The sequence below is a fragment of the Silene latifolia genome, chromosome 2 (assembly GCF_048544455.1).
Source record: "Silene latifolia isolate original U9 population chromosome 2, ASM4854445v1, whole genome shotgun sequence".
NCBI lineage: Eukaryota > Viridiplantae > Streptophyta > Magnoliopsida > Caryophyllales > Caryophyllaceae > Silene > Silene latifolia.
In genome coordinates, this window is record NC_133527.1 from 87,783,847 (window position 1) to 87,928,025 (window position 144,179).

The 144,179-nt window shown below is 38.1% G+C and overlaps 1 protein-coding gene across 1 annotated transcript; it reads right to left on the bottom strand.

The window, feature by feature from the left end:
- Positions 1–134,869: 134,869 nt before the first annotated feature.
- On the bottom strand, positions 134,870–136,351 carry LOC141641055 (uncharacterized). Its single transcript, XM_074449732.1, has one exon. The coding sequence runs from the start codon at positions 136,349–136,351 to the stop codon at positions 134,870–134,872; it is 1,482 nt and encodes a 493-aa protein (XP_074305833.1).
- Between the last annotated feature and the right edge of the window lie 7,828 nt (positions 136,352–144,179).

The following is a 144,179-nucleotide window of genomic DNA, read 5'->3' on the forward strand; positions in this document are numbered from 1 at the left end:
AAGTTAATTGGGCCATATGAGATCTTGGATAGAGTTGGAGAGGTGGCATATCGGCTAGCCCTACCACCAGCTTTAGCCAGGGTGCATAATGTCTTCCATGTTTCTCAGTTGCGGAGGTATTTGAGTGACCCTTCGCATATTTTGAGCCACGATGTGGTCGAGGTGGACGAGCAGTTGACCTACAACGAGACACCTAAGGAGATTTTGGACAGGAAAGTTAGAAAGACCAGGCACGGAGAGACTGCATTAGTGAAGGTGTTGTGGAGTAATCATAAGGCAGAGGAGGCTACCTGGGAAACTGAGGCCGTAATGAGAGAGAGTTATCCATATTTGTTCACTTGAGGTAAGTTACGGGACGTAACTTTCTTTTTAGGAGGGTAGAATGTAACATTTCGTGTTTATTTAGTCTAGTTGTGTGTTTGACTGTGTTAGTTATACAGGATGACTTTTATATTTGGATGACATGTTTGGTATGGGAGCGAACTTCGGGACGAAGTTCATTTTAAGGGGGGAAGACTGTAATACCCCCTTATTTTATTATCGATTGAGCGAGATATTATTATTTAGTAGTATCGTAAAAGTAATTAAATCATGTTATTATAGTAATGGTAAAAGCGTAAAGGTAATTAATTGATTCATATTGTAAGATGAGTCGGGTTTATAGTTTTAGGTGGCATGTTGGGTCAAGATGTTATAACCCATTTACCCACTTACCCATTTACCATTTTACCACTCACCAAAACCCTAAAACCAAACCCTAAATCAACCTTAAAACCTAATCCCCTCCCTACCGTCATTTTTACACATCATCATCATCAAACCTCTTTTCCTCCACGCCGCAAGCCTCAATTACAGTCAACGAGCGCACGCTGGTGAGTGTGGAGGGAGTAGGGTCTGCCGTGAGTCTAGGGAAGCTGTTGCTGGTGGACGAGGGTGGTCGTACTTGCCGGAATAGCGCAGATCGACGGCCGTCGTAGGTGGCGAGTTTCGGGTGGAGTACTTCTGATCTGCAGTTAGCTTATTACCGCTATTTGAGGTAGGGGAATACACTGGACTTGATATAGCACTATGTGACTGGATTGACTGAATCGGTGATTTACATGTTATAATATGATTGTCTGATTTAATTCCGTTAAGTATTATCGTTGAACTGTTTTAATATATTATTGCATCGGAGTTGGTGGAGGTGGAGGTGAGTATGGTGTGGTGATAAGGCCCAGGCGGGTTCTGCAGGACTTGCCCTGGTGTCCTCAGCTGCGTGCTGGCAGATCGGCTACGGTCGATGTATAGTCTACCGGAGATCGGTATGGCTGGGTTGTCCGGGTTATGAGTTGTGATGGCGGTGGTGGTGATGGAGGAGCATGTGTATTATGTTGCTGTTTTATTGTATTACCTACTCAGCTTCGCGGCTGACCCTGTGTATTCGTGTACGCCTGTGATGATCCAATTATTGGTGAGCAGATGGACAGGTATTTCAGAGACTGATGGCAGCTGGCCGGGAAGAGAGCTTGGATGACTGACTTAGTGCCTAGCCCACCTTAGTCTTATTAGTAGTTTTATCAGACTTTATCTTTTGGTCGTATTTTGAGACTTTGTTTTATTTCCAGTTGTAATCTCACTATAAACATTTTAATAAAGTACTGTGTTTTCTTCCCTTTGTTATCTACTGCCTCGGGTTTCCGAGATGGTAACACTGTCATTTATCTGAGGAGTCCTTGTTCAGGCCCTTAAATAAATGGGGGTGTTACAAAAACTCTTAAGGCAAATAAACGGTTTTTCATTTTAAATTACCCCACACTCACAAGTATTCTCTCAGGGTTCCCGGTTCAAAACTGAAAGGGCCACGGTACAAATTAAGGGCGCCTACTTAACCGCACTAAGAGGGGCTCCTAACAGTTTCTACCCGGGGTTCATTTTATTTAGACACCTCCTAAGTTCATTATTATTCATTAGTTAGGCCTGAGGATCGTTTTGCTCTGATACCACTTTGCAACACCCCCTTTTATTCAGGAGCCTTTAGCTAGACATTCCCAAATAAATAGGACTATTACCATCTCGGTTTCCCGAGGTAGTGAATAACAAAGTCCAACTCATCAAAGTACTTTACATTAAAACTTAGCGATTACATGTTCATTACAACTTAACCAACTAAAACATAATATAAAATAATTACAACTCGCAGCGGAAATAAATATAGTGATTAAATATTCTATGTGGTCTAGACTTCTAGGTAGATTGGTCAAGTCCTCACGCATTCCCATAAGCTCCCAAGTCAGCTAATCTTTAGTACCTGTCAAATCTGCTCCCCATTAAGGTTCACCACAGGTGTTCACGAATACACTGTCAACCACGAGGTTGAGTAGGAATAGCCTAACAACCACAATAAATGGATATAAGAACAATATTAAATGCAAATGCAATGCTTGCTCATGATCAATCCTCCGACGCACCCGTTCATCCCGCCAATCCCTGGCCGGGGTAGTCTCATCATCCCAACCGAAGTTGAGGTAGTCTCATCATCCCAGAAACAAGTCCTGCAGAACCTGTTCTGAGGTATCCAATGCAAGTGCTCATGATATGAATATGCAAACAATTGAGCAACACAATTTCATACCATCTCAGACACGAAGCTGAGGAATCCAATAATCAATATAATTATCTCAGTCACGAGTTGAGGTAGTCAATAATCAAATCATCTTAGTCACGAGCTGAGGTAGTCAATAATCAAATCATCTCAATCCAACAATTCAACAATCATAATTCATCCAACACAACACAACTCAATCAAACAATCATATAACATTATCCACGTAATCATTAAAGTAATTGAGTAGCTATCGTACCTCAATAGCAAATTCGAGTCAAGCAAGCGATATAATAATCCAAAACCTTTCTTCAACAAATCCGAATACCAGCACGGAAACCAAGTAATAATAGTTCCTTCAGCAATCGTCACGTAACAAGATATTATAATATAATTACTTATTCCTTATTCAATTCATTATATTAATTTACTTAATTATAATTTCATTATATTAATTATTTCCCGGTTAAATTTTTATTACGTGAAAACCCGTCTTAAAAATGAATAAATAAATAACCCAACCCATAAACAAAACCCAAACCCGTGATAAACTCGTGAACATCCCAACCCATACACACCCATGTAACACACGCATAGCACCCCTCCTTTCAACCGTGTACACCCATCAAAAACACCCTCACATACACCCAACAACCCACGGCAACAACACCACCTCAACCTCACTGAGACCACCAACCCCACCACGACTGACCAACCCCCACAAAACCACCACACTTGGCCAAAAATACGAGCCCTAGCAACGATCACCACAACCTTTACAATTTACCGAAAACCCGACATCAACACACACCGCATACAAAGCACCTCGCCAACACCACCACAGCTACCTTTACCACCTCTGGCCACCACCGTTGACACCATTATCCCACGGTGACCCCAGGGGTGGTCCCCTTTCCCCGGTACAGTCGCAAACATGGCCACGAAAATTCTTCTTAAGGCGGACCTGTGAACTCCTCTGTTTTCCCCGTTCTGCTGCCACCACCTTAACCAACCACCCTCTGCCACCACCACAACACCTCCCTCCTGGTCGACTCGCCAACCCCAACAAATCCCCACCAATCCCAGGTCACGTCGTGCCCAATTAGTGGGTCAATTACCCACCTCAACCCCACGACTACAAACCCGTAATCCCCCCTGACCAACCACTTTCAGCCGCCTCAAAACCACCCTAACCCTAGTCAACGACGGTCAAAGATCGTCAGGTTATAATCATGGCTGTCCAGGCTAACTATGGTCTAAAGCTCGAGTCACATGGCGGTCCATACGATGCTATACGGTGGTCACAAAAATCACGGTCATAAGCTTTATAAAAATTAAATTGAGTTTAAGACGGTTTTACCTTTTAATCGATTAATTGCTCTTCCGTCTCCAAAGCTCCTTCTTTCAATTTGTGATTAATTTCTCAGATTAAATAGGGTATTTATAGTGTAGGATTATAGAGAATACGAGGTCAATTAGGAAACTATTATAACTTACCTTATTCTAATTAGTATATGAATTACAATTATTATAATTACCATTATATTATTATTATGATTACATATGTTAATCTTACCATAGGATTTCTTCATACTATCTTTACTAATTTATTATTATTGCCATAACTTATTATTATTATTAATATAATTATTATTACTTTTATATAATATTATTTCCGTATTATATTATTATTAATTCCCGATATAAATCCCGATTACACTCATTCCAACTTAATAAGTTTCTGTCCAATTAACAATGGCACACGGCCCAGCACTCAGTTATTAGCTAAGCCCAATTCCCGACTTGCTTTATTAATTTATTATTTACTTAACCTCTTACTTGTATTTATTATTATAAATGTTATTTAATCAATTATTAAATTACATAAATTACTTTCATAAATTATTATCAAAATACGGAGTATTACAGATTAAATAAGATTAATTTTAGTAATAAAAATTCTTTATTACTAAAATTGTTTATTGTTTGAGAAACAATAGAGATAAGAATGAATGGTTGATTATAATTACAAGATGTTGTGAATTATAATTATAAGACCCATTTTATTCATGTGATCAAGTATCACTAGTCAATTTGTTGTATATAATTTAATTAATTTATAAAATGATATTTATGTGATAAATATGCATTACATTAATTAATAACATGTAAAATACTATAAGTGACATATTGTGTGACAAATGACAAATTGACAAAATAAAATGTTAGTCCATTTTATGGAGGTTGGACCGAAATGGAGGGAGTTTTAGTGGGTTTTGGATGTTTTATTTTATTTGATAATATGGCATGATGATGCCACCTACAGCTAGTCTTACACCTACTCTTACACATCTTACACATCCAATTCTTGTGAAGCCAAAAAGAGGAAAGTAAGATGCCCTCTTTGGACACACCCTACCCGGCCTCACCTCCTCTTTATGAGAACTTTTGTTCTCATTTTTCTACTTACTCATTCATTTTACATCTCTACAAGCAAAGCAAGCTCTATTCTGTCAAATCTCTCTAAATAAAGCTTTTATAAACCTTATAAATTGTTCATAAATTCTAATAGCAACAAGGTTACTAGTGTAGTAATAATAACAATATTAGAATACATTTAAGGGTACTAGTGTATTAATCTAGTTAATTAGTATACTAGTTTAAGGGATTAGTTTTGGCTGCAATCTAAGGAGTATCTCTACTTTGGGATTTTTGGAGGATCATCCAACATATTAAGCTCAAGAACAAGTGAAGGAAGGTGACCTTACTTGTGCCCATATTTTCGAAACAACCAACAATGTAAGGGACATTGTTTTTCTTATAACTCTCTTATTTTGTTATGCACGCACTAGATCTAACAAACAAATAATTAAGAAGTTAATTAGTTCACTATTACAGGAGTCTAATAATAGGTAAATAAACCTAACACTATCAACAAGGAAGAGATTGCTGAATTGATGTCTTTAGTGAAGATGCTTGTACTTCAAGTGCAAAAATATGATAAATCTAGAGAAGCTTATTTCAAGGAATTTGAGTCTCAAATAGCTCAATTAGCTGTCGAGTTGGATTTTACGCACTCAGAGATGCTATATGCCATCTGTACCGAAAGCGGTCTTCCTATGAAGGGCCTGAGTTGCCTATTGACGATGATGATATGTATGACTCGGAATTCGAAGATTTAGTTGAAAATGAAGCATCCTACGAAGACTTCTGCACTGTACAGCAACAAAATTTCGATCGAACTAGCTACAGTGTTCGATCGAATGAATTATATGAGGGAGAGCTCGATCGAACAGAATTCAACATTCGATCTAACAGTTTGTACGAGGAAGACCTCGATTGAACTAATACAAGTGTTCGATCGAGCAGTTTTGGCGAGGAAACTTCTCGATCGTGTACTGTTCTCTCTCGATCGAAGCTATGGACAACGTTGATTTGTCACTTACGCCTATCCCGGATGACGATAAGAAGGTAATTGAAGACCAATCCTATCCAATTTAAGGTAATGCTATTCCTTTTATTGATCCCGATGGGGTTCCTTCTAAACCTTCCGTTAAATCGTATATTGTTGTTGATTTGACGCCTCCCCCCAGTCTGGAAGCAAGTTGGAGGAATATCGTTTTGTTTCTTCTTACATAGGTCTTGATAGGATAGAAGACCCGAGAGGAAGATTTGAAGATTCCGTCCCACGTAGGAAGAAGGCGCGAGAGAAGGGCAAAAATGGCGGAGTTCATGATGCTGTAAAGAGCCGATGTTCTTCTGATGCTTTGTTGTGGAGGCCAAAAGTGAAAATCATGGATGCTGAAGGGACTGAGTTCAGTCAGAAGCCTTGTTGTGGGCCATTAATTTTTGTTGGTGGATGGCGAAAGAAGGTCGAGCTAGGACCTATATGAAACTAGCGCTGACCGGGAGGCAACCCGGATTTTTATTCTTAGTTGGATTTTTCAAACAATTTTGTTTTTATTGCGTGTTTAATAATTAGTTTTCTCGACTATAGATTGCGGACCATTTTAGATTTGGTTTTGGTAGTATTTTTGGGGCGCTTTTTGCGTAATTGCAAGTACACCTGCATTCTTTTCGCGAATTGAGTTGATCCGGTGCTGCTAGCTACGACCTCCTATGTTGATGGCTGGTTTGGTGAGGTCTCTTCCTATTCCGTGCTATCCTGTGAGTTTCTAAGCTCTTTATCTCTTTCATTTCCTTTAGTTTGAATTTTCCCTTTCCCTTTCCCTTTTTTGCTGCTTTTGCTAGCTGTTGTGTACAATGAGGGTATTGTACGGTTTGGTTTGGGGAGGGTATATGCATCCATATCTGTGTTTGCATATTGTTTTAATTACATTTCAGTTAGCACGTTTAATTTCTGCATACATTGTTTATTTTAATTAAATCTCATAAAAAAAAAAATTTCCAATTCTTTTAGCATATAGGTTGAGTCGGAACAATAGTTGTTTTTTTTCAATGACGAAATTGCACTACATTTAGTCAATTTGCCTAAGCCTTACAATTTTGACATCTCTTAGCATAGTCATTTGCAAAATTTACGAGTTTATGTTTAAATTTAGGTGAACGAATAGACTTGACCTGAGATTTTGGCAACCTACTTATAATTTCTAAGGACTTAGAGTCGTTTAAACTTGTGACATCTATGACCAGTTTCATGTAGGATTGTGAGTTACTCCTTGCATAGCAAATAATATCAAATGCATAAGTATGGAATTCAATTGTTTATTGCCTGCATACATTCGGGTTAGTGGTTGGTGTTACATGCAGGAAGGTGCTTACATTCCCTTTTCTTCCATTTTTACCTATTAACTGAAGGAAATGTAGATCCATATACATACTAACATACTCATATATGTCTAAATTAATTTGTCGTAAAATTAAATATGGATTTTATGCATGCAAACTAATAAACAAAATAAGGAAGAAAAATAATTTTCTCACCATAAAATCGGATTTATGGGCACAAGTGAGTTCACCTACTCACTTGTTCTTGAGCTCTCCAAATGGAAGAACAAGGACTCAAATGTAGAATCCCTCCCAAAAGCATATACCCAAGGAATACATCTTAATAACCAATATTATTTAGATCTAGCAATAATATTAGTTTTGCATTAAAATATGACACAAAATAATTTTTGTTCTCTTGAAAATTTCGGTCAAGAGATAGTAATCTTTGTGAGTTTATTTCTCTAGATTTCATAATATTTAGAGAGCATGTGAATTTTTCTTACTCTAGGAAAAATGTTAGTAAAAAGAATGAATAATAATAATGCATAGAAAAAGAGAAGCTCTTCTCTCTTTCTATTAGGGTGGCCGAAAAGAGGAGCATTGGGTAGTATGCCCAATGCCTTTTGTTTGTGCTCTTCACAAGAGACTAGGCATGCAAGCCTACTATCAAGTGTTATGATTGTGTTTTTATTTAAAAATAAACAACACAATATAAACCATGTACACACACCCACATTTTCGGTTTTGGCATAAAATGGAGAATCCATTTTATTTTGTCATTTGTCAAATTTGTCACATGTAACATGTTACATGACATGTCACAATGTAATGTATTTTTATCATATTAAAATCAACGTATTATTAAAAATACGTCACATACAAAAATCGACTTAGTAATATCATAATTACTTGTACCAAAAATGTTTCCGAATTATAAACTACAACATTCTGTATTTATAATAATTTATTCATTCCGTTCCAATTGTTTCAGAAAACAATAATTTCATCTAAGTAATAAAACAATTCGATTACTTAGACCGTGTCTTATTTAATCATATTTACAATAAGATACGTAAATTATACTCACAAAATTATTCGTCAATTTTAAGCAATTTAATCAGCTCGTATCGGTATACGATTAATTAAATAATCAATTAAGAGTATTTCCCTATAGGTATGACCTAAGGGGATCAACTGATCACCACCGTCGCACGACAGTAATGTCAAACTCTAGTCAGCCAATCATTACCGATATGTGTGGACCAGTTGACTGTAAAATATTACATCCCACATGTATTCTTAAAATGAGATTTAATAATGATATTTAAATCATGTGATCGCACTATTGTTGAGGACACATTTCCCAACAATCTCCCACTTGTCCTCGACAAGTGTGCGTCACCAATTCTCTTGTCCTATTACTATCTCCCACTCAATGCAAGGTGTCTTTCAGGTCGTACTTGCAAGTGATCATATCGAGAGTGGTTTCCTCGATCTGGAGAATAACTAATTGACCGGATTTATCCACTCTGGATACCTTCCGAGCGTGGCCACGCATTTCCAGTTCATTACTCCTCGAGTGGCCCTGAGATATTGTTTTAACCCTGACAAGGGGATGGACAATTCCTATCGCACTCATTCCCTTCGATTAGCCACAGCCATCATAACCCAAAATATGCCCATTTGACCCCATTTACGAAGGTCGTAGTAACACAAATCAAAGTTAATCTGAAACTGTGCTATCTTAGGCGAATAGTCTTTAGTCAAAAGAATCGACTCATTTGAATACTATAGTAGCTCTCGCCACGACCAGGCTATATAAATTTGCCAGAACTCTATAAGCGGTCACTGCCCGACAAAGTGTTCCTAACAGTCTGCCTATGTGATCGACTAGTCATCTCACATGACTCTATGGCACTTGAACTTGCCATCAATCGCATCACACTCTAGTCACTTCGAGACGTCACCTCATACAAGTGACTATGGGCGAATACAATGCTAATCCGTGTTCACTTTAACGGGTTCAATGTTGTCTCTACAACCCCTTTGGATGTAACAAAGTATAATAAAAGAGTTTTAAAGTAAAACTCGAACGACAAATGCGATTATCACATATGAATAGTCAATGCCTGATTACTATTTCATGTTCTATAATCTAATTTGATCTTGTACGTAGTTGTTCATTTCAATTCAATTGAAATGACATGACTCATCATGTTTAGCCTTTGAGAAGGCTTTGGTTAGTAGGTTTTATCAATTTCTTGTACCTTACTCAACCTCACTACATACTCGTTTTCCTTTGTAATGTATACATTTGCATTACAAAACTTTCCGAGTACGTGTCGAGATCCAATCAAGACATAGGCCCTCTAGCCTAAGAATAGCTCCCACTATTTTCACAAAGGTGCGGGACTCATCCTTCTTGCACATCTCATGATCGCAAGTGTACTCAATTTCCGTTATAAATATCTCTCATTGTTCTTTATTGCCTAGAACGATTCTAGAAAATCTACTTCTTAATTATCATAGCCACAATGGTGTCTTAACCATCCTAATGTGTTTTGATTATGGTTTTGTCGGAAACCATGCGCAACCTCAATTGTCAATTGTCACTTGTGTAACACCCTTACACAAAATTGCATCATAAACACTTTGCTTTACTTCCTTAATGCTTCTGCATGCACTTAAGGATAATCTTTATATACTAGGTAAAGATTACTTAAATTCGATTTTGAAAACAATTCATCATACTCAAAGTATATGAAGTGTTATACATCATTACTCATTTAATTGATCCGGCAGCGGAAGCAAATGGAATCAATCAAATATGTTCAATTTAATTGAACTAGTCATGAATCTTATCAACATAAGACTTCTTACTGACGCTAATATCATGTAGATTTATCTTCATAAATCCAGATATTCAAGATGTATTATAATACTCCAAAAGTCTTAAATCATTCTCAATGATCAATATGTCATCCACATATCGGACTAATTAAAACTTCCGTAACTCCCACTAAACTTCATGTATAAACACAATTTCTCGACTTATCGAGAAATGTTTTGTCACATGATCAAAATGTTGATTCTAACTCATTGATGTCCTACTTAAGACCCTCTCTCAAGTTTCACATTATCTTAGGGTTGCAAGAATCTACTAAACTCAAGACATGTATTGAATACATTCCTTCTATTGAAGAAGTGGGTTTTAGATTCACTCGCTATGCATTTCATAACTTCATAATGAAACACAATCCCTAAGAAGATCCAAATAGACTTAATCATTTCAATTAGTGCAAAACCCTTTGCAACCAATTTTGCTTTGAAATATCTCTTTATTAGTGCAAAACCCTTTGTCACTAATCAAGCCCTTTTGATTCGGATTTTCATGGCTCTAAGCCTTGTATTGAGTTGTGACTTAAACACTCTTATGTAAGTCATATGTTCATTACTTTCTAGAAGTAATCAACTTGAATCAACCAATTTCTTTTGTAAGTTATAAGCTCTTTACTTTCTTAAAAGTAGCATGAATTCATCATTTTTAACAAGTGACGAACTTAACCTCCTAGGTTTTGAAGAAATAATGCAAATGACAAAACGTCTCATGTAGCCAAGAAAGACCAGTTTCTTGCGACATAACATTCTCTGTGGCATTCTTTGTGGCTCTTGAATAATTTCTCCCACTCTGTCTTCTAAAATAAACTTGTATTTTAGAAAGACAGCTTCATGAGCCGCAAACCCGTCGTGCTCGTGATAATTTCAAGGGAAAAATGAGCATTTGTTTCTTGTGAAAAACTTACAAGCATGGTACCCTTACCATTTCATATCTCATATGATTTGATTTAGTGGAAAATAATTTAGACAAAATAATAAAATCCCCAAAATGATCAAGTAACTTAAAGTAACTTGATTGAAGTACAAACCATATCGAATAGCGTTTGAATTCTTATCCAATCATACATTATCTCATAATGCGTGCTAAGAGAGATTAACTTGTGATACTATATCACATTTGCTTTGGCGTATATCAAAGTCATCACTTTGATAATCCCATCACGACTAAATCGTGATTCCTTGAACTCTTGAACTTCTTCAAGGATTTCTCTATTTACCTTATTAAGTGAACACATTAGCGTCAACTTAAATCGTTGGTAAAAGAGAATGATCAACCTATTATGGATCAATGATTTATAACCTCGATCTCCTTTTCAACCAAAAGGCACGAGACATCTTGCTTTGAATACAAGATACGCATATACCATTAACAATCTAATGGTTTCAAGAGTACTCGTTAACTCTTTGCGTTCATCATTCCAAAATTTTAAGGTTTAATCTTGGGTTACCAATTTGAGTCTTGCATCATCTTTATGATATATTATTCTAGTTTGGTTTAGAATATAATCACCTTGATGATGGGCTAGCCATACATCAAATCATGGTGTATAGGGTCACAAAAGTGAAACCTCTTTTGTATCTTTAACAAATTGTATTCTTATTTAGAGTTTATGTACTTAATAGTCACAATTAAGTACAACTCAAAACCCGAAAACTAGATTTAGTACACAATGACTCTATCTCTTGACTTCATTGTTGCTAGTCGTCATATTCTAATCATCCTATGTATCAAACATAATGATGAAAACCACCACCGGTTTCTAATATTGACGAAGTAATACTAGCAAAATTTATGTTTAATCAAATAAACATTTAACGAAGAAGGTCCCATTAGATGTCCCACAACTAACTTGTTGATTCTTCAATAATTTGGGGTAGTTTCCTTTCTCGTGTCTAACATTTAAGACAATGGAAACTTTATTGGTCGGGATTGATAGGTTTAGTATCGTCATTCTCAACAACTTTACCTTGTATCAATTCCATTATTATCTTTACTTCTTGAACCTCGTTCTCATCTTAACGGTTTAAGAGAATGCTCCCACTCATTTCAATGAGTCTTTGCTTTGAGAAGCAAAATTGAATTTATGAAGATTACTCTTCATTTGTTCGTTTTAGTCTTAAAACTTTCATTGAAGTGGTTGCGCTATTTTGGTCAATTACGAATTCTGACAAAACTAATTACCAAAATAATTTATCGCTTCAAGGTACTTAATTCAATTAAGTATATGAAAAACAATCCATTGTAAGTAGATGTGTTAGTCAAGAATCAAAAACCTGTTTGATAATGAATAACTTTTATCTATACTCTCCACAAGAGATCCTTCCAATGGATAAAACGAGGTTTTTAGAAGAAAAATTCAAATTTTGTCTTTAGTTACGACGTTTTAATGTAGATTTGAATCAAAAATCGAAATGATATCGTATATGAATTGTGGTAAAGAAATAGAACAAAAATGATAACGGAATAGTGGAAAACATAACATTTATCGTTTTATAAATACTTGTAAATAACAAGTAAAGCATTTACATAGTGACCTCTACCCAACTATGATAAATGATTCCAAGATCCAAATTCATATCAACTTGGGCACGGTATGGCCGATGAAACCCTTATCAATATAACTCGGTGGATTAACGCTTTAATCGATTCTACTTTTAGAACTCTTGGTCGATAAAATTACTCTAATATTTATCTATAGCCCGGAACACATGCAACTACGGTCGCGAATACTTCCGTTGAGCTCAATCCAAATTTCGAATAAATGTGTCCATGATCCAAATCCACATCAAATTGGGCACGGTATGGCCGATGAAACCCTCATTAACATGAACTCGGTGGATTAACACTCATCACCCACTTCCCCTACGTAACAAGGTTTGTACCCCGGTAAGGCCGAGTGCACTCCCTCGCGAAATAGGTTTTCATGGTTTCTACTATTTGGTAAGGCTATGTCTCAATTGTTTTGTTTTAGCGAGAGGTCATGTCAATTTATTATCTATCACGTTTTAAGTGAACTAAAGCGGTGAACTACGATAATTCTAATTGACACGGTCGAAAAACTCGATAAAATGACAATGCATGTTTAGTTATGGCGATTTAGCGATGCATTTGACATATAAATAAAATGCAAGCATAAAAATAAAAATCCTAGTATGGCCTTTCCTAAAATAGAAAAACTATTTAACTATTACATATTCGGAAACCAACTCCATTGGTCCCTTGAACTTCGGTTGTGGCACGCATCTCGAGGTAACACCGTCTTTATGTATCGCCATCTTGAAGAAATCCGTCTAGGGGAACTCCGAGATGAAAAAAAATTATATAATAAATTACATAATTTCCTATTATACATTTGTAACTAAAATAAAATAAATCTATTAAATTACAAAACGGTGATACGAGATCACAATAAAATTACAACCGAATCGATATTCCCATACATTTCGGGAAATACCAATTAAAATCTAAGGCCATACTAAGTAAAATTACATAATTCAAAATTACATAAATTAAAATTATGACAATCATAAAGAAAAAGGCAGCATTATAATATGTATGAACATGCTCAATTTTATGCTAAATCGCCTTTAATTAGCCAATATCGTATATTACTCGGTTTTTACGGATTTGCGTGATTTCAACATTTTATAATCACAAAAATACATAAACTCATATTTATGCATAAGTTAATTACCCTAACCTCTTAGGACTCAAAATATAGTCTCCACTAGTAATTTGACCATAATTAACTTTTATTTACAAAATTGTTCATAAATGGACCAAAATTACAAAAATAAGCTATTAAACTTCAAATAAATCACAAAATTTCAAATAAATTCAAAATTCAAAATTTAAATTCATGAACATTCTGGAAAAATTCCATGACACTCATAATGTTCAAAATCTTAGGTTAAAAATTTCGAAAATTTACCGGAAAAACAATGTTGCGGTTTATTAATTTATAATAAAATAGTCATAAAAACATGGAAAAAATATTTTCATTAACTTTTCAATTTTAGATCTGAAAAAGATAATAAAATGCAACATTAGACGTTTTTCCTAAATCATAGATTATGTTTTATTAATTTTCCACTAATAATGTCACTATTTATGCTATTTTTCTTCAAAAATACATAAATCATGTAAAAAGACCTCTTTATAGCCAATTATTTTACACACATCTTGTAAAATTGCATGTGACAACATATTAATTTTCTATGACCAGATTCGAAATTTAACTCATATTAACCTATTTTTAACTTAAATCCGAATTTAATAATGAAAAATTCATTTTTCGAGCATAATAAGTCCAAAAATTATGAAAATTTACAGGTTATCTCAAAATAATATATGTGACAACATATCCAAAAACTAAGTGAAAATTCGAAGTATAGCTATTTTTAGACCAAAAATGACATTTTTACTCATAAAATCACATTTAAATGCCATTATTGTAAATTATGAACAATAAAAATCCGAAAAATTAACCAAAATATCCTAAAACACTTTAGGACCAGAAGTATTAATATGCATGTAATAATTTCATGATATATCATAATAACACAAATTTTACAAGTTTTATTTGTTATTCATATAACTCGGAAAAACTTTTAACCAATTTGCATGCAAACAACCGTGGCTCATGATACCGATTGAAGGAAATGTAGATCCATATACATACTAACATACTCATATATGTCTAAATTAATTTGTCGTAAAATTAAATATGGATTTTATGCATGCAAACTAATAAACAAAATAAGGAAGAAAAATAATTTTCTCACCATAAAATCGGATTTATGGGCACAAGTGAGTTCACCTACTCACTTGTTCTTGAGCTCTCCAAATGGAAGAACAAGGACTCAAATGTAGAATCCCTCCCAAAAGCATATACCCAAGGAATACATCTTAATAACCAATATTATTTAGATCTAGCAATAATATTAGTTTTGCATTAAAATATGACACAAAATAATTTTTGTTCTCTTGAAAATTTCGGTCAAGAGATAGTAATCTTTGTGAGTTTATTTCTCTAGATTTCATAATATTTAGAGAGCATGTGAATTTTTCTTACTCTAGGAAAAATGTTAGTAAAAAGAATGAATAATAATAATGCATAGAAAAAGAGAAGCTCTTCTCTCTTTCTATTAGGGTGGCCGAAAAGAGGAGCATTGGGTAGTATGCCCAATGCCTTTTGTTTGTGCTCTTCACAAGAGACTAGGCATGCAAGCCTACTATCAAGTGTTATGATTGTGTTTTTATTTAAAAATAAACAACACAATATAAACCATGTACACACACCCACATTTTCGGTTTTGGCATAAAATGGAGAATCCATTTTATTTTGTCATTTGTCAAATTTGTCACATGTAACATGTTACATGACATGTCACAATGTAATGTATTTTTATCATATTAAAATCAACGTATTATTAAAAATACGTCACATACAAAAATCGACTTAGTAATATCATAATTACTTGTACCAAAAATGTTTCCGAATTATAAACTACAACATTCTGTATTTATAATAATTTATTCATTCCGTTTCAATTGTTTCTGTAAACAATAATTTCATCTAAGTAATAAAACAATTCGATTACTTAGACCGTGTCTTATTTAATCATATTTACAATAAGATACGTAAATTATACTCACAAAATTATCCGTCAATTTTAAGCAATTTAATCAGCTCGTATCGGTATACGATTAATTAAATAATCAATTAAGAGTATTTCCCTATAGGTATGACCTAAGGGGATCAACTCGATCACCACCGTCCGCACGACGTAATGTCAAACTCTAGTCAGCCAATCATTACCGATATGTGTGGACCAGTTGACTGTAAAATATTACATCCCACATGTATTCTTAAAATGAGATTTAATAATGATATTTAAATCATGTGATCGCACTATTGTTGAGGACAAATTTCCCAACATTAACTCCATATATATCCAAATTTGCCTTTTGACCCCTTAACTACACCCAAACTTAGCCTACCCTTGTCAAGCTAGTATAGTGTTAGTTTTGTGGTATGTTTATCATTGTGTCAAGTTTGATTTGCTTTAAGAAGTCGGAGTTGGTATTTTGGAGAAGGAGAATTGAGAAAAAAAAAAGAAGTGAAAAATGAAAATATAAAAAAATAAAAAAAATAAAAAATAAAACAGAAAAAAAAAAGAAAAAACAAAGAAATCGAAAAAAAAAGATGAAAAAGAATTTGAATAATATCGGTTTTGCTTCTATGCTCCCACTTGATCTCATGAGGAGTCGTTTGTATTTGGTTTATTGAGTTTTATGCTAAATGAAGGCACTGTGTTCAGTTTTGGAGTTGGTTTTGAAGCAGGATGTTGTATTATTGGTTTTGTTTAGGTTACTAGCTTGGCTTATACCTCCACATATCCAAAATGTTTTGCCCCTTCTTACCCATTGCCTCACTTTTCCAAACTTTTGTAAGCATTCGGCATGTGACATGACCTTGATTGGATGGAGTGTATGTGTACGGTAGATAGAATTGTTTATCATATTAGATTGCATGCATGTTTATGTAGGTCGTAGTCTAGGTGAGCGACTTCATTTTTTTCTCTCATACATTTATATGCATACCCTTTGCTTCATTGAGAGAGAGTGACCAATGAGAGTCCAATTTTGAAGGTCTAGCAAGGTCGACGGTTCGGCTGTATTTATACACATCCTTATAACTCGTTTGCATCTGACACTTGATTATATAGTCTTTTTAGTCTTATTTTGCACGTACTTCTATGCACTTCTGTACTGTTTTGTATTGCAATATGCCCCGAATTGGCTACTTTGGTATGTTTTGTCTGAATTACATAAATGAACCTGAAAGTGGTGAAACCGTACTCTTTTCGTCCTGTTTTGCATGCATTTTGAGGAGACGGGAATGTTAGAGCGAGAGTACTGGTCGTGATCCCTCGTGAGGGTTTAGTTTTCAGTACTTGTCGTTAGGAGCACCTAGACCAAAACACAATTTATAACATCACCAACAACTCTACAATTAGTAAAGAGGCAAGAAAAGGTCGGATCCCAAGGGACGGGAATTGAGTTGAGATTTATATTGCAACTAGTGGTGTCTAAGGGTGTCACAATTGGGGTTTGAAGTAGAAGATCACTAAACTAAATAGCAATGAAAGTAAACAAGAAAGATGAATTAAAAGGGATGTAAACAATTGATAAAAAGCACTAGGGTGTCATGGGGTCATAGGGGATTCCTGGGAATTGATCATACAAACATGTTCTCAAATTATAAGCAAGCAATTATTGTTGTGATGGATCGAGTTGGTTTATATCTTACAATCCTAGGAAAGTTTGGGCCCCGGAGCCGAATCGATTAGATTGTACAACACCTACAAGTCGACTTAATCTTCCCTACTCAACTATATGCATGGTCTAATGAGACTCGAGTTGGTTTATGTCTTACAAGTCTCATTGAAAAGATAGGTGATGAGTAAAAAATGCTAGGATTCATAGGCTCGCATTTCATCAAACATAACATGTGCATAAGTTGAGATCACAACAAGCAAGCAAATAAACTATGAAAGCATATTAATTTAAGCATGAATCATTTCCCATGTTGGTTTCCCTTAATTACCCATTAACCCTAGCTAAGGAAACTACTCACTCATTATCATGTTGAACATGCTAGCAAGGTTGTCAATCATACCAACAAAGTAAAACATGATGAATAAATGAAAGTGATCAACAATAATTAAAAAGGGATTAAGAGAATTATACCTACTAATGATTCTAATAACAAAGCAAAGAATAAAAGAAGTACATGATGCTTGATTGTAAGGTTGTCAATCTCCCAATAATAACCCAAATAATCTTCAATTACCCAAAATAAAGGATGAACAAGAGAGAAATTAAGGAAATAAAACTTGTATTAAAACTTGATTAAACGTTGATTACAAGATTAAAGAGAGATTTGATTGATATTAACTACACTAAAGATTGCTAAGAAGAACATGCTCTTCTAATTAGACTAATGGGGGTATTTATAGTGGGGATTAGGTACATAAATTAGGGTTTACTAAGGGCTTAAATGACGATTAAGTCCTTGAGGAATTGCCGGTCTCTAGGGAGACTCCGGTCACTTTTTCGCCGGTCTTAGAAAAAGATGGGCATCCTTCCTTGAAGCTTGTAGAAGACGAAAGTACTATCTGGGAATCCGGGCGTTTTTGGCATGGGACGGGCGGATTTGGGAGCTTCTGGACGGACGTCCAGAAGGGAAAGACGGGCGTCTTTAGGTGGTCTTTCCCGGGCGTCTTGTGGAGGAAGACGCTCGGATTGTGGGTGATGGACGGGCGTGTTCAGGGCAATCCGCACGGATTGTCAAACAGTTTCATTCCTTCTTCTTTTCTTCCTTTTTCTTCATAAAATCCTTGAGGATTTCCTCGGGGATGCAAGGATCATTTCTCATCATTGCCCATCTACTATAGTATGTACAAAGGCCTTCTAATCTTGTCTCTCCTTGATGCTTGGTCATTGGATTCAATCAATTTAGTCTCATTTTGCCATGAAAATTCAAGGTTTGCAGTCCTTTCCTTCCAAGGACACAAAACCTCAAAGAATATACAAAACAAAGGACTAAAGACAATAAATGACCCAAATATGCACTAAAAAGCATGGGAACAAGGCTAATTCGGGGACTAAATATGCTCTAATTACGTCACATCAAATATCCCAAAACCGAACCTTTGCTCTTTCCGAGTAAAGAGGTGACAAAGACTAGGACCATTATTTAAACTAACCTAATAACATAGCCGATATGAGACAATTAGTGGGTCTCACTCCGCCCCTTCAACTCACAATAAGACAACCATGAGGTAGGCTGCCTTCTTGCAAGGCAAGGTGCGTCTTGCCAAAATGGCGACACATCCAAACATTAAGCACACAAAATCAAGTAATGGATGCATCTACAAAAGAATAGCCACTTTCATCATCTAAGTGGCGGAAATTATCTACAAGGGAAGCAATTCAAGGGTACACACTCCTTCATAGATGCAATTTCTTCAAACTACTAAGCCTATAAGGATACCAATAAATCACCTCCAAGTTGTGTCAAGCTAGGGTACCTTTGTCCTCAATCGTTAAATGCTTTTGTCAAGAGTAGATTCTCTATGGTGTTAGAAACACTGGAGGTTCGCGGAACTCCCCCTCTTGCCTAGACAAGAAGAAGTGTCGTCCCCTCTCTACCATGCACAAAAATGGAAACGATGGATAAAGGGATCAATAGATATTTGAGTTTCATCTTGGGAGTTTGCTTTTGTTTTTGTTTTTCGCCCCAATTTCTTGTGGCATATAACATTTGAGAACAGTTTCTTTTGCCATTTCTTTGATGTTTGGCATTTCAATACTTGACAACTTTACAACTTTTCTTTGCATTTCTTTTTGAACATTTTCAAAGTCACCCCATATGTAGTGAAGGTGCCTCATATTTGAAGCATTAGGAGTCTATTTTTGCTCCTCTTTTCACTTGATGCAATTTTTGCAAACTTTCTTTTCATCTCATTGAACTCAAATTGATTTCTTTTTGTGCCCATTCCCTTTGATGACAAAAATGTGGTAGAACATGGATGATGGATGCATGGTTTCAAGGGTCACCTTGGAATAAACGGTAGCCAAGAAGTTATCACACTAAAAGGTACTCTTGACTAGGCCTTAATCCATGGGTCAAAGGATACTAGCATGACACATCCTAGGGTGTTTTACAAGTATTCTAACAAGCAAAGTATTAAGAAGAAAAAGCATCTACTAGGGCCTATATACACTTGTCAAGTTTCCCAAGTAGACGGTTTCACAAAATGTTTCTAACAGGCAAACTACATGCCATGATGCAACTAGCATATAAACATCCTAATGCATATGCTTCTACCAAATAATATGACATATAAACTAAATGCAAGTCCCAAGTTCACATTGTTATACCGCATCAATCAAAATAAAGCCACATAGTCATTAACATAAAGAGGAAAAAGAAGATTGGAAAGATCATACAATGCGGTCTTCATGATCCTCAAGTCTCGGATGTGGCGTAGTCAATCAATGTGAACAAGGATAGAACAAACACAATATATACAATAATATATACATGACTACACTACAAAGGAAATGAACTTGTTTTTGGTTTTTCAAATTTTTCAAATTTTTATGGTTTTTCGAAATTTTTTGATTTTTTTTGGATTTTTGAATAAAAGTTAAGTTAGAATTCCCCATCCCCACACTAATATGGGCATTGTCCTGAATGGCCAAAATGATGGGAAATTATGTAAACATGATGCATGAATTCTACACTAAATGCAAGCTATACTAATCTACATTACATGATGCATGGGTTTTTGTTTATGACGGAGAGTGTAATTTAGATTACCTCCCGTTGCGTATGAATGTACTTCCCCAACCCGAGATAGACATTATTTCTAATGTCCTAAAGTTGGGGGTAGTTCATGCACACAAGATGCAATGCATGAAACTAAATTTGTCATTTTGGATTTTTAAAAGTGGGAATAATAAAATAAGAACACCTCAACGGGGCCAAGGTGTTAGTCCTCTATGTTGCTAGGACTCTCCAACCATGATCAAGATAAAATAAATAAAACAAAGAAAGAAGTAGACAAACCTCAAGAGGGTAGGAGCCTCCAAAGCTTGCTAGTCTTCCACCATATTATCATTGTCATCATCTTCCTCAATAGAAGTGGACTCATCACCACTTCCCTCTTCACTTCCTTGCTCACTTCCTTCATCATCCTCTTCTTCTTCATTAGCCTCTTCCTCTTCATTTACCTCTTCAACAATGCCTTCATCAACAACCTCATCGTCACCCGGTATCTCACCCCTAGATGCACTTGGAAAGAAGACTTCCCTATCCGCCCAACTAGGCAAAGGACATGAAGGATCAAGTAGTCCTTTCCTAGCTAAATGAATGACGGGTGGATATTGGGCTAAGTATGCATCTTCCCGATCCTTATAAGCTTGTTTGTGCATCTCTTGCATAAGTAGAGTCATGTAGTCATTGCTTGCTTTAACACCTTCGGGTTTGAAATCTTGATACTTGAATGGATAGGGTGGTGTGACAATGGTGGAGGAGGGCATTTCAATTTCACCCCTTTGTTGACGTATGATGTATTCGGCTTCCTTTGAGAGGGGAAAAAGGTAGTTGGTCCGATGGACACTCAAACGGCATATCTTGGAAAGCAAAGTAAAAGATCTAGCATCATTGGTGAGCCACCCATATTTGGTGTCAAGAGGGTTATGAGTGACCCACTTGTACTTGTTAATCATGGCATCCATGTCAATGAGATGACCCCCTTTTTTCGCCACATACTTGCCGTCCTTGTTGAAATTCGGATCAAAGTACTTAGCCAAAAGAGTGACTAAACCTCCATTTACAATAAAAGCGGTGCCTTGCTTTTCACAATCAACATTTAGCCATCTTTCCACCAAAATCCTTAGAGAATTGTAAGGCTTGGTGAATTCCCTTCCAATATTTAAGGCCGACTCAAGTAGAACACAATCGAGCTTGGTAAAGTGGTTAGTGTCTTTTCTTGCAATGATAGTATTCCCGATGACCTTGTGCCATACTCTAATGCCCGGATGGTGGACTAATAGAGCGCGACTAACATGATAGTTCTCAAATTTCCTCCCGGAAATCGCCCCCCAAAGAGGTGCGGGGTCATATTTTTCGGGCTTCTTGTAATAACTAGGTAAATCACTAAGACCTAATGCTTTACCCAATTCATCAAAGGTGATGCGCCTACTCATATTGGCAAGGCGGAACTCGATGTTTTCTCTAGTCTCTACCATACTCACTTTCAAAGAACTCAAGAATTGCAAGGTAAGAGAGGGGTATGTCAATTGTCTTGTACCAAACAATTTTCCCAACCCCATGGCTTCAAAGAAGGCTTTTGTTTGTTCAAGGACACCCAATTTGTTCAAGGCCTCTTCACATATGAATTTGGTGGGTAGAAAGGATTTCCTAGCATACTTGGCAAATGTATCCCTATGGGAGTTAGAAATGAAAATTACCTCCGGATAGTTTAATAATTGAGCAATTTTCGGAGTTGTTGAAGTTGTTGCTTCCAAGGGAGGAATTTGTTGTTGTTGAACTTCTAAGTTTGAACTAGCTACCACCATAGCCAATGAGGCTTTCTTTGCTTGAAGACATTGTTGTCTTGTTGAGAGTGCCTTTGCCTTAGGTGCCTTTGTTGATCCTTTTGTCCTTGCCATTGATGATTATACCATGAAAAGAGTGAAAATCTTCAATTTCCAAGTATACCCAAATCGATTTTAAGATGAAAGACTTTGCTTTTATAATTCAAAAATCGACTCAAAGGTTGAAGATTTTGGTGCTTGGTTTGATTTTTGTTGGAAGAGGAGTGATTAATCGTTGTTAAAAGGAAGTTTGGATTTGATTTTGTTGAATTTGGTTGAGGAAATCTTGTTTTGGTGATGGAGAGGATGAGGGTTTTGAGTTTTGGGGTTTATGGGTAGTGTTTTGAATGAATGAATGAAGAAATGAATGTGGGATGGGGTATTTGAAATACCCAACTTACTCGATCTAGTACCCTACAGGCAGACTACTGTTTTGCGTAAAAAACTACTTACTCGACAGAGTAAGCCCCACTCGATTGAGTACCCATAGACATAGAAAACCGTAGTATTACAATCTTCCCTCCTAAAAAAGAACTTCGTCCCCGAAGTTCAACCCATACTCAAAACAAACATACAAACTCGACCAAGACACAACAACGCAACTAAGAACTCAACGAAACCCTAACCTATAAAACATGAACTCTTAACACCAACTCCACCAACTACGCCTACCTCCACAACATGTCTCACGATATCGTATCAACTACATTATATCTCTCTCGACACTAACTCCATACACTACCAACACAAACGCTGCTAGCTCCGTAACATATCATCCATTAGAAAATCCAATATCAAGATACTCATAACATCATACGGAATGTTACATTCTAACACCCTTAAAAAGGAACTTCGTCCTCGAAGTTTACTCACACTCATAAACATCATCATCCAAATGCCAAAACTATCGAACTCATAATCATCATCATCCAACTATCAACACTATCGAAATATTCTCTCACTCCTAGACATCACACTACTACAAGCACGGTCATGACCTTTAATAAAATCAATCAAAATAAATATCCGTCCTTTATGCTACACCAACACTCTACTTCCAATTATACTACCATATGCATAACCATCAAAATCTCTTTTATCGCATCCTACTCCTCTCAAGATAAATGTTACGTTCTCGTAACTCACTAATACTAAATCCTGGCTATATCTTCTCATTATCCCCATCGCCACCGCATGTCAAAGATAACCACCTATAATCTAAACACTCGCCAAGCATATATCTAAGGCTCTCTTACTTAAACATTTCTCATACTTCAATTCACTTATCACACCACCTAACCTATAGCTCAAAATCTTTAGCTTAACCAAAACTTCAATTGTTCCCTATTATTGCCAAAACGACATAATCCTCTATACCTGCACCTATCTCCATACTCATAACTTACGATCCACAATTATTACATACACTCACACTAGACCCTCAAGTTCTTTTCTTTCATTACCGCAAAACTCATACATAACTTAACATGACACTAATTCACAACACCCTACACTCACTGTCTCAACGAAAGATTATGAACCACCTGCAGCTTTCAGATCATTACCACACATGTTCTAAGAATCACTTGTCATGACTATGTGCACCAATGCCTCATCTACAACAATATCAAATGTACAGTACAACTTCTGACAACTGTGTCCCATCAACAAAATATCACAATACTATGACAACAATGAAAACATATACAACTCTCTTTCATATCATACTCTACCCTCATTCCCAAACTTAACTGGTAAGATATATCAATAAACAAAACAACTGTCTATCTATACAAACTGAAACTCACAGGAAGCAACATCAAATAAAACAACAATTTATGTATAACTGCTATGTACTTTCGAAACTCGAATCATAATCATCCCGCCTACTCCACCACCACCGGTGACGGCATCGCAACACCGCCCCCAACAGCCGCACCGCAGTGCGAAAATACCCGCATCACAACACTAAGTACCGTGCCCGGATCACCATCCGAGGCACCACAACCACACCGATAGACATCGCAACATATATAATCCCATAAACACTGACTCAGAAATAACTTCTCGGACAAGAAAACTTACTCAAATCCACTTTACTAAATCACAACGCAACATATTATATGAATAAACGGATAAGCACCTCATGACCATCATCCCTACCATTTCACGGAATACACATGTATTATAAATACACATACAATTATAACTAACCATGCCAGATCAATCAAATTATTACCATTTTTTTTGGTTACCGTACTCAACATATAGAAAATTCAGATAACAACTTTATAATTATCACACAATAACACTTCTTGTGAGGTAAAAACCTCACATAACCATTCATACACATTATAGACTCGTAATCACATCCAACTAGTCAACCCTGATCACGTAAGTTACCACCAGACAAAGGTTACCTCTCACCCCCATACTCCAAGTGCCTTACCGGGACCACTTAAGGTATATGAACGTCACCATCTCGGTTACCCGAGGTAATGATAATCAAATGACAATGAGGAAACACAATTTAAATAACAATATAGTTTAAAGTGATTACATAATCAAAACCAAAACTCTTAAACTGAAATACAAGGTTCTCAAACGGTCTACTGATAAAACTGTCAAAACTATAATACATCGTCTGACACAGCGAAAGACTTCTAACTGTCACGTGATGACTCATCCCAGCTATCCCATACGCGTCATATCATACCTGCTCAATAACTGCTCACCACCCCCGAATGGATCACCAAAGTTTTTAAAACATTAAACGGGGTCAGTACTAATTACACAATCAAAGTCACACTGAAACAATCATACAAACAACTCACACATAATCCCAGTCTCCATCTCCAATCACCTCATAACTGACTGCACACTAAAGTATGTAGCCCTGCCAGAATACCAATCGCAACAGATACTCCTCACCGCCAGTGGGGTCCGCAACCGTTCCCACCTAAGCCCCACTCATCTCCATCGATCGATAAACCCATGTTCATTAATGTGCACATCCCTCCTGTGGCGGGTTCCACATGAGGCGAATCAAGGGCTCGAAGCCACTCCCGCAAGTGGCTCCACTCAGCCAGGGACGCACCCCGAAGAACACAGACAGTTAAACAGTAACCACAATACAACATCAACAATCGTCTGAAACAATCAACAATATGAAATCACAACCGTTTGAATCAATCAACAATCACTAACTACAACATAATCACCACACACATCATGTAACTAATGCTGAGTAGAGAAACCCTACCTGAAACAACAATCACAGAATCAGACGATCTAGCAGCTGTCACAAAACCTCTCTTCTACGAACCCTCCTCCTACACATACATTCATACAAACACTACCTTAATCATAAAATCATAAAAACCCCAAAATCCCCAAATCTACCCAATTAGGGTTTTAACCAAACTCAATGAAACAATATAAAAACGGTACAAGGATCATACCCATAGCACGACGGTCTCAACGGCGTAAAGAACTTAACGATCCGACGACTCTAGCCATTAGGATTTGTCAACGCGACGAGAGAGAACTACGTAACTTCTCTTTCTTTTGAAAGGTTTAGAGAGGTGAAAAGTGATTAAAGAAAATGACGGAAGCCTTTTATATTAATCTCGCGTTATTAGCAAAACCCGTCAAAACAGACCCTTAAAACACACTTACTCGATCGAGTAAGGCACTTACTCGATCGAGTGCCCCCTACTCGATCGAGTACCCTACAGGCAGACTACTGTTTTGCGTCACAAACTACTTACTCGACAGAGTAAGACCCACTCGATAGAGTACCCATAGAAATAGAAAACCATAGTATTACAATATCCGTCACATACCGTCACACAATAATGGCAGGTTTAGAAAATCAATGGCGCCAAAGGATGTGACGGATATTCCGTCACATAAACAGTGATTTGTGACGGATATTCCGTCACATATATCTTTTCTTGTAACAGATAATCCGTCACATAGAGAAATCTGAAAAAAGGTCTGCGACTGATAATCCGTCACATATAACTTCTTTGTGCCGGAAAATCCGTCACATAGCGAATCATAAACATGGGATTGGGACGTACTTGTGACGGATTACCCGTCACAAGCTTTCTTTTTTCTGGAAAAAAAAGAAGCAGCACCGACACATATCTCATTTGCCCCAAATCAATTTCTCAATCAATTTCCCCCAAAACACCAATCCTCGACCACCACCACTTGCCGCCGCCTGCCACCAGGGCTTCCCGCCGCCGTCTGCCACCAGTGTGCCACCGCCGCCTGCCACTAGTGCTGCAACCAAGGTCGTGACCTCCGCTACTCTGTTTCTTCTTTCCTCTTTTCCTTTTGGTTTTTTTTTTGTTTTGTGCCGCCTCAACCACCACCAAGGCCGTGACCGACCACCACCAAGCCGTGACCGACCACCAATGTTACCGCTGCCACCGTCTCTTTTCTTCTTTTCATTTTCACTTTTTGTTAATTAGGTAATCTCCTCTTACTAATTACCTTTTTAAATTACTAATTTTAGTTTAAATTATGCTAATGACTCTAGGATAGTAGCCATTATTGTTGTTAATGTTGTAATTATTTATGTTGTTAAAGTTGATGTTATAGTTGATGTTGTGTATTAGCTATTATTGTTGTTGATATTGTTAAAGTTAATATATTAGTAGAATATTGGAAATTGGTTAAAAATTTAAGTTAGAAATTGTTATGTTAGTTAGAAATTAGTAGTATATTAATAGCTTATAAACTGTAAATTAGAAATTGGTTTAAATTGTAAATTAGAAATTGTTATGTTAATTAGAAATTAGTAGTATATTAATAGCTTATAAATTGTAAATTAAAAATTGGTATAAATTGTAAGTTAGAAATTGGTTAAAACTAATGTCAAATATTGGAAATTGGTTTAAAATGTTTCTTAAAAATTGTTATGTTAGTTAGAAAAGTTAATATATTAGTAAAATGTTGGAAATTGGTAAAAGATGTTTTAAATTGGTTAAAAGTATACGTTAGAAATTAGTAGTATATTAGTAGAATATAAATTGTAAGTTAGAAATTTGTCTAAAATGTAAGTTAGAAATGATTATAAACTAATGTCAAATGCTGGAAATTGGTTTAAAATGTAACTTACAAATTGTTATGCTAGTTAGAAATTAGTAGAATATAAATTGTAAGTTTGAAATTGGTTTAAAATAGTAGCCATTGTTATTAATGTTGATGTTCAAATTATTGTTGGTTTTGATGTTGACCTAGTACCCATTCAAGAATTTCTCATTAGGAGCAATTCTTGAATAGTCCCCATTTTGGGACTGTCTTTGTACGTTTCAAGTCAATTAGGTAGTAAATACGTACTTGTGATTTATTAATGACGAAAGAGTTTGGTGACGATTCCTGTAATGTTCTCTAAATACATGTGGAATAATTATTTATTCTACATTGTGTATTTGGAGAACAGAGGGGAATTGCTGCCGAATTTTTGCCTCATTAATAAATAACAGGTGTGTGTTTACTAGTGACTTGAAACGTACATTGATTGGTTTAGGTCGCAGTGATAAGGACCCAATTCGAAGATGGAGTACTTGATGACAATAGTTATATATATTTGTGTGATAATATTTATTGTGTATTCTTGGTTGTTATTATTCTTCTTTTGCTATTGTTTGTTTATAACATAGATATATTTTAATTTAGACAGGGGCGAAGCCAGGATTTAAGATGTGGGGTAGCGAATTTTTTAGTCGTATAATATATTTTTATATTAAAAGAAGCAAAATATAGGAGCATAACTTTCTTAACAAATGCTTCGTTTGTTTTTTATTATTCCTAACATTGAGTTCTTTCAGCTTGAACATAAGATAAAATGTTTTTCGTTTGTGATTACTCATATCTTCATTGTTGAGATTGCGCCTCAAGTTATAGTTAGCTTATCTGAAAGCCTCGTAGGACTATTTAAGTTTAAGTATCTAACAAAAATGTTAAAACAAACACTACTACAATTAGTGGAATCAGTAACACTAGATAGAGAACACCTTAGTTGGATAAGCGTCTTCTAGATTAATAGAGAACGCTCCAAACACAAATGTGTAATTTAAAACTAAAATATAGAACGCCTATGATAATAACCATTATCTATGTGATGGGTACAAGGAAGCATCTACTCCTATTCCTATTATTATATTAATTTATTAATTATTAATTTATTTTATTTACTTGAATATTGAATAATATGAATTAAAAATAAAAAAGCTAAGATTTTCCAATACCTATACGCGCGCCGCTTTATAATTTTTTAATTACTTCTACATACTCTTTTAGGCGGTTTCTTATTCCTTCCTATTTCTTCCTGGCAACTTCGCGCGCCGCTTCATCCCTGCTTCGCTCTGCTGCACTACGTCACCTCATTCATCCTTTTTGTTCTCTTCAATTGGTAAGTTTGCCATTCTTGTCTAATTTTTCGTTTTCAGTTTGAGTTGAAGTAAACCGTAATTCCCAATTTGTGTTCATCTACTGTTCGTTTTCAATTGGTAAGTTGTTACAAACTAGCAATGAGTCATTCTTAAAAGAGAAATTAAATTAGTGTAATCAAAACGGAATAGACCATAATTCAATGGTTATTTGTCACAATTGGAATTGATATCTATTAGAGAGTTATTCGTCTATTGCTCCTATTTTGAAAGCAGTATTAATGATGTCGTTGTTGATTATGATAATGGGTAGGGATTATGAAGTAGTAGTTGCTCTTGCGAATGTATTCTGAATATCAGCCTCATGTGTCGATTTGTTGTTACAACTGTTCAGTTTTTGGATAATCACCAAATGATATGTGATTGTGTCTTTAAACAAAGGATGTGTAATAGCATATTGGATAGAAGGGGGCTCTATTGTATTATCTAATTTCATAGGTATATCCATCAATAAAAACGTCTTCAACCAAGGGCAGTCGTTATAGCTGGTATCAACGAGAAAGGTTTCACATTGTTAAACAAGTTATAAAATGTAGTCTTTGTGCATTTGATTAGATGAACATAACTACACTATAGCATGGTTTGGTGTTTGATATGGTTCATGAAAGTGTGGTTCAGTTTACTGGTCGAATCCAGAACATAGAAACGAGGAAGGTTGATAAAATGAACTTAAACATTTTATAAACTAGGAAGTTTTCACATTTTTACACATAGAATGACAGTGATGAGTTTACTAGCCGAATCCTAAACCACACAGTTGTGGCTCAGTAGTGCAAGATGTGGCCTTTCTAGTACAGTTTGCAAGATGCATTTTAGCTGACAGTATAACAGTGGAGAGTAGTGCCTGTGAATGAGCAATTTATGGGTTTATTAGACATGATGTAGAGAGTAATACTCTTCTCAGACTGTTTGCAAAATCAGCCATTCAAGTCGAGATGATGTCCGGTCACTAGTCTTTACCTTGGTTTATTTGACAAATATTGATACCTATGGTTTTGAAAACTAACATTCTAGTATATTTCTTACCTTCTGAACATAATACCTTTATTTTGATCATAGCTTTTCGTCTTTTTCCAATATGATATAATGGAATCCATGATGTTCAATTTATGTTCAATTCCTCACTTATAAAAATTCTGAAACTGCTCAAGCCCCCAATCCCGCCAATACCTAATCATTCTGATATCCCTTGTAGTATAAGAGATTTAACTTTGAGTTGCATTTAGTTAAAATGAGTTCCGAATAATCGATTTCTTCTATTGATCTTTTATTTCAAACCTTTATAAAACCATGTTTAAGTTGATTAGTGTGCAACTAATTTGGACAAATGTGCTTTGGTTGAATTGATTATTGTTCCACATTCTTGGTCTATTGTTTGTGTGCAACAAATGCAACCTTTGATGGTGTAGAGAACCCGTCCAGACATTTCTGATATCATTGTTAGATTTTGGAAGTACTTGACAACTATTACACCATCTTCTCAATAATATTTAACTGACTAATGAAAACATGATTCTCAGCCCCTCTTAAAAACTAACACATGTATAATGTGGATAAGTACCAATGAGAATCCGTACTCTCTAAACAATCTTTTTTTGTTTTGTTTCGGGCGTGTTAGAATAGAAAACCCTTTTCTTGATATATTTAATATTGTTATGGTTATCTTTCTCGACTACTCCGTGATTTAGAATTTTCTTAATGTCATGTTGTTTGTTTAACCATTTCCAGATTCATACCCTAAAAAGAACACGCATTGGTGGGTTCAGGCTTTCCACTGACCTCAGGTAAGTATTAAGTTTGCAGCTTTCCTTGTTTCCTTTTAGGAATTTTGATGGAAGTTTCTGTTATCTACATATTGCCCTGTAACTAGTAGTAGTGACTAAAAGTGACGAGGGTTTAACTGGGAAGTGTTCCCCTATAATTTGAAACTGTTTGCAATACTGGATTAAGAATTTTTTTTAACAACACTTTGATAAGATGGTCATATCATCAGCGGTGTCGTACAAGCTCACACAAAACCTTGGAGGTTGTATGGTCCTCCAATTTGTAGAGGGAAGAACATTATATGATGCAAGTTTGTATGATTTTGTTACTTGCTCTTTGAATTACTAGCTAGAAAAATAGGTTTGGACTTTGGATTCTGGACTTGTTGGAACTTGCAACTTAGGATGACAGCTGCCTTTTGAGGGAGAGAGTGATAACAAAAAATATTGATCTTATGACAAAGGTACACCTTGATGGTAATGGTGGCATTAATATAGTCATGTCCAAGTAGCTGATATTAAAATGTTAGGTTCTGTATAACTTTTCCTTTTTGACAAGCCAACATGTTTTGGTTCAATCATCTATGCTTTGCTTTTAAATGGCGCGGTAACCTCTTGTCACTTCCTTTAAAAGAAACCTGAATTATTGTACCTATTCTTCAAGATCCTCTCTTTTCTAAGTTGTTGAACATTCCAGTACACGCTCCTCTCTTTGATCTTCGTAGTTATAGTAACTATAGGCAGACCTTGTATTAACCATCATCAAGATCCTCTCTTTTTTGAAGCTGTGATGATTTGCTGTTTAATTTGCTGTTTGATTTTGGCAAGCTTTACTTTGTCTATGATACTATATTTAATTTACTAAATGACTCTACTTCGCTTTAAATTTATCAGTATATCCCATGTTTAACCTACATAAAACTCAATAATTATACTCAATGCCTTACTGCTGTTTTTCTTTAATAATTTTTTTTTAACTTTATAGAGGTTAGAATGGATCGAAATTGGATAACAACGTCTAAACTGGGTGACCCAAAATATGATGATGGAGTTATGGAATTCATTAGATTTGCTGTGGAGAATAATAGTAAAGGCCGTGAAAAGTTAACATGTCCTTGCTATGTGTGTCATAACCTTATGTATTACAAAGTTGATGTAATACTTCGTTATTTGAGAAAATGGGAATTTGATAGAACATACACTTGTTGGCATCGTCATGGTATAAACGTGAACGAACTTCACTGAATACTCAACAAGGCCATTCTTCTAATGATGGTGATAGATTAGAAGGCATGATGAACGACTTTGTGGAAATAGTTGATAATGATCCTAATGTAGTAGGGGATCTATTGAGTGATTTTTAAAAGCCCTTATACACAGGGTGTATCAAATACAATAAATTGTCAGCTCTACTTAAGCTATACAATCTGAAAGTGGGTCATAGTTGGACAGATCAGAGTTTTACTGCGTTACTTGAGTTGTTGATTGACATTCTCCCGCCTGATAATGTTTTACCTAATAATACATATGAGGCAAAAAAAATATTGTGCACTATGGGGTTGCGTTATGAAAAAATTCATGCTTGCCCAAATGATTGCATACTATATCTTGATGAATTTGAATCATTAAAAAGTTGTCCTAAGTGCAATATGTCGAGGTACAAGAAAAAGGAAGGAGTTCCGGCTAATGTCCTGTGGTATTTTCCTATAATACCAATGTTTAAACGGTGGTATTCAAATCCTGGAGATGCAGAGAAGTTGACATGGCATAAATTTGGTCGAAAAAAAGACGATGGGTTACTAAGACATCCAGCTGACTCTCCACAATGGAGATTTATTGACGGAAAATTCTTTGATTTTGGTAAAGAAGAACGAAACCTACGCCTTGGATTGTCCACTGATGGTATGAATCCATTTAGATCCCTTAGTAGCAGCCACAGTACTTGGCCGGTCATGGTGGTGACTTATAACTTGCCTCCTTCCTTGTGCATGAAAAGAAAGTTTATCATGCTGTCAATGATTATCTCTGGTCCAAAACAACCAGGAAATGACATTGATGTTTACTTAAAACCGCTCATTGATGACTTAAAGTTGCTATGGGAAAAAGGGGTAGAAGTTTTTGATGCCAGTCGGAATGAAATGTTCAACTTAAGAGCAATGTTGTTTTGCACCATTCAAGATTATCCGGCATATGGTAATCTTTCTGGTTATTCGGTCAAAGGGGAATGCGGTTGTTGTATATGTGAAGATGGCTAGAAAGGGAAGTGGTTAACGTCATCGAGAAAGATGGTTTACTATGATCATCGTTCATTTCTTCCTGATGATCATGAGTATCGTAGGCTAAAAAAAGCTTTTAACGGAGAACAAAATTTTGAAACTCGACCAAAAGTCTTTTCTAGCCAAGAAGTGTTTGAAAAGGTAAAAGACATTCAAATTAAATTTGGGAAGTCACGGGTTATTAAACGTGGAGTTCCTAAAAAGGGGCACAAGAAGTGTTCATGTTTTTGGCGCGTTCCTTGTTGGAGATTTCTATTTGTGAGACATTCTCTAGATGTGATGCACATTGAGAAAAACGTTTTTGATAGTTTGATTGGCACATTACTGAATATCCCTGGGAAGACAAAAGATGGTCCTAATGCTCGACATGATTTGAAGAATGAATATTAGAAAGGAACTTCATGTTGTTGACACTGGAAAAAGGAAGTATATGCCACCTGCAGCCTATACACTATCTAAAAATGAGAAAGTTGAACTTTGCACTTCATTAGCAGAAGTTAAAGTACCTTATGGTTATTCTTCGAACATTTCTTCCCTTATTTCAATGGAAAATTTGAAACTTATGGGACTGAAGTCTCATGACTGCCATGTTTTGATGGAGGATCTCTTGCCTATAGCTATTCGTTCAATATTGCCTACAAATGTATGATATGCCATTACTCGGTTGTGTTTTTTCTTCAAGGCAATATACAGTGAAGCCATTAACCCAAGAGAGTTGGATTCTTTAGAGAGTGAAATTGCTGTTGTTTTGTGTCAGTTAGAGATGTATTTCCCCCCTGCTTTTTTTGATATCTCAATACATTTGCCTATACACTTGGTGAGAGAGATCAGGTTTTGTGGTCCTGTGCACTTGAGAACTCAATAGGCTTTTGAAAGGAAAATGAAAACGTACAAGGGGTATGTCAAGAATTCTTACAGACCCGAAGCTTGTATTGCTGAGAGGATGCTTTATGAGTTGGCTGTGGAATATAGTTCTGATCTTCTGGGAAATATGAAGACAATAGGGCTTCCTAGAGCTCGAAACGATAACCAAATCGATGGTAAGGGAACCATAGGCCGTAGAGAAGTTGACATGTCTTTTGACAAGTGGCAGAAGGCTCACACATATGTTCTATTCAATGAAGATGAAGTTCAACATTATGTCAATCGCCACATGTCTTTCTTTGAAGCTCAAAAGCGAAAGGTTAATCGGAAATCATTAGCTACTGAACATAGCAAATCATTTCGTATTTGGTTCAAAGATGAAGTAATGAAGGAGTTCCAAGTATCATCACAACCCATTTCTGACCGTCTTAAGAGCTTATCCTATGGCCCATATTTTTCTGCCTCATATTACTCAGGATATGTCATTAATGGCAACACATTCTATACAAAGGATCAAGATAATAAAAGTACTATGCAAAATAGCGGGGTATCTCTTGAAGCTGAAGCAATGCATTTTTCTAGTGCTAAGGACAATTGTCCTGTGTACAGTAAATTGCAATACTATGGGGTGATTGAAGAAATTTGTGAGTTGCATTATTTGGGGTTTTCAATACCTGTTTTTGGTTGCAAATGGGCGGACAACAACAATGTTGTTTGTGATAGTTTAGGGCATATTTCAATGAATTTAAACAAACTTGGTCATAAGGAAGATCCTTATATTTTGGCCACTCAAGCTAAGCAGGTCTTTTATATGACTGACCCACTTGATAAAAGAAGGTCAGTTGTTATTACTTCTAAACCTCGAAACGCCATCAATGTCCATGATGACAATATTATGTATGAGAAAAATTCAACATCATGTGAAATGGAAAATATAAATGATACTTTTGAAGATACATCAACATATGTACGTAGTGACCAAGAAGAAGGGATTTGGTTTGATGAAGGAAATAGTAATGCAAAATGTTCAAAAAAGCGTCTCCGTGCAGGTCTTTATTACTTAGTTTAGTCTTTATTACTTAGTTTAGTTATTATTGTATAATTTATCAATGGATACTTATGTTTATATATATGTTTATCTTTCTACAATGAATATTTTGATATATAGAAAATGTTCTTTGTTTTCAGATTGATGGCGAAGAAGAGAAAGCAAAGGAGGATTTCTAATGACGATGTAGCGAACTCTGGATCTGATGACACATCAGATGAATGTGAGAATCGTAGAGGTCACACAGTACTTAAAATAGTTGGAAAAGCAATTAAGAACGAGACTAAAATACACTTACAATGGAGTCGCAATAATCTACCTACAGGGGATAACAGGGAAACGTTCGCTAATTACATTGGTGTGGTTTTTCGTGAACGCGTGAGTATCAATTATCGTGAATGGGAAGATGTGCCAGAAGATAAGATTGATGAAGTTTATCGTTTCATCACGGTAAGATTGTATAATTCACTAGATACTTTCAGTTACATTTTGTGTCAGTATTTCTTTTCACATGGATTATAATTTTCTGCAACCTTGAATCTTTTCATATGGTTTATCAAGGACATTCACGGTGGATTTTGGATTCTTGGTAATGCCGTCTGAAACATAACTGAAAGCTTCTAAGGTTTAATGGACAAGCAATTCAGACCAAATCCAAAATACAGTGGCTGAATGGGTTCTGAAATACCACCGTTGTACATGGGTGTTACCATTTTTTTTATTTCACGTATTCTTATTTAAGACCGTCTTAACTTAAGACCGTTCTCACATCCGATTAAAATAAGGATGAAAATAAAACGAGGTTGTGACTTGTGAGTGATCTTAGGTTAAGACGGTCTAAAATAACACCAATTATTTTTTGTTTAGCTCAGTCTTTCACAAGGCTTTAAATAATTGAACTCCGTATTATCTATATTTTTGGGGACCGTGATTGGGTACAATTGAACATCCAAATAATGCTCTACTGTACTTATTCTAAATTTGGTGGCCAACTCATTATTTAGCTACTGTATGTTGAGAAATTGTGGGTACATTGCCATATATTACTGCCTACAATTAAGTTCCGTCTACGTCATATAATTCCAAGTCCATAGATAATATTTGCTTAACCTACTAGAGTGTGAGCTGCATCTTCAGGGTATTGTGCTGCAGCAAGATTTGGGGCCATAGAATTTTTTAGCCAACTTCTGATTGCTCCTAGTATAGACAGAAGTTTGAATAATTCTTCTCATCCTTCAATTGAACTTGCACATGATTTTGAATTGGACTATGGTTGTTGACAGTTTTCTAACAATTGATCTGTATACCAGTCAATTTATAATATATTTTTTATATTGTTTAATTCATCACTGTAATTTTCTGGATATATTGAAATGTTTTTTTTTCTCAGGAATGTTTTTGTATCTTGGTCGATCATATCTGAAAGCATGATAGTGATTATGCTATGATGTTTAACTAAAGAAGCTTGATGGAGATGAGTTGGTAGAATTCGGTGTATGTCGGATTTTAATCTGATGTCAATATGTTAATGTTTTGATGTAAATTGAAGGAAAACCCCGAAAGGAATACATGAAGTTGATGGCACACTTGACATTGTTGTATATATTTCTGCACATTAGCCTTCATACCCTTTCAGTAAAATTTCTGTTTAAGCTTTTGATATGTAGCCTCTATCCCAGAGTGACCACACTCTTGCAGAGTATCATGCATCATAGATGAGCTTGACCAATTGTGGGTCTTGTTTCCAGGCTTCTTGAAGTGAAGCATATAAATCAATACTTAAAGTGCTAATATATAGCTTATTTAACTCAGAGCTATGTATCCTCGACAAGGCATCAACAACTATATTTTCCTTCCCTCTTTTATATGTTATTTCATAGTCAAATCCCAACAATTTGGCTAACCATTTTCTTGAGTTACGCAGAAGGGATTCGAAGTGCCAGACGAACGTAGAGATTATGTGTTAAGGAAAGCTGGTGTGCAATGGAGAACTTTCAAAGCTCGATTAAGAAGAGACTGGAAGTATGATTCCAAGGGAGAGAACAAAAATCAAATAATAAGGAAGCCACCTTCAATATATTCTTGGATAGATCAAGATCAATGGGACAAATTCATTGAAGCATCCACTGATCCTAAGTTTAAGGTAATCACTCGATAATCTATATTACGAATGCATATTTATTTTAAGAATATCACTAACATTTATGTACATCCAATGAAAAGGAACTAAGTGAATTGAATCGAGAAAGAGCAAAAAGAAGAGTTTCAAGATATCGAGGAGGTCGGAAAGGATACTTATATTATGAAGAAGAGCTTGTAAGTTTATTTAACATAATTTTGACATTATCGACACAATTATATATAAACATTTATTTTTGTTATAATTATATTATGAATTTTTAGACTAAAGAACTTCGGAGATAAAAAGTCCCACCGAAAGATGTACCTCGACATTTGGTTTGGATAAGAGCTCACTCCAGACAAGAAGGCGATAAGACATACTTTGACAATCCCGCTGATTTTGAAGTTGCTCAAGCAATGGTAAGAATTTTTTTTTTAAGTTCAAGTCAAATGATTCATTTTTTTGTCACATAATTACGTTAATAGTTTTACTTATTGTTCATTGAAATTGTTAGAAAGCATTAGAGGCTCAAAAACTTCGTGGAGAAATTGATGCCACAGGGCGAAATGATATATTAGGGAGAGCACTAAAAACTCCAGAACATGGTGGGTCTGTTAGGGGTGTTGGATCATGTGTTACAAACAAGCAATACTTTGGGTATAACAAACCAACACCATCCAGCAAATTGCAAATTGAACTTGGTATCGTCAAATCACAATTAGCTGATGTGGTAAACAATCATAAGTTGTTGTTGTCTTGCTTAGTGTCTGGTGAAATTAACATTGAAGAATTGAAACAATTAGCTGTTATACCTGGCGTCCAAGTCTCTGATGATTCTAGTGGTGCTGGAAATAGGTTGAGTAGCTATGGGTCTGATGATGGTCATTATCAAGGGCTTCAGGATACCCACTTTGAACTTTGCCAAAAGAGTGACTTGGGTGGTTTTCGTTGTAATGATCATTCTGACAAACAATTTCAATGTTTCCACGACCAACTCCCACCAAAAAATAAAAAAGTTCAAAGGAAAGATGTACAAGATGAGACATATAAGCTTCAAGAGACAGAAGTTCAAACTGAGACATATCGTGTTGCTTGGCCTGAGCATAAGGATGATATGCTGCAAAATGATAAAGTTGTTACGGATTAACCATTTCCGAAAGTAAAGTGGAATGTTAATTATATAGCATTGTGTTCAAATCTCATTTTTTTCCAATCTAGTATATGATACTAAAACTAATAGTGTTACTTGGCTAGGGTGTTGATAGTCTGTGTTCTTTGGCAATTGAGAGTGGAACATGGGTCCATATTGTTGCCGTTGGTGATGTGTATGTTCCAAATGAAGGAGAAGTGGTCAAGCATCATTGCAAACCAGTACCAAGTGGTTTTTATAGAGTATGTATTAGAGAAGAAATTAACCCAAATGCTCTCTTGCCATGTCCCGAAGGGGAAATAAAATTTCTTTGCCAAGGGAAGGGTTATTTTTTTATCTCGCCAGTGCACTTGATTTTCCCGATACAAAAGGTAACGTAACTATAACTATCTCTTCTCCAGCTTTTGTATAGAACTAATTGCTTTTGTATAGAACTAGTTAACCATTGGGAATGCTCTGTTCCACTTCTCTGGTTGTTTCGCACATAGTCCCCCTTTTGTTCTGAGACAAGCTTGTCTTTTGTTAATGTTCTAGATGCTTGTTTTAGTGCAACCATTATTATATTCTAAATAAATGTCGTGGGAAAACAATGCCATATTTCGAAATTATGATTGGATGCTGCTTGTAAACTTGTCTTCCTTGAGAAAGAGACCTAAAACATTATCTGAGATGTTCGAGACTTGGCTTTCTTCTCGCTGTTGTCATTAGCTGCACGTGTGATGCGTGTCTATAATATGACGTTTTACATCTTTATTTCCACGCATTTTATGTCTATTATTAATAGTTTGTTCTACTATTTGCCCCTTTTCGTCGACTTCCGCCTTTTTATGTAATATTGCAGATTATTGCGGAATTGAGTAGATAATGAGCCAAATCCGTCCCAAAGTGTCTAACATAGCATTTGACATGAAGGTAAAGCTTGAGGAATGATCTTGGTGCACATTTCAAGGCCCTGGAGATAGTATAAGCATGGGTGCGTACAAGTTACAAGAAGTTATCAAGCAAAGAATCGCTTCACATTACTGCAGCCTGCTTCAAATGGCTATATCTCGCGTTTTAGAGCATATAATCGACTGATTCCAATTGGAAGTGAAAGCTTATCCTCTTAGCTTTCCAACGCCGCATAGAACTCCTGATTTGACCAAGTAACGAAGAAATGGCAGCTGTTTTAAGATCGGTGCGCGCTGCAGAATTCGTCAGAATGCACTACTGTACAACACCTTTGGTCGATCGACTAATGCCTATGGTCGATCGACCAGAGCGCGAGAATCAGAAGCTCCTGTACAGCGCAAGTTGGTCAATCGACTGATGCTTATGGTCGATCGATCAACAACGGTCCGGCGCAAAATAAAAGATCGAGAATTAAGAAGCCCATAGTATTTAGGTTTCGGAAATAAGTGTTACGTATATTCCTATATAACGTAACTTAGGTTTTCAGAATAATCATCATGTTTTACATTCAGTTTATTAGTTCTTAATCTAGTTTTTATCATTCGTTAATGAGGGTTCTAAAGATTGTTTCGTGATCAATAAAGTTCTCCCCACTTTCGGTTTTTGATCTTTCTCTGCGATTCCTCTTCGGTATTCTTCTTACTTCGGTTTAGTTACTTATTTCATTCGTAGTATAGGAATTGCTAGAATAGTCTCCCGAAAGCCAATTTATCGTTTTATGTTAATTGCTTATTTCCTCGTTTTAATTATGAATTCTCCTGTTTTATTAGTCAAATTTATTGTTGTTGTTATTTCTAATATGAGTAGCTAGATTTCCTTCGCTAGGATGTGAGGAGATCTATAGTGTAGACGGCTTAGGATGTTGTAGGATTGTTTAGGTCGGTAATTCCTTTATCATAGTTGTTTAATTGCTACAATTAATAAGGAGACCAAGAGGAGAATTGTTAATTGATTTGGGAATTCTAGACCTAGATCGTAAGATTGGAATAGAATAGACCTAAAACTATGATAATTAGTCTACCCTTGAGACCGAAAGGAGATAGAAGTTGCAGACTTAGTTACACTGACCAGAGCGAAAGTTAGTTAGTGTCATTCATAAGGCAATTCAGTCCGAAAGGGTGTTACCTGTTGACAGTGGACCGAGAGGACTCGTCATTTACCTGAATACCGTACTCATATCAGACCTACTTTGGATTAATGCCGTCGAAACTGTAGTGAACCGATCGTCCTAGCTATTTCAGTATTATTGTTTTCATCTTTTTACAGCATTTTATTTCGCTTGCAACTTAGTTTCAAACCAAATCAAAACCCCCCTTTTTTTAAATTGTTACTTCAATAGATTAAAATTTAGCAAACATAATTAACCTTGTCTCTCTGTGGTTCGACCCGTACTACCCTTTGGTCGGTCGACCAGGCTCTGCAGAATTGAAAATCGCATGAATTGGAATTTCATTATATGGCGATTTTTACTCCCATGTTGTTATTATATCTTTTGGGGAGTTGAAGTTTGTTGGAGATTGTGAGTTTTGTGCATCAATTTGGCACTGTTTTGTATCATTCACATTGAGTTTGAAGTTGGATAGTGTGTATTATTTGGATCCCGTTGTTGCTAGCTCGGCCTATTAACTCCACGTATCCAAACCGTTTTAGCCCCTTCTTACCTGTTACCTCACATATCCCATTTATACCTCGGCATGTGTCATGGTCATTTGTTTGGTTGGAATGCATATGTACGGTCGTAGAGATCACTTTTATGTTATACTGCAGGCATGTTTTTATAGGTCGTAGTTAGGTGAGCGTCATTACAAATTTGTTTCTTTCTATCCTTACGTAATTTACTCACCTTATGCTGTATTGTGTGATTGAGCGACCCGTGAGAGTCCGATTTTGAAAGTCTTGCAAGGTCGAAGGTTCAACATCATTTTGAAATATGTATAAATTTGTTTGCTTGACATTGCGCTGTTAGTAGTTGATTCTGTTGCATTAAATTGTTTTGAGTAGACGGTTTTCAGTTTGTCCATGTTTGCTCCTTTCTATTTTAGTTCATATTAGTTGCATTAGTTTGCTTGGGGACAAGTAAAGGTTTGGTTTGGGGAAGTTTGATGCGTGTCTATAATATGACGTTTTACATCTTTATTTCCACGCATTTTATGTCTATTATTAATAGTTTGTTCTACTATTTGCGCCTTTTCATCGACTTCCGCCTTTTTATGTAATATTGCAAATTATTGCGGAATTGAGTAGATAATGAGCCAAATCCGTCCCAAAGTGTCTAGCATAGCATTTGACATGAAGGTAAAGCTTGAGGAATGATCTTGGTGCACATTTCAAGGCCCTGGAGATAGTATAAGCATGGGTGCGTACAGGTTACAAGAAGTTATCAAGCAAAGAATCGCTTCATATTACTGTAGCCTGCTTCAAATGGATATATCTCGAGTTCTAGAGTAGATAATCGACTGATTCCTATTGGAGGTGAAAGCGTATCCTCTTAGCTTTCCAACGCCGCGTAGAACGCCTGATTTGACCAAGTAACGAAGAAATGGCAGCTGTTTTAAGATCGGTGCGCGCTGCAGAATTCGTCAGAATGCACTCTTCAGACACCTTTGGTCGATCGATGATGCCTATGGTCGATGGACCAGCGCGAGAATCGAAGCTTCGTAGCGCAAATTGGTCGATCGACTGATGCTTATGGTCGATCGACTGAACAACGGGTCTGACGCAAAATAAAAGATCGAGAATTAAGAAGCCCATAGTATTTAGGTTTCGGAAATAAGTGTTACGTATATTCCTATATAACGTAACTTAGGTTTTCAGAATAATCATCAAGTTTTACATTCACTTTATCAGTTCTTAATCTAGTTTTTATCATTCGTTAATGAGGGTTCTAAAGATTGTTTCGTGATCAATAAATTTCTCCCCACTTTCGGTTTTAGATCTTTCTCTGCGATTCCTCTTCGGTAATCTTCTGTTCAGTTTCGTTATTTATTTCATTCTTAGTATACGAATTGCTAGAATAGTCTCCCGAAAGCCAATTTATCGTTTTATGTTAATTGCTTATTTCGTCGTTTTAATTATGAATTCTCCTGTTTTATTAGTCAAATTTATTGTTGTTGTTATTTCTAATATGAGTAGCTAGATTTCCCTCGCTAGGATGTGAGGAGATCTATAGTGTAGACGGCTTACGATGTTGTAGGATTGTTTAGGTCTGTAATTCCTTTATCATAGTTGTTTAATTGCTACAATTAATAAGGAGACCAAGAGGAGAATTGTTAATTGATTTGGGAATTCTAGACCTAGATCGTAAGATTGGAATAGAATAGACCTAAAACTATGATAATTAGTCTACCCTTGAGACCGAAAGGAGATAGAAGTTGCAGACTTAGTTACACTGACCAGAGCGAAAGTTAGTTAGTGTGATTCAGGGAGGGAATTCAGACCGAAAGGGTGTTTCCTGTTGACAGTGGACCGAGAGGACTCGTCATTTACCTGAATACCGTACTCATATCAGACCTACTTTGGATTAATGCCGTCGAAACTGTAGTGAACCGATCGTCCTAGCTATTTCTCTATTATTGTTTTCATCTTTTTACAGCATTTTATTTCGCTTGCAACTTAGTTTCAAACCAAATCAAAACCCCTTTTTTTTTAAATTGTTACTTCAATAGATTAAAATTTAGCAAACATAATTAACCTTGTCTCTCTGTGGTTCGACCCGTACTACCACTAACTTCTGTTAGTTTAGTTCGGTATTACAAATTTATTTTTGAAACTAAACGACGGTATCAAATTTTGGCGCCGTTGCCGGGGAGACGGTATAATTTTGTTTGCTTTATTTTTAATTTTTTTTTCTTGTCTCAAGAAACTTTGGTTCCTTGAGACCGTTGCTTACTTTTGCTTCTAGTTTTGCTTTTGCAGAGTTAGAAGTAAGATCTTGAGAGGAAGGCTTGAGTACTCTCAGTTTTATTGCAATCATGCCTACTATATCTGATAATCTTCAGCCGACATTACACGACCTTCCAAAAGGATTTACTCCCCCCTTTGAAATTCGTCCTTCCTATATCGAATTGGTGGAGCGAAATCAGTTTGCTGGTCTACCAGATGAGAATCCTTGGAAGCATATGGGGAAATTTACGGATTATTGCTGTTCCATACCCGTACCGGCTGGAGTGACACAAGATGAAGTTAAGGAGAAGATGTTTCTTTACTCTTTGAAAGATTCTGCGCGTCAGTGGTATCGCTACCTTGATAAGGTAGTAGCTAGAGTTACAGACTGGACATCTTTGGCATTGGCTTTCTGCAAACAGTATATTTCGCCTGCGAAAACCAATGCTTTGAGAGCTCAAATTTCAAATTTCCAGCAAGGACCCGATGAGGAATTTCATGAAGCATGGGCCCGTTTTAAGAAGTCGGTTCGATCTTTCCTCACCACGGTTTTGAGGAGTGGTACCTTTGCGACCAATTTTATAATTCTTTGTATGATGACTATAGAGTCATCCTTGATTCGTTAAAATGGTAGATTTCAAAATAATGTAGCTTATGATAAGGGTTGGAACATTATTGAGGAGATGGCAGTCCATAGAGCCGAGTTTGGGAGTTCACGTGGAAAGTCACGAAAGCAAAGTGATGAAATGAGCCCCGTTGTGACACTTATTACTTCTATTACTGCCCGTCTCGAGAAGCTCGAGGCCTCTGAAGCTTCCAAGGAAAGAGTCGAAATTCCTGTCCATAATCCAGATGAGACCGCGGAGTTGAGAGAAATGGTCCAAACTTTTTTGGTTCAAGTGGCGAATATAGAAGCAGCCGGGATTGAGTCCTCAAAGAATTTTGTGAAGCAGTTGGAGAATATAGAGGCAAAGCAAGTCGCCAATTCTTCGAGAAAATGTGGAAGGCCAATTGAAACAATTAATGCCATTAATCTCAAAAGTGGCCTCTCTTATGAAGGTCCCGACAAGCCAAGAGGAGACTCGGGAAATGATGAAGACGCTAGTTTAATTTGTGGTGAAAAAAACGAGCTTATTTGCCAGTACCACCAGTCGATCGACCAACAACAGCAGTCGATCGACTGGGATGTCAAATGGAAAAGTTTCTGATCAGAAACTATTCACGCCCAACATAAGCAGTCGATCAACTAACACTCTCAGTCGATCGACTGAGGTTCCTGAAGAAACAGTTTCTGATTAGGAACTGTTCACGCCCAGCCAACTTGGTCGATCGACCGAGACCAATGGTCGATCGACTAGGTCTTCAGTGCAGAACGAAATTCCGTCAACTGATTTGCATGATTCCACACTTATTGATGATTTGACGGAAGTTTTAAACCTACGGAAGCCGAAGGTTACTGATCCTACGGCCAGTGTTGCGGTCCCGTATCCGGAGCGTTTAGAGAATGCAAAGTTGGAGCGTCAGTTCGACAAGTTTTTGGAGGTCGTCAAGGGTCTTGAGGTAACCGTTCCTTTCATTGATTTAATTACCCAGGTACCTTCCTATATGAAATTTATGAAAGATATTTTATCCCGTAAACGACATATAGAGGATCTTCATGTAGTAGCTTTCACTGCAAGGGGCACTGGCCATCTTCGAAATAAGCTACCTCATAAACGATTTGACCCGGATAGTTTTTCTATATCTTGCTATATTGGGACCCATATAGTTGATAACGCCCTATGTGATACAGGGGCTAGTGTCAGTGTTATGCCGTTGTCTCTTGCTGGGAGACTTGGCTTCACTGAATTTCGTATTACTGATATTACCGTGCAGATGGTCGACCGTACCCAATCGCGGCTAATAGGTATTCTAGAGGACATACCTGTGCAGATCGTGAAATTCTTTATTCCCGTTGACTTTTTGGTTTTGGATATTCCCGAAGACCGGCACACTCCTATTATTTTAGGACGACCATTCTTATGCACTGTTGGTGCAGTGATAGATTTCGGGGGTAAGACCATGACTGTGCAGGTAGGGGATGAAAATTTGACCCTTTACCAGACCGGCGTTCATAAGGCACCGATGCAAGTCAAGCCTTGTGAAGCCATATCCTCTATAGATCCTATTATGGATCCTCCTAGTGCCATTACTGAGTTATATTCTGCTGTATTGACACCTCCACCCCAGCTTGGGAGCAAATTGGAGGACCATGCTTTTATCTCGATTCTTTGCGGTCATGGCGAGAGGGGCATAGGAGATCTTGGTGATACTAGTGAGACGGAATTCGAGCAAGCTGCTGGGAAAGATAGGCCGGGCAAAGTGAAGAAGCGTGTCATCGCTTATGCGACACCGGATACCCTTCCTCCAATTAGGCCGGTTGTCTGGAAGCCTAGAGTAGCGGTCCATACTGCTGAAAGGACCTCTTTTAGTCAAGTGCCCTACTTTGGGGTATCTTGTTATTGAGCCGTAGTGCTATTCGGCTTGTATTTATTTTATAATTAGATTTTTGTTGAACTATTTATTGCTTTTATTAGGCCGATTAGTTTTAGCTTTAGTGTAGTTTATTTGAGTTGACTTTGGACAAGTTTTGGTATTGGTATTTTTGTATTTTGCATATTTGTGAAATTTTCAGGTAATATGGAGTTGATAGAGGATAGGAAATCGTTCCATGGAGGTTGCCACGATCGAGCCCTGCTGATTCTTGATCGAGTTCTTGCCGCTGTGCAATTCGAGATAGAGGAGTTTTTCTCCTTTTCTCTCTCGTTTATTTCTCCTCCTTATTTCCTTTGTTTTTAATTTTTACATGCTACGTCCTTTACCTGAGTTTTACAAATTTCTGCAATTAAAATTACCAATTTGTCTACCCAAATATTTTTCAAGTTTTAATTAAATCGAATTCCGTTGCTTTTAATTTGGTTTAATTATGTTTTGTTGGGTAATTTATTTGAGTTCTTTCTCCCTATTTCTAATTGATTTATTGCAATTCCCTTTTGTCGGGAATTGGCTTGGGGAGGTTTGCCTTATTGTTTGATTATTTATAAGAACTGAAGTTGTTGCAGAGTTAGATTGACGCGATTCACTGCTAGTGCTTCTATTCTGTTGTGGCCTCTGCTGTTGCCGCGACGATGTATGCTCGTGATCCCTGCTGTATCACGATTGCTTTTATCTCCCCCGTTTAATGTCTGGTTTGGGGAGGTTATATCTTGTGAGTTTCCTACTCCATTTTATTTTATCTCCTTTAGTTAGTTTGCGTTTTTACCACCCTCTTTTATGCTGCTGCTGTTGTTTGCTGTTAGGTAGTAGTTGGTCCAATGAGGACATTGTCCGAATTAGTTTGGGGAGGGTAATGCACATTTGAGTCTGCATTTGCATTTGTTTTGCATTCACGTTTATTCATTTCTGTTTGCACTGTATTTATTTCTTATATATACAAAAATTCATAAAAATTGAAAAATGTCACAAAATTCAAAAAAAAATTCACGTTTATTTTGCATTTTAGGTGGAGTCTGATTGGAGTATTTCATTGCTGAAACTGTTATTTGCTTAAGCCTTGCACTTTATCACCTCTTTTAGCAAAATTCTGTTGCAATATCTCGAATTTCGTTTCAAAATATGTTGAACTAGTAGGCTTGACCTACAAAATCTTTCTAAGGAATTAGAGCGTTATAAATCGGTGACATTCATGACCAATTTCATGTAGGATGTGAGTAGTTACTCCTTATGAGACATGTTTCATTCATTTGTATAAACATGAATTTGATCTGCTTAGTGCCTGTATGCATTCGGTTTGTGGTTTGTTGACACATGTGAGAGAGGTCTCTTTTTCTCATTTTACCCATAAGCCCCACATAGCCAAAATTGCCTTCTTGTCCCATTAGCTACATACTGAAATTAGCCTACCTTATCCGAGCAAGTACTTGTGGTTTTGGGAATGCTTTTATTGCATTTTGGTTATATTGCTCTATGTGAGATGAGTGGTGAAATGTTGAAAGCGAAGAAAGAAAGAAAAGAATTGAAAAAAATAATAATAATAAAAAAAAAAACAGATTACGAAAAAATGAAAACCAGTTCGATATTCAGTCGATCGACCTCACCCTTTGGTCGGTCGACCAGGCTCTGCAGAATTGAAAATCGCATGAATTGGAATTTCATTATATGGCGATTTTTACTCCCATGTTGTTATTATATCTTTTGGGGAATTGAAGTTTGTTGGAGATTGTGAGTTTTGTGCATCAATTTGGCATTGTTTTGTATCAGTCACATTGAGTTTGAAGTTGGAAAGTGTGTATTATTTGGATCCCGTTGTTGCTAGCTCGGCCTATTAACTCCACGTATCCAAATCGTTTTAGCCCCTTCTTACCCGTTACCTCACATATCCCATATATACCTCGGCATGTGTCATGGTCATTTGTTTGGTTGGAATGCATATGTACGGTCGTAGAGATCACTTTTATGTTATACTGCAGGCATGTTCTTATAGGTCGTAGTTAAGTGAGCGTCATTACAAATTTGCTTCTTTCTATCCTTACATAATTTACTCACCTTATGCTGTATTGTGTGATTGAGCGACCCGTGAGAGTCCGATTTTGAAAGTCTTGCAAGGTCGAAGGTTCAACATCTTTTTGACATATGTATAAATTTGTTTGCTTGACATTGCGTTGTTAGTAGTTGATTCTGTTGCATTAAATTGGTTTGAGTAGACGGTTTTCAGTTTGTCCATGTTTGCTTCTTTCTATTTTAGTTCATATTAGTTGCATTAGTTTGCTTGGGGACAAGCAAAGGTTTGGTTTGGGGAAGTTTGATGCGTGTCTATAATATGACGTTTTACATCATTATTTCCACGCATTTTATGTCTATTATTAATAGTTTGTTCTACTATTTGCCCCTTTTCGTCGACTTCCGCCTTTTTATGTAATATTGCAGATTATTGCGGAATTGAGTAGATAATGAGCCAAATCCGTCCCAAAGTGTCTAGCATAGCATTTGACATGAAGGTAAAGCTTGAGGAATGATCTTGGTGCACATTTCAAGGCCCTGGAGATAGTATAAGCATGGGTGCGTACAAGTTACAAGAAGTTATCAAGCAAAGAATCGCTTCACATTACTACAGCCTGCTTCAAATGGCTATGTTATGCGCGGAAGCGTGTTGAGACGATATAATAACAATAGCAAAATAAAGAACACAAGAATTTACGTGATTCACTATCAATATGATAGCTACGTCCACAAGGGCCAGGGAAATATTTCACTATGGAGGGAGAGAATTACAGATTACAAAAGACGAGCTCTCAAACTTGCCTCACCAAGTTTTCTACCTTTCTCTCTTAATTAACCTAGAATACAGTCGGGTCTTTATATAGTATTATTCCACCCAAAACTATATACCTAAACTAATTAGGAAATTAATTAAATAAACCTTACCAAAAAATCCAACTAAGGAAATCCTACGCAAAGTCAACGACTAAGCTAATTATGGAATTAATCACTAACTTCCTAAAAGGCTAAAGTTAGCTTAGCAACTTGACGAGCCAAGAAATCAAGCACCAATCAAAAGCTAGTGCATAGACATGTTTCATACGTGAAATACCCATGAAACAATTCCAACTTCAGAATCACGTGCGACCCGCCTAGATAAACAAGCGACTTGCCGTGTAGCTGCTCCTCATCCTCCGTCTTTGCTTTTATTCCTTTTCTTCCTTAGTTTATTTTTGCTCCATCTTTTAATCTCACTCTCACATACCCAAACCGAACACGACTCGGACGAGTCATATTCTAACAATCTCCACCTTGACTCGGACAGTCGGATCTACGAACAACTTCCAGTCAACTGAGCCCACCTCCGATACCAGTCTCAAACCATGAGACACCGTGCTAGCTCCACCTTAGCCAAGATGAGCTACACTATAGCCAGAACCTGACCCACGCCGGAGTCAAATGCCTACGCCGAGGCATGGACGCCCCCGTCGGGGCTCCTTACCTGTGCTCGCGCCGGAGCACTCACACCCTCGCCGGGGTGATCCCACGCCCTCACCGGGACGCGCTAGCTAAATGGTGACTCCCCATAAAATCACATCTCGACCCAACATCTTCTGGCTTAGACTTGTTGCTTGAGACAAAATAGCTACCTTTTAGTATACAAGGCTCGAAATTTCCAAACCTTATCATACCACTCCGCAACTGAAAGACTCTTTGTTGTTCTTCTTGACGATCTGTTTTATCAACCCGGCCTTTAGGAGTATCCCATAACTCCACCTTCCCGTTGACACAATCATCCTCAACACAAGATGAACTCTTCAATTCGGTTGTTGAACTTCTTCTTGTTGATCCTGATCCATCGACCACTAGAGCCTCGGCAAGCTCCACCTCACCTTCGACATCATCAACTATCAAACCTGTGACACCCCGCGATAAAGCGGAAATATAACTAATAAATTAAAGCGGAATTTTGTGAGATTTTAAAAACTTTAAAAATACAAGTTAAAGATTAGCACGCGGGTGCCACTAACTAAATGAAACAGAACTACAATAGACGATTTTAGGTTATTACAACCCAAGTCTAGAAGGCGGGGAAAAGATATCCCACGAATAAACAAATAAAAGGTTTCTAAATTATAAACTAAGGTCCAAGGGTTTAGTTCTCGCTAGCCCACACGTCTTCCCCACGTAAGCATCTTCAAAGCCTGTCATTCATGTAAACATGAACGCCACAGTCAGTGGGGAGTAACTCAAGGTTCTCCCAGCCACAATATGTCGGAATGCAGATAACAAACAACACTTAATCAAACATATTAATCATGCAACATATACGAACAATAAGGAATAAGGAGATATAATGAACAATCATGGTGAAACAGGCATAATACTTTCTTAGTAGAATAGGCATGATGCATGAGGATGAATATGCAATCAAGGAAATAGAATCACCAAGTCAACCCACTCATGTGGACACGACTCAACGAGTGTAAGACATATACTTAGTATGAACTCAAACAAGACAACCCTCTAGACTCCAACCTCTTGGTAGGACGACGATCATAATACGGTCCTAGTCTAAACCTGGCCAGACTCTCGGGATGGACGACACCCGATTCGACACACGATACCAAATCGTATCCAAGACTCGAAACATGGTACACCTAACCGTGCCCGGAAGTCGAGTAACCCCAAATCGGAACCTTGTCACCTAACCGTGACCCCCGGTCCGAAGAGGCGGAAGGAAAAATAGCCCAACTCGGAAACAATGGCACCTAACCGTGACCCAATGTCCGAGGGCAAATAAATAGGGAATGTCAAGTAGTCACACAATGTAAAATGTCACACTTGAGTCACAATAGGAGTAAGAATGATCATGCAAACATCATATGATACGGGACCCTTAATGTCACATTCATACTCATGGCTTGCATCTCACCATGAGTACAGATGGGAACATTAATCCCAACGATCATATCGCAACTAGAGGGCTTATAGCTCACCCCTAGTATCCGATAGGACCAAGACTCTCACAATAGAACAATACAAGGCATTATCAAGAATATGACTCTTCACAAATAACCATTTAATAATAATGACTCATACTTGTCTTATGCAGATAAATATTTCATTTTATAATTTATCATGCCGGTTAAATAAAATATAATGAGTGATAATGCATAAATTACGTTGTATGAAATTACGGAATAGAATGTGACCAGGCACACATGACTCATTCATGAGCCCAACATGTGAACCATCATAAGCCCAAACAAGGAAACAAAGGGAGCCCAACCAAACTAACAAAACAAGCCCAAACAAACAACATTTCAAACCCAATTGATAAAACCTCAAAAGCTCCCCTTGATGATACATAACAAGTCCAAAAGATAGAATATGGTGAGCCCATTTGAATAAATGTGTCAAGGGCGATATTAACGAATTACGTTATATAAAATACGAGACGGTTATTTAATCATATTTTAAATAAACCCAACTAGCACCAAAACAATTTATAAACATGACTAGCCCAAATTACCAAATATAGCTAGCTCATTTACTAAAATCCAATGAGCCCAACAAACTAAATCGAATGAGCCCAACAAAATAATATTGTGAAAGAACGATATTAACGAATTACGTTTTATAAAAACACGAGACGGAAATTTAATTATTTCAAACGACCAAAATTTGCGCCAATGGCAAACTAATGCCACGACTCCCGGGGAACTTGGGTAGTCACTAACACGACCCATCCACGGCCTTACACGGCCTCACGGCCAACCCCATACGCATACCCAAAACCGACCAAAACAGCCACCATTGCAACCCAAGCTCAGTCAAAATAAGTCACCTGCTAAATGTCATCCACGATATCCCCAAAACAGAGACCAAGCCGCGCCAAAACAGTCTCATTCCCCTGCTCAACCCACGATAAAACAGGACCATTTACGAGCACCAACAGACGGAAGTAAGAACAACCGAAACAACAAGTACGTAGGTAAAATTCATCAAGCTCCTGCATATTCAACTCGAAAAAATCCCAAAGAACACAAGTGTATAATTTACTCGGCAGGAGAGCAAGCAACTAGCAATTTCGAGCCTTAGACCGCATATGGTATGAAAACGTACCGTGAAACACGACAGCCATATAAGCCGACCACTAGTACTACTGAAATCGATACCATACACGAGGAAGCATATAAAAGTTTAAACTTTAATAAACAAGAACATTTAAAAGGACACATAAGACGGAAATTTCGACGATTGTCGAGTAACCTATCACCGTTACCTGTTATGACCTCTTAAACGCCCAAGGAACCGTCCAAGGGTGATTCTAAACCCAAAATGGAAGAGATTAGCTCCAAAAACCGCATCTTTGAAAGACGGCCGAAATGAAACCGGATGAAAGCTTGGCTCTTTTTTATATAGGAAGAAGGAGAATGAGGAGGGGAAGCTAATGGAGTAGGTTTTATGAAAATTGGTTGAGAAATAAGGAAGAGATCTTGGGTTGAATGTCACGCAACAATGGAGTACGGAGGTGTGTGCTGTTGTTGTTGTTGCTGTTGCAGGAAGAAGAAGAAAGATGAGGGGAGTGGGGTTTTGCGGGTGGACCAACACAACAAAAACAATAAATAATAATAATAATAATAATAATAATCTAAAAGTAGAGTGTGGGATGGATAGGGGTATGTGTTGTCGACATACGGTTGGTCCGTGTTTAGATAAGCTTCTCAACTGAAATGTGACGGTCTAAAGTTAGACGGAATTTAAGACGGGGATTATTATTATTACAGTCATTATTATTATCCGACCAAAAATACGTATACATATATTATTGTATAAATTATGACTCAAAGATATAATTTAATAATATGTACTTTTATAAAAATGAGCTTTTATATATTACTTTTATAAAAATCAAGCTTGACATTAAATTTATTAAATTGAGAAATTCAAAAATATGAAATAAATAAATCAAACGGTTTAATAAATTTTAAATGTCCAAATAGGAAATTCGCGGGTGTTACAATCACCCCACCTTTTTAAAAGTTTCGTCCTCGAAACTTGAAACTTGAAAGTAGAAATGAAAGGTTATATAAAACAAAACTGGAACTTTGGAATCGGTAACCAAAACATTTAAAAGGTTACTTATCGTAAGAATTAAAAATTCTTTCAAAAGTTTCAAATAAAATTTTCGAAACGAACCATATTCTCATCAAAGGAACGAAAGTGTTCTCGTTACGTATTCAAGAACATCACATTCCAAATCAAAGATAAGGTAAAAAGGCAAATCATTTGTATAAATCCAAATCGAAACACTTTCAAAAACATTAATGAAGAATTTTCAAAAGTATAAGTCTCATTCATGGAACGAAATTGTTCTTGTCGTGCACACAAGAACGCTAACCTTCCAAGTCAAAGACAAATTCAAAACAAAATCATTCATCGATAAGTGCAGGACAAGTTATTAGACGCCCTTAATAACGAGTCCTAACATTCCATCAACGTTAAAAACAATCGAAAAAGGTAATTTGTTCAAATTTTTCTTTTACAAAAGCCAAAATAAAAATAAAAGTTCCACTTTTAAACTCAAAAAGGGAGTCAAATTCCTGAAAATATAACATTAAACTTTCACCAAGAAATCATAAACAGATCAAAGTTAACCGAAATTGGATAAAATTTAAGGAAATTTCGGGTTTAGCAATTAAAATCATGATAAAGAAGTCTATACTCAAGGAACAAATATGGAATTAAATCAAACTTCTATTTTTTTCAAATTTTTAAATAGGTTAAGTTTTGCAAAAGTAACATAAACCTCCAACAACGAATCAAGACTGGTAGCTTGGAAATTTAGAAGTTGTACAAAAGGAAGGTAACTTAGATAGCATAGATACAAGGTACGCTAAGAGAGTTCAAACTTAACCAACAAAAAGAGCTATGATGAACTTCATAGGGTAAAAATTGAAGTCAGGTCAACAAGGATGTCAAAGATAGAGTTTTATAGGTCACTAGCATCAAACTCAAGGGAGGAGCAAGATGAAGCGAGGAAATGAGGTATGAACGGTAACGCTTATGATCAAGGAGAAAGGGAAATTAGACCACAAGGAAACGCCAGATATTCAAACCTGAAACAACGATGTCATCCTGAACGGTACCGAAAACTTCCTAACCACAAAACTCATAACCACTTAACTCCCAAGGATTTCCTCAAAACACTTACACACTTACTCCTATGCTATTCCGTGGGTCAAGGCACTCCACCGCAGTTGTGATTCCATAACCCTCAAATATAAATCATCTACCAACGATTTCCACGAGACCAGATCAAAACTACTAAAAGAGTTACACTCATAACCAACTATCGACCACTAGGAGTTCTCACTATGGTGAAATCCTTAATCAAAGATCATAATCCCAAGTTCTTTATACATTTCTAACACTCCAAACAAAATCTTATTCACACCCGAATTCACAAGCATAGATGATCACATTCTCCAAATTATAAAGATCACCAACCAAAAGATAAATAGGTATCTCATACGAATTTTCCTACTCAACCTAACTTAAGTTCCACTAATCCAATTTCGACGAAATCAAGGCTCACAAAGAATCCTCAAAGAGCATCTCACTCGCTCTACAACGTAGCCAACAATGCCATCACTCCACTAAAGAAACAAAGAGTAATAACCCGGTCAGGAAATGATAGGAAATTTCAAGGGGATACATGAACATGTCAAGATGTGAGACTAAAAGAGTCGAATCATAAAGATAACTAGTTAACAACCAGTAAGAGATATTAGAATTAGGGAGGTATTCAAGACAAGGAAATAACGAGTAAACTTTTATACTTAAGAATTAAATCCAACTAAGATATGAACGAAGGGAAGGAAAACGATTAATGGTACGAAGGAGGATTTTAAGGTTTAAACTATACGCTTCCTAAAAGTTAAGGTTCTCTCTAACAAGGTTACACTTATTAGGGTATTGTACCATCATAACAAAACGACCAAATTCAAAAACAAGGGTCAAGGTAAAATAAACGCTCGCTTAAGGGTTGATAAATCGGTTAGATACCTCTTCCACCTATCTTATCACATATTAGGATTTCCCTAAAGCAAATCTACCACTCAAGTATAAAAGCATCTCTTTATCTCAAGCACTCGACACAACCTCAATGTTTCAAAAACCCAAGAATGAATTAACGAAGACTTCTCAACAAAGTTCTCAAGGAACAACTAACATCAAATCACATCACCAATCTATACGGGATCATTAACATCTAAAAATGGGCTCTCTTCCAAATTCATATCCTAAACTTATCTCATGTTTACTCCTAAGGTGACGACACTCAACCTACTAAGTTTTCGAATCCCAAACATAAACAACAAAGCCAAGTTCTATAACTTTAATCACATATGCAACTCATTCCTAACACAAAGAATCCACCAATCAATTATATTCACTTGGTCAAGGAACTAGGTATACGAATCACTAAGTATGTCTCATCACATTACCTGAGTCTTTCTAACATCACGACCTCTCAAAACCAGGGTTAAGGGTCAAACACAAACAAACTCCACAAACGTCAAATTATCCAACTATGGTTAACATTCCACAAAGGAAAGAGTACTATAAAAAGGTGTTAAGGGAGGATAAACAAGGAACAAAGCACAAATTAGGAGGGTACAAGAGTAATTCCCAAGGAATAAGAAAAGAGAGTTTAGAAGAAGCAAACATTAAGAAGTAAAGAGCAAGGCAAGGTACATAAAGATGGAGGAAAAACTTCGAGGAAGAAGAAGCATTCTTCAAAAGTTGAACAAATCTTCAATGCTCGACAATAGGCACCAAATCTTGATCTTCACATAGGTAAGCTCACGGTCATTGATCCAAGGACACAACAATCATTAAATGACAATCAACAAACATGTTAGAACCTAACAAAGAGCAAACGCACTAGAGACTACCACCTTAGGTCCTTAAGTCTACCCATCTCTCATTCATTATTCCAGGTCAAGTTCAATTTAAATTTGGGGTACACGTGTGTGCGTCGGGAGCAACATATGCTCTGATACCAACTGTGACACCCCGCGATAAAGCGGAAATATAACTAATAAATTAAAGCGGAATTTTGTGAGATTTTAAAAACTTTAAAAATACAAGTTAAAGATTAGCACGCGGGTGCCACTAACTAAATGAAACAGAACTACAATAGACGATTTTAGGTTATTACAACCCAAGTCTAGAAGGCGGGGAAAAGATATCCCACGAATAAACAAATAAAAGGTTTCTAAATTATAAACTAAGGTCCAAGGGTTTAGTTCTCGCTAGCCCACACGTCTTCCCCACGTAAGCATCTTCAAAGCCTGTCATTCATGTAAACATGAACGCCACAGTCAGTGGGGAGTAACTCAAGGTTCTCCCAGCCACAATATGTCGGAATGCAGATAACAAACAACACTTAATCAACCATATTAATCATGCAACATATACGAACAATAAGGAATAAGGAGATATAATGAACAATCATGGTGAAACAGGCATAATACTTTCTTAGTAGAATAGGCATGATGCATGAGGATGAATATGCAATCAAGGAAATAGAATCACCAAGTCAACCCACTCATGTGGACACGACTCAACGAGTGTAAGACATATACTTAGTATGAACTCAAACAAGACAACCCTCTAGACTCCAACCTCTTGGTAGGACGACGATCATAATACGGTCCTAGTCTAAACCTGGCCAGACTCTCGGGATGGACGACACCCGATTCGACACACGATACCAAATCGTATCCAAGATTCGAAACATGGTACACCTAACCGTGCCCGGAAGTCGAGTAACCCCAAATCGGAACCTTGTCACCTAACCGTGACCCCCGGTCCGAAGAGGCGGAAGGAAAAATAGCCCAACTCGGAAACAATGGCACCTAACCGTGACCCAATGTCCGAGGGCAAATAAATAGGGAATGTCAAGTAGTCACACAATGTAAAATGTCACACTTGAGTCACAATAGGAGTAAGAATGATCATGCAAACATCATATGATACGGGACCCTTAATGTCACATTCATACTCATGGCTTGCATCTCACCATGAGTACAGATGGGAACATTAATCCCAACGATCATATCGCAACTAGAGGGCTTATAGCTCACCCCTAGTATCCGATAGGACCAAGACTCTCACAATAGAACAATACAAGGCATTATCAAGAATATGACTCTTCACAAATAACCATTTAATAATAATGACTCATACTTGTCTTATGCGAGATAAATATTTCATTTTATAATTTATCATGCCTAAGTTAAATAAAATATAATGAGTGATAATGCATAAATTACGTTGTATGAAATTACGGAATAGAATGTGACCAGGCACACATGACTCATTCATGAGCCCAACATGTGAACCATCATAAGCCCAAACAAGGAAACAAAGGGAGCCCAACCAAACTAACAAAACAAGCCCAAACAAACAACATTTCAAACCCAATTGATAAAACCTCAAAAGCTCCCCTTGATGATACATAACAAGTCCAAAAGATAGAATATGGTGAGCCCATTTGAATAAATGTGTCAAGGGCGATATTAACGAATTACGTTATATAAAATACGAGACGGTTATTTAATCATATTTTAAATAAACCCAACTAGCACCAAAACAATTTATAAACATGACTAGCCCAAATTACCAAATATAGCTAGCTCATTTACTAAAATCCAATGAGCCCAACAAACTAAATCGAATGAGCCCAACAAAATAATATTGTGAAAGAACGATATTAACGAATTACGTTTTATAAAAACACGAGACGGAAATTTAATTATTTCAAACGACCAAAATTTACGCCAATGGCAAACTAATGCCACGACTCCCGGGGAACTTGGGTAGTCACTAACACGACCCATCCACGGCCTTACACGGCCTCACGGCCAACCCCATACGCATACCCAAAACTGACCCGAAACAGGCCACCATTGCAACCCAAGCTCAGTCAAAATAAGTCACCTGCTAAATGTCATCCACGATATCCCCAAAACAGAGACCAAGCCGCGCCAAAACAGTCTCATTCCCCTGCTCAACCCACGATAAAACAGGACCATTTACGAGCACCAACAGACGGAAGTAAGAACAACCGAAACAACAAGTACGTAGGTAAAATTCATCAAGCTCCTGCATATTCAACTCAGAAAATCCCAGCAACACAAGTGTATAATTTACTCGGCAGGAGAGCAAGCAACTAGCAATTTCGAGCCTTAGACCGCATATGGTATGAAAACGTACCGTGAAACACGACAGCCATATAAGCCGACCACTAGTACTACTGAAATCGATACCATACACGAGGAAGCATATAAAAGTTTAAACTTTAATAAACAAGAACATTTAAAAGGACACATAAGACGGAAATTTCGACGATTGTCGAGTAACCTATCACCGTTACCTGTTATGACCTCTTAAACGCCCAAGGAACCGTCCAAGGGTGATTCTAAACCCAAAATGGAAGAGATTAGCTCCAAAAACCGCATCTTTGAAAGACGGCCGAAATGAAACCGGATGAAAGCTTGGCTCTTTTTTATATAGGAAGAAGGAGAATGAGGAGGGGAAGCTAATGGAGTAGGTTTTATGAAAATTGGTTGAGAAATAAGGAAGAGATCTTGGGTTGAATGTCACGCAACAATGGAGTACGGAGGTGTGTGCTGTTGTTGTTGTTGCTGTTGCAGGAAATAAGAAGAAAGATGAGGGGAGTGGGGTTTTGCGGGTGGACCAACACAACAAAAACAATAAATAATAATAATAATAATAATAATAATAATAATAATAATAATAATAATAATAATAATAATAATAATCTAAAAGTAGAGTGTGGGATGGATAGGGGTATGTGTTGTCGACATACGGTTGGTCCGTGTTTAGATAAGCTTCTCAACTGAAATGTGACGGTCTAAAGTTAGACGGAATTTAAGACGGGGATTATTATTATTACAGTCATTATTATTATCCGACCAAAAATACGTATACATATATTATTGTATAAATTATGACTCAAAGATATAATTTAATAATACGTACTTTTATAAAAATGAGCTTTTATATATTACTTTTATAAAAATCAAGCTTGACATTAAATTTATTAAATTGAGAAATTCAAAAATATGAAATAAATAAATCAAACGGTTTAATAAATTTTAAATGTCCAAATAGGAAATTCGCGGGTGTTACAAAACCAGAAGCAAGATTCAACCCCTCTAGACCAACATGCCTAGTATGACTCACCTCTACATTACCACAATGTTTAGAAAGTGACATCCCCCTAGTCAATGTCTTACCCTGTAAAAGATACAAGTTACCTGCACTTGACTTCACACCACGAAGCAACTCCCATGGACCCTTGCACACACTCAATACTCCACCTTTTCCTTGAAATCGAAAACCCCTCCTGTCTAACATTCCAAGAGAAATAAGATTACTCTTAAGTTGTGGAACATGCCTTACACCCTTGAGATATCTAACCTTTCCATCATGCATTAAAAACTTCACAGAGCCTACTCCAACAGCCTCACAAACCGCTCCATCACCCATGGTAACAGTGCTCCTATGATGACTATATGTCAGAAACATCCCCCGTTTAGAACACATGTGAGATGTGCATCCACTATCAAGAACCCATCTATCACCTAGATGCTTCTTTTCTTGAACCACCAATGCTAGATCATCCTCAGAGTCGTAATCACTTTTTGATTGTTGTGCAGGCAAATTTGCAAAAGAAGCAAAATTTCCTTCTTTGCTTAGGACATTCTAACTTCCAATGACCCTTTTCCCCACGCTTATGGTAATAATCACTAGAACTTGGTCCCTTTGACTTAGGCCTATAAGACTTCTTCTTTTTCCCTCCATCCAACTGTTTCCTTTTCAAATTTTAGCAACCAATCCCAAAGCCTGATTATCTACCACAACATTAGTTGCCTTCTGGCGTAACTCCCTAGTGTGAAGCGACGACTTCACCTCCTCTAGGGTCAAAGTCTCCTTACCCACCACAAGTGACTCTACAAAGTTCTCATATGATAACGGTAAAGAAACTAACAAAATAAGCGCAAAGATCCTCATCTTCTATCTTAACATCTAAATTACGTAGATCTAGTAAAATAGAGTTAAGCTTATCTAGATGATCCCGAAGTGACATACCTTCTTGCATTCTGAGGCCAAACAAACGTTGTTTCAATAACAATTTATTGGTGAGTGTTTTAGTCATATAAAGACTCTCCAATTTTGCCCACAAGCCAGCTGCAGTTTCCTCACTTGCAACTTCAGTAATAACGTCGTCACGCGGACATAACAAGATTGTAGCATGAGCCCTTTCCTCCATTGTTACCAACTCAGATCCTCGATCACCGTGGATCGACGACTCAAGACTGCCACCGCCCCTGCGGTAGTCTTTGTCACCTTTGTGGAGAAACCCGGCGTCAACGGTCTCCAGATACACTGATGCTTAAGCAAAGCCCTCATCTTTATCTGCCATAGTCCGAAATTATTCCTTCCCGTAAATCTGTCGATCTTTGTAGCTAACTGTTGTGCCATCATCTCTCCCAGATCAAATAACCTAGCTCAGATGCCAATTGTTATGCGCGGAAGCGTGTTGAGACGATATAATAACAATAGCAAAATAAAGAACACAAGAATTTACGTGATTCACTATCAATATGATAGCTACGTCCACAAGGGCCAGGGAAATATTTCACTATGGAGGGAGAGAATTACAGATTACAAAAGACGAGCTCTCAAACTTGCCTCACCAAGTTTTCTACCTTTCTCTCTTAATTAACCTAGAATATAGTCGTGTCTTTATATAGTATTATTCCACCCAAAACTATATACCTAAACTAATTAGGAAATTAATTAAATAAACCTTACCAAAAAATCCAACTAAGGAAATCCTACGCAAAGTCAACGACTAAGCTAATTATGGAATTAATCACTAACTTCCTAAAAGGCTAAAGTTAGCTTAGAAACTTGACGAGCCAAGAAATCAAGCACCAATCAAAAGCTAGTGCATAGACATGTTTCATACGTGAAATACCCATGAAACAATTCCAACTTCAGAATCACGTGCGACCCGCCTAGATAAACAAGCGACTTGCCGTGTAGCTGCTCCTCATCCTCCGTCTTTGCTTTTATTCCTTTTCTTCCTTAGTTTATTTTTGCTCCATCTTTTAATCTCACTCTCACATACCCAAACCGAACACGACTCGGACGAGTCATATTCTAACAATACCACTTGTTGTGCGGAAGCGTGAATATCCTTGTGTTGGGCCTCTGCTGTACCTGTGTCCACAACCCATAATAGTACGATATTGTCCGCTTTGGGCCAAACCCTCACGGATTTACTCTTGGGCTCCTTCCCAAAAGGCCTCATACTATTATATTTTTGTAGACACTTATAAAGATGATCTTCCATCTTTATTCTACCGATGTGGGACAAGGGTTTACACCCTAACAATCCTCCCCTCAAACCAAGGACCATCATCTTGACTCGGACCTTGACCTCTATGAAGGACTCCCACACTCTACAGCCCCAACTCTAGACACCCGAAACATCACAAGTCTTGATAACCTCCCCTTAGCCGACACACCATGCTACCACGAGCCATGTCTTGCACCACATGTCACCGCCTGGTCAAGTGAGTGCCCTCACATGCTCCTGAGCCTGCATGTCCATGTGCCCTTCTTGGGGATTTGCTACACATGCATATCGAACAATCCTCTGCATCCAATATACCCTGGACCGGGTCCGTCACTTCAGAAGTCCTAGAACACAAACGGTCTCTGGCATCCAACCTGGAAAGGACCCACCAGACCTGTGATGCCCAACCTGATAAGGGTCCACCTGATCAACAGTTCTAGTACACAAATGGTCTTTGTCCCACAAGACCTATGACGTCTTTCATCCATTTAGCCCTGGACCGGGCTTGCTCAAGGACTCACCCCGAGCTAAGAGTTCCATGCCTTACAGTGTACAACTTCAAGTCTTGGGCCTGCTGATGCATCCTCGTGTCTAGCCCAAGTCGAACCTTGGGCTCTGATACCACTTGTTGTGCGGAAGCGTGAATATCCTTGTGTTGGGCCTCTGCTGTACCTGTGTCCACAACCCATAATAGTACGATATTGTCCGCTTTGGGCCAAACCCTCACGAATTTACTCTTGGGCTCCTTCCCAAAAGGCCTCATACTATTATATTTTTGTAGACACTTATAAAGATGATCTTCCATCTTTATTCTACCGATGTGGGACAAGGGTTTACACCCTAACAGGCTATATCTCAAGTTCTAGAGCAGATAATCGACTGATTCTAATTGGAGGTGAAAGCTTATCCTCTTAGCTTTCCAACGCCGCGTAGAACGCCTGATTTGACCAAGTAACGAAGAAATGGCAGCGGTTTTAAAATTGGTGCGCGCTTCAGAATTCGTCAGAATGCACTCTTCAGTCAAAGACCTTTGGTCGATCGATCGATGCCTATGGTCGATCGACCGAGCGCGAGAATCGAAGCTCCTGTACAGCGCAAGTTGGTCGATCGATGATGCTTATGGTCGATCGATCAACAACGGTCCGACGCAAAATAAAAGATCGAGAATTAAGAAGCCCATAGTATTTAGGTTTCGGAAATAAGTGTTACGTATATTCCTATATAACGTAACTTAGGTTTTCAGAATAATCATCATGTTTTACATTCAGTTTACCAGTTCTTAATCTAGTTTTTATCATTCGTTAATGAGGGTTCTAAAGATTGTTTCGTGATCAATAAAGTTCTCCCCACTTTCGGTTTTAGATCTTTCTCTGCGATTCCTCTTCGGTATTCTTCTGTTCAGTTTCGTTACTTATTTCATTCGTAGTATAGGAATTGCTAGAATAGTCTCCCGGAAGCCAATTTATCGTTTTATGTTAATTGCTTATTTCGTCGTTTTAATTATGAATTCTCCTGTTTTATTAGTCAAATTTATTGTTGTTGTTATTTCTAATACGAGTAGCTAGATTTCCTTCGCTAGGATGTGAGGAGATCTATAGTGTAGACGGCTTAGGATGTTGTAGGATTGTTTAGGTCGGTAATTCCTTTATCATAGTTGTTTAATTGCTACAATTAATAAGGAGACCAAGAGGAGAATTGTTAATTGATTTGGGAATTCTAGACCTAGATCGTAAGATTGGAATAGAATAGACCTAAAACTATGATAATTAGTCTACCCTTGAGACCGAAAGGAGATAGAAGTTGCAGACTTAGTTACACTGACCAGAGCGAAAGTTAGTTAGTGTGATTCAGGGAGGGAATTCAGACCGAAAGGGTGTTTCCTGTTGACAGTGGACCGAGAGGACTCGTCATTTACTTGAATACCGTACTCATATCAGACGTACTTTGGATTAATGCCGTCGAAACCAGATCTTGAACCGATCGTCCTAGCTATTTCTCTATTATTGTTTTCATCTTTTTGCAGCATTTTATTTCGCTTGCAACTTAGTTTCAAACCAAATCAAAACCCCCCTTTTTTTAAATTGTTACTTCAATAGATTAAAATTTAGCAAACATAATTAACCTTGTCTCTATGTGGTTCGACCCGTACTACCCTTTGGTCGGTCGACCAGGCTATGCGACTGAAAATCGCATGAATTGGAATTTCATTATATGGCGATTTTTACTCCCATGTTGTTATTATATCTTTTGGGGAGTTGAAGTTTGTTGGAGATTGTGAGTTTTGTGCATCAATTTGGCACTGTTTTGTATCATTCACATTGAGTTTGAAGTTGGAAAGTGTGTATTATTTGGATCTCGTTGTTGCTAGCTCGGCCTATTAACTCCACGTATCCAAATCGTTTTAGCCCCTTCTTACCCGTTACCTCACATATCCCATATATACCTCGGCATGTGTCATGGTCATTTGTTTGGTTGGAATGCATATGTACGGTTGTAGAGATCACTTTTATGTTATACTGCAGGCATGTTCTTATAAGTCGTAGTTAGGTGAGCGTCATTACAAATTTACTTCTTTCTATCCTTACATAATTTACTCACCATATGCTGTATTGTGTGATTGAGCGACCCGTGAGAGTCCGATTTTGAAAGTCTTGCAAGGTCGAAGGTTCAACATCTTTTTGAAATATGTATAAATTTGTTTGCTTGACATTGCACTGTTAGTAGTTGATTCTGTTGCATTAAATTGGTTTCAGTAGACGGTTGTCAGTTTGTCCATGTTTGCTCCTCTCTATTTTAGTTCATATTAGTTGCATTAGTTTGCTTGGGGACAAGCAAAGGTTTGGTTTGAGGAAGTTTGATGCGTGTCCATAATATGACGTTTTACATCTTTATTTCCACGCATTTTATGTCTATTATTAAAAGTTTTTTCTACTATTTGCCCCTTTTCGTCGACTTCCGCTTTTTTATGTAATATTGCAGATTATTACGGAATTGAGTAGATAATGAGCAAAATCCGTCCCAAAGTGTCTAGCATAGCATTTGACATGAAGGTAAAGCTTGAGGAATGATCTTGGTGCACATTTCAAGGCCCTGGAGATAGTATAAGCATGGGTGCGTACAAGTTACAAGAAGTTATCAAGCAAAGAATCGCTTCACATTACTGCAGCCTGCTTCAAATGGCTATATCTCGAGTTATGCAGCAGATAATCGACTGATTCCAATTGGAGGTGAAAGCGTATCCTCTTAGCTTTCCAACGCCGCATAGAACGCGTGATTTGACCAAGTAACGAAGAAATGGCAGCTGTTTTAAGATCGGTGCGCGCTGCAGAATTCGTCAGAATGCAGTACTGTATAGCACCTTTGGTCGATCGACTGATGCCTATGGTCGATCGACCAGAGCGCGAGAATCAGAAGCTCCTATACAGCGCAAGTTGGTCGATCGACTGATGCTTATGGTCGATCGACTGAACAACGGGTCTGACGCAAAATAAAAGATCGAGAATTAAGAAGCCCATAGTTTTTAGGTTTCGGAAATAAGTGTTACGTATATTCCTATATAACGTAACTTAGGTTTTCAGAATAATCATCAAGTTTTACATTCAGTTTATCAGTTCTTAATCTAGTTTTTATCATTCGTTAATGAGGGTTCTAAAGATTGTTTCGTGATCAATAAAGTTCTCCCCACTTTCGATTTTAGATCTTTCTCTGCGATTCCTCTTCGGTATTCTTCTGTTCAGTTTCGTTACTTATTTCATTCGTAGTATAGGAATTGCTAGAATAGTCTCCCGAAAGCCAATTTATCGTGTTATGTTAATTGCTTATTTCGTCGTTTTAATTATGAATTCTCCTGTTTTATTAGTCAAATTTATTGTTGTTGTTATTTCTAATATGAGTAGCTAGATTTCCTTCGCTAGGATGTGAGGAGATCTATAGTGTAGACGGCTTAGGATGTTGTAGGATTGTTTAGGTCGGTAATTCCTTTATCATAGTTGTTTAATTGCTACAATTAATAAGGAGACCAAGAGGAGAATTGTTAATTGATTTGGGAATTCTAGACCTAGATCGTAAGATTGGAATAGAATTGACCTAAAACTATGATAATTAGTCTACCCTTGAGACCGAAAGGAGATAGAAGTTGCAGACTTAGTTACACTGACCAGAGCGAAAGTTAGTTAGTGTGATTCAGGGAGGGAATTCAGACCGAAAGGGTGTTTCCTGTTGACAGTGGACCGAGAGGACTCGTCATTTACTTGAATACCGTACTCATATCAGACGTACTTTGGATTAATGCCGTCGAAACTGTACTGAACCGATCGTCCTAGCTATTTCTCTATTATTGTTTTCATCTTTTTGCAGCATTTTATTTCGCTTGCAACTTAGTTTTAAACCAAATCAAAACCCCCCTTTTTTTAAATTGTTACTTCAATAGATTAAAATTTAGCAAACATAATTAACCTTGTCTCTATGTGGTTCGACCCGTACTACCCTTTGGTCGGTCGACCAGGCTATGCAGAATTGAAAATCGCATGAATTGGAATTTCATTATATGGCGATTTTTACTCCCATGTTGTTATTATATCTTTTGGGGAGTTGAAGTTTGTTGGAGATTGTGAGTTTTGTGCATCAATTTGGCACTGTTTTGTATCATTCACATTGAGTTTGAAGTTGGAAAGTGTGTATTATTTGGATCTCGTTGTTGCTAGCTCGGCCTATTAACTCCACGTATCCAAATCGTTTTAGCCCCTTCTTACCCGTTACCTCACATATCCCATATATACCTCGGCATGTGTCATGGTCATTTGTTTGGTTGGAATGCATATGTACGGTTGTAGAGATCACTTTTATGTTATACTGCAGGCATGTTCTAATAGGTCGTAGTTAGGTGAGCGTCATTACAAATTTGCTTCTTTCTATCCTTACATAATTTACTCACCATATGCTGTATTGTGTGATTGAGCGACCCGTGAGAGTCCGATTTTGAAAGTCTTGCAAGGTCGAAGGTTCAACATCTTTTTGAAATATGTATAAATTTGTTTGCTTGACATTGCGCTGTTAGTAGTTGATTCTGTTGCATTAAATTGGTTTCAGTAGACGGTTGTCAGTTTGTCCATGTTTGCTCCTCTCTATTTTAGTTCATATTAGTTGCATTAGTTTGCTTGGGGACAAGCAAAGGTTTGGTTTGAGGAAGTTTGATGCGTGTCCATAATATGACGTTTTACATCTTTATTTCCACGCATTTTATGTCTATTATTAATAGTTTTTTCTACTATTTGCCCCTTTTCGTCGACTTCCGCTTTTTTATGTAATATTGCAGATTATTACGGAATTGAGTAGATAATGAGCAAAATCCGTCCCAAAGTGTCTAGCATAGCATTTGACATGAAGGTAAAGCTTGAGGAATGATCTTGGTGCACATTTCAAGGCCCTGGAGATAGTATAAGCATGGGTGCGTACAAGTTACAAGAAGTTATCAAGCAAAGAATCGCTTCACATTACTGCAGCCTGCTTCAAATGGCTATATCTCGAGTTCTGCAGCAGATAATCGACTGATTCCAATTGGAGGTGAAATCGTATCCTCTTAGCTTTCCAACGCCGCGTAGAACGCGTGATTTGACCAAGTAACGAAGAAATGGCAGCTGTTTTAAGATCGGTGCGCTGCGAGAATTCGTCGAAATGCGATCTTGATAGCACCTTTGGTCGATCGATCGATGCCTATGGTCGATCGACCAGAGCGCGAGAATCGAAGCTCCTATACAGCGAGTTGGTCGATCGACTGATGCTTATGGTCGATCGATCGAACAACGGTCCGACGCAAAAATAAAAGATCGAGAATTAAGAAGCCCATAGTTTTTAGGTTTCGGAAATAAGTGTTACGTATATTCCTATATAACGTAACTTAGGTTTTCAGAATAATCATCAAGTTTTACATTCAGTTTATCAGTTCTTAATCTAGTTTTTATCATTCGTTAATGAGGGTTCTAAAGATTGTTTCGTGATCAATAAAGTTCTCCCCACTTTCGATTTTAGATCTTTCTCTGCGATTCCTCTTCGGTATTCTTCTGTTCAGTTTCGTTACTTATTTCATTCGTAGTATAGGAATTGCTAGAATAGTCTCCCGAAAGCCAATTTATCGTGTTATGTTAATTGCTTATTTCGTCGTTTTAATTATGAATTCTCCTGTTTTATTAGTCAAATTTATTGTTGTTGTTATTTCTAATATGAGTAGCTAGATTTCCTTCGCTAGGATGTGAGGAGATCTATAGTGTAGACGGCTTAGGATGTTATAGGATTGTTTAGGTCGGTAATTCCTTTATCATAGTTGTTTAATTGCTACAATTAATAAGGAGACCAAGAGGAGAATTGTTAATTGATTTGGGAATTCTAGACCTAGATCGTAAGATTGGAATAGAATAGACCTAAAACTATGATAATTAGTCTACCCTTGAGACCGAAAGGAGATAGAAGTTGCAGACTTAGTTACACTGACCAGAGCGAAAGTTAGTTAGTTTTATTCAGGGAGGGAATTCAGACCGAAAGGGTGTTTCCTGTTGACAGTGGACCGAGAGGACTCGTCATTTACCTGAATACCGTACTCATATCAGACCTACTTTGGATTAATGCCGTCGAAACTGTAGTGAACCGATCGTCCTAGCTATTTCTCTATTATTGTTTTCATCTTTTTACAGCATTTTATTTCGCTTGCAACTTAGTTTCAAACCAAATCAAAACCCCCCCTTTTTTTAAATTGTTACTTCAATAGATTAAAATTTAGCAAACATAATTAACCTTGTCTCTCTGTGGTTCGACCCGTACTACCCTTTGGTCGGTTGACCAGGCTCTGCAGAATTGAAAATCGCATGAATTGGAATTTCATTATATGGCGAATTTTACTCCCATGTTGTTATTATATCTTTCGGGGAGTTGAAGTTTGTTGGAGATTGTGAGTTTTGTGCGTCAATTTGGCACTGTTTTGTATCATTCACATTGAGTTCGAAGTTGGAAAGTGTGTATTATTTGGATCCCGTTGTTGCTAGCTCGGCCTATTAACTCCACGTATCCAAATCGTTTTAGCCCCTTCTTACCCTTTACCTCACATATCCCATATATACCTCGGCATGTGTCATGGTCATTTGTTTGGTTGGAATGCATATGTACGGTTGTAGAGATCACTTTTATGTTATACTGCAGGCATGTTCTTATAGGTCGTAGTTAGGTGAGCGTCATTACAAATTTGCTTCTTTCATTCCTTACATAATTTACTCACCTTATGCTGTATTGTGTGATTGAGCGACCCGTGAGAGTCCGATTTTGAAAGCCTTGCAAGGTCGAAGGTTCAACATCCTTTTGAAATATGTATAAATTTGTTTGCTTGACATTGCGCTGTTAGTAGTTGATTCTGTTGCATTAAATTTGTTTGAGTAGACGGTTTTCAGTTTGTCCATGTTTGCTCCTTTCTATTTTAGTTCATATTAGTTGCATTAGTTTGCTTGGGGACAAGCAAAGGTTTGGTTTGGGGAAGTTTGATGCGTGTCTATAATATGACATTTTACATCTTTATTTCCACGCATTTTATGTCTATTATTAATAGTTTGTTCTACTATTTGCCCCTTTTCGTCGACTTCCGCCTTTTTATGTAATATTGCAGATTATTGCGGAATTGAGTAGATAATGAGCCAAATCCGTCCCAAAGTGTCTAGCATAGCATTTGACATGAAGGTAAAGCTTGAGGAATGATCTTAGTGCACATTTCAAGGCCCTGGAGATAGTATAAGCATGGGTGCGTACAAGTTACAAGAAGTTATCAAGCAAAGAATCGCTTCACATTACTGCTGCCTGCTTCAAATGGCTATATCTCGGGTTCTATGGCAGATAATCGACTGATTCCAATTGGAGGTGAAAACGTATCCTCTTATCTTTCCAACGCCGCGTAGAACGCCTGATTTGACCAAGTAACGAAGAAATGGCAGCTGTTTTAAGATCGGTGCGCGCTGCAGAATTCGTCAGAATGCACTACTGTACAGCACCTTTGGTCGATCGACTGATGCCTATGGTCGATCGACCAGAGCGCAAGAATCAGAAGCTCCTGTACAACGCAAGTTGGTCGATCGACTGATTCTTATGGTCGATCGACTGAACAACGGGTCTGACGCAAAATAAAAGATCGAGAATTAAGAAGCCCATAGTATTTAGGTTTCGAAAATAAGTGTTACGTATATTCCTATATAACGTAACTTAGGTTTTCAGAATAATCATAAAGTTTTACATTCATTTTATCAGTTCTTAATCTAGTTTTTATCATTCGTTAATGAGGGTTCTAAAGATTGTTTCGTGATCAATAAAGTTCTCCCCACTTTCGGTTTTAGATCTTTCTCTGCGATTCCTCTTCGGTATTCTTCTGTTCAGTTTCGTATCTTATTTCATTCGTAGTATAGGAATTGCTAGAATAGTCTCCCGAAAGCCAATTTATCGTTTTATGTTAATTGCTTATTTCGTCGTTTTAATTATGAATTCTCCTGTTTTATTAGTCAAATTTATTGTTGTTGTTATTTCTAATATGAGTAGCTAGATTTCCTTCGCTAGGATGTGAGGAGATCTATAGTGTAGACGGCTTAGGATGTTGTAGGATTGTTTAGGTCGATAATTCCTTTATCATAGTTGTTTAATTGCTACAATTAACAAGGAGACCAAGAGGAGAATTGTTAATTGATTTGGGAATTCTAGACCTAGATCGTAAGATTGGAATAGAATATACCTAAAACTATGATAATTAGTCTACCCTTGAGACCGAAAGGAGATAGAAGTTGCAGACTTAGTTACACTGACCAGAGCGAAAGTTAGTTAGTGTGATTCAGGGAGGGAATTCAGACCGAAAGGGTGTTTCCTGTTGACAGTGGACCGAGAGGACTCGTCATTTACCTGAATACCGTACTCATATCAGACCTACTTTGGATTAATGCCGTCGAAACTGTAGTGAACCGATCGTCCTAGCTATTTCTCTATTATTGTTTTCATCTTTTTACAGCATTTTATTTCGCTTGCAACTTAGTTTCAAACCAAATCAAAACCCCCCTTTTTTTAAATTGTTACTTCAATAGATTAAAATTTAGCAAACATAATTAACCTTGTCTCTCTGTGGTTCGACCCGTACTACCACTAACTTCTCTTAGTTTAGTTCGGTATTATAAATTTATTTTTGATACTAAACGACGGTATCAACGTGTGTATTTGAAAGTGCTTAGAAATAGTTTGAGCGTTAATTATTAAGAGTTGGTTGTTAGTGTTGTGACCTGACGATCCTAGATGGTTGTTGTAGATTTGCAGATTTTCGCCTAATATAGTTATGTTTGGATGGACAATAATGTAGCTTATAATTCTTTTGAGAGGCTTAATGTCAATTGCAACCATTCTTATATTCTAAATAAATAATTTTGTATATATGTTATATCTCAAGGAGAATGAACAAGTTCGGATGGAATTCAATTCAACACATTCACGCTCTTCATCGTCATAAACATCATCCTCTCGAAAGTACCCAATCACTCATGCTGATAAGTTAAAGGTGACCACTCGTTTAATTCAAGTTTTCAAGGATGTAGCTATTGGCATGAAAAAGAACGGAAAAACAAAATCTTTCACAATTCCATCTAGAGTTTTTCAAATCGAGCAATGTCTTAGTCTGGACTATGAAGACATGCTTGATTGGTGCTTTCAAAGGAAGATTGGATCATCTCATATATCCATTTTAATGATGTAAGTGTATGTATGTTGTATTTTGATATTTACACTTAAATGTATAAATTATTATTTTTTGGATGGGTTAAATGTTTTTCAATGTTCAAGGTATATGTGTGACACCCTCATTTTTAGCATTAAATAAACACGTAAATTCTACAGAAAAACTGACAGGATATGTTTGTAATTGGTTCAACTAGATAAAACCTGTAATTTTTAAAACTTTTCTAAACCATTCACAAACATTCCCAAATGAAGAGTGCCAAAACCTGCAAATACTAACAAACTAATTTACATAACAATACTAAGTCGTGAGAGTAAAGTGATACAAACCAAAGTAAAAGAGGGAGACATATGTCCCTTCAAAATATAAACACAACCAAATGTTTAAAGGTTTACTACACAATATAACCAAACTAAGTCCAAGGTTCTTTTGCTCACTAGCTCGTCTGTGTACCCCATCTAAACATCATCAACCGGTCAATCGCATTTTATACAAACACGAAAGCCACAATTCAGTGGGGAGTAACTTCGAGTCCTCCCAGCCACGAAATGTCATGTTTAATGTAACATGTAAACAACATCATAAATAAACTAATTATCGAATATTCTAACATATGAACACTAAACTGACCAAATTAAACTATCATGTGAAACATATAACAAGCAGTAATCCAAACTTTATCAATTGTAACCAGCTTGCATCTCACCTATTACAATTCATAAAATCACCATACAAGAAAGGGCAATATATCAAAGACAGGCATAAGTTCTTAGCACCGTCAATAGTCAATCTGTAACTCGAGTCTATACCACGAGGTAGGGAAGGTAATCGGACCGGTATCTTGGCTCAGAGGTTCTATCAAAACATGGCCAAGACACAACACAACCCTAGTCCTAAATCTGCGCAGACCTAGACATGCGGATACACACCACCGCACCCAAGACCCACAATTTTTTTTAAACAAAGTGAGTACCCTAAGGAGTCCACCAAAGGGTTGGCTAGTACTTAAGCTGACCACTTACCCTCAAAATTAGTAACGAGGTCATGCCCCAACTTGGATATAAACCCACCAAGTCAGGAACACAAAGGCTATTAAGCAGTGAACATATACTCGTCAAAGACTATAAAGACCTATCTATGATAAACACAATAACCTGCAAGAAGTATTCAATACCAATTCCATTTCAAGCAATATTAACAATATTAAAGGTTTCAGGGAATCTAAGGCCGTTTCTACAATATAAGAACCCATTCAAAACAACCAACCACTTATGTGAAACAAAAACATAATTAATGGCCTAAAACAAGAATAAGGCCAAATATCCATTTTTCACAATAATTTCATCCAACCGAATTTTTACCCGCAACCCCAGTCCTGCGACAGGTACGGGTTCAATCGCGGCTGACCAATCACACAATTGACTGACATCGATTCAGTCAAAGGGACCAAGGGCTCAGTTTTCGGCATAATCATCCAAACATTACTATTATCGCTATAAAATTCATTTTAAGCCTATTCATTACAATTTCATATCATAACCTATCCTAACATGTGCCAACTACCAATATAAGCATAATTTTACCAACATCATTATATTCATTACTAACATTATTCATTTCAAAAGATTACCCATATGTTACTTATACTAAATATAACATTAATGAACCCGAAACGACGAACAACGCATGAAAAACCGCCAAAGAAGCAACGGGCCGACCCGGGCCAAGCCAGGGCCTGTCGTGGGCCTGCCGGGCCTGCTGGGCCGTTTGGGCCGCCACCCCCAACCCTCCGTTTCTCCAATTTTGTTCATTTTAACATCGTTTTAAGCATCAATTAATCATTCCCATTTCATTTCCATACTAATATGTGAACTTAAACATACAAAAGACATGAATTTAACACATATTTTCATGTGAAATAAACCACTCAAATAACCTTCACAAAATCATACAAAAAGCAAAGAATGTGACATTAATTCGTCGAGTAACTCGAAATATGTTACCTTTAGCAACAAAATGAGCAATTAGCACCTTGAACACCAAACCCTAATATGCCAACTAGCCACTATCTTCAACTATATACGAGTTTCCAAACTCGTCTTCTAAATCTTCACCTAAATAAACAATAAAAACACAATTATAAGCACTAATAATCAAAACCCTAAAAATGGTGGACAAAATAAATTTAAGGCAAATGAATTTAGAACATACTAGGATGTTGGAAATGAAGAGAGGATTCCAAATATGTAATCCTTATGAAATTTGGAGTAGAAATGAGTGAATTATGATGAAAATTAGCTTAGAAAGGTATGAAAATGGTGTTTTATGTTTAGAACATGTTAGAATGTTCAAGTATAATGAAGTTGGAAAAGAAAAATGCAAAGGGAAGGAGGAGGAAGGGGTGTGTCGTTCAAAAGGGGAAGAGACGGGATTTTTGGCGGAATTTTATTAGTCGGTTTTGGCCCGTTTCGACGATAATTAGAACCATTCGTCAAATGCAAATTCCGACAATGCCAAAGTTCTTAAACACGAGATTACAAGAAGATTGAGTACTCATATGACCCATTTCTAAAATCGTTTGCCCAATTTTCACAAGAATCGCCATTTTCCCCGATATGCCCTTATTTCGAAATAAAATGTTTTTACATGGTTTAAACTATTTTTAAACATTTCGAAACTATCAAAATAAATCCTTTACTTCAAAATATAATAGAATTATATTTCATTGAATTATTATTACTTCAAATACATTAAAATTAAATTCAACTTGATTAATAAATTACTTTCGCAATATAATAACGGTCCGAAATTACGGGGTGTTACAATCACCCCTCCTTTTAAAAAGTTTCGTCCTCGAAATATAGAAGGAGAAATTATAGTAAACAACATCTTAATAATATAATCATAAGATAAATATAGGTATCTTTTCAAAGAAACGGTGATACTCTTGTTGATCAGACAAGAACATCCACATTTCATATCAAGATATATAAATATTTCTACACCAATAAATGAGAAAACCCATTATTGGGACGTCACCAACAACGAGATTTAACACTCACTAATGTTAAAACCATTAAAAATCATAAAAGCATTTTCAAAATTTTAGTTTAAAATTCTATAATAAGAATAATATCTTTACTAATTATGATTAAATACGGCTTAGTAACGCGGAAAAAGAGTAAGAAAAAGGAATACCTTACGAGAATAATTCAGGATATTTAGCTAACATAGAAGCTTCAGTCTCCCAAGTCTCTTCTTCGACATTTCCACAACGCCAAAGAACTCGAACTAGAGGTACAACTTTGCTCCTAAGTTGCTTGTTGGCTTTTTCAAGAATCCGAATTGGCCTTTCTTCAACCGCCAAGTTAGACTCCAATTCAAGAATCTCTTCTTGGATGATATGGCTAGGGTCACTAATGTACTTCCTCAACTGAGAAACATGGAAGACATTGTGAACCTTGCTCAGATTTGGGGGCAATTCTAAACGGTAAGCAGCAGGACCAATCTTTTCAATCACCCGGAAAGGTCCAATATATTTAGGGCTCAGCTTCCCTTTTACGCCAAACCGTTTAACCCCTTTCATAGGTGACACTTTAAAGAACACTTGATCATCAATCTCAAAAGAAAGTGGTCGACGGCGGACATCAGCATATGATTTTTGCCGGTCCTGAGCGGCTTCCATCCGCTCCCGAATGATTTTAACTTGTTCAATGGACTCGGTCACCAAATCAGGTCCTAACATTGGAACATTTTGGATTTGATCCCAACAGACTGGAGTACGGCATTTTCTACCGTACAGAGCTTCATATGGTGCCATTTTAATGGAGGCTTGATAGCTGTTGTTGTAAGAGAACTCAACCAGAGGTAAACATTTCTCCCAGGAAGTTTGGAAATCTAAGGCACAGGCACGAAGAAGATCCTCTAAAGTTTGAATTGTTCTCTCGGTTTGACCATCAGTGGCGGCGTGAAAAGCAGTGCTCATTAATAGTTTACTACCCAAGGCCTCCTGTAATGCAGTCCAGAAACGAGAACAAAATTGAGGGTCCCGATCTGAAACTATATCTTTAGGAACCCCATGATAGCGCACTACCTCATCCACATAGACACGAGCTAGAACTTCTAAACTCCAGGTCTCTTTGATAGGAATAAACCGAGCACACTTAGTCAATCGGTCCACAACCACCCAAACAGCATTCTTCCCAGTGGAAGTCCTGGGTAAGGCCATCACAAAATCCATGGAAATAGATTCCCATTTCCAAAGAGGAACATCCAAGGGTTGAAGCAAACCCCCGGGCTTTTGATGCTCTATCTCTACTTTCTGGCAGGTGAGGCATTTACTGACATACTCCATAACTTCAATTTTCATCCTAGGCCACCAGAATTGTAATCTCAAGTCTTTGTACATTTTGGTACCTCCCGGATGAATGGAGTAAGGAGAGAGGTGTGCTTCATCAAGAATTCTTTTCCTCAAATCAGCTGCCTCCGGAACATAGATTCTACCATGATAACGAAGATACCCATCATCATCAATCTTACAATCCTTAGCTTGCCCAAGTTGAATTTTAGCTCGAATGGATTTGAAAGTAGGATCATCAGGAAGGCAAGCACGGATCTCACGGTAGAAGTCAGGTTCGGCTGACATGGCATTAAGATGATTAGAGCCCCTTTTTACAAGACTTATTCCCAGTTTTTGAAGTTCTAAAGCAAGTTCAAGAGGTAATTCCCGAAAAGAATTCAAAGAATGACAGGATTTTCTGCTAAGAGCATCGGCCACCACATTAGCTTTTCCTTCGAGATAAATTAGATCGGCATCATAGTCATTCACCAATTCCAACCATCTTCTTTGCCTCATGTTCAAATCTTTTTGGGTAAAGAGGTATTTCAGACTTTTGTGGTCGGTGTAGATGTTACAATGGACTCCAATGAGGTAGTGTCTCCAAATCTTCAAAGCATGCACCACCGCAGCTAATTCAAGATCATGAGTCGGGTAGTTAACTTCATGAACTCTAAGCTGTCGAGAGGCATACACAATGACTTTCCCTTTTTGCATCAAGACACAACCTATACCATGCTTAGAAGCGTCACAGTAAACATCAAAGTCCACTCCTTCTTCAGGTAAGGTCAACACCGGAGCGGTAGTCAACCTCTTTTTCAATTCCCGGAAGGCATTTTCACACTCCTCGACCACACAAATTTAGACTCTTTCTTCAAAGAATCGAGTCATCGGCCTAGCAATCTTTGAAAAATCCTTCACAAACCGCCGATAATAACCCGCCAAGCCAAGGAAACTACGGATTTCAGAAACATTGGTCGGACTTTTCCAATTAACAACGGCTTCGATTTTGGCAGGATCTACCATAACGCCCTCTTTCGAAATGACATGCCCAAGGAAGGTCACTTTAGATAACCAGAATTCACATTTAGAGAATTTAGCATACCATTTTTCACGGCGCAGAATCTCCAAAATAGCACGAAGGTGTTTGGCATGTTCTTCTTCAGATTTAGAATAGATCAGGATGTCATCGATGAACACCACAACGCATTTGTCAAGGTGTTCTCTGAAAGTACGGTTCATCTGATCCATGAATACTGGAGCATTGGTCAATCCGAATGGCATCACTTTGAAACTCGAAATGACCATATCTAGTACGAAGGCGCTTTTAGGAATGTCGGCTTCTCGACCGGAATCGATGATAGCCCGAACGAAGGTCAATTTTAGAGAAAGTGGAAGCACCTCGGAGTTGGTCGAAAAGATCATCAATTCTAGAAAGAGGATATTTATTCTTGATAGTAACCCGGTTAAGTTCACGATAATCTATGCATAACCGCATAGATCCATCCTTCTTCCTCACAAAGAGAACAGGAGCACCCCAAGGTGAAGAGTTAGGTCGGATAAAACCTTTGGCAATCAAATCCTCCAGTTTAGTCTTCAGCTCTTTCATTTCAGACGGTGCTAGCTTATAAGGAGCTTTAGCAATAGGGCCGGTACCAGGAATAAGATCAATAGTAAATTCAACTTCCCTTTCAGGAGGAATTCCCGGTAGCTCATCAGGAAAAACATCAGGAAATTCACATACCACAGGAACATTCTCTTTAGAAGGCAAAGAGGAAGAATCTGAAGGAGTCACCATACACAAGAAAGCTTGATGACCCTTTTTCATTGCATTGACAAACTTCATAGCAGAAATTAATTTAGCACCAGTTTGTCTTTTAACCACTTGATAAGACACACGGTGACCTGAAGGGCTTGTAAGAATTATTTTCTGGTCCCGACATTCAAATCGAGCATGATAAGTATGTAACCAATCCATGCCCAAAATGACATCAAATTCTTCAAGCGGAAATCGGAAAAGATTTGCTGGAAATATAGATCCCGCAATAGAAATAGGAACTCTCGGATAGATTTTAGAACAGGAAAAGACATCACCAGAGGGTAAGGATATAGATGTGCCTTCTTCTTGTGATGATTCAAGTTATAACTTATCGGAGAGTTTCATTGAAATAAAAGATAAAGAGGCACCCGTATCAAATAGTACCACACAAGGAACATCAAAAATAGAAAATGTACCAGTAATGATATCAGGGTGTGCCTCAGCTTTTGCTCGGCTCATGACAAAAATCCGGCCTTTCGGCCTCTCTGGGGCAGCAGGAGTAGTAGGAGCCGTCACCTTCTTCTCCGGGCAAACATTGGCCTTGTGGCCCGGTTTGTTGCAAGAAAAGCATATGATAGGATCAACGAAGCATTTACCAGGATGTGCTGGTTTCTTGCAGTTATAGCACACTCGGTCTTTAGCACCTTTATTGTTGTTAAAAGCCGAAGATTGACCACCCCGGTTACCTTGGACAGTAGGAACAAATCTCCTCTTGTTTGGGTAAGAGGGAGAAGAGGTGAACCCGGGTGAAGGAGTATAGGGCCTAGAAGATGGATATAAAGGCCTCTTGCCAAGACTGGAACTGGTTGCACGAGCTTCATTTTCAATGTCTTTCAGTGAATTCTCAGCCCACAAAGCATCATTGTAAATTGAAACAAAGCTAGTGGAGTCCCGTCGGACCATGCTTTTGATTTTAGGAGAGAGCTTTTCAAGATAAAAGAATGCTTTTTCGTTGTCATCCTTCACCAATCTAGTTGCATAATGTGCCAACTCGTTGTATTTATCAGTGAAGGCCTGAACAGGAAGGCTTCCTTGGTTTAACTCCATGAATTCCTTCAACTTCTGCTGTTTAAGTTCTTGCGGATAGAATCGGGCCTCCACTAATTCCTTGAAACGTTCCCAGTCAAAACCCGGTTCAGATGAAACGGTAGGCCCAGTCATAGACCACCATCGATCTGCTTCTCGTACTAGGAAGTGAGATGCCAGCTTCACCTTATGTTCCTTCTGGACATCATACAACGAAAAGCTTTTCTCTAACTCTCGGAACCACCCCGCAAGAGCAACTGGATCAATTTCTCCACCGTAAGTGGGAGTGTTGTTTCGGGTTAATTGGTTAGCCACCCAAGTATAGGTGCCTGGAGTACCCTCAGGAGGCGGAGGAGGAGGAGGAGCTTGTTGATTCTGCTGATTTTGTTGGTTCTGGAGGATTAGAGTAAAAGCTTATAAAATAGCATCATCCACTCTTCTTGGCGGAGCCATCTTGCAAAAGAGAAAATTTAATTAGTACCTAACAATTAGCAATCACAAACAGGCTACCACATAAAATCCTAAATCTACCCATCCTACCCATCTCTCAAGTTTATTATTTAAAGGTCAAGTGATTTTAAGTGGGGTGCACAAACGTGCGTCGGGAGCAACAAGCTTTGATACCAACTGTGACACCCTCATTTTTAGCATTAAATAAACACGTAAATTCTACAGAAAAACTGACAGGATATGTTTGTAATTGGTTCAACTAGATAAAACCTGTAATTTTTAAAACTTTTCTAAACCATTCACAAACATTCCCAGATGAAGAGTGCCAAAACCTGCAAATACTAACAAACTAATTTACATAACAATACTAAGTCGTGAGAGTAAAGTGATACAAACCAAAGTAAAAGAGGGAGAAATATGTCCCTTCAAAATATAAACACAACCAAATGTTTAAAGGTTTACTACAAAATATAACCAAACTAAGTCCAAGGTTCTTTTGCTCACTAGCTCGTCTGTGTACCCCATCTAATCATTATCAACCTGTCAATCGCATTTTATACAAACACGAAAGCCACAATTCAGTGGGGAGTAACTTCGAGTCCTCCCAGCCACGAAATGTCATGTTTAATGTAACATGTAAACAACATCATAAATAAACTAATTATCGAATATTCTAACATATGAACACTAAACTGACCAAATTAAACTATCATGTGAAACATATAACAAGCAGTAATCCAAACTTTATCAATTGTAACCGGCTTGCATCTCACCTATTACAATTCATAAAATCACCATACAAGAAAGGGCAATATATCAAAGACAGGCATAAGTTCTTAGCACCGTCAATAGTCACTCTGTAACTCGAGTCTATACCACGAGGTAGGGAAGGTAATCGGACCGGTATCTTGGCTCAGAGGTTCTATCAAAACATGGCCAAGACACAACACAACCCTAGTCCTAAATCTGCGCATACCTAGACATGCGGATACACACCACCACACACAAGACCCACAATTTTTTTTAAACAAAGTGAGTACCCTAAGGAGTCCACCAAAGGGTTGGCTAGTACTTAAGCTGACCACTTACCCTCAAAATAAGTAACGAGGTCATGCCCCAACTTGGATATAAACCCACCAAGTCAGGAACACAAAGGCTATTAAGCAGTGAACATATACTCGTCAAAGACTATAAAGACCTATCTATGACAAACACAACAACCTGCAAGAAGTATTCAATACCAATTCCATTTCAAGCAATATTAACAATATTAAAGGTTTCAGGGAATCTAAGGCCGTTTCTACAATATAAGAACCCATTCAAAACAACCAACCACTTATGTGAAACAAAAACATAATTAATGGTCTAAAACAAGAATAAGGCCAAATATCCATTTTTCACAATAATTTCATCCAACCGAATTTTTACCCGCAACCCCGATCTGCGACAGTGCGGGTTCAATTATGGTGACCAATCACACAATTGACTGACATCGATTCAGTCAAAGGGACCAAGGGCTCAGTTTTCGGCATAATCATCCAAACATTACTATTATCGCTATAAAATTCATTTTAAGCCTATCCATTACAATTTCATATCATAACCTATCCTAATATGTGCCAACTACCAATATAAGCATAATTTTACCAACATCATTATATTCATTACTAACATTATTCATTTCAAAAGATTACCCATATGTTACTTATACTAAATATAACATTAATGAACCCGAAACGACGAACAACGCATGAAAAACCGAATGAAACAAACAACGGGCCGACCCGGGCCAACCCCGTAGGCTGCCGTGGGCCTCGCCGGGCCCTCTTTGGCCGCCACCCCCAACCCTCCGTTTCTCCAATTTTGTTCATTTTAACATCGTTTTAAGCATCAATTAATCATTCCCATTTCATTTCCATACTAATATGTGAACTTAAACATACAAAAGACATGAATTTAACACATATTTTCATGTGAAATAAACCACTCAAATAACATTCACAAAATCATACAAAAAGCAAAGAATGTGACATTAATTCGTCGAGTAACTCGAAATATGTTACCTTTAGCAACAAAATGAGCAATTAGCACCTTGAACACCAAACCCTAATATGCCAACTAGCCACTATCTTCAACTATATACGAGTCTACAAACTCGTCTTCTAAATCTTCACCTAAATAAACAATAAAAACACAATTGATAAATTCTAGACTCACATCAGAAAAACTCACAAAACTCTCTCAATATTGCAAGGCAATCAGAGAGCAATTTCTAGCACAAGGGGCATAGTCTCAGACGATCTTGGGTGCAACGATTAGGAGGAAATCTGCGTTGATTTCTATTCTTAGGCCGATTTTACACAGGACTCGAGGTTGATTCTTATTCTTTTATCGTTTCTCTTATTTTTCGTTTATGACCATTAATCACATGATAAATTACGTTATATTCCTTAGTTTTAAGGGATTTTATACGGATATTACCCTACACTCAGGTAGGGATTATCCTACTCAACCTACATTTATCTAATTGTCAACTGTTTACATTTATGTAATTGTCAAGGGTTAACATATATAAAGACTAGTTTGTTAGTATTTATTAGAGTATTGGCTTGGAAACTTCGGGACAAAGTTGATTTTTAAGGAGGGTAGTGTAGATACCTAGTATCTGCACCTTCCAAAAACCACCCGATGATGATCAGACTATAACGTGTTTTTGATATGCATGCGTGGATTAGCTATACATAAGACAGTTTAATGCACTACTCGGATATGAAAAATGATTTCATAAATGGTTTTCTAACTTCATTTTCATTAAAATAACACTATTTAGTTTTAAAACCGTCTTCGGACCCAAAACCGACTCAGGAACCCACAACCCGAGTCAATTTGAGTCAACCCGAGTCAACCTAAATCTCAAATGTCAAAAATAATGCCATGAATGTCTTTATCATGTCATTTGTATTAAAATGACCCTAATTAGAGTCAAAACCGACATCGGACCAAAAACCGACTCGAAATTCAAATCCCGACTCACACGGGTCAAACCCGAGTCAAGAACACAAAATACCTACCCCAAATAACACCCAAGATTATGCTTAAACGGCTAAGCAACCACATAGGACCACAAATCACAACCAACAAAACATTGGTTCGAACAAATGGAAAATCCTAATTTCTTTTTTTTTTTTTGGTGCTAAAAATCCTAATTTCTGAAAGGGACAGTACACCCCTTTGAGTCACTAGGTGCCTCGCGCCTCAATGGGGTGTCTGCTTAGCCTCTAAGCAAACTCAACCGACCTACCACCCCACATTTCTCTATAAATACCAACCTTCACACACCATAATTCTTACGCATGAGTTCGCCCCCCTCACATCTCCCTTAAACTTCTAGACTCGACTTCCTAACTCACAAAATCGACACGTGTTTACGACCTACAGATCGTAAACATAAGTAGTCCGGTTTAAACTCTTCATCAAAAGCTACCAACCAAAACAATATTTATAACTTTACAAACTACTCTTAGCAAAGAGGCTAGTAAAGGTCGGATCCCAAGGGACGGGTATTGTTGTAGGATTTTCAATTGCAAATGGTTGTGTCTTAGGGTGTCACAATTTGGGTTGAGATAGAAGATCAACTAAACTAATCAACAATATAAAATTAAAGTAATAAAAACAAGGAAGATGATTAAAAGGAGATGTAAACAATTGATTAAAAGTACTAGGGTGTCATGGGTTCATAGGGGATTCATGGGAGTTGGTCATACAAACATGTTCTCTACTAGATTCAAGCACTTATTGTTGTGATGGGATCGAGTTGGTGTATAAGCTTAAAATCCCTAAGAAGGTTTGGGTCCCGGAGCCGAATCGATTAGATTGTACAACATCTACAAGTCGACTTAATCCTTCCTATTTAACTATATGCATGGTCTAATGAGACTCGAGTTGGTGTATAAGCTTACAAGTCTCATTGAAAGGATAGGTGATGGGTAAAAAATGCAAGGATTCATAGACTCGCATTTCATCAAACATAACATGTGCATAAGTTGAAATCACAACAAGCAAGCAAATTAAATATGAAAACATATTAGATTAAGCATGAATCAATCCCCATGTTGGTTTCCCCTAATTCCCCATTAACCCTAGTTAAGGAAACTACCCACTCATTATCAAGTTCAACATGCTAACAAGGTTGTCAATCATACTAGCAAGGCAAAACATGATGAATAAATGAAGGTGATTAACAATAATTAAACAAGGTTAAGAGAGAATTATACCTATGAAGATGATTCCGAATAATAAAGCAAAGAATAATAGAAGTACTTCATGATTGATGGAAGGTTGTCAATCCTCCAAAGAAACCCAAATAATCTTCTAATTACCCAAATTAAATGAAGAATAATAGAGAAATTAAGGAAAGATTAATATTGTATTATAACTTGATTAAGAGTTGATTACAAGATTACTACTTGATTAAGAGAATATTAAAGGAAGATTACAACTTGATTAGGAGAGCATGACAATCTAAGTAGTACAATGGGGTATTTATACTAAATATTAGGTACAAGGATTAGGGTTAACCCTAAGAAAAGTTGAAGAAATGCTCCTCTCGAAGGAAATGTGCATCTCCCTTTTGCTAGTCCCGTGTCAATTTGCCCGTCCCGTGCTGAGGCACGGTTGGTACTGCCTTGTGATCCGCTCGGATCACTGGTGAGACACTCGGATCAGGGTGCTGTGGGAAGCTCGTCTTGGGCACAAGATGCTTGGATCTTGCTGCTCAGAGACGCCCGGATTGTGCACAATCCGCTCGGATCCTGGGACAGAATACTTTTCTTCTTTTTGCTCCTCAACAATCCGCAAGGATCATGTAGGGGATGCAAGGATCCTTTCATCATTGCCCATTTCACTTTATTATCTACATAGGGCTTATAGTATTGTCTTTTCTTTGATGCTTGGTCATTAGATGCGATCAATTTAGCTCCACTCCGCCTCATAGATGCAAGGTTGACACTCCTTTCCTACCAAAGGGGACAAAACCTCAAAGAATATGCAAAATGGGAAACTAAAGATAGTAAATGACCCAATTAAGTGCTATAAAGCATAGGAACGAGGTTAATTCGGGGACTAAATGTGCTCAAATATGTGTCACATCAATAAGCCTTACACATTTTATTTGGTACCGTCGCCGTGCATTCGACCGACCCATTTGACCAACTCAATTCATCAATCAACATGTTTTAATTAACATATTTTCAAAACAAAATCCTTTTTTAAGGCACTCTTTTAAACTTCTTGATCGTGAGTAGTCGCTACGAGAAAACCGTCTCTAAAGTCGTCTACGTCGCAAACATCAAAATACGTAAGTTTGAGGGTGTAAACAACTCATTTATTTCATGTCATTACTGTTTTTATGGGTTTATATGCATGAACAATGCATAACACGATTCAAATATAGGTTAGACGAGCCAAAACCGGATTTTGGCCTGAGACATGGGGCTGCTTGTATAGCAGCATGGCTCGCGCCTCAATGCCCTCTCAGGCCTTAATCCAGCTGTGTTTGTTCTCGTCTTTCCTCTTTATTTCATTTTTTATTTATAATCGGTTTTTACCATTTCAAATGTTTCGAATCATTTTTATGAAAAACTTTTTAGCCATAAATTATAATCGCCCTTGGTTCCATATACCATGACGGTTTAATCCGTGACTCGGTGATATTAATTGGTTAGGAAATTCTTTTCTTTTATTTACCATTTTAATTCATTTCTACGATAAACATATTTTGACCATTACAAAAATCATCCTTGGTTCTTTATACCATGACGGTTCATTCCGTGGCTCGATGATATTCTTGGTAAATTACAAATTAAAGGGTATTTTAACCCCCTTTTATTTTACTTAGTATCTTTCTCATTTATTTACATTTGCAAACATATTAGTCATAATTCATAATCATCATTGGTGCTTTATACCATGTCGTTTTAATTTAAGTACGGTGATAAATTTCGACTAATTACAGATAAATGAACTTAACATAATTAGTTCAAATCAAACATTTTCCTTTCTCTTTATTTCATTTTATTTTCATTTTTTTCATGACCATATTGTATGTCACCTTGGTTAAAATAAATACCATGTCGATTTAATTCGAGTACGGTGATAAAATGGTTAAGCACACACATTTTACATTTTTATTTGTAAATTACACTTTTCAAACTTGCAAATCCGACAACGAATATTACTAACACAATAGTAATTATTCTGAGTCACACAAACGACATTTGCAATCATTCATCTCAAATACGGTTTTAAATAACCTTTTTAACAACCTTTTAAAATGGTATTAAACAACCTTTTTACAACCAGGAGACACCTCTTTGTTCGGCTTATGGCTCGCGCCCCAAGGACTCCTGTTTTCATTTTTTATAAACTTGGGCAGAGCCCCTTCCCTCGCAAATAGGCTCGCGCCCCAATGGGGCTGCCTAGCACTGTTCTGTCTCATTTTGGTACTTAACTAGGACGATCCCGACTACGGTTAACCTGTATACATGACGGATCAGATTGACAAGTTTACGTGTTTTCACACTTTGTCATTCGACACCCTTTTTCAAATAAATGAATCGTGTTAAGCATCATGACCCGAATTTGGTAAATGGATGTTTAATTTCCGTTTTCACATGAAAATCAATCTAAATCCAACTTTGACATCAATTTCATGCTATGTGGATAAACAAACCGACTTAGCAAACTTTCACATGTCAGGTTAAACTTTTGGATGCGCATTCATGCATTTAAACCGTTTTATCAACTCTTGCACTTAAACAACCACGATCGATCAGTAGAGGACGCTAACGCGGGTGGGATTGGGTGTCCAATTAAAGGGCTTCCCAATACGTATCCTCACCTCTTACTCAGAACCTTTGGACAGTGGATGGCCTTATCCAGGGCGTACGAGAGTCCATTTAGGCATAGAATGCTAAAAGGGTGACGACTCCTTATCTTTAGTGCCTATGTCAAGCACTGCTTTTTGTTTTGATTGACCTAGGTATAAAGTGTATTCGAATGGGTTCCAAGCATCCCAGAAATGCTTGGTGGCGACTCTGAACATCTCTGCAGCGTTTCGACACTTTTACTGAGACGAAATCGACCGATCTAAAGCGATCGATCGAAAGCATTTCTATGCCACGAGCATGGCTTTCAAAGGACCGCTGCATGTCCACAATTTAGCTTGGCGTGCAAGTGGCCCGTGACTATGGACAAGTAGGCGGCTCATGCCCACAGACGGGCTTGTGGCCCATAACCACAAATTGGCGACTCCGCTGGGAAACACTAGGACACTTGTGTCTTTGTGATCCTTAGAGGTGAAACTAGAACGAGGTCGCGGTTAAAGTGCATTAATTGATATTACGGTCATAAATTGGGTTCCTTGTTCGGGCCCACAACCTAACCCTTTTCGACCAATTGGCTCGTCCCGTCGGCGTGAGTTTTCTCATCCCCTCTTTTCGAATCCCGAGTGAGTCAAGCATACCGTTCATATTACCCATTTCTGTTTCGTCAAAGAGCTCTCATCACCTTCGAGCACGAGGCTAGGGCACCCTCCTTACACATTTTGTTTAGACTGGTATCCCTCTCGAAAATCGGGGTTTGATCGCTTGCTGTGTAACCGACCCTTATTAAGCCAAAACCCGTGTCAACATTATGCATAATATAATGAACTGTGAGTGCTTATGTGTTATACGATCATAAGTCCTTCCGTGTCATTTCAAACTTTCAAAAATACTTTTTTGCGCCGTTATAATGGCCGTTTCAAACCTCGGTCTGTCGCCGACCATTGCATTCTTAAAACACGCCTTTTTAGGCCGTCGTAATGACGATTTTCAAATCCGGTTTTCTACAACCATTTCAAATACACCTTTTTATGCCGTCGTAATGACGATTTTCAAACACGGTTTTTTTACAACCGCTTCAAACAACACGCCTTTCTAGGTCGTCGTGATGACGATTTTCAAACCCGGTTTTCTACAACCATTTCAAAAAAACACTCCTTTTTAGGCCGTTGTAATGACGGTTTTCAAACCCGGTTTTTACAACCATTTCAAAGCACCTACAAACCTTGGTTTTGACAGACCATTTCAAAATACCGTTTCACGTCATCATAATGGGCATTTTAAAACCTCGGTCCCTCGTCGACCGTTGCATTCTGAAAGCGCCCTTTTACGCCGTCGTAATGACGAATTCTACCCTCGAATTTTACAAATTCGAAATCAATTTTCAAACCAAAAACGTTTTTCAAACCGTCGTAATGATGATTTCAACCCATGCAACTTTCCAAATTTCAAATCTCATTTTCGAAACCAAGTTTTGGCTTTTTTAAGCCGTCATAATGACGATTTCCATTCTAACCATATTTCCAAAATCAAATCTAGCTTTTCTAAGCCGTCGTAATGACAATTTCAAATCTTTAGAAACAAATTTAACCGTTTTCAGATTTCAATTCAATTTCAAATCGATTGAAAACAAATTTAACCGTTTTTAAATTTCTATTCAAAGTCAAATCTTTGAAAACAAATTTAACCGTATTCAGATTTCAAATCCAATTTCAAACCATTTGAAAACAAATTTAACCGTTTTCAAATTTCAATTCAAAATCAAATCTTTGAAAACAAAGTTAACCGTTTTCAAAATTTGAACAAAATTTCAAAATCTTTTGAAAACAAATTTAACCCTTTTCATGGCCATTATGATGACGATTCCAAATTCTTCAATTCTCGATTTTCAAATCTGTGATTCGGAATTTAAAAACCCGTCTTCAAAAATAACACATTGTTTTCAGAGCCGCCGCAATCTCAACTTAAACCGTCTTTTGAAAACAAACCTAAGACAACCCTTTCAACTGGCCGACCTTCTAAAGATCCCTGCTCTTCGGAAGCCGTCCATAAAACGACAAATGAATCTTTTTGAAAATCTCTATTTTCGAAAACTTCAGTCCACCTTTCTGATTCAACCTCGAGTCGATTAGAGTCCATTCGATTTCAAGTCGAGTCGTCTAGATAACGTCGAGTCTCTGCCGAAGTTAGTACCTACCATCTGGTCTAGGTCGTGTCGCCTAATTGTCGAGACATATCCAATGGCGTTAGCGGAGTCAAAACCTGTCGGGTTTTAAACCCGCATTTCCCCTATATTACGGGTTAAAGGTCAAGTTTGTGTACATGTCTGGTCCAACGGCGTCACGCCAGCAGCACACATCCAAACTAAGTTAGAAGTCGTCTGTTTAGGTATCACTATGCCAAAGTTGACACTCGAGTCTAAGTTCAAAGTCATGCACCAAGAGTTCAAACACAAGAGGTTATTCACGATCTTTAATGAACTCATAACCTAGTCACACCGTCGCGTCTACACGTCATAAAGTGCCTTTTATATATATGTGTCATACTTGCCTTTGTTTGTGCAATCTCTTGCCAAGACGAGTTATAACGCCTATTGTTATTTAAAATAGGAATCCCTTGGGCGCCATCAATCGCCAACCAGAAACTCAAGAAGCTGATCAACCTTCATCCGCCGTGACTTCTACCGAAACCAACAACATGGTCCTTCGACTCCTAGCTACCGTGGAAAACATGAGCACTCATCTCTTCCAAGTTGAGGACAAAATGATAACTGGGAATTTTCTCTCTTCTAACATTGAGCAAAGGGTTAAGTGATACGTGCATTTTATATAGTCTTTTTTGGCCTTTTTATGCACGTATTTCTATGCTATTATCGTAGTTTTACGCTACGAAATGCCCCGAATATGCTACTTTGGTTTGTTTTGTCTTATTTGCAGGAATGAACAAGAAAGTAGTGAAATCAAGCCTTTTACCGTCCGTTTAGCATGCATTTGGAGGAAGAGTGAAATTGGAGCGGGAATGTAGCTATTTTGAGATACACAAAGAAGAAATATAGCTAGGCGAGCAAAGGAAGAACTTCAAATTGATAGTGCCTAGTTTGAAGAGCCATATCTCGATTTCTAAAATAGATATTCAGGTGATTCCAGTTGGAGATGAAAGCTTGTCCTCTTAGCTTTCCAACGCCACCGGAATTGTCCTGTTTGCCCTAGTAACAAAGAAATGACAGCCGTTTGAAGTTCAGTGCACGAAGCAGGAAATTGTGCACTGGAAAGTACTCGATCGAGTACAATTATGTTCAATCGAGTCCTTTTTCTACTCGATCGAGTAGTTGCATTTTAGGATTTACTCGATCGAGTAGATTTTCTACTCGATCGAGTGGTTTGAGCTTTATTTTACTCGATCGAGTGGTTTTAAATCACTCCATCGAGTGGTTTCACTTATGGGCTCGAGTTTTTTGTTTTATTTCGTCATTAGGTTTAATAAAATCGTCTTTCCTATAAATAGGAAGACGATAGAACATGTTTAGGGGGCTTCACCTCTCTCTTCTCTTCCCTATTCCAATATACTGTTCTGTTACTTTTCCTCTCTTTATTTCCGGATCACTATTTCTTTAATTCGTTCTCTTCCCTTTCTCCTTAATTTATTTAATATTTATTATTCTCCCTTCCCTTATTCTTGCTCTTTTATCCATGTCTAGTTAATCTCTCTGCTAGGATTAGGTGATTCAATGGACTGATGTTAAATTGCTAATTAGGTTTATAGGTTGTCGTTATTGTTTCAGTCTTTGTTGTTAATTGTTGCCTTAATTGTATCCCGCTAGTTGATTCGAAGCAATTAGCCTTTTAATTTTGGTAAGCCTTGACCTAGACCGAAAGGTTGGAAGGGGTGAGACCTGCAGTGAACAATAGGATGGCTTTAGTGAGGGCGAAAGTTAAGCTAATAGCATTTTAGGGCGAATTGAGACCAAAAGGAGATATTCATTGCCTCTTAGACCGACTCATCGACTGATCTGTGACCTTAACTGTGATTGACTGACGTTCATTGATGACCCAAAATCCTAGTCCTCTCTCCCTTGCTTGTTAATTCCTCTCATTTCTATTTCTCTTGCTTTATCTTATTTAGTTTAGTCAAACAACTCAAAACCCCCAACTTGTGACTTAGACAGACCGAATAGACAAGTAGATAGTGACCGCCTCCCTGTGGAGATCGACCCACTTACCGCTGACTTCTGTTAGTAGTAGCTAGGTATTTATTTTTGGTACTGAAACGACGGTATCAAATTTTGGCGCCGTTGCCGGGGAGGCAACTATTTATTTATTTGTCAAATTCTGTCTGTTTTTAACCTCAGGGGATTTTTCCCTTGAGGTCGTTCTAATCTTTTTCTTTAGTGCTGTTTTGATAGGCCCTACAGGTCCTACGTAGACAGTCCTAGGTGAAAGATCGTCAAAGGGAAGGTTTGAGTACCTTTGACCCGTCACCTATGTCCCATTATATGGCGTAGCAGGTTATTCACTGCGGGAGATGTGGTGCTGCTGAGCACAATGCAGCTTTTTGGATGGCAGAAAATGACGCAGTCTACGAGTTCAATCTCCGGGGACGAGTTAGCCATTCCTCTGTAGTTGTGCCGCCGCATCTTCCCTATCAACGAGGCTACCAAGAGTCCCCGTTTGTCTGGCAACCGCAACAACAAGATCCTCTTGATATTCGGAAAGAAGAGATTGCGGAGCTGAAATGTTTATTGGAGACACTTGCATCCAAAAGGCAAGAGTGTGATAGACGTATGGAAGCTCAACGCATTGAGCTGGAGTCTGAAATTGCTCAGTTAGCAGCTGAGTCGGATAATAGGCAACCAGAAGAGGTATACTTCGCCGAGAGCGGTTTTTCCCGTGAAGAAACCGTGTTGCCCAGTGCTAAGGATGATTTTTATGACTCGGATTACGAAGTTCTATCATATTTCAATGCCTTACAAGAGGATTTCAGCACTGTACAGGAAGAATCACTCGATCAAGTGACTTATATTAGTCGATCGAGTGAATTTTCAGAAAAACCGTTCGATCGAGTAGTTAAAAGCACTCGCTCGAGTGAAAATCAGGAAGAAAGTTCTCGATCGAATGACAATTCTACTCAATCGAGTAGTCTGGCTAGCGAGAGCATTGATTCGTCATGTGGGTTTGTTCTAGACGACGATTTTGATGATGATAATGGATACGGTGAATCTCTACTATTCAAAGCCGAGTTGGATGCACATGAGGCTGCGATTTACGGAGTGAAATCCACTGAGGAGGGTGACGAGGAAGCAGCTGAGTCGGTAATTGCTCCTAGCACGGAAGAGGTATTAAATTTCTTTATCTATGATTCCATCGTTGAGATCAACCAACCCGAGGTAGTAAACGATAATTCTATTATTGTTTGTTTGAACAGTACATTGCCTCATTTTACTCATGCTTCGTATTTCAATAAATTACCCTCTTCCAGATGGTTAATTAATTTAACCAACTTTCACCGTACCTGTCATCATGAAATTGTTAATCTGAAACGGGGCCCTAATTTATCGTTAATTGCTCCGGCGCTCCTTTATTTTATGGACAAATTTAGGAGCTCTCATAGGAAATTTGTTAGACTTAAACAGTTATACATTTTATTTTCCTATTTTGCTATTCCACTGTGGTGCTACTTACATTTCTGTATAGCACATGCGCAGCTGTTTGATCGGTTGCTGCGCGCTTTGAGCTGTTTTGACCAAGCTGATTAAGAGAGGCTCGAAGAAAAAGAAGGTCGAGCTGGGACCTGACTGAAGCTAGCGCTGTCCGGGAGGCAACCCGGAGATTTTGTTTTTCATATTCTGTTTCCTCTCAGTTGTAATAAATGGTTTTCATACCATAGACTATCTCAGCTACGCGTGTTTTGTTGATTTGCGGGCTATTTTTATTGCGTTTTGCAGGGATACACTGGAGATTACTCGATCGAGTACCTTTTGTACTCGATCGAGAGCTTTTGCTGCTGTTTTACTCGCTCGAGTCCTTACATTCTACTCGATCGAGCACCTGCAAAGAGAGAACAACTCGATCGACCTAATTTCCTTTCGATCGAGCAGTTTTGGATGCCCAACCCACTCGATCGACCACTAAATCCTCTCGATCGAGTGCCATCGAGTGGTTTTGACTTGGATTAGCTTCCTGTGACGATATTTGAGCTGTTTAGCGACCTCCCACGTTGCTGGCTGGTTTGGGGAGGTCCCTTCTTCGCGTATTCTTGTGAGCTTTCCGTATTTACCCTTTTTTTTTGCATTTCCTTTCCCTATTTTTGGGTACAATGAGGGCATTGTACGGTTTGGTTTGGGGAGGTTATGCATCCATATCTATGTCTGCATCTTGCTTTTATTTGCATTTCTGCTATCACGTTTAATTTCCGTATGCATTGTTGTTTATTTTTCATATAAAATTTAAAATTCCATAAAAATTAAAATTAAAATTTCAAAAATTTCACGTTTATTTTAGCATTTAGGTTGAGTCGAAACGGTGGATTTCAGTGATGATATTGCACTATAATTTGTCTTTTTGCTTAAGCCTTGCAATAAACAGTTATCTTTTAGCTTTGTCTTATTGCATATCTACGAGTTTATGTTAAATTAAGCTGAACGAATAGACTTGACCTGAAATTTGGCAAGCTACTTATAATTTCTGACATTTAGAGCCTTATAAACTGGTGTCATTTGTGACCAGTTTCAAGTAGGATTGTGAGTAGTTACTCCAAGCTTGCATATCATGTATCATTAATTTGCACGTATATGAAATTCAATTGCTTTTTGCCTGCATACATTCGGGTTAGTGATTGGTGTCACATGCAGGGAGGTGCTTACGATTTCCCTTTTCTTTCATTTTTACCCATTTAACTCCACATTAGCCAAATTTGCCTGTTGACCCTTAACTACATTCTAAATTTAACCTGCCTTGTCAAGCTAGTTTAGATTGTTTTTGCGGTATATATTTCATTGTGCCAAATTTGGTTCATATCATATCGATTTGGAGTTGGTAGAAAAGTAGAGAAGGAGGATGAAGAAAAAAGGAAATGAAAAAAAAGGAATTTGAAAAAAGAGACGTGCAAAAGAAAAAATGAAAAAAAAAAAAGAAATGAAAAATGAAAAAAAAAATGAAAAAACGTTAAGAAAAGAAAAGAAGAAACCGAAAAAAAATAGAAAGAAAAAGAAGAAAAAGATGTTGTTTCATGAGACGGTTTCGGCTCCTATGCTTTATTTACATTTATTGAGGAGTATTTTCAGTTCGGTTTGGTGAGTTTTGTGCCAAATGAAGGGCATATTTGCTTAATTCATAATTGCGTTGGAAATGGATGTTGTTATATGGTTTTGTTTAGGTACTAGCTTGATCACCTATACCTCCACATTCCCATAATTGTTTTGCCTTTTCTTACCCATTGCCTCACTTTACCATATTTTTGTAAGCCCTCGGCTGTGACAGGATCTTGTTTGGTTGGAATGTATGTACGGTAGTTAAAGTTGTCTATCATTAGTTGCATGCATGTCTATATGGGTCGTAGTCTAGGTGAGCGACTATTTTTCTTTCTCTCTTACATATACATGTTCACCCTTTGCTTCATGAGAGAAGAGTGACCCGTGAGAGTCCATTATCAAAGGTCTTGCAAGGTCGACGGTTCAGCTATTTTATAAACATCTTACAACTCGTTTGCATTTGACTGTTAGCTATAAGTGTTAGTTTGCTTGCATTAAATTGGCTTAAGTGGGCATTTGTAGCTAGCTCTGAGTTATCTTTTCCGTTCCATTAGTTTGGATTTAGTTTACTCGAGGACGAGTAAAGGTTTGGTCTGGGGAGATTTGATACGTGCATTTTATATAGTCCTTTTTGGCCTTTTTATGCACGTATTTCTATGCTATTATCGTAGTTTTACGCTACGAAATGCCCCGAATATGCTACTTTGGTTTGTTTTGTCTTATTTGCAAGAATGAACCAGAAAGTAGTGAAATCAAGCCTTTTACCGTGCGTTTAGCATGAATTTGGAGGAAGAGTGAATTTGGAGCGGGAATGTAGCTATTTTGAGATGCGCAAAGAAGAAAGATAGCTAGGCGAGCAAAGGAAGAACTTCAAATTGCTAGTGCCTACTTTGAAGAGACATATCTCGAGTTCTACAACAGATATTCAGGTGATTCTAATTGGAGATGAAAGCTTGTTCTCTTAGCCTTCCAACGCCACCGGAATCGTCCTGTTTGCCCATGTAACGAAGAAATGGCAGCCGTTTGAAGTTCAGTGCGCGAAGTAGGAAATTGTGCGCTGGAAAGTACTCGATCGAGTACAATTAAGTTCGATCGAGTCATTTTTCTACTCGATCGAGTAGTTGCATTTTAGGATTTACTCGATAGAGTAGATTTTCTACTCGATCGATTGGTTTGAGCTTTATTTTACTCGATCGAGTGGTTTTAAGTCACTCGATCGAGTGGTTTCTCTTATGGGCTCGGGGTTTTTGTTTTATTTCGTCATTAGGTTTAATAAAATCGTCTTTCCTATAAATAGGAAGACTATAGAACATGTTTAGGTGGCTTCACCTCTCTCTTCTCTTCCCTATTCCAATATAATGTTCTGTTACTTTTCCTCTCTTCATTTCCGGATCACTATTTCTGTAATTCTTTCTCTTCCCTTTCTCCTTAATTTATTTAATGTTTATTATTCTCCCTTCCCTTATTCTTGCTTTTTTATCCATGTCTAGCTAATCTCTCTGCTAGGATTAGGTGATTCAATAGACTGATGTTAAATTGCTAATTAGGTTTATAGGTTGTCGTTGTTGTTTCAGTCTTTGTTGTTAATCGCTGCCTTAACTGTATCCCGCTAGTTGATTCGACGCAATTAGCCTTTTAATTTTGGTAAGCCTTGACCTAGACCAAAAGGTTGGAAGGGGTGAGACCTGCAGTGAACAATAGGATGGCTTTAGTGAGGGCGAAAGTTAAGCTAATAGCATTTTAGGGCGAATTGAGACCTAAAGGTGATATTCATTGCCCCTTAGACCGACTCATCGACTGATCTGTGACCTAACTGTGATTGACTGACGTTCATTGATGACCCAAAATCCTAGTCCTCTCTCCCTTGCTTGTTAATTCCTCTCATTTCTATTTCTCTTGCTTTATCTTATTTAGTTTAGTCAAACAACTCAAAACCCCCAACTTGTGACTTAGACAGACCGAATAGACAAGTAGATAGTGACCGCCTCCCTGTGGAGATCGACCCTACTTACCGCTGACTTCTGTTAGTAGTAGCTAGGTATTTATTTTTGGTACTGAAACGACGATATCAAATTTTGGCGCCGTTGCCGGGGAGGCAACTATTTATTTATTTTTCAAATTCTGTCTGTTTTTAACCTCATGGGATTTTTCCCTTGAGGTCGTTCTAATCTTTTTCTTTAGTGCTATTTTGATAGGCCCTACAGGTCCTACCTAGACAGTTCTAGGTGAAAGATCGTCAAAGGGAAGGTTTGAGTACCTTTGACCCGTAACCTATGTCCCATTATATGGCGCAGCAGGTGATTCACTGCGGGAGATGTGGTGCTGCTGAGCACAATGCAGCTTTTTGCATGGCAGAAAATGACGCAGTCTACGAGTTCAATCTCTCGGGACGAGTTAGCCATTCCTCTGTAGTTGTGCCGCCGCATCTTCCCTATCAACGAGGCTACCAAGAGTCCCCGTTTGTCTGGCAACCGCAACAACAAGATCCTCTTGATATTCAGAAAGAAGAGATTGCGGAGCTGAAATGTTTATTGGAGACACTTGCATCCAAAAGGCAAGAGTGTGATAGACGTATGGAAGCTCAACGCATTGAGCTGGAGTCTGAAATTGCTCAGTTAGCAGCTGAGTCGGATAATAGGCAACCAGAAGAGGTATACTTCGCCGAGAGCGGTTTTTCCCGTGAAGAAACCGTGTTGCCCAGTGCTAAGGATGATTTTTATGACTCGGATTACGAAGTTCTATCATATTTCAATGCCTTACAAGAGGATTTCAGCACTGTACAGGAAGAATCACTCGATCGAGTGACTTATATTAGTCGATCGAGTGAATTTCCAGAAAAACCGTTCGATCGAGTAGTTAAAAGCACTCGATCGAGTGAAAATCAGGAAGAAAGTTCTCGATCGAATGACAATTCTACTCGATCGAGTAGTCTGGCTAGCGAGAGCATTGATTCGTCATGTGGGTTTGTTCTAGACGACGATTTTGATGATGATAATGGATACGGTGACTCTCTACTATTCAAAGCCGAGTTGGATGCACATGAGGCTGCGATTTACGGAGTGAAATCCACTGAGGAGGGTGACGAGGAAGCAGCTGAGTCGGTAATTGCTCGTAGCACGGAAGAGGTAATAAATTTCTTTATCTATGATTCCATCGTTGAGATCAACCAACCCGAGGTAGTAAACGATAATTCTATTATTGTTTTTTTGAGCAGTACATTGCCTCATTTTACTCATGCTTCGTATTTCAATAAATTACCCTCTTCCAGATGGTTAATTAATTTAACCAACTTTCACCGTACCTGTCATCATGAAATTGTTAATCTGAAACGGGGCCCTAATTTATTGTCAATTGCTCCGGCGCTCCTTTATTTTGTGGACAAATTTAGGAGCTCTCATAGGAAATTTGTTAGACTTAAATAGTTATACATTTTATTTTGCTATTTTGCAATTCCACTGTGGTGCTACTTACATTTCTTTGTAGCACATGCGTAGCTATTTGATCGGTTGCTGCGCGCTTTGATTTGTTTTGACCAAGCTGATTAAGAGAGGCTCGAAGAAAAAGAAGGTCGAGCTGGGACCTGACTGAAGCTAGCGCTGTCCGGGAGGCAACCCGGAGATTTTGTTTTTCATATTTTGTTTCCTTTCAGTTGTAATAAATGGTTTTCATACCATAGACTATCTCAGCTACGCGTGTTTTGTTGATTTGCAGGCTATTTTTATTGCGTTTTGCAGGTATACACTCGAGATTACTCGATCGAGTACCCTTTGTACTCGATCGAGAGCTTTTGCTGCTATTTTACTCGATCGAGTCCTTACATTCTACTCGATCGAGCACCTGCAAAGAGAGAACAACTCGATCGACCTAATTTCCTTTCGATCGAGCAGTTTTGGATGCCCAACCCACTCGATCGACCACTAAATCCTCTCGATCGAGTGCCATCGAGTGGTTTTGACTTGGATTAGCTTCCTGTGACGATATTTGAGCTATTTAGCGACCTCCCACGTTGCTGGCTGGTTTGGGGAGGTCCCTTCTTCGCGTATTCTTGTGAGCTTTCCGTATTTACTCTTTTTTTTTAGTTTGCATTTCCTTTCCCTATTTTTGGGTACAATGAGGGGGCATTGTACGGTTTGGTTTGGGGAGGTTATGCATCCATATCTGTGTCTGCATCTTGCTTTTATTTGCATTTCTGTTATCACGTTTAATTTCCGTATGCATTGTTGTTTATTTTTCATATAAAATTTAAAATTCCATAAAAATTAAAATTAAAATTTCAAAAATTTCACGTTTATTTTAGCTTGTAGGTTCAGTCGGAACGGTGGATTTCAGTGATGATATTGCACTATAATTTGTCTTTTTGCTTAAGCCTTGCAATAAACAGTTATCTTTTAGCTTTGTCTTATTGCATATCTACGAGTTTATGTTAAATTAAGCTGAACGAATAGACTTGACCTGAAATTTTGGCAAGCTACTTATAATTTCTAACATTTAGAGCCTTATAAGCTGGTGTCATTTGTGACCAGTTTCAAGTAGGATTGTGAGTAGTTACTCCAAGCTTGCATATCATGTATCATTAATTTGCACGTATATGAAATTCAATTGCTTTTTGCATGCATACATTCGGGTTAGTGGTTGGTGTCACATGCAGGGAGGTGCTTACGATTTCCCTTTTCTTTCATTTTTACCCATTTAACTCCACATTAGCCAAATTTGCATGTTGACTCTTAACTACATTCTAAATTTAACCTGCCTTGTCAAGCTAGTTTAGATTGTTTTTGTGGTATATATTTCATTGTGCCAAATTTGGTTCATATCATATCGATTTTGAGTTGGTAGAAAAGAAGAGAAGGAGGATGATGAAAAAAGGAAATGAAAAAAAAGGAATTTGAAAAAAAAGACGTGAAAAAGAAAAAATGAAAAAAAAAATGAAAAAACGTTAAGAAAAGAAAAGAAGAAACCGAAAAAGAATAGAAAGAAAAAGAAGAAAAAGATGTTGTTTCATGAGACGGTTTCTGCTCCTATGCTTTATTTACATTTATTGAGGAGTATTTTCAGTTCGGTTTGGTGAGTTTTGTGCCAAATGAAGGGCATATTTGCTTAATTCATAATTGCGTTGGAAATGGATGTTGTTATATGGTTTTGTTTAGGTACTAGCTTGATCACCTATACCTGCACATTCCCATAAATGTTTTGCCTTTTCTTACCCATTGCCTCACTTTACCATATTTTTGTAAGCCCTCGGCTGTGACAGGATCTTGTTTGGTTGGAATGTATGTACGGTAGTTAGAGTTGTCTATCATATTAGTTTCATGCATGTTTATGTGGGTCGTAGTCTAGGTGAGCGACTATTTTTCTTTCTCTCTTACATATACATGTTCACCCTTTGCTTCATGAGAGAACAGTGACCCGTGAGAGTCCATTATCAAAGGTCTTGCAAGGTCGACGGTTCAGCTATTTTATAAACATCTTACAACTCGTTTGCATTTGACTGTTAGCTATAAGTGTTAGTTTGCTTGCATTAAATTGGCTAAAGTGGGCATTTGTAGCTAGCTCTGAGTTATCTTTTCCGTTCCATTAGTTTGGATTTCGTTTACTCGAGGACGAGTAAAGCTTTGGTTTGGGGAGATTTGATACGTGCATTTTATATAGTCCTTTTTGGCCTTTTTATGCACGTATTTCTATGCGATTATCGTAGTTTTACGCTACGAAATGCCCCGAATATGCTACTTTGGTTTGTTTTGTCTTATTTGCAAGAATGAACCAGAAAGTAGTGAAATCAAGCCTTTTACCGTGCGTTTAGCATGAATTTGGAGGAAGAGTGAATATGGAGCGGGAATGTAGCTATTTTGAGATGCGCAAAGAAGAAAGATAGCTAGGCGAGCAAAGGAAGAACTTCAAATTGCTAGTGCCTACTTTGAAGAGCCATATCTCGAGTTCTACAACTGATATTCAGGTGATTCTAATTAGAGATGAAAGCTTGTCCTTTTAGCTTTCCAACGCCACCGGAATCCTCCTGTTTGCCCAAGTAACGAAGAAATGGCAGCCGTTTGAAGTTCAGTGCGCGAAGCAGGAAATTGTGCGCTGGAAAGTACTCGATCGAGTACAATTAAGTTCGATCGAGTCCTTTTTCTACTCGATCGAGTAGTTGCATTTTAGGATTTACTCGATCGAGTAGATTTTCTACTTGATCGAGTGGTTTGAGCTTTATTTTACTCGATCGAGTGGTTTTAAGTCACTCGATCGAGTGGTTTCTCTTATGGGCTCGGGTTTTTTGTTTTATTTCGTCATTAGGTTTAATAAAATCGTCTTTCCTATAAATAGGAAGACGATAGAACATGTTTAGGTGGCTTCACCTCTCTCTTCTCTTCCCTATTCCAATATACTGTTCTGTTACTTTTCCTCTCTTCATTTCCGGATCACTATTTCTCTAATTCTTTCTCTTCCCTTTCTCCTTAATTTATTTAATGTTTATTATTCTCCCTTCCCTTGTTCTTGCTCTTTTATCCATGTCTAGCTAATCTCTCTGCTAGGATTAGGTGATTCAATGGACTGATGTTAAATTGCTAATTAGGTTTATAGCTTGTCGTTGTTGTTTCAGTCTTTGTTGTTAATCGCTGCCTTAACTGTATCCCGCTAGTTGATTCGACGCAATTAGCCTTTTAATTTTGGTAAGCCTTGACCTAGACCAAAAGGTTGGAAGGGGTGAGACCTGCAGTGAACAATAGGATGGCTTTAGTGAGGGCAAAAGTTAAGCTAATAGCATTTTAGGGCGAATTGAGACCGAAAGATGATATTCATTGCCCCTTAGACCGACTCATCGACTGATCTGTGACCTTAACTGTGATTGACTGACGTTCATTGATGACCCAAAATCCTAGTCCTCTCTCCCTTGCTTGTTAATTCCTCTTATTTCTATTTCTCTTGCTTTATCTTATTTAGTTTAGTCCAACAACTCAAAACCCCCAACTTGTGACTTAGACAGACCGAATAGACAAGTAGATAGTGACCGCCTCCCTGTGGAGATCGACCCTACTTACCGCTGACTTCTGTTAGTAGTAGCTAGGTATTTATTTTTGGTACTGAAACGACGGTATCATTAAGGTCCTTCAAAGCCGACTAATTGCTAACGACAAAACCAACCCTAGTTGGAAGGCTACCAAAACCACTGAAGCCAATTCCTTAGGTGCTCCACCAACCAAAACCAGATGACCTCATAAGTTCTTCCCTGATTTGGGTATGCCTTATGCCACAGCCTTGGAAAGGCTAATCTCCAAAGGAAAGCTCAAACCGGTTGGTCCAACTCTGGACCCTCTACCAAACAAGCAAGGTCGAAGATGGAATGGAAACCTCTTTTGCCAATACCACCAATGTCGCGGACATGACACTGAGATGTGTCTCCCCTTAAAAGGTGTCGTCCTTGATATGATCGAAAAGGGCGAGTTACCACAACCTCCCTTAACAAACAACAAAAACAACCATCCTGAAAACCCTATTGAACACATCGAGGAATATTCCTTGGATTGCTCTCACCTCATCTCTCCTGACGATGAAAAAATCATGTAATTGACGAAGATGGCATACAAAGCGATATAATGATGCTCTCCGTCTCTATCAACAACATATTCTCAAGGTTGCAAGTGGCTATCGATGATTTGAACACTCGGGTAGCTAATTTAGAGAAAAGGTTGGGTAATACCGAAAATGAACGTGGCTATCAAGGAGAAGACGAACCCTTCATTCACCAACCAACAGCTGTTGAAAATGAGGAGTCATCCGATGGTTCTCACATCAACGAACCTACCAACAAAGAACATGAAATTGCCTCATCAAAATCCCTTTCAAAATATCAAGCAACATCCGAAAAACTTCCCATTGACAACAACCAAATCCTGCTTCCACTCAGGGTTAACAAAAACAAAACTCACAAAAACATCCCCAAAAACACCAATGTGGGAACCATGGGAAAACGTCAAAGGGCATTCACAGATCTGAGAATAACATATGGCACTGCTCTAGAGATACTTGCTTCATAAGGAATCCTGCAACCCATTGGTCCGACTTCGGACAAACCTGAACACAAAAGAACCCGATTCTCGGATGGTAATGCCTATTGCGAATATCATCAAGGCAAGGGCTATGACACCGAAACCTGTTTTAAACTCAAGCATGCCATTCAAGATATTATTGAAGCTGGCAAAATCATAGTCGCACCTCTCAGTCAAGACAATCCTCCTGGATGTCTCAAGTCAAACAGCAAGGTTGAGCGTTCTCAAAGGGCATTCATCAAATCTTTGAAAACAAATTTAACCGTATTCAGATATCAAATCCAAGTTCAAACCATTTTAAAACAAATTTAACCGTTTTCAAATTTTAATTCAAAATCAAATCTTTGAAAACAAATTTAACCGTTTTCAAATTTTTAACACAATTTCAAAATCTTTTGAAAACAAATTTAACCGTTTTCATGGCCATTGTGATGATGATTCCTTATTCTTCAATTCTCGATTTTCAAATCTGTGATTCGGAATTAAAAAACCCGTCTTCGGAAACAACAAATTGTTTTCAGAGCCGCCGCAATCTCAACTTAAACCGTCTTTTGAAAACAAACCTAAGACAACCCTTTCAACTGGCCGACCTTCTGAAGATCCCTGCTCTTCGGAAGCCGTCCATAAAACGACAAATGAATATTTTTGAAAATCTGTATTTTCGAAAACTTCAGTCTACTTTTCTGATTTAACCTCGAGTCAATTAGAGTCCAGTCGATTTCAATTCGAGTCGTCTTGATAAGGTCGAGTCTCTGCCGAAGTTAGTACCTACCTTCTCGTCTAGGTCGTGTCGCCTAGTTGTCAAGACATCTTCAATGGTGTTAGCAGAGTCAAAACCTGTCGGGTTTTAAACCCGCATTTCCCCTATATTACGGGTCAAAGGTCAAGTTTGTGTACATGTCTTGTCCAACGGTGTCTCGCCAGCAGCACACATCCAAACTAAGTTAGAAGTCGTCTGTTTAGGCATCACTATGCCAAAGTTGACACTCGAGTCTAAGTTCAAAGTCATGCACCAAGAGTTCAAACACAAGAGGTCATTCACAACCTTTAATGAACTCATAACCTAGTCACACGGTCGCGTCTACACGACATAAAGTGCCTTTTATACATATGTGTCGTACTTGCCTTTGTTTGTGCAATCTCTTGCCAAGACAAGTTATACGGCCTATCGTTATGTCAAATAGGAATCCCTTGGGCGCCATCAATCGCCAATTAGAAACTCAAAAAGCTGATCAACCTTCATCCGCCATGACTTCTGCCGAAACCAACAACATGGTCCTTCGACTCCTAGCTACCGTGGAAAACTTGAGCACTCCTCTCTCCCAAGTTGATGACAAAATGATAACCAGGAAATTTCTCTCTTCTGACATTGAGCAAAGGGTTAAGCTCCTTGAAAGCCGACTACTTGCTAACAACAAAACCAACCCTAGTTGGAAGGCTACCAAAACCACTGAAGCCAATTCCTTAGGTGATCCACCAACCAAAACCAGATGACCTCATAAGTCCTTCCCTAATTTGGGTATGCCGTATGCCACAGCCTCGGAAAGACTAATCTTTAAAGGAAAGCTCAAACTGGTTGGTCCAACTCTGGACCCTCTACCAAACAAGCGAGGTCGAAGATGGAATGGAAACCTCTTTTGCCAAAACCACCAAGGTCGCGGACATGACACGGAGACGTGTCTCCCCTTGAAAGGTGTCGTCCTTGATATGATAGAAAAGGGCGAGTTACCACAACCTCCCTTAACAAACAACAAAAACAACCTTCCTAAAAACCCTATTGAACACATCGAGGAATATTCCTTGGATTGCTCTCACCTCATCTCTCCTGACGATGAGAAAATTCATGTAATTGACGAAGATGGCATAGAAAGCGATATAATGATGCTCTCCGTCTCTATCAACGACATATTCTCAAAGTTGCAAGTGGCTATCGATGATTTGAACACTCGGGTAGCTAATTTAGAGAAAAGGTTGGGTAATACCGAAAATGAACGTGGCTATCAAGGATAAGACGAACCCTCCATTCACCAACCAACAGCAGTTGAAAATGAGGAGTCATCCGATGGTTCTCACATCAACGAACCTACCAACAAAGAACATGAAATTGCCTCATCAAAATCCCTTTCAAAATATCAAGCAACATCCGAAAAACTTCCCATTGACAACAACCAAATCCTGCTTCCACTCAGGGTTGACAAAAAACAAAACTCACAAAAACATCCTCAAAAACACCAATGTGGGAACCATGGGAAAACGTCAAAGGGCATTCACAGATCTGTGAATAACATATGGCACCGCTCTAGAGATACTTGCTTCAGAAGGAATCCTGCAACCCATTGGTCCGACTCCGGACAAACCTGAACACAAAAGAACCCGATTCTGGGATGGTAATGCCTATTGCCAATATCATCAAGGCAAGGGCCATGACACCGAAACCTGTTTTAAACTCAAGCATGCCATTCAAGATATGATTGAAGCTGGCAAAATCATAGTCGCACCTCTCAGTCAAGACAATCCTCCTGGATGTCTCAAGTCAAACAGCAAGGTTGAGCGTTCTCAAAGGGCATTCATCAAATCTTTGAAAACAAATTTAACCGTATTCAAATTTCAAATCCAAGTTCAAACCATTTGAAAACAAATTTAATCGTTTTCAAATTTCAATTCAAAATCAAATCTTTGAAAACAAATTTAACCGTTTTCAAATTTTTAACACAATTTCAAAATCTTTTGAAAACAAATTTAACCGTTTTCATGGCCATTGTGATGACGATTCCAAATTCTTCAATTCTCGATTTTCAAATCTGTGATTCGGAATTAAAAAACCGGTGTTCGGAAACAACAAATTGTTTTCAGAGCCGCCGCAATCTCAACTTAAACCGTCTTTTGAAAACAAACCTAAGACAACCCTTTCAACTGGCCGACCTTCTAAATATCCCTGCTCTTCGGAAGCCGTCCATAAAACGACAAATGAATATTTTTTAAAATCTGTATTTACGAAAACTTCAGTCTACTTTTCTGATTCAACCTCGACTCAATTAGAGTCCAATCGATTTCAATTCGAGTCGTCTAGATAAGGTCGAGTCTCTGCCGAAATTAGTACCTACCTTCTCGTCTGGGTCGTGTCGCCTAATTTTCAAGACATCTTCATTGGTGTTAGCAGAGTCAAAACCTGTCGGGTTTTAAACCCACATTTCCCCTATATTACGGGTCAAAGGTCAAGTTTGTGTACATGTCTTGTCCAACGGTGTCACGCCAGTAGCACACATCCAAACTAAGTTAGAAGTCGTCTGTTTAGGCATCACTATGCCAAAGTTGACACTCGAGTCTAAGTTCAAAGTCATGCACCAAGAGTTCAAACACAAGAGGTCATTCACGACCTTTAATGAACTCATAACCAAGTCACACGGTCGCGTTTACACGACATAAAGTGCCTTTTATACATATGTGTCGTACTTGCCGTTGTTTGTGCAATCTCTTGCCAAGACAAGTTATAACGCCTATCGTTATGTCAAATAGGAATCCCTTGGGCGCCATCAATCGCCAACCAGAAACTCAAAAAGCTGATCAACCTTCATCTGCCATGACTTCTGCCGAAACCAACAACATGGTCCTTCGACTCCTAGCTACCGTGGAAAACTTGAGCACTCCTCTCTCCCAAGTTGAGGACAAAATGATAACCGGGAATTTTCTCTCTTCTGACATTGATCAAAGGGTTAAGCTCCTTGAAAGCAGACTACTTGCCAACGACAAAACCAATCCTAGTTGGAAGGCTACCAAAACCACTGAAGCCAATTCCTTAGGTGCTCCACCAACCAAAACCATATGACCTCATAAGTCCTTCCCTGATTTGGGTATGCCTTATGCCACCGCCTTGGAAAGGCTAATCTCCAAAGGAAAGCTCAAACCGGTTTGTCCAACTCTAGACCCTCTAGCAAACAAGCAAGGTCGAAGATGGAATGAAAACCTCTTTTGCCAATATCACCAAGATCGCGGACATAACACTGAGATGTGTCTCTCCTTAAAAGGTGTCATCCTTGATATGATCGAAAAGGGCGAGTTACCACAACCTCCCACAACAAACAGCAAAAACAACCATCCTGAAAACCATATTGAACACATCGAGGAATCTTCCCTGGATTGCTCTAACCTCATCTGTCCTGATGATGATAAAATTCATGAAATTGACAAAGATGGCATACAAAGCGCTATAATGATGCTCTCCGTCTCTATGAACAACATATTCTCAAAGCTGCAAGTGGCTATCGATGGTTTGAATACCCGGGTAGCTAATTTGGAGAAAACGTTTTGGGTAATACCGAAAATGAACCTGGCTATCAAGGAGAAGACCACCCCTCCATTCACCAACCAACAGCTGTTGAAAATGAGGAGTCATCCGATGGTTCTCACATCAACGAACCTACCAACAAAGAACATGAAACTGCTTCATCAAAATCCCTTTCAAAATATCAAGCAACATCCGAAAAACTTCCCAACAACCAAATCCTTCTTCCGCTCAGGGGTTACAAAAATAAAACTCACAAAAACATCCCCAAAAACACCAATGTGGGAACCATGGGAAAACGTCAAAAGGCATTCACATATCTGGGAATAACATATGGCACCACTCTAGAGATACTTGCTTTAGAAGGAGTGCTGCAACCCATTGGTCCGACTCCGGACAAATCTGAACACAAAAGAACCCGATTCTGGGATGGTAATGCCTATTGCCAATATCATCAAGGCAAGGGCCATGACACCGAAACCTGTTTCAAACTCAAGCATGCCATTCAAGATATGATTGAAGCTGGCAAAATCATAGTCGTACCTCTTAGTCAAAACAATCCTCTTGGATGTCTCAAGTCAAACAACAAGGTTGAGCGTTCTCAAAGGGCATTCCCCAAACTCAACACAACCTATGCCGCAGCTCTTCAAAAGCTCATGGCTGAAGGGAAACTACAACCAATCGGGCCCACTCCGGACCCGTGTGAATGTAGGAAAACACGTTTCTGGGACAGCACTACCTATTGCCAATATCATCAAGGAAAAGGTCATGATACTGAAACATGCATCAAACTGAAACATGTTATTCAAAATATGATCGACAACCATGAACTGATAGCTTCATTCCTAGGCCAACCAAGTGATGAAAACAACCCTAATGAACATCTCTTTCTGCAAGGAGATGAAAGCCTTATGGATTATTGTCCTCATATTGTTCCCAACAACGAGAGTTAAGTGCTCAAGTGGGTCAATGCTCAAGACCAGACATTCAAGCCGTTGGATGCTGCGAATGAGAACTTCGAAGAGGAAAGTGATAATTAGGAGCACGTATCTACGATTAAGTCCGAGTCCGAGTCCGAGTCTTAGGCTTTCTCATATTTATCCTAGTGTTTTTCATTTTATTCCTAAGTGAAAAACTGGGGGTTGTCCCCATGAGTCACATGTATTCATCGAGTCTGTGCTAACCTCTTATTTATCTAAATAAAAGCACGATTTCCAACTATCATATATTCTCGCCTTTACCATTTCCCGTTGACAACGAGAATTGATTTGAGAATTGATTTAAAACAAATAATATGTTCCAACTCATGTGAATACACTCGTGTGACGTTCCGTACCGAGTAAGCAAAAGACCCGAAACTCCGCGTCCATATCTTCACCTATTCCATGTCTGAAAATGGAAACCTTCCATTAGCACCCAATTTAGGACGAGCTTTTATTAAAGGGATTCTACGATGAACCCAAATAACAAACAAGAACATCTCCTTATTCATGATCAATGACGGATGACAATCTCACTCCCCATAAAAATATCCCATCACTGAAAATCGACCTCTTACCACCGGGTACATCTCCGCCTGCACCTTCATCATCCTCAAACGAAGGACAACAAAGAACCAATAGATCCAAGCCAAAGCAAAAACTAAATAGCGAAATTCTAATTCGTTGTTTTCTCACAATTCCAAACGACGGAATAAAAACCGTCACTTTTAAATACAAAAACAAAATAGTAAAATTCAAATTCGTTATTTTCACCAAATTTCAAGCAACGGAAATAAAGACCGTCATTTTCGAATCAAAAACAAAATAGTGAAATTCAAATTCGCTATTTTCACAAATTTCAAACGACGGAAATAAGACCGTCATTTTCGAATCAAAAACAAAATAGTGAAATTCAAATTCACTATATTTACAAATTTCAAACGACGGAAATGAAAACCGTCATTTTTTAATAAAAAAAAATAGTGAAATTCAAATTCTCTATTTTCACAAATTTCAAACGACGGAACTAAAAACCGTCACTTTTCAAGAAAATGAAATAGCGGAATTCAAAATCCGTTATTTTCTCACGTTTCCAAACGACGGAATTAAAAACCGTCCTTTTCAAACAAAAAACGAAAGAGCGAAAATCAACTTCGTTATTTTCGGACAATCTCAAATGACAGAATTAAAAACCGTCACTTTTCAAAAAACGAAATACCGAAATTCAAATTCGTTATTTTCACATAATTTCAAACGACGGAATTAAAAACCGTCCTCTTCAGACAAAAACGAAATAGCGAAATTCAAATTCGTTATTTTTCCATAATTTTAAATGATGGAATTAAAAACCGTCATTTTTCCAGAAAACAAAATAATGGAATTCAAATTCGTTATCTTCACAAAGACTAAAATGACGAAATAAAAAAACCGTCACTTTTCAAAATCATGGACCACCGAGTCCAACACCAAAACACAAAGTCCAGGATCAACAAGTCCAAAGCCCAGGACCCATGAGTCCAACACACAAAATCATGGACCAACGAGTCCAACACCAAAACACAAAGTCCAGGACTAACAAGTCCAAAGCCCAGGACCAATGAGTCTAACACACAAAATCATGGACCTACGAGTCCAAAACCAAAACACAAAGTCCAGGACCAACAAGTCCAAAGCCCAGGACCCATGGGTCCAACAGACAAAGCCCAGGACCAATAACTCCAAAATATAAAGTCCAGGACCAACAAGTCCAAAGCCCTGGACCAATGAGTCCAACACACCAAATCCCGGACCAATGAGTCCGAAACACCAAATACCAAAACCTCAACCAGCACTGCTTCACCCCTAAGTCCTTCTAGAGATTGTTATAGGGAGAACTATCTAGGCTTCTAAGGATTCCCCTCAAGCTCGTGATTTGACACCTTAACCTTTAAGGTCCAGACATGGGAATCTGATCCCACACTATTTACCAACCATTTCGTGCTCGAGCCACATCAAGCTTGAGACCCCTTTCCGCACCATATTACAAGCCGTAACCCATCGGCCTAAACATCACAAAATACAACCTCCAGATTTGTATCTGTCAAACAAACCTCTTATTACCAGGTTCCATATTCTATAATATCGAAGCCATTTTCACCTTGACCCAGATACGGAGTTTTCAAAAATATCGCTCCTCGGAAACGGGACATGCACATTTCATTCTTAGAGTCCACTTTTTAGTGTGCTCACACAAACAAGAAACATTTTTCAAACTATGCCTCTTCGATTCATGATCAAGAAGGATTTCTCTCCAATCAACCTTCGAGTCACCAAACGGAATTTACCGTTGTGACCCTAAGCTCCAGATTTTTATCTGTCAAACAAACCTATAATTACCAAGCTCCACATGACACAATGTTGAAGTCATTTTCACCCTGACCCAGATACAGAGTTCTCGAATGCTTTGCTACCGAGAACGGGATATACCTAGTCTACCCTTAGGATCCACTTTTTAGTGTGCTCACATGATAAAGAATATTTTCACAAAATACACGTCTTCGATTCATGATCAAGGAGGAACCCTCTCAAATCAATTTTTGAGTCACCAAACGGCATTTGCCGTCGTGACCCTCACACTTAAAGGTCCTAACAACTAGCTTAGGCACACATTCAGAACTACAATCTGGTTTGATTTCACTTCACGTGAATACGTAGGCAGTGCTTCAAGGACACAACTATAAACCACAAAATCAATTGTCAAACAGATTCAGAACTACGATCTGGTTTGATTTCACAAACACGCGAATACGTAGGCAATCCTATTACAAGGACACAACAGCATACTCATTTCACAACTTTTCCAATTTTCAATTTTCAATCCTGAATAACCAGCTCTGAACTACGATCTGGTTTGATTTCCCAAACATGCGAATACGTAGGCAGTCCTATTACAAGGGCTTAACCGCATACTCCTTTCACAACCTTTCCAATTTTCAATCCTCAATAACCAGCTCAGGACTACGATCTGGTTTGATTTCGCAAACAAGCGAATACGTAGGCATTCCCCCAACAAGGACACAACCGCACACCCATTTCAATCTTAACTGTCAACATTAATCCTCAAAAGCAGCCCACCCAGCTGCAAAAATTAATCTTATACCTCTTTACTTAGGGCTTCTTCCTTAAGACGTCGCCCATCCTTCCTTGTTATGTCAAATTCCCACCTTCTCATTCTGTCGGGCTTCTCTTTCAAGACGCCGCCCGTCCTTTATCCTCAAACATCTTTTGAGTCTTAACTACAGTCTAAAATAAAATCGCCCATAACCTAGTGCTCGGTTCGGACGATGGCAAGGTCTTGGTTCCGCTCTCCGAATCATCATGCCTCAGGGAGGGATCCCAAACAAGCGAGCGAAGGGAAATGTGTCTGGAGAAGATAATCAATTCGTGTTCCCCACACAAGCGGACCTTCTTCCTCAGGGATTTGATACGCGTTGTCACCCTTTCTTGGCTACGAGTTGCAGTTACATGTGCAAAGTTTGTCAGAGTCACCCCCGTGTTGTGTCGACACTGCCTTTGTGTCACGCTCACGACTGCCCATTTGTCAGTCTGTCAGTGTGCGTCTGTGTGAGTCAGTATCCCAACGGTCACGTGTCTCCAATCTATCAAATCATGGATCTACAAGAAATAATACTCAATTTTAAGCTTCACAACTTTCAATACTCTTATCTCCCCTCATGCGGGATATTACGTGCTAATTGCTTACATGCTTATGTGCTTATACGCTTGCGTGCTACATGCTTCTCTATGTGACTGTTGATTTGTGTGGTCACTAACCCTACAGGTAATCTTGACAAGACAAACGCACTCCATAGAGTATTGGGTTCTTCCCAACAAACGTCGGCCCGTCAAGCCCGAAGGCTTTGACCACGTCGATTACATGGCATACGCTACCCCCCAACGAGAAACGACTCATATCCCCGACGAGTCCTGAGAAGTTTTTTACTCCCCAGCGAGTGTCGATTTTCAAATGGAAGTCCCACAGGTCTTTCAAAGATCCTCGCAACATCGTTCATGATTCCGACGCAGCGCTCTCCCTAAATGGTTTTCCAGAGGGCCTTGCTTAGATAATCTATCCCCACGGAGTTCATTTAGGACCCCAGCAAGTTGGATTTCATTTCTCCCTAGCAGAACCTATCAACGTCAACCTGGTTGGAAGTCATTACTAGACAATACCTTGAAATAAGCCTGATGTTTCAGGCTATTTCCCACAGTCGATCTTTCGACCGTCCGTGGCTGGAGAGCCTCACAATGCACATTCAACATGGCTGGCGAGCCTCAAAACGCACCTTCAACACGGTTGGCAAGACTTTGCGCGCAAACAATTCAAGGACGTATCCCGAAGATGCCTCGGGTATTACTCCTTGTTATGGTTGGCGAGCCTTTATGCGTAGTCTAATGGACTTTAAACGACCCGAATCGGAAGTCGACAGACACTAAACTATTTTCGATGACAAGTCCTTAACTCGAATCTCTGAGTCGCCTCGATGTCGCCCTTCCCGGCGGCAGGTCCTCGGCTCAAACTCTTTTGAGTCGCCTCGACATCGCAATGGTCTTCAGGTTGCAATACTCGATTGACCTGGAGGCCATACTTTGACTTTCGCCCCGTCCAAGCCTAGGTCAAAGTGGCGGCTCTGTAGATACACAATATTTGCACCTTCCAAAAACAACCCGATGATGATCAGACTATAACATGTTTTTTATATGCGTGCGTGGATGGGTTATACATGATATGGTTTAATGCACTACTCGGATATGAAAAATGATTTCATAAATGGTTTTCTAACTTCATTTGCATTAAAATAACACTATTTAGAGTTAAAACCGTCTTCGGACCCAAAACCGACTTAGAAACCCGCAACCCGAGTCAATCTGAGTCAACCCGAGTTAACCCGAGTCTGGAATGTCAAAAATAATGTCGTGAATGTATTTATCATGTCATTTCCATTAAAATGACCCTAATTAGAGTCAAAACCGACACCGGGCCAAAAACCAACTCGAAATTCAAATCCCGACGCACACGGGTCAAACCCGAGTCAAGAACACAAAATACCTACTCCAAATAACAACCAAGAGCGTGCGTACATGGCTAAGAAACCACATAAGACCAAAAATCATAGGTTAGAAAAAATGGAAAATCCAAATTTCTGAAATGGACAGTACACCCCTTTCAGTCACTAGGTGCCTCGCGCCTCAATGGGGTGTCTGCTTAGCCTCTAAGCAAACTCAACCAACCTACCACCACACATTTCTCTATAAATACCAACCTTCATACACCACAATTCTTACACGAGAGTCCGCCCCCTCACATCTCCCATAAACTTCTAAACTCGACTTCCTAAGTCACAAAATCGACACGTGTTTACGACCTACTGATCGTAAACATAAGCCTTACACATTTTGTTTGATACCGTCGCCGTGCATTCGACCGCCCATTTGACCAACTCAATTCATCAATCAACACGTTTTAATTAACATATTTTCAACATATTTTCAAAACAAAATCCTTTTTTAAGGCACTCTTTTAAACTTCTTGATCGTGAGTAGTCGCTACGAGAAAACTGTCTCTAAAGTCGTCTATGTCGCAAACATCAAAATACGTAAGTTTGAGGGTGTAAATAACTCATTTATTTCATGTCTTTACTGTTTTTATGAGTTTATATGCATGAACAATGCATAACACGATTCAAATATAGGTTAGACGAGCCAAAACCGGATTTTGGCCTGAGACAGGGGCTGCTTGTATAGCAGCATGGCTCGCGCCTCAATGCCCTCTCAGGCCTTAATCCAGCCTTGTTTGTTCTCGTCTTTCCTCTATATTTCATTTTTTATTTATAATCGGTTTTTACCATTTCAAATGTTTCGAATCATTTTTATGACAAACTTTTTAGCCATAAATTATAATCACCCTTGGTTCCATATACCAAGACGGTTTAATCCATGACTCGGTGATATTAATTAGTTAGGAAATTCTTTTCTTTTATTTACCATTTTAATTCATTTCTACGATAAACATATTTTGACCATTACAAAAATCATCCTTGGTTCTTTATACCATGACGGTTCATTCCGTGGCTCGATGATATTCTTGGTTAATTACAAATTAAAGGGTATTTTAACCCCCTTTTATTTTACTTAGCATCTTTCTCATTTATTTACATTTGCAATCATATTAGTCATAATTCATAATCATCATTGGTTCTTTATACCATGTCGGTTTAATCCAAGTACGGTGACAAATATCGACTAATTACAGAGAAATGAACTTAACATAATAAATTCAAATCAAACATTTTCCTTTCTCTTTATTTCATTTTATTTTCATTTTTTACATGACCATATTGTATGTCACCCTTGGTTAAAATAAATACCATGTCGATTTAATTCGAGTACGGTGATAAAATGGTTAAGCACACACATTTTACATTTTTATTTGTAAATTACACTTTTCAAACTTGCAAATCCGACAACGAATATTACTAACACTATAGTAATTATTCTGAGTCAGACAAACGACATTTGCAATCATTCATCTCAAATACGGTTTTAAAAAACCTTTTTAACAACCTTTTAAAATGGTTTTAAACAACCTTTTTACAACCAAGAGACGCCTCTTGGTTTGGCTCATGGCTCGCGCCCCAAGGACTCCTGTTTTCATTTTGTATAAACCTGGGCATAGCCCCTTCCCTCGCAAATAGGCTCGCGCCCCAATGGGGCTGCCTAGCACTGTTCTGTCTCATTTTGGTACTTATCTAGGACGATCCCGACTACGGTTAACCTGTATACATGACGGATCAGATTGACAAGTTTACGTGTTTTTACACTTTGTCATTCGACACCCTTTTTCAAATAAATGAATCGTGTTAAGCATCATGACCCGAATTTGGTAAATGGATGTTTAATTTCCGTTTTCACATGAAAATCAATCTAAATCCATCTTTGACATCAATTTCATGCTATGTGGATAAACAAACCGACTTAACAAACTTTCACATGTCAGGTTAAACTTTTGGATGCGCATTCATGCATTTAAACCGTTTTATCAACTCTTACACTTAAACAACTATGATCGATCAGTAGAGGACGCTAACGCGGGCGGGATTGGGTGTCCAATTAAAGGGCTTCCCAATACGTACCCTCACCCCTTACTCAGAACCTTTGGACAGTGGATGGTCTCATCCAGGGCGTACGGGGGTCATTTTAGGCATAGAATGCTAAAAGGGGGACGACTCCTTATCTTTAGTGCCTATGTCAATCACCGCTTTTTGTCTTGATTGACCTAGGTATAAAGTGTATTCGAATGGGTTCCAAGCATCCCACAAATGCTTGGTGGCGACTCTGAACATCTCTGCAGCGTTTCGAGACTTTTACCGAGACAAAATCGACCGATCTAAAGCGATCCGATCGAAAGCATTTCTATGCCACGAGCATGGCTTTCAAAGGACTGCTACATGTCCACAATTTGGCTTGGCGTGCAAGTGACCCGTGACTACGGACAAGTAGGCGGCTCATGCCCGCAGACGGGCTTGTGGCCCACAACCACAAATTGGCGACTCCGCTGGGAAACACTAGGACACTTGTGTCTTTGTGATCCTTAGAGGTGAAACTCGAACGACGTCGTGGTTAAAGTGCATTAATTGATATTACGGTCATAAATTGGGTTCCTTGTTCGGGCCCACAACCTAACCCTTTTTGACCAATTGGCTCGTCCCGTCGACGTGAGTTTTCTCATCCCCTCTTTTCGAATCCCGAGTCAGTCAAGCATACCGTTGACGTTAAACATTTCTGTTTCGTCAAAGAGCTCTCATCACCTTCGAGCACGAGGCTAGGGCACCCTCCTTACACATTTTGTTTGGACTGGTATCCCTCTCGAAAATCAGGGTTTGATCGCTTGGTGTGTAACCGACCCTTATTAAGCCACAACCCGTGTCAGCATTATGCATAATATAATGAACTGTGAGTGCTTATGTGTTATATGATCATAAGTCCTTCCGTGTCATTTCAAACTTTCAAAAACACTTTTTTGCGCCGTTAAAATGGCCGTTTCAAACCTCGGTCTGTTGCCGACCATTACATTCTTAAAACACGCCTTTTTAGGCCGTCGTAATGACGATTTTCAAATCCGGTTTTCTACAACCATTTAAAATACACCTTTTTATGCCGTCGTAATGACGATTTTCAAACACGGTTTTTTTACAACCGCTTCAAACAACACGCCTTTCTAGGTCGTCGTGATGACGATTTTCAAACCCGGTTTTCTACAACCATTTCAAAAAAACACTCATTTTTAGGCCGATGTAATGACGGTATTCAAACTCGGTTTTTACAACCATTTCAAAGCACCTACAAACCTTGGTTTTCACAGACCATTTCAAAATACCGTTTCACGTCATCATAATGGCCATTTCAAACCTCGGTCCCTCGTCGACCGTTCCATTCTGAAAGCGCCCTTTTACGCCGTTGTAATGACGAATTCTACCCTCGAATTTTACAAATTCGAAATCAATTTTCAAACCAAAAACGTTTTTCAAACCGTCGTAATGACGATTTCAACCCGTGCAACTTTCCAAATTTCAAATCTCGTTTTCGAAACCAAGTTTTGGCTTTTTTAAGCCATCATAGTGACGATCTCCATTCTAACCATATTTCCAAAATCAAATTTAGCTTTTCTAAGCCGTCGTAATGACAATTTCAATTTTCACAATTTTTGATTTGCATATCGTCTTTCAAAAGTTAAAACGGTTATCTAAACCCGTCGTAATGAGGAATTCAATCCTCACAATTTCCAATTCCAAATCTTTGGAGACAAATTTAACCGTTTTCAGATTTCAATTTAATTTTAAATCGATTGAAAACAAATTTAACCGTTTTCAAATTTCAATTCAAAGTCAAATCTTTGAAAACAAATTTAACCGTATTCAGATTTCAAATCCAATTTCAAACCATTTGAAAACAAATTTAACCGTTTTCAAATTTCAATTCAAAATCAAATCTTTGAAAACAAAGTTAACCGTTTTCAAATTTTGAACAAAATTTAAAAATCTTTTGAAAACAAATTTAACCCTTTTCATGGCCATTATGATGACGATTCAAAATTCTTCAATTCTCGATTTTCAAATCTGTGATTCGGAATTTAAAAACCCGTCTTCGAAAATAACACATTGTTTTCAGAGCCGCCGCAATCTCAACTTAAACCGTCTTTTGAAAACAAACCTAAGACAACCTTTCAACTGGCCGACCTTCTAAAGATCCCTGCTCTTGGGAAGCCGTCCATAAAACGACAAATGAATCTTTTTGAAAATCTCTATTTTCGAAAACTTCAGTCCACCTTTCTGATTCAACCTCGAGTCGATTAGAGTCCATTCGATTTCAAGTCGAGTCGTCTAGATAACGTCGAGTCTCTGCCGAAGTTAGTACCTACCATCTGGTCTAGGTCGTGTCGCCTAATTGTCGAGACATATCCAATGGCGTTAGCAGAGTCAAAACCTGTCGGGTTTTAAACCCGCATTTCCCCAATATTACGGGTCAAAGGTCATGTTTGTGTACATGTCTGGTCCAACGGCGTCACGCCAGCAGCACACATCCAAACTAAGTTAGAAGTCGTCTGTTTAGGCATCACTATGCCAAAGTTGACACTCAAGTCTAAGTTCAAAGTCATGCACCAAGAGTTCAAACACAAGAGGTCATTCACGATCTTTAATGAACTCATAACCTAGTCACATCGTCGCGTCTACACGTCATAAAGTGCCTTTTATATATATGTGTCATACTTGCCTTTGTTTGTGCAATCTCTTGCCAAGACAAGTTATAATGCCTGTCATTATGTCAAATAGGAATCCCTTGGGCGCCATCAATCGCCAACCAGAAACTCAAGAAGCTGATCAACCTTCATCCGCCATGACTTCTACCGAAACCAACAACATGGTCCTTCGACTCCTAGCTACCGTGGAAAACATGAGCACTCATCTCTTCCAAGTTGAGGACAAAATGATAACTGGGAATTTTCTCTCTTCTGACATTGAGCAAAGGGTTAAGTGATACGTGCATTTTATATAGTCCTTTTTGGCCTTTTTATGCACGTATTTCTATGCTATTATCGTAGTTTTACGCTATGAAATGCGCCGAATATGCTACTTTTCTTTATTTTGTCTTATTTGCAGGAATGAACCAGATAGTAGTGAAATCAAGCCTTTTCTTGTCCGTTTAGCATGCATTTGGAGGAAGAGTGAATTTGGAGCGGGAATGTAGCTATTTTGAGATGCGCAAAGAAAGAAGATAGCTAGGCGAGCAAAGGAAGAACTTCAAATTGCTAGTGCCTAATTTTAAGAGCCATATCTCCAGTTCTAAAACTTATATTCTGGTGATTCCAGTTGGAGATGAAATCTTGTCCTCTTAGCTTTCCAACGCCACCGGAATCGTCCTGTTTGCTCAAGTAACGAAGAAATGGCAGCCGTTTGAAGTTCAGTGCGCGAAGTAGAAAATTGTGCGCTAGAAAGTACTCGATCGAGTACAATTATGTTCGATCGAGTCCTTTTTCTACTCGATCGAGTAGTTGCATTTTAGGATTTACTCGATCGAGTAGATTTTCTACTAAATCGAGTGGTTTGAGCTTTATTTTACTCGATCGAGTGGTTTTAAATCACTCGATCGAGTGGTTTCTCTTATGGGCTCGGGTTTTTTGATTTATTTCGTCATTAGGTTTAATAAAATCGTCTTTCCTATAAATAGGAAGACGATAGAACATGTTTAGGGGGCTTCACCTCTCTCTTCTCTTCCCTATTCCAATATATTGTTCTGTTACTTTTCCTTTCTTTATTTCCGGATCACTATTTCTGTAATTCTTTCTCTTCCCTTTCTCCTTAATTTATTTAATGTTTATTATTCTCCCTTCCCTTGTTCTTGCTCTTTTATCCATGTCTAGTTAATGTCTCTGCTAGGATTAGGTGATTCAATGGACTGATGTTAAATTGCTAATTAGGTTTATAGGTTGTCGTTGTTGTTTTAGTCTTTGTCTTTAATCGCTGCCTTAACTGTATCCCGCTAGTTGATTCGAAGCAATTAGCCTTTTAATTTTGGTAAGCCTTGACCTAGACCGAAAGGTTGGAAGGGGTGAGACCTGCAGTGAACAATAGGATGGCTTTAGTGAGGGCGAAAGTTAAGCTAATAACATTTTAGGGTGAATTGAGACCGAAAGGAGATATTCATTGCCCCTTAGACCGACTCATCGACTGATCTGTGACCTTAACTGTCATTGACTGACGTTCATTGATGACCCAAAATCCTAGTCCTATATCCCTTGCTTGTTAATTCCTCTCATTTCTATTTCTCTTGCTTTATCTTATTTAGTTTAGTCAAACAACTCAAAACCCCCAACTTGTGACTTAGACAGACCGAATAGACAAGTAGATAGTGACCGCCTCCCTGTGGAGATCGACCCTACTTACCACTGACTTCTGTTAGTTGTAGCTAGGTATTTATTTTTGGTACTGAAACGACGATATCAAATTTTGGCGCCGTTGCCGGGGAGGCAACTATTTATTTATTTGTCAAATTCTGTCTGTTTTTAACCTCATGGGATTTTTCCCTTGAGGTCTTTCTAATATTTTTCTTTAGTGCTGTTTTGATAGGCCCTACAGGTCCTACCTAGACAGTTCTAGGTGAAAGATCGTGAAAGGGAAGGCTTGAGTACCTTTGACCCGTCACCTATGTCCCATTATATGGCGCAGCAGGTGATTTACTGCGGGAGATGTGGTGCTGCTGAGCACAATGCAGCTTTTTGCATTGCAGAAAATGACGCAGTCTACGACTTCAAGCTCTGGGGACGAGTTAGCCATTCGTCTGTAGCTGTGCCGCCGCATCTTCCCTATCAACGAGGCTACCAAGAGCCCCCGTTTGTCTGGCCACCGCAACAACAAGATCCTCCTGATATTCGGAAAGAAGAGATTGCGGAGCTGAAATCTTTATTGGAGACACTTGCATCCAAAAGGCAAGAGTGTGATAGGCGTATGGAAGCTCAACTCATTGAGCTGGAGTCTGAAATTGCTCAGTTAGCAGCTGAGTCGGATAATAGGCAACCAGAAGAGGTATACTTCGCCGAGAGCGGTTTTTCCCGTGAAGAAACCGTGTTGCCCAGTGCTGAGGATGATTTTTATGACTCGGATTAAGAAGTTCTATCATATTTCAATGCCTTACACGAGGATTTTAGCACTGTACAGGAAGAATCACTCGACCGAGTGACTTATATTAGTCGATCGAGTGAATTTCCAGAAAAACCGTTCGATCGAGTAGTTAAAAGCACTCGATCGAGTGAAAATCAGGAAGAAAGTTCTCGATCGAATGACAATTCTACTCGATCGAGTAGTCTGGCTAGCGAGAGCATTGATTCGTCATGTGGGTTTGTTCTAGACGATGATTTTGATGATGATAATGGATACGGTGAATCTCCCCTATTCAAAGCCGAGTTGGATGCACTTGAGGCTGTGATTTGCGGAGTGAGATCCACTGAGGAGGGTGACGAGGAAGCAGCTGAGTCGGTAATTGCTCCTAGCACGGAAGAGGTAATAAATTTCTTTATCTATGATTCCATCGTTGAGAGCAACCAACCCGAGGTAGTAAACGATAATTCTATTATTGTTTGTTTGAACAGTACATTGCCTCATTTTACTCATGCTTCGTATTTCAATAAATTACCCTCTTCCAGATGGTTAATTAATTTAACCGACTTTCACCGTACCTGTCATCATGAAATTGTTAATCTGAAACGGGGCCCTAATTTATCGTCAATTGCTCTGGCGCTCCTTTATTTTGTGGACAAATTTAGGAGCTCTCATTGGAAATTTGTTAGACTGAAACAGTTATACATTTTATTTTCCTATTTTTCTATTCCACTGTGGTGCTACATAAATTTCTGTGTAGTAAATGCGCAGCTGTTTGATCGGTTGCTGCGTGCTTTGAGCTGTTTTGACCAAGCTGATTAAGAGATGCTCGAAGAAAAAGAAGGTCGAGCTAGGACCTGACTGAAGCTAGCGCTGTCTAGGAGGAAACCCGGAGATTTTGTTTTTCATATTCTGTTTCCTTTCAGTTGTAATAAATGATTTTCATACCATAGACTATCTCAGCTACGCGTGTTTTGTTGGTTTGCGGGCTATTTTTATTGCGTTTTGCAGGTATACACTGGAGATTACTCGATCAAGTACCTTTTGTACTCGATCGAGAGCTTTTGCTGCTGTTTTACTCGATGGAGTGCTTACATTCTACTCGATCGAGCACCTGCAAAGAGAGAACAACTCGATCGACCTAATTTCCTTTCGATCGAGCAGTTTTGGATGCCCAACCCACTCGATCGACCACTAAATCCTCTCGATCGAGTGCCATTGAGTGGTTATGACTTGGATTAGCTTCTTGTGACGATATTTGAGCTGTTTAGCGACCTCCCACGTTGCTGGCTGGTTTGGGGAGGTCCCTTCTTCGCGTATTCTTGTGAGCTTTCCGTATTTACTCTTTTTTTTTAGTTTGCATTTCCTTTTCCTATTTTTGGGTACAATAAGGGCATTGTACGGTTTGGTTTGGGGAGGTTATGCATCCATATCTGTGTCTGCATCTTATTTTTATTTACATTTCTGTTATCACGTTTAATTTTCGTATGCATTGTTGTTTATTTTTCATATAAAATTTGAAATTCCATAAAAATTAAAATTAAAATTTCAAAATTTCACGTTTATTTTAGCATGTAGGTTGAGTCGGAACGGTGGATTTCAGTGATGATATTGCACTATAATTTGTCTTTTTTCCTTAAGCCTTGCAATAAAGTGTTATATTTTAGCTTTGTCTTATTGCATATCTACGAGTTTATGTTAAATTAAGCTGAACGAATAGACTTGACCTGAAATTTTGGAAAGCTACTTATAATTTCTGAGATTTAGACCCTTATAAACTGGTGTCATTTGTGACCACTTTCATGTACGATTGTGAGTAGTTACTCCTTGCATATCATGTATCATTAATTTGCACGTATATGAAATTTAATTGCTTTTTCCCTGCATACATTCGGGTTAGTGGTTGGTGTCACATGCAGGGAGGTGCTTACAATTTCCCTTTTCTTTCAATTTTACCCATTTAACTCCACATTAGCCAAATTTGCCTGTTGACCCTTAACTCCATTCTAAATTTAACCTGCCTTATCAAGCTAGTTTAGATTGTTTTTGCGGTATATATTTCATTGTGCCAAATTTGGTTCATATCATATCGATTTGGAGTTGGTAGAAAAGAAGAGAAGGAGGATGAAGAAAAAATGAAATGAAAAAAAAAGGAATTTGAAAAAAAAGACGTGAAAAAGAAAAAATGAAAAAAAAAAACGTGAAGGAAAGAAAAGAAGATACCGAAAAAAAAATAGAAAGAAAAAGAAGAAAAAGATGTTTCATGAGACGGTTTCTACTCCTATGCTTTATTTACATTTATTGACGAGTATTTTCAGTTCGGTTTGGTGAGTTTTGTGCCAAATGAAGGGCATATGTGCTTAATTCATAATTGAGTTGGAAATGGATGTTGTTATATGGTTTTCTTTAGATACTAGCTTGATCACCTATACCTCCACATTCCCATAAATGTTTTGGCTTTTCTTACCCATTGCCTCACTTTACCATATTTTTGTAAGCCCTCGGCTGTGACAGGATCTTGTTTGGTTGGAATGTATGTACGATAGTTAGAGTTGTCTATCATATTAGTTGCATGCATGTCTATGTGGGTCGTAGTCTAGGTGAGCGACAATTTTTCTTTCACTCTTACATATATATGTTCACCCTTTGCTTCATGAGAGAAGAGAGACCCGTGAGAGTCCATTATCAAAGGTCTTGCAAGGTCGACAGTTCAGCTATTTTATAAACATCTTACAACTCGTTTGCATTTGACTGTTAGCTATAAGTGTTAGTTTGCTTGCATTAAATTGGCTTAAGTGGGCATTTGTAGCTAGCTCTGAGTTATCTTTTCCGTTCCATTAGTTTGCATTTAGTTTACTCGAGGACGAGTAAAGGTTTGGTTTGGGGAGATTTTATATGTGCATTTTATATAGTCCTTTTTGGCCTTTTTATGCACGTATTTCTATGCTATTATCGTAGTTTTACGCTACGAAATGCCCGAATATGCTACTTTGGTTTGTTTTGTCTTATTTGCAGGAATGAACTAGAAAGTAGTGAAATCAAGCCTTTTACCGCCCGTTTAGCATGAATTTGGAGGAAGAGTGAATTTGGAGCGGGAATGTAGCTATTTTGAGATGCGCAAAGAAGAAAGATAGCTAGGCGAGCAAAGGAAGAACTTCAAATTCTTAGTGCCTAATTTGAAGAGCCATATCTCGAGTTCTACAACAGATATCCAGGTGATTCCAATTGGAGATGAAAGCTTGTTCTCTTATCTTTCCAACTCCACCGGAATCGCCCTGTTTGCCCAAGTAACGAAGAAATGGCAGCCATTTGAAGTTCAGTGTGCGAAGTAGGAAATTGTGCGCTGGAAAGTACTCGATCGAGTACAATTATGTTCGATCGAGTCCATTTTCTACTCGATCGAGTAGTTGCATTTTAGGATTTACTCGATCGAGTAGATTTTCTACTCGATCGAGTGGTTTGAGCTTTATTTTACTCGATCGAGTGGTTTTAAGTCACTTGATCGAGTGGTTTCTCTTATGGGCTCGGGTTTTTTGTTTTATTTCGTCATTAGGTTTAATAAAATCGTCTTTCCTATAAATAGGAAGACGATAGAACATTTTTAGGGGGCTTCACCTCTCTCTTCTCTTCCCTATTCCAATATACTGTTCTGTTACTTTTCCTCTCTTCATTTCCGGATCACTATTTCTGTAATTCTTTCTCTTCCCTTTCTCCTTAATTTATTTAATGTTTATTATTCTCCCTTCCCTTGTTATTGCTCTTTTATCCATGTCTAGCTAATCTCTCTTCTAGGATTAGGTGATTCAATGGACTGATGTTAAATTGCTAATTAGGTTTATAGGTTGTCGTTGTTGTTTCAGTCTTTGTTGTTAATCGCTGCCTTAACTGTATCCCGCTAGTTGATTCAAAGCAATTAGCCTTTTAATTTTGGTAAGCCTTGACCTAGACCGAAAGGTTGGAAGGGGTGAGACCTGCAGTGAACAATAGGATGGCTTTAGTGAGGGCGAAAGTTAAGCTAATAGCATTTTAGGGCGAATTGAGACCGAAAGGAGATATTCATTGCTCCTTAGACCGACTCATCGACTGATCTGTGACCTTAACTGTGATTGACTGACGTTCATTTATGACCCAAAATCCTAGTCCTCTCTCCCTTGCTTGTTAGTTCCTCTCATTTCTATTTCTCTTGCTTTATCTTATTTAGTTTAGTAAAACAACTCAAAACCCCCAACTTGTGACTTAGACAGACCAAATAGACAAGTAGATAGTGACCGCCTCCCTGTGAAGATCGACCCTACTTACCGCTGACTTCTGTTAGTAGTAGTTAGGTATTTATTTTGGGTACTGAAACGACGGTATCATTAAGCTCCTTGAAAGCCGACTACTTGCTAACAACAAAACCAACCCTAGTTGGAAGGCTACCAAAACCACTGAAGCCAATTCCTTAGGTGCTCCACCAACCAAAACCAGATGACCTCATAAGTCCTTCCCTGATTTGAGTATACCTTATGCCACAGCCTTGGAATGTCTAATCTCCAAAGGAAAGCTCAAACCGGTTGGTCCAACTCTGGACCCTCTACCAAACAAGTGAGGTCAAAGATGGAAAGGAAACCTCTTTTGCCAATACCACCAAGGTCGCGGACATGACACTGAGATGTGTCTCCCCTTAAAAGGTGTCGTCCTTGATATGATCGAAAAGGGCGAGTTACCACAACCTCCCTTAACAAAACAACAAAAACAACCATCCTGAAAACCCTATTGAACACATCGAGGAATATTCCTTGGATTGCTCTCACCTCATCTCTCCTGACGATGAGAAAATTCATGTAATTGACGAAGATGGCATACAAAGCGATATAATGATGCTCTCCGTCTCTATCAACAACATATTCTCAAAGTTGCAAGTGGCTATCGATGATTTGAACACTCGGGTAGCTAATTTAGAGAAAAGGTTGGGTAATACCGAAAATGAACGTGGCTATCAAGGAGAAGACGAACCCTCCATTCACCAACCAACAGCTGTTGAAAATGAGGAGTCATCCGATGGTTCTCACATCAACGAACCTACCAACCAAGAACATGAAATTGCCTCATCAAAATCCCTTTCAAAATATCAAGCAACATCCGAAAAACTTCCCATTGACAACAACCAAATCCAGGTTCCACTCAGGGTTGACAAAAACAAAACTCACAAAAACATCCCCAAAAACACCAATGTGGGAACCATGGGAAAACGTCAAAGGGCATTCACAGATCTGAGAATAACATATGGGACCGCTATAGAGATACTTGCTTCAGAAGGAATCCTGCAACCCATTGGTCCGACTCCGGACAAACCTGAACACAAAAGAACCCGATTCTGGGATGGTAATGCCTATTGCCAATATCATCAAGGCAAGGGCCATGACACCGAAACCTGTTTTAAACTCAAGCATGCCATTTAAGATATGATTGAAGCTGGCAAAATCATAGTCGCACCTCTCAGTCAAGACAATCGTCCTGGATGTCTCAAGTCAAACAGCAAGGTTGAGCGTTCTCAAAGGGCATTCATCAAATCTTTGAAAACAAATTTAACCGTATTCAGATTTCAAATCCAAGTTCAAACCATTTGAAAACAAATTTAACCGTTTTCAAATTTCAATTCAAAATCAAATCTTTGAAAACAAATTTAACCGTTTTCAAATTTTTAACACAATTTCAAAATCTTTTGAAAATAAATTTAACCGTCTTCATGGCCATTGTGATGACGATTCCAAATTCTTCAATTCTCGTTTTTCAAATCTGTGATTCGGAATTAAAAAACCCGTCTTTGGAAACAACAAATTGTTTTCAGAGCCGCCGCAATCACAACTTAAACCGTCTTTTGAAAACAAACCTAAGACAACCCTTTCAACTGGCCGACCTTCTAAATATCCCTTCTCTTCGGAAGTCGTCCATAAAACGACAAATGAATATTTTTGAAAATCTGTATTTTCGAAAACTTCAGTCTACTTTTCTGATTCAACCTCGAGTCAATTAGAGTCCAGTCGATTTCAATTCGAGTCGTCTAGATAAGGTCGAGTCTCTGCCGAAATTAGTACTTACCTTCTCGTCTATGTCGTGTCGCCTAATTTTCAAGACATCTTCAATGGTGTTAGCAGAGTCAAAACCTGTCGGGTTTTAAACCCACATTTCCCCTATATAACGGGTCAAAGGTCAAGTTTGTGTACATGTCTTGTCCAATGCTATCACGCCAGCAGCACACATCCAAACTAAGTTAGAAGTCGTCTGTTTAGGCATCACTATGCCAAAGTTGACACTCGAGTCTAAGTTCAAAGTCATGCACCAAGAGTTCAAACATAAGAGGTCATTCACGACCTTTAATGAACTCATAACCTAGTCACGCGGTCGCGTTTACACGACATAAAGTGCCTTTTATACATATTTGTCGTACTTGGCTTTGTTTGTGCAATATCTTGCCAAGACAAGTTATAACGCCTATCGTTATGTCAAATAGGAATCCCTTGGGCGCCATCAATCGCCAACCAGAACCTCAAAAAGGTGATCAACCTTCATCCGCCATGACTTCTGCCGAAACCAACAACATTGTCCTTCGACTCCTAGCTACCGTGGAAAACTTGAGCACTCCTCTCTCCCAAGTTGAGGACAAAATGATAATCGGGAATTTTCTCTCTTCTGACATTGAGCAAAGGGTTAAGCTCCTTGAAAGCAGACTACTTGCCAACGACAAAACCAATCCTAGTTGGAAGGCTACCAAAACCACTGAAGCCAATTCCTTAGGTGCTCCACCAACCAAAATCATATGACCTCATAAGTCCTTCCCTGATTTGGGTATGCCTTATGCCACAGCCTTGGAAAGGCTAATCTCCAAAGGAAAGCTCAAACCGGTTGGTCCAACTCTGGACCCTCTAGCAAACAAGTGAGGTCGAAGATGGAATGGAATCCTCTTTTGCCAATATCACCAAGGTCGCGGACATAACACTGAGATGTGTCTCTCCTTAAAAGGTGTCATCCTTGATATGATCGAAAAGGGCGAGTTACCACAACCTCCCTCAACAAACAACAAAAACAACCATCCTGAAAACCCTATTGAACACATCGAGGAATCTTCCCTGGATTGCTCTAACCTCATCTGTCCTGACGATGATAAAATTCATGCAATTGACGAAGATGGCATACAAAGCGCTATAATGATGCTCTCCGTCTCTATCAACAACATATTCTCAAAGCTGCAAGTGGCTATCGATGGTTTGAATACCCCGGTAGCTAATTTGGAGAAAAGGTTTTGGGTAATACCGAAAATGAACCTGTCTATCAAGGAGAAGACCACCCCTCCATTCACCAACCAACAGCTGTTGAAAATGAGGAGTCATCCGATGGTTCTCACATCAACGAACCTACCAACAAAGAACATGAAACTGCCTCATCAAAATCCCTTTCAAAATATCAAGCAACATCCGAAAAACATCCCATTGACAACAACCAAATCCTTCTTCCGCTCAGGGGTTACAAAAATAAAACTCACAAAAACATCCCCAAAAACACCAATGTGGGAACCATGGGAAAACGTCAAAAGGCATTCACAGATCTGGGAATAACATATGGCACCGCTCTAGAGATACTTGCTTCAGAAGGAGTGCTGCGACCCATTGGTCCGACTCCGGACAAACCTGAACACAAAAGAACCCGATTCTGGGATGGTAATTCCTATTGCCAATATCATCAAGGCAAGGGCCATGACACCGAAACCTGTTTCAAACTCAAGCATGCCATTCAAGATATGATTGAAGCTGGCAAAATCATAGTCGCACCTCTTAGTCAAGACAACCCTCTTGGATGTCTCAAGTCAAACAACAAGGTTGAGCGTTCTCAAAGGGCATTCCCCAAACTCAACACAACCTATGCCGCAGCTCTTCAAAAGCTCATGGCTGAAGGGAAACTACAACCAATCGGGCCCACTCCGGACCCGTGTGAATGTAGGAAAACACGTTTCTGGGACGACACTACCTATTGCCAATATCATCAAGGAAAAGGTCATGATACTGAAACATGTTTCAAATTGAAACATGTTATTCAAAATATGATCGACAACCATGAACTGATAGCTTCATTCCTAGGCCAACCAAGTGATGAAAACAACCCTAATGAACATCTCTTTCTGTAAGGAGATGAAAGCCTCATGGATTTTTGTCCTCATATTGTTCCCAACAACGAGAGTTAAGTGCCCAAGAGGGTCAATGCTCAAGACCAGACATTCAAGCCGCTGGATGCTGCGAACGAGAACTTTGAAGAGGAAAGTGATAATTAGGAGCACGTATCTACGATTAAGTCCGAGTCCGAGTCCGAGTTCGAGTCCGAGTCCGAGTCTTAGGCTTTCTCATATTTATCCTAGTGTTTTTCATTTTATTCCTAAGTGAAAAACTGGGGGTTGTCCCCATGAGTCACATGTATTCATCGAGTCTGTGCTAACCTCTTATTTATCTAAATAAAAGCACGATTTCCAACTATCATATATTCTCGCCTTTACCATTTCCCGTTGACAATGAGAATTGATTTGAGAATTGATTTAAAACAAACAATATGTTCCAACTCAATGTGAATACACTCGTGTGACGTTCCGTACCGAGTAAGCAAAAGACCCGAAACTCCGCGTCCATTTCTTCACCTATTCCATGTCTGAAAATGGAAACCTTTCATTAGCACCCAATTTAGGACGAGCTTTTATTAAAGGGATTCTACGATGAACCCAGATAACAAACAAGAACATCTCCTTATTCATGATCAATGACGGATGACAATCTCACTCCCCATAAAAACATCCCATCACTGAAAATCGACCTCTTACCACCGGGTACATCTCCGCCTGCACCTTCATCATCCTCAAACGAAGGACAACAAAGAACCAATAGATCCAAGCCAAAGCAAAAACTAAATAGCGAAATTCTAATTCGTTGTTTTCTCACAATTCCAAACGACGGAATAAAAACCGTCACTTTTAAATACAAAAACAAAATAGTGAAATTCAAATTCGTTATTTTCACCAAATTTCAAGCAACGGAAATAAAGACCGTCATTTTCGAATCAAAAACAAAATAGTGAAATTCAAATTCGCTATTTTCACAAATTTCAAACGACGGAAATAAGACCGTCATTTTCGAATCAAAAACAAAATAGTGAAATTCAAATTCGCTATATTTACAAATTTTAAACGACGGAAATAAAAACCGTCATTTTTTAATCAAAAAAAAATAGTGAAATTCAAATTCTCTATTTTCACAAATTTCAAACGACGGAACTAAAAACCGTCACTTTTCAAGAAAATGAAATAGCGGAATTCAAAATCCGTTATTTTCTCACGTTTCCAAACGACGGAATTAAAAACCGTCCTTTTCAAACAAAAAACGAAAGAGCGAAAATCAACTTCGTTATTTTCGGACAATCTCAAATGACAGAATTAAAAACCGTCACTTTTCAAAAAACGAAATAGCGAAATTCAAATTCGTTATTTTCACATAATTTCAAACGACGGAATTAAAAACCGTCCTCTTCAAACAAAAACGAAATAGCGAAATTCAAATTCGTTATTTTTCCATAATTTCAAATGATGGAATTAAAAACCGTCATTTTTCCAGAAAACAAAATAATGGAATTCAAATTCGTTATCTTCACAAAGACTAAAATGACGAAATAAAAAAACCGTCACTTTTCAAAATCATGGACCAACGAGTCCAACACCAAAACACAAAGTCCAGGATCAACAAGTCCAAAGCCCAGGACCCATGAGTCCAACACACAAAATCATGGACCAACGAGTCAACACCAAAACACAAAGTCCAGGACTAACAAGTCCAAAGCCCAGGACCAATGAGTCTAACACACAAAATCATGGACCAACGAGTCCAACACCAAAACACAAAGTCCAGGACCAACAAGTCCAAAGCCCAGGACCCAAGAGTCCAACAGACAAAGCCCAGGACCAATAACTCCAAAATATAAAGTCCAGGACCAACAAGTCCAAAGCCCTGGACCAATGAGTCCAACACACCAAATCCCGGACCAATGAGTCCGAAACACCAAACATCAAAACCTCAACCAGCAATGCTTCACCCCTAAGTCCTTCTAGAGATTGTTATAGGGAGAACTATCTAGGCTTCTAAGGATTCCCCTCAAGCTCGTGATATGACACCTTAAGCTTTAAGGTCCAGACTTGGGAATCTGATCCCACACTATTCACCAACCATTTCGTGCTCGAGCCACATCAAGCTTGAGACCCCATTCCGCACCATATTACAAGCCGTAACCCATCGGCCTAAACATCACAAAATACCACCTCCAGATTTTTATCAGTCAAACAAACCTCTTATTACCAGGCTCCACATTCTATAATATCGAAGCCATTTTCACCTTGACCCAGATACGGAGTCTTCAAAAATATCGCTCCTCGGAAACGGGACATGCACATTTCATTCTTAGAGTCCAAACAAGAAACATTTTTCAAACTATGCCTCTTCGATTCATGATCAAGAGGGATTTCTCTCCAATCAACCTTCGAGTCACCAAACGGAATTTACCGTTGTGACCCTAAGCTCCAGATTTTTATCTGTCAAACAAACCTATAATTACCAAGCTCCACATTACACAATGTTGAAGCCATTTTCACCCTGACCCAGATACAGAGTTCTCGAATGCTTTGCTACTGAGAACGGGACATACCTAGTCTACCCTTAGGATCCACTTTTTAGTGTGCTCACATGATAAAGAATATTTTCACAAAATACACGTCTTCGATTCATGATCAAGGAGGAACCCTCTCAAATCAATTTTTGAGTCACCAAACGGCATTTGCCGTCGTGACCCTCACACTTAAAGGTCCTAACAACTCGCTTAGGCACACATTCAGAACTACAATCTGGTTTGATTTCACTTCAAGTGAATACGTAGGCAGTCCTTCAAGGACACAACTATAAACCACAGAATCAATTATCAAACACATTCAGAATTACGATCTGGTTTGATTTCGCAAACACGCGAATACGTACGCAGTCCTATTACAAGGGCACAACCGCATACTCATTTCACAACTTTTCCAATTTTCAATCCTCAATAACCAGCTCAGAACTACGATCTGGTTTGATTTCCCAAACATGCGAATACGTAGGCAGTCCTGTTAGAAGGGCTTAACCGCATACTCCTTTCACAACCTTTCCAATTTTCAATCCTCAATAACCAGCTCAGAACTACGATCTGGTTTGATTTCGCAAACACGCGAATACGTAAGCAGTCCCCTAACAAGGACACAACCGCACACCCATTTCAATCTCAACTGTCAACATCAATCCTCAAAAGTAGCCCACCTAACTGCAAAAATTAATCTTATACCTCTTTACTTGGGGCTTCTTCCTTAAGACGTCGCCCATCCTTCCTTGGTATGTCAAATTCCCACCTTCTCATTCTGGCGGGCTTCTCTTTCAAGACGCCGCCCGTCCTTTATCCTCAAACATCTTTTGAGTCTTAACTAGAGTCCAAAATAAAACCGCCCATAACCTAGTGCTCGGTTCGGACGAGGGCAAGGTCTTGGTTCCGCTCTCCGAATCATCATGCCTCAGGGAGGGATCCCAAACAAGCGAGCGAAGGGAAATGTGTCTGGAGAAGATAATAAATTCGTGTTCCCCAGACAAGCGGACCTTCTTCCTCAGGGATTTTATACGCGTTGTCATCCTTTCTTGGCTACGAGTGCAGTTACATGTGCAAAGTCTGTCAGAGTCACCCCCGTGTTGTGTTGACACTGCCTTTGTGTCACGCTCACGACTGCCCATTTGTCAGTCTGTCAGTGTGCGTCTGTGTGAGTCAGTATCCCAACAATCACGTGTCTCTAATCTATCAAATCACGGATCTACAAGCAATAAGACTAAATTTTAAGCTTCACAACTTTCAAAACTCTTATCTCCCCTCACGCGGGATATTACGTGCTAATTGCTTACATGCTTATGTGCTTATACGCTTGCATGCTACATACTTCTCTATGTAACTGTTGATTTATGTGGTCACTAACCCTGCAGGTAATCTTGACAAGACAAACGCACTCCACAGAGCATTGGGTTCTTCCCAACAAACGTCGGCCCGTCAAGTCCGAAGGCTTTGACCACGTCGATTACATGGCATACGCTACCCTCCAACGAGAAACGACTCATATCCCCGGCGAGTCCTGAGAAGTTTTTTACTCCCCAACGAGTGTCGATTTTCAAATGGAAGTCCCACAGGTCTTTCAAAGATCCTCGCAACATCGTTCATGATTCTGACGCAGCGCTCTCCCTAAATGGTTTTCCATAGAGCCTTGCTTAGATAATCTATCCCCACGGAGTTCATTTAGGACCCCAGCAAGTTGGAGTTCATTTCTCCCTAGCAGAACCTATAAATGTCAACCTGGTTGGAAGTCATTACTAGACAATACCTTGGAATAATCCCGATGTTTCAGGCTATTTCCCACAGTCGATCTTTCGACCATCCGTGGATGGAGAGCCTCACAATGCACATTCAACATGGCTGACGAGCCTCAAAACGCACCTTCAACACGGTTGGCGAGACTTTGCGCGTAAAGAATTCAAGGACGTATCCCGAAGATGCCTCGGGTATTACTTCTTGTTATGGTTGGCGAGCCTTTATACGTAGTCTAATGGACTTTAAACGACCCGAATCGGAAGTCGACAGACTCTAAACTATTCTCGATGACAAGTCCTTAACTCGAATCTCTGAGTCGCCTCGATGTCGCCCTTCCCGGCGGCAGGTCCTCGGCTCAAACCCTTTTGAGTCGCCTCGACATCGAAATGGTCTTCAGGGTGCAATCTTCGATTGACCTGGAGGCCATACATTGACTTTTGCCCCGTCCAAGCCTAGGTCAAAGTGGCGGCTCTGTGGATACACAGTATTTGCACCTTCCAAAAACCACCCGATGATGATCAGACTATAACATGTTTTTTATATGCGTGCGTGCATGGGCTATACATGATACGGTTTAATGCACTACTCGGATATGAAAAATGATTTCATAAATGGTTTTCTAACTTCATTTGCATTAAAATAACACTATTTAGAGTTAAAACCGTCTTCGGACCCAAAACCGACTTAGAAACCCGCAACCCGAGTCAATCTGAGTCAACCCGAGTTAACCCGAGTTTGGAATATCAAAAATAATGTCGTGAATGTCTTTATCATGTCATTTCCATTAAAATGACTCTAATTAAAGTCAAAACCGACACCGGGCCAAAAACCAACTCGAAATTCAAATCCCGACTCACACGGGTCAAATCCGAGTCAAGAACACAAAATACCTACTCCAAATAACAACCAAGAGCATGTGTACATGGCTAAGAAACCACATAAGACCACAAATCACAACCAACAAATCATAGGTTAGAACAAATGGAAAATCCAAATTTCTGAAATGGACAGTACACCCCTTTCAGTCACTAGGTGCCTCGCGCCTTAATGGGGTGTCTGCTTAGCCTCTAAGGAAACTCAACCAACCTACCACCACACATTTCTCTATAAATACCAACCTTCATACACCACAATTCTTACACGAGAGTCCGCCCCCTCACATCTCCCTTAAACTTCTAAACTCGACTTCCTAAGTCACAAAATCGACACGTGTTTACGATCTACTGATCGTAAACATAAGCCTTACACATTTTGTTTGGTACCGTCCCCGTGCATTCGACCGCCCATTTGACCAACTCAATTCATCAATCAACCTGTTTTAATTAACATATTTTCAACATATTTTCAAAACAAAATCCTTTTTAAAGGCACTCTTTTAAACTTCTTGATCGTGAGTAGTTGCTACAAAAAAACCGTCTCTAAAGTCGTCTACGATGCAAACATCAAAATAAGTAAGTTTGAGGGTGTAAACAACTCATTTATTTCATGTCTTTACTATTTTTATGAGTTTATATGCATGAACAATGCATAACACGATTCAAATATAGGTTAGACGAGCTAAACCCGAATTTTAGCCTGAGACAGGGGCAGCTTGTATAGCAGCATGGCTCGCGCCTCATTGCCCTCTCAGGCCTTAATCCAGCCGTGTTTGTTCTCGTCTTTCCTATTTATTTCATTTCTTATTTGTAATCGGTTTTTACCATTTCAAATGTTTCGAATTATTTTTATGACAAACGTTTTAGCCATAAATTATAATCACCCTTGGTTCCATATACCATGACGGTTTAATCCATGACGTGATATTAATTGGTTAATTACATTTTAAAGAAAATTCTTTTCTTTTATTTACCATTTTAATTCATTTCTATGATAAACATATTTTGACCATTACAAAAATCATCCTTGGTTCTTTATACCATGACGGTTCATTCCGTGACTCGATGATATTCTTGGTTCATTACAAATTAAAGGGTATTTTAACCCCCTTTTATTTTACTTAGCATCTTTCTCATTTATTTACATTTGCATTAATATTAGTCATAATTCATAATCATACTTGGTTCTTTATACCATGTCGGTTGAATCCGAGTACGGTGATAAATATCGACTAATTACAAATAAATGAACTTAACATAATTAGTTCAAATCAAACATTTTCCTTTCTTTTTATTTCATTTTATTTTCATCTTTGTCTTGGCCATATTGTATGTCACCCTTGGTTAAAATAAATACCACGTCGATTTAATTCGAGTACAGTGATAAAATGGTTAAGCACACACATTTTACATTTTTATTTGTAAATTACTCTTTTAAAACTTGTAAATCCGACAACGAATATTACTAACACAATAGTAATTATTCCGAGTCATACAAACGGCATTTGTAATCAATCATCACAAATATGGTTTTACATAACCTTTTTAACAACCTTTTAAAATGGTTTTAAACAACCTTTTTACAACCAGGAGACGCATCTTGGTTCGGCTCATGGCTCGCGCCCCAAGGCCTCCTATTTTCATCTTTTATAAACCTGGGCAGAGCCCCTTCCCTCGCCAATAGGCTCGCGCCCCAATGGGGCTGCCTGACATTGTTCTGTCTCATTTTGGTACTGGTCTAGGACGATCCCGACTACGGTTAACCCGTATACATGACGGATCAGATTGACAAGTTTACGTGTTTTTACACTTTGTCATTCGACATCCTTTTTCAAATAAAGGAATCGTGTTAAGCATCATGACCCGAATTTGGTAAATGGATGTTTAATTTCCGTTTTCACATGCAAATCAATCTAAATCCAACTTTGACATCAATTTCATGCTATGTGGATAAACAAACCGACTTAGCAAACTTTCACATATTAGGTTAAACTTTTAAATGCGCATTCATGCATTTAAACCGTTTTATCAACTCTTGCACTTAAACAACCACGATCGATCAGTAGAGGCCGCTAACGCGGGCAGGATTGGGTGTCCGATTAAAGGGCTTCTCAATACGTACCCTCACCCCTTACTTAGAACCTTTGGATAGTGGATGACCTTATCCAGGGCGTACGAGAGTCATTTTCGGCATAGAATGCTAAAAGGGGGACGACTCCTTATCTTTAGTACCTATGTCAAGCACTGCTTTTTGCCTTGATTGACTTAGGTATAAAGTGGATTCGAATGGGTTCCAATTATCCCACAAATGCTTGGTGGCGACTCCGAACATCTCTGCATCGTTTCGAGACCTTTTCCGAGACGAACCCGACCGATCTAAAGCGATCCGGTCGAAAGCATTTCTATGCCACGAGCGTGGCTTTCAAAGGACCGCTGCATGTCCACAATTTGGCTTGGCGTTCAGGTAGCCCGTGACTACGGACAGGCAGGCGGCTCATGCCCGCAGACCGGCTTGTGGCCCATGTCCACAAGTAGAATGTGATACTACAACATTTTTTATTATGATTTGTACTACTTGATGGTTTGTGTTATTTTATAACATATCTTGTGTCTTTTAAATGGTGTTATTTTGTTATATGAGAAGTTGGTTATATTATTAAAGTAAAGAAATAAGAGTGTAGTAGTGATGATAGTATTATGATGGCATGTATTATGTCAGTTTTAAGTAGTTGTGTAGTGGGTGCGAACTTCGAGGACGAAGGTCATTTTATGGGGGGAAGACTGTAATACCCCTTAATTTTGGTCAAGTCAAACTTAGTGAAAGGTCCAATCCGAGTCGTAAATGAGTAAAATCCAATTGGTGGGTAATAATACTACTACTAATAATAATAATAAGAAGAAGAAGAAAAATAGGATGGTACGTGGATGGTTTTAGCTGGGGGCCAAACTAGCCATATTATATATATACATATACCAACAAAAACACATGATAATACCCATATTCACAATTACAACTCAAACACGCACAAAAACAAGGTGAGGCATAAGGAGAAGGAGAGAAGCAGAGAGCCGAAAACATCGAGAAGGACGTTTTGTGACACAAGTTTCGACCATTACTCATTCCGCTTTATCGTAAGTTTAATCTAGCCTTTCTAATTAGTTTATTTGTGATTATTAGTGTAGTAATTGAATGTAAAACCGCGACAAACCCTTTATTACCAATTATAGTATCTTTAAGATGAATTGGGAAAGTGAATTGCGGGATTAGTTTGTTTAGTAGCGAATTGTTACGATATTTAGCGCACAATACTGATGTAGCGAGTTGGACTAGTGTTGGGGCTTGTAACTAAATTTTTGGATTAATCCATTACCGTCGCGGTAACGCCTTCCTTACACCACGGTTTCTGGCCGTGAGTGTGTCGACAGTTTGGACAATGGTATCGCATGTGTAAGTCTTTGACAATGCTTTGATGGTGGGTCAAGGCCCTTGACGAAGCTCGGACCAAATTCTACCCAGGGCCGTAATTTTTTGTTACGTCTACTACAAAATTGAGCTCATAAATATTACTTCATTATGAAGTGATTATAAAAAAGAAATTTTAAATACTCATAAATAACAGTAAAATGTGTCAAGATTAAAAAAATACATTAAAATAAAACTATTAGGACATAATTAAAATAGAGCTCGACGTTCTTTCAAATCCTTAAAGGTATCTATAATTGAACTAGTACTAATTTGATGTGCTATTTCTCGTTCAATGTTGATAAGCAGACAACTTTCTAGATATTCAGCTTCCATCTTATTGCGAAGAGTTGTTTTGACAACATTCATTGCAGAAAATGCTCTTTCAGCACTTGCTGTAGATACTGGGAGTGTAAGCAAAAGTTTTGTCAATCTAAAAAGAAGTGGGTAGATATGGTGTTTTCCTGTATTCACCAACCATTGACTCAATTCAGATATTGTCGAAAGTCTCTTAAGATCCTCATGTCGAGATAATTCGACCTCATAATGACATAGTTGTACAAGTAATTCCTCTTTTTCAACTTCTGTGAAGTCTTCGGGATAAAATTTCTTGACAAGATCACAAATATCACCAATATTGAAACGTTGTCCACTTGATCTAGGCTCCAAAGCACAACTGAGAGTTAACAACTCAACTGACTTCTCATTAAATCTGTAGTTGAGCTCATGTAGTTGCTTATCAATTGCAGGGTAAAACAAGTTTCTTTGATAGTGTTCTTCAATTGTAAATTGATCATGTTGGCGACGAGCACGACCTCCTCTTTCTTTATAAATAGAATTCATATCAGGAAGTTCTATATTACGTCTTTCCCAAAATGAGATTACCTCTGATAAAAGGTTATCCCACCCCTCATTCCGTAACTTTTGCAAAAGTGTCTTTGTAGTCTCCACAAGTTGCAATGAATTTATGATATCTTGCGATTTTCGTTGCAGAGCTCGGGAAAGCAAATCAGACACCTCCAAAATTTTCTTCATGAGATGCAAAATGAAGACAAATTCAAAAGAGGTCATCGTATCAAGTGCAGTAGCCGCTTGTGCACGCTCAGCAGGCGTCTCTCCTTCGTCAATTTGGTTATGAAACACTGAACAAGTGGCACTATACATTTTCATCAAGCTTGAAATAGAATTAAGATGAGAGCTCCAACGAGTATTACCTGGCCTTTGCAAATTGCTTGCCTGATTCAAACCAATCCCAGTCTCAAGTTCTCCATCTTCAATCAACATTTCTATCTCCTTGGAATATGCTTTTTTCATTTCATTAACTCGCTTATAGGATGCAAGAATAACATTTACAGTGGATGTTAACTTGGAGAAAAATTGAAAAACTGGTCCGACATCCTTTGCTGCTGCTACAAGTGCTAATTGTAAGCGATGGGCAAAACAATGAACAAAATATGCATAAGGACATTGTTCAATGACTAATGCTTGCAACCCTTTCCATTTTCCACGCATATTGCTCGCACCATCATAACCTTGACCTCGTAAATTTTTTAAATCAAAGGAATAATGAGAAAGAACCTCAAATATCTCCTTCATTAGAGTCGGAGCACATGTATCATCAACATGAATAATACTGAAAAAACGTTCTTTCACCAATCCTAGGTTATCCACAAATCTCAAAATGATGGCCATTTGTTGTTTCCCAGGACATCATCACCGCTTCACAACAATAATACAAAAAGGATTTCCACCAATTTCCTCTTTGATTGCCCGCTTTATTTTCTCTCCAAAAATCTGTAAGATTTCTTTTTGTATGTCAGGTGATGTATAAGATGCATACCCGGGAGCATTATTTAGCACAAGGTTCTCCACATCCTTATTAAAAGACACCTGATGCTTAAGAAGTTCAAGAAAATTGCCCCGATTACTTGAACTTTCCTTTTCATCGCGACCCCTCATTGCCAATCCTTGCATAGCTAACCACCGCAATGCTTCAATTGAAGATGTAAGACACAATCTATTTTTGGCAATTTGTTTGGGTGTTTGTTTGGCATAAATATTTGGTAGATGTCCTTGTTGATTGAGAAAATCTTCTAACTATTTCTCAGCATTTTGATGAGGTGAATTTGGTGTGTTTCCTACATGAACAATAAAAGCACCTTCTTTTCCCATGGCATGCTTCCAGTTTCTGAACCCATCGATAATAAAAGCCCTATTGCTATCCGGCTTGTTAAATAAAAAACATGGGAAACAAAATGCAAAGATCTTTTTCAGAGAATATTCTAACCATGATCGAAATTTATCGTACCACGAGGCTTGAAATCGACGGCCATGGGAATCTGAACCAGATTTCTTATAATCTTTTGCATTATATACTGGTTGATAAGGACCCTTCAAAATATAAGCTCGTCTTATTTAATTATGTCAGATAAATAAATATAAGACTTATAAGCATTTGTGGGGCAAATGTCGAAAATCGAAATGGACCCGGAGGGGACCATTTGGACAGATTTTTTTATACTACTAATACACTCATTGTGAGTAGAAAAGGTAGGCATTTCCCACTAACATTTGTATGTGAATTGTATACATTTGCATGCCTATATATACCTAAGTCCTTCCATCATTTCTAAGGTTGGAAATTTGAAGAAAAATTGGTCTTTGTGTGCTTGTTGTGGATGGTTCATATACACCATCAATAGACCATATTTTTCTTCTTATTTTGTTCATCCTTTTACAATAAACACATATAAAAGTAAACTAATAATATTATCAAGGTAATAATATTAATTAGTACATCAAATATACAAATAAACAAGGTTACTACTACATTTACCTAGTTAGTATTTTAGTAGTATTTTGGGTTTATCTTGGGTGCCACCTTAGGAGATTACCTACTTTGGTAATTAAGGTGTTGGAGGATCATCCTTATTGCATTAGCACAAGAACAACATCAAGGAAGGAGTCTTTAAGTTGTGCCCATTTTGCCTTATAACAATGTAAGGAATTTTTGTCTTAAGATGGTTTAATACCATCTCTTTTATATTTTGCTTTGCATGCATGTAGATTTAGACCACCTAAAATTAATTTGTAATTTTGATATCATAAGATGAGTATTAATTTGGTCTAAATAACTAACAAGTGTATTATGTTATATACATGCATGCTGTCTTAAGACGATTTTAGTAATTTATGAGATAAATTAATAAAATTGATATTATGTTACTAAAATTAGTTTTTTCACATAATATGGTCTTGCATGTAAATAATCTGGTCTTAGGATGATATGGGACGAAAATTTTATTTTTATTATATTTTTCCATTTTTTATAACTTAAAATGGCATAAAATTGAATAAAAAGGCATTAATATTAATTAAGAGTTAATTAAATTGGGTTGCATGTTAATTTTATGCATATTTATTTATAAATAACCACATGCATGTTCTATTTATAAGATAAGTAGTTAATTTAAGTTAATGTGATTAATTTTGATAGTTTATTGATTTTTATTTGATAAAAATTGGTAAATAATGGTTATTTTGCAAATAAATATTGATTTAATTTTTGGGCTCAAAATTTTTGAATTTTTAGCTCCTGGAAATTTTTCCAAAATGTAAAAAATTTTATTTTAAGTCATTTCAATTTTTATGGTTTGGTTTAGAATTAAATCGTAAACATTGCCGTTTTACCGATTAAATTGTAAAATCGTTTTAAATAAATTTTAAAACAAAAAATTCACTTGCATGTCATTTTTGATGTAAGACCAGAATGGTCATGGCCTTGAAATTTTGTTTTCCATAAATTTTATAATTAAATGAAATTTTTCCATAATAATTGTGGATTATTATGTCTTTTTGTCATAATTTGTGTTTTAATCCCATATTAATTCAAGATAATTAGTGAGAATAATTGTTTTGAATTTAGACCAGATTAGTATCATTAGAATATGGTTAAAATTATTTTAAGAATTAATTATGAATTTTTATTGGTAAAAATTCCGTCAAAGAAAGCTCAAATGATCGTTGTTGGTAAGTTAGACGATTTGTCATGTCATTTTCCATAATGCATTTTATTATTCATTAGGATGAATATTTTTTTTTTAGCATTATAATTATGTAATTTTTCCTAATATGGCCATAGGTAGAAATTGGTATTTCCCGTAATGTAAGGGAATATTGATTTGTTTTGTAATTAATTGCAATTTCGTATCGCCTAATTTGAAATTAATTAATAGTTTATTTTTAATTTTAATTACAAATTGTATAATAGGAAATTGTTATGAAATTTAATTATTAGTAATTAAATGAAGCATCTAAAGACGGTGTTTTCATGAAGACGGTGTTTTCGGAAAGGCGTTCCAAAATCCTAAAAAAGGAGGCCAATTTATGAAGACACAAGGGACCAAGGAGTTGGTTTCCGATATGTAATAATTTTAGTTAATTAGATTAACTAGGTGGCCATATTAGGACTTGTTTGTTTATTTATGCATTCATGCCAAATCGTCATTACATGTTTTAATTTTTGTTGTTATTGATTTAATCGTCTATCATTCACCAATTTTGTTCACTTAAAAGTGATGGACAATTAAATTGATAAAATCTCTCACATTTGTTTAAAATTGAGATTAAGCCTTACCAAATAATAGCACCTATGAATCCCTTCTTCATTAGAGGTAGGTTCGGATCACCGTGGTACACTCTTTTTACGTTGGGTAAGTAGGGTAATAAAAATTATTACACGTGAAAATTGGTTGGACTCAACGGGATAAATATGGGTTGAATCGGTACACCGTGCCCATATTTATTCTGGGGCTAAAAGATAGATTTTAAGAAAATCCGTCAACCAAGAGTTCTAGTAGTAGAATCAGTCAAAATGTTGACTCACCAAATTTATATAAATATGGGTTGAATCGGTCCACCGTGCCTGTGTTTATATAAAATTGGATCTTGGAATCATTTATATAATTCGGTGGGAGATCATTATATAAATGTGAACTTGTTAAAATAGTTTCACAAGTTCAAAAAATTTTTAGACGATAAATGTTAATCTTTCCTTTCATTTCCTTTGTAGTAATCACAATGACTTCTACTAGTGAAACCGTCACCATAGCTAGAGATTCATGGCTACGTTCTTTTATCGACAAATATGTTTTAAAAGCCGACGGCAGTAATTTAAAGATTGGGAGGAACAACTTTGATTAGCTGCCGCAGGTGATGGCAAATTACGCTACCTTGTCGATCCCTCTCCCCCTTCGCCTAGTACTAGGGCCACTGCCGATGTAAGGGAGGCTTTTTCAAATTATCAAAAGGAACCCGCTGCAATTAAAAATGTGTTGATTTTTTCAATGGATCCTGCTTTACAAAGGCAATGTGTCAAGTTTCGTGATGCACATGAAGTATTCTCGAGGCTTTCAACTATGTTTTCTCAAGCCCCGAGAATAATTCAATATGACACCGCAGTTCGTTTCTTTGAGGCTAACCTCAAAGATGGTCAACCTGTAAGTTTACACATATACTTAAAATGATTGAGTACGTGGAAACTTTAGAGGGGTTAGGATGCAAGATCCCCGATGAACTTGTGGTGGACCGAGTGCTCCACTCTCTCTCGCATGTCAAAGGATTTACCCAATTTAGGGTAAATTATAATATGACGAACATGAAAAAGTGTTTACATGAGCTCCATTTTCTGTTTGTGCAAGCAGAGAAAGACATGGGATTGAGTGGGAGTACAAGGAAAGATGTGCTTGCGATAAACATGAAGGGGAAGAAGCAGTTTAAGATGAATGCAGGTAAGAAGCCCATACAGGTGGAGGGCAAAGGTAAAGCAATTGCGAATTGCTCTACCAAGCCTAAACCTATAAAGGGTAATCCTCTTAAAGATACTTGTAATTAATGTAATAACAAGGGACATTGGAGGCGTAATTGCACGAAATACTTGGATAACATCAAAGCTGGCATTGTGAAGCCAACATGTAATTTCTCAACCGAATATTTTATGATAGACATAAATTATGCTTCAAATGCAACTTGGGTATTAGATACTGGTTGTGGTTCTCACTTGTGCAATCATTTGCAGGGCCTAAAAAGCATAATAAAGCTAAACAAGGGTGATGTTGATCTCCGAATGGGTAACGGGTCTAAAGTAGCCGACGTCTCAGTAGGAACTTATGTACTTAACTTAGCTTCGGGGTTGCAGTTGTTTCTTAATAATTGTTATTTTGTACCAACGTTGTCTAGAAATATAATATCAATATATGTGTTAGACACAGAAGGTTTTTCTTTTGTAATTAAAGACAAATGTTGTACTTTTTCCCTTAATGGGATTGTATATAGCGAAGCTATTTCAATCAATGGTATTTATATTCTAGATACTTGCAACGATGTTTATCATTTAGATAGTAAAAGACTCAAAACAGGTGATCCCGATCAATCTTATTTATGGCATTGTCGATTAGGACACATTAACGAGAAACTCATTAAAAGACTAGTGTTGACTGGTATAATTAAACCTTTTTATTTCGAATCAATTGGTACATGCGAATCTTGTCTTCTTGGCAAAAGGACTCGTTCGCCTTTTCTAGAAAAAGGATCTCGAGCTAGTGAGTTGTTGGGTTTAATACACACCGATGTATGTGGTCCAATGACAGTCACTGCTAGAGGTAATTATGACTATTTCATTATTTCTACTGATGACATGAGTAGATATGGGTATATCTACTTAATGAGGTATAAAAGTGAAGCTTTTGATAAGTTCAAAGAGTTTCATAATGAAGTAGAAAACCAATTAAATAAGAAGATTAAAGCATTACGATCAGATCGTGGTGGGGAGTATTTAAGCAATGACTTTAGAGATCACCTTACAAATTGTGGTATTGTATCCCAGTTAACTCCTTCTGGCACACCACAATTAAATAGTGTGGCTGAAAGGAGGAATCTAACTTTATTAGATATGGTCCGATCAATGATGAGTCAAACAGAGTTACCTAAGTCATTCTGGGGTTTTGCCATTTTATCTGTTGTACGCTCACTTAATCAAAGTCCCACTAAAGCAACTAACAAAACTCCATATGAGATATGGAAAGGGAAAGTCCCGAATCTGCGATACATGAAAGTATGGGGTTGTGATGCTTATGTCAAGAGCAAGTCTGACGATAAGCTTGCACCTCGTTCTGAAAAATGTATTTTTGTAGGCTACCCTAAGGAAACTTGTGGATATTACTTCTACAATAGTAGCGAGAATAAAGTGTTTATGGCTCGTGAAGCTGTCTTTCTAGAAAAAGAGTTTATTTCTATAAGAGAGAGTGGGAGGAAATTTGAACTTGATGAAGTTCAAGAGCCACAAACTGATATGACAATACAGGAAGATGTTCCTTCTATGTCTGAATCGGTTATTGTTCCTTCTTAACGTAGGAGGTCAGAGAGGGTTAGTCGCCAGCCTGATAGATACCTTGGTGTCATCAAGGAAGATAGTGACTATGAGGTTTTAATTTTGGAAAGTGATGAACCTAAGACCTACAAAGCAGCTATTATGAGTTCTGACTCTAAGCTATGGCTCGAGGCCATGCAATCCGAAATGGATTCCATGTACGATAATCAGGTATGGGACCTGGTTGACTTACCTAAAGATGTTTGACCTCTTTAGTGTAAGTGGATATTCAAGATTAAAATCGGCATGGATGGACATAAAGATGTCTACAAAGCTATATTGTTGGCAAAAGGTTTCACCCAGGTTCATGGTTTAAACTATGATGAAACTTTTGCACCAGTTGCAATGTTTAGATCTGTTCGGATAATGTTAGCGATTGCTGCATTTCATGATTATGAGATATGGCAAATGGATGTCAAAACCGCTATCTTGAACGGGTTTCTAGAAGAGGAAATGTTCATGACACAACCTGAGGGTTTTGTGGATCCTAAAAATCCTAACAAAGTATGCAAACTTAAGAGATCCATTTATGGTCTTAAGCAAGCGTCAAGGAGTTGGAATCATCATTTTGATCATGTTATTAAACAGAGTGGTTTTTTCTCGAAGTGTTGAGGAACCATGTTTATACACGAAGTTTAGTGGGAGTAAAGTTGTTTTCTTACTTCTTTATGTGGATGACATATTACTCATTGGGAATGACGTAGATTTGCTTGCTTCTGTCAAGAAGTGGTTAGGAAATCACTTCCAAATGAAAGATTTGGGCGAACCTCAGCGCATCTTGGGTATCCGGATCTATAGGAATAGATCCAAAAGGATATTAGCGTTGAGTCAAGAAGCCTATATCGATAAGATTCTTGACCGATTCAATAAGAAAAACTCCAAGAGAGGTTTTCTACCTATGGGCAGTGGGATCACTTTGAGTAAGTCACAGTGTCCTACTGAGCCTAAGGATATTGAACGCATGAAATTGATTCCCTATGCTTTCGCTGTTGGATCGATCATGTATGCTATAATGTGTTGTCATCCTGACATCTCGTATGCTTTTAGTATGACGAGTCATTTTCAGAAAACTCCAGGTGAGAGTCACTGGATAGCCATCAAGAATATTCTAAAGTACTTGAGAAGGACTAAAGATTCATTCTTAGTGTTTGGAGGAGAATCTGAATTATGTATAAGAGGTTATACGGATGCCAGTTTCCAAACCGATAGGGATGATTTGAAATCCCAAGCTGGTTTTGTCTTTTTGTTGAACAGAGGGGCGGTTTGCTGGAAAAGTTTTAAAGAGTCTGTGACTGCTGATTCTACAACGGAAGATGAGTACATTGCAGCCTCTGAAGCTGCAAAGGAGGCTGTTTGGATTAGGCAATTTTTAGAGGAACTGAAAGTAGTTCCTACCGTCGAGGATCCTATCACTTTGTATTGTGATAACAGTGGGGCCATTTTTCAAGCAAAAGAGCCCAAGCCTAGTAACAAGTCTAGACACGTACTTAGGAAATTTCATGTAATTAGAGATTTAATCGAAAGGAAAGAAATTACAGTTTGTAAGGTTGGGACAGCTGACAACATCGCTGATCCTTTAACCAAACCTTTGTCTCAAGCCAAACATGATAGTCATGTAGTTTCGATGGGATTGAGACGAATGCCAGAACTGTTGTAAATTAGATAATATGTAATAATTAAGATATTGTATTTATTATTTCATATATGATAATTACATTTATCGTTGCATTCAGTTTTATATCTGAATTTTTATATACTTTGTTTTATCCAAATAGATTGTAGTGATAAAGTCGAACTCTATTAAAGTGAACTGGATTAACAATGTATTTTGTCCCTAGTTACTTAATGAGGTGACGTCTCGGATTGATTAGATTGTAAGGCGATAGATGACAGGTTCGACTGTCATATGGTCATAATGATGACTGGTCGGTTACATAGGCAGACTGTGAGACGATTTGTCGGACAGTGACCGTTTATAGAGTCCTTTTGTTGCTGGGTCGTAGCGAGGATTTCTATATATTCCTACGAGTCAATTCTTTAGACCGGTGACTATTTGTCTGAGTTGGTGCGGTTTTCCGATGGCTTTGGTTTTTG

What these genes read in the sequence shown, in the direction of transcription:
- LOC141641055 (XM_074449732.1), bottom strand. Translation starts at nt 136,351, where the DNA reads ATGGCCATCATTTTGAGATTTGTGGATAACCTAGGATTGGTGAAAGAA.